The sequence below is a fragment of the Callithrix jacchus genome, chromosome 4 (genome assembly GCF_049354715.1).
Source record: "Callithrix jacchus isolate 240 chromosome 4, calJac240_pri, whole genome shotgun sequence".
Taxonomy (NCBI): Eukaryota; Metazoa; Chordata; class Mammalia; order Primates; family Cebidae; genus Callithrix; species Callithrix jacchus.
Genome location: NC_133505.1, coordinates 59,635,244 through 59,776,261, shown reverse-complemented (window position 1 = coordinate 59,776,261; position 141,018 = coordinate 59,635,244). Strand labels below are relative to the sequence as shown.

The window sequence follows — 141,018 nt, the reverse complement described above, 5'->3', positions numbered from 1 at the left end:
TTATTCTGTTGAAATTCATAATTTACTTCCTCTTCATGTGGTTATGTTTTATATCCCCAACTAGAAAGGCAGCTTCTTAAAGACAAAGACTGACTCTGAGATAGCTCTTTAAGGGCAGCTCCTTAAAGACAAGGATGAGCAATAAGATGCCTCCTCTTTATCATCCATCACCAGGCACCTAGCAGAGCTTTGCTCATGGTAGCCTCTCAATGGTTGTATGACCACACCTTCAAAAGTTAATATTTTATGGCAGTTCACATACTTCAGAGCCAGATGGGAGTTTCTGTTTAGGGAACTCAACTCAGATGCTATTAGACGGCCTTGCCTTCCTGAACTGTACTTAATTGTTCACAAGAAGTTATCCCACTCTAAGTATTATACTTTTGGGCAGTTGGCCAGGTCAGCCAAAAGACAGAGGAATGTTTGACCGAGCAGATTAATGGGCAATCAGAGGAGAGGTTGTGGATCCCCATTCAAGTTATTGGAAAGTATCTGTCTACGATGTGATGAAAAGGACTGGATTCAGGGCCAGAGGGTGAGAGTGGCTCCACATGTCCCCTACCTCCTGCTGCTGGAGGCCCGAAAAACAATGAGAAGCTGGAGAGGCAGTGGCACCTGGGAGGCAGCTGACTCCAGCTGATTGAAAATAGGCCATTTGTCCTGTTCAATGCTAATGTGTCCAGGGGCCTGCACAGTTGGGCTGCAAAGCAGGACAGGGAGGCAGTTGCATTTATGTATGCATATGTGTGTGAGATGAAGGCTTTTTTCTTTGCTTTTTAATAAGCTTTCTTTACTCAATAAATTACCAATAAGAATAGCCTATGATCTTACCAGTTTTTCTAGCTGGCAGATACATATGTGTTATGGTTTTGCCAGCTGGCGGGGGAAAAAAACAAACTTGGATTCAAATTCTAGAGCTATGTAGGGCCTCTCTGGATATTTTTCAACCCAAGAAAAAAGGGTGATCAAAAGAGTTAGTGGCTCAAATGCCAATATAATAAATTATAAAAGCACTGCTAAATACTCTAATTACTTGGAATTTTTTTTTTTTCTCAAAAGTATTGCTTTACCAAGCATGCATTCACAGGCCTTAGAAATCTCTGGGCTATACCAAGATTTCTAAAAGAGATGATATTTGCAGCTATGATAACCTGATTGTAATATCAACCTTCAGGGGTCACTGATTCAAACTCAGCTGGTCACTCTTCCTGCATCACCAAGCACCCAGGGAGATGTAGTATTGAGTTAGGCCACTAGAGGAAAATTCAGTAAACTGTTTTTAGTTTCCTCCCATGAATAATGCCAGAGAAAGTGTATGTGTAGGTGTCTAGGGGAGATTGCATATGTGTGTGTGTGCATGCTTGTATTGGAGAAGGTAGCTAGTTAGGAAGTAATAACACTTCACCTCTTGTCTTTCATAAGGATATTATGAAGGAGCATACACTTTCATTTTGTCACCCTCATATGTCAACCAGCTGAAAAGGAATGTGGTCCAACTCCTTCATTTCTCTTTATAGAGAACTGAAGCCCAGAGAAATTAGATGGCTTGTCCAGAGCCAGTCAGTGATGTTTGCCTCTTTGGCGTGTGCAGACCCTCTGCTAGGTCAAGGACAAAGCTCAGATCTCTTGACTTCCAGACTGGGATTTTGTTCCACAGCACTATGGTCAGTGTTGATGTAACCCATCCGGTGAGGTAGGTGAGAATCTGCTAAAGAGAATTGGACCACCTATCTCAGACAGGTGTTTCTATCACTGAAACAAGGCTGGCGATTCTGACCCAAATGGTCAATTATCTGCTTGCTGCATCCCTGGCATTGGTCTGGCAGTTGAGAGTTGGCTCATGTATATATAAAGTGTGGAAGTGTGCTGCAGAGTTAGAAAGGGATGACTTTAAATTGCTTCCTGGGGCTTTGAGCCAGCCAGTTCTTCTCCCAGAGTTCCTAAAGCAATGGCTGTTGAGCTTTTCTTCGGTTTTGCCTTTTTTTCAAACTTTAGAGGATTATGAAAATATTCTCATATTCTATTTTAAAATCACATCACCTTCAATGATTTTCTTAAAATAAAGGCAGAAATTTTTCTTAGATATTTGCCTCTTCCACCAAATACTGGGTGCTATTCTTCTCTGATGTTCCTTCAGGAAAACCTAAAAATTAAAGGACAGTGAATTGTTCAGTTTGTTCCATCTCCCATTGTTCTTCATGATTGGATGCAAAAATGAATATGATGACATGGACTTAGACTCTAGAAGCTTATATTTAGTGTGGCAGAAAACAAAGGCATATACACACACACACACACAATTCAAGGTAGAAAAAGGTGAACAATATAAAATGCACTGAGAAGGAACTCTTAATGCTTCATGGAGCCCTCAGCTAAGGCTTTGGGGAAGAGGTAACATTTGATCTTAGCTTTGGAGAATTAACATGACATTCTTACCATCCCAGGGCAATTATTTCAGGCAAAGACATTTTTGCAGTTTCTTGTTAGCTTTCACCGTTTGAAAATGCATTTTTAGAAGTTTGAAACTCTCTGTTATTTGTAATTTTTCCAACAAATATTCTTACATCTAAACCTTAATTTCAGATACCCAGCATAAATCATTCTTGGTAAAGCACACTGTCATATAGGATTACAATATATAATATCACCATAAAATACAGGTGTGGGCTATATGAAGAACATATGCTCAGCCTTTCGTAAAATAATGGTACTAGAACATCATTTGTCACATAGAAATGCTAAATACAGGTTGATATTACTGAAATCTTTATTATGGCCATGCCCTGCTCTAAGGGTTTGAAATCTATTAGCCCCTTAACTCCCATAATAATAGTGGAGGTAACTTCAAGGTAGGTTTTTATTTTTTTATCTGCATTTTACAAATAAGAGAACTAAGACATGGAGAGGTTAATTAACTTGGCCACAGTCAGTCATTATGTGCTTGTGCCAGGATTTGAAACCAGGAAGTTTGACTGGAAAGTTTATTCATATAAACACCATCTCAGACAGATTATTCTCAGTATAAAAACAATGGCTTATTGAATGAAATTATTTAATTTATCAAATATTTATTGAGCTACTATTATTTTCTAGGTACCATATTGTGAGTTGAGAATATAAGAAATAACTAAGAAATAACATCTCTCCTTAAACTCTCTAAAACCTTGGAAAGGGAAGCCATTATTTAAAATGAAACCAATTGCTTGTAAACAGAGGACTAGAAGTAAAGACTAAATCTTTATCTTTTAAGTCATATATTGGAAAGGAATAATGCTAGATACTGCAAAAGAAGCACTTCCAAATCTCAGTGGCTTAACATAGTAGAAGTTATTTCTCACTTGACAATCCAAATAATCCAAAAAGATGTTCTTGTTTGGGTAGCTCTCCAAGCAGGGATTTAGGGACTCAGGAGTTTTCCATCCTGTGTTTCTGCCATCTCTCCAAGCTCATGCCAGGGGGCACATGCTTTCCAATTAGCTTGAAGATGTAAGGATATGAAGAATTGTATGTGGGATGATTTTATGGGTTGGCTTAGGAAGTGGTTTATGTCACATGCACTCACATTCCATTAACTAGAACCCAATCATGTGGGGCCACACGTGGATGCAAGAGAGACCTGGAAGTATAGACTCCTTGTGGGCTCAGAAAGAAAAGGAGATAACCCAGAGGACTCTATGATGTATTCCTGCACCATCAAGTTTTAAGTAATTGAATTTCCAAATGACACAAACATGTTGTTTAAAAATAGATGTGTTTGCAAATGTCTTAATCTGTGTCTTTCATAAGAACAAAATGAGACTTAAAAGTTAGAATTACTTTCTATTGATGCCAACAACGGTGTGGCATGTTTCTACATTCTAATTCAAAGTGGTTTTTCCTTCACTTGACTTGGTATAATAAGCAAAGGAGGAATCTAAAAATAAACCAGCCCTTTGGCAGACCGAGGTGGGCTGATCACAAGGTCGGGAGATTGAGACAATCCTGGCTAACACCGTGAAACCTCATCTCTACTAAAAATACAAAACACTAGCTGGGCAAAGTGGCATGAGCCTGTAGTCCCATGTACTCGGGAGGCAGAGTTGAAGCATAAGAATTGCTTGAACCCACGAGGCGGAAGTTGCAGTGAGCTGAGATCACACCACTGCACTCCAGCCTGGGCAACAAAGTGAGACTCGGTCTCAAAAATAAAATAAAATAAATCGATGTAACTTCAAAAATCCAGAAACACAATATAAACCATTCATTATATGTAGAGAAAAAATACAGCTGTATATAAGGAACAGAAATGACATTTACTTACAGAGTTCCAATTTTTTATTCTTTTACCCTAGTAGCTTCATAGTAACTACTGTGCAAAAATATGAATAGAAATTCAATTATTTGTACATAATTTTATTTGCTTTCAGATATTCCAAAATATTATGCTAAATATATATTATCATTTAGAGGAGGATGCAAAGGGAAATAACATTTATTGAGTGTTTACTGTGCAGCAGTCACTGTTCCAGTTCCTTTGCATGTTACTACTTTTAATTCTTTAAACATGTCATGATTATGCCCGTTTAACAGCTAGGGCTTAGAGAGCTTAATTAATGAAACTCAAGTCAATGCTCATAAATGGCAGAGCCAGTATTCAAACATGTTATAGTTAAAGAATAAACTTTCATTCATCCTTCAGGTCCTTGAATTTACTCAGTCTGAGCAGGCAATAAAGATAATTCAATGGGTAAAATAACTCAAAAGTTTTTAGTTAATAAAACTGAAGTATCCATGTGTTAATAATTTCTACCACTCTCTGATTAATTCTATCTAGAGAGACAGTAAATGTTTATGATGCAAAGTGACCTGGAAGTAAAGGGAACATAGTCACTGTTTCAGGAGTCATTTCACACAGATCGTTCTCTTTAATTCTACCAACGTGTATTGAGTGTGTATTACATATCATGTGCTCATCATTCCCAGCCAATGCAAGCCATGATTTCACCCTCATACAGATTCCCTCCACAAAGTCAAGCTTAGATGTTTCTTTCAACAATGTATCTATTTATCTAACTATTGTACTTATTCAATATGCTTTTATAATTACTATTTCATTTGTCTATGTCCTATGTGCTATGAGTTCATGGATTGTGTACTTTGCTCATGACCACACCAGCACCTAGCCTCATTCCTAACGCAAGTGTTTAGAAAATGCTTCTATATTAATATATAAACAAATAGGACGATAGATATATTTCAGGAGAAGATAGTAAGAACAAAAGCATTAGGGTATGAAGTACTACAGAGAAGTTAAGGAACTAGAAAATATTCAGTAAGTAAAGTCTGAAGTAGGGTTTGGGGGAAGCTGGATAAGGCAAGATAATTGTGGAGCTTAGATAAAGAAGAATTATTTGAAAATTTAAAAATCTTCCAGTAAAGAATTTCATTGAATTTGCTAACCATTTGGGAGAGGATTAGGACTCTGTTACAAAGTAAATATTCATAGACAATAATAAATATATGATTGTTTAGCTCTTCATTATTGGTATTGCCTGGGGCACCATTGAGTAAACACTTGAGAAATACATTTTGAGTGTGTTTCCTGGTCAGATATCAATCAGAGTTTACATATGATGGGGAGCAAGGAAGAGAAGGAAGAAAATTAAGTTAATAGTGACAGGTTTAAAAAATAAGTACTGAGCTGGAATTTCAAGATTAACGAAATAGACCTATCCTCAGAATTCTGGGGGAATCAAGCAATTGTCCCAGCAGGTCTTCTAAGACTTCCTCTATAAGATCAAACTCAGATTGAGTGAAGGTTGGAAAAGTGCATTGTACTCAGAATCAGGAAAAAGTCTAAATTTGTCTCTACCTCTAACTAGAGGAGAAATCTTTGTTAATTCATTTAACCTCTCTGATTCTCAGTTCCTTGGTTTCCCCATCTGAAAGATAAGAATTTGAAATGACACTATTACACCAGATAATCTAAAAGAAATCCTTTCCGGTCTTAAGACTATGGTATTTTCAAAGTATATAATTTTTATTTCATTTGACTCACAATACATTCTTCAGAATGACATAGCATTACATGTTAATGAGTCCTAATCATTAGTGTTCACTTGTCTAACATTAGACCTAGGATGACCAGGTTAGAGTCTTCAGTGTTGTTCACTGGAGTGATTAAAAGAGATGGCCTTCAATGGTCTACCAACTTCAAGGCCCAGGGTCTGAGGCTAGTAGCAAGCCAGATTAGAAGGTGAAGCTGTGGGTTAGGTACAAAGCCAGCGGGGATGGATGACGAAGGGGGTACACAGTTTATACTAGCAGTATTAATTTTCCATGGCTGCTGGAAAAAATCACCACAAACTTAGTGACTTAAAAAGCGCAAATTTATTGTCTTACAATTCTGGAGGTCAGAAATCCAAAATGGGCCCATTGAGCTAAAATCAAGATGTTGGCAGGGTACATTCCTTTTCTGGAGCTCTTGGAGAAAATTCATTTCCTTGTCTTTTTCAGCTCCTAAAAGCTATCTACACTTCTTGGCTCATTGTCCACTTCCTACGTCTTCACAGCAAGCTAGGTTGCATCTCTCTGAACATTTGTCTACAGTCACATCTCTCTCTTCTACTGAAAAACAAAACAAAAAACCCTTGTGATTACACTGAGCCCAATCAGGTAATCCAAACAAATATTAATATATCTTTTAAAGTCAGCTGACTAGCAACCTTAATTCTGTCAGCAAACTAATTCACCATAGCCACATTATCTAACATATTCACAGGTTCCAAGGATTAGAAAATATCCGTCTCTGAGGGCCTTTATTGCCTACTGTGATGGTTCAAGATGAATATAGGAAAACATAAATATCTGATTGCCATATCCCTGCCGGGTGGTAGGGGGATTGGGACAGATAGGTAGGGCCATGATCAATCTCTTCTACCATATTTGTATGGTAACAAACCAAAAAACACAAAACAAAACTAGGCTTGGGTCAGAAATAACTAGTCTGAATTCTTAGAAATATTGTTTAACATTTTATATCTGTAAATGAGAATAATACATATGTTGCAGGGTTATTAAAAGAATTAAGATGTTTGATAAGTAAAATCTACTCTCATGTTTTTCTCTCTATAATTACTCAAATATAAACAATGACTATTGATGAGTTTTTTGTTTTGTTTTTTATTTATTGTGTGGTTTTTCTTTTGTTATTCAATACTAACACTCATAAAATAGGGGGTTCAAGTCTCTCTCTCTCTCTCTATACACACACACACACACACACACACACACACACACACACACACACACACATATATATAGTTAGGAAGCCATATCTAGATTTCTGCTTTGATATACATGGGGGAATAAAAGCAAGTTTTTAATTCTGTTTCTCAGGAAGAGCTCACATTCCAATCATGCAATCTATCACAGTTTTCAAAGGTTTATTTGTTTAAGCAAGCCTTAAAAGAAAGTTTATATATGAAGCTTGATTAAGACTAAAATATTAAACTCTTGTCAAGAAACAATTATGTTGTACTAAAAGTCAAATTTTGACACAAAATCTGAGCTGACATCTCTCATCATGACTGGCACTAATGATAGACCTGGAAGAGGGAAGGTGACTATCTCAGCAGCTTTTGACTCTTCAGAATGCCCATCCAGGAGACCCAAGGACTTCTGTGATTCTGTTCATCCCTACGATAAAGGGAATTATCATTTTCAGAACTTAACAAAATGAACAAATAAACATTAAGAACTTTTCCAATCCCCACTTTGATCCTTTTGACACTATGGCTACAAGAACTGCTGATTTGTTGAGTTCTGTTTTTATAATTTTTTTAAAAAGCAGACAATTTTCTTCATGCCTTTAATTAAATGACCAAACTGGTTGTTATTGCATTGTATCTACCAGCACAGAGTGTCTCGGTTTGGCAGTGGGAAAAGATTCTGCTGTGACAGCTAGGTCAGAACTACAGAATGAAAAGAAAACAGGGCAGTGTTGGGTCAAGGTCTAAAATGGGTAGTATGGTCATTGGGAATATGGGCCAAATTGTACAGCTCTGGAAAATATTTTGGCTGTGGCTGCTTGTGTTAAATATTCAATGCTTCACTCCTGTGGCATCTTGAAGCTTCCTTGCTAGCAAGTTTCTGTCTGTTAGTTGTAAATTACGTTGATACATCCCTTTGCATCTTCAAAAGGTAATGAAAACTAATCACTCATTTTCCTGCTAATGCTTGACTTACTTCTCTTCATCTATTTCACTGGAAGGCATTGACTAACCCAAAGAAAAATGAGATTGCTTTAGTCACAGCCAAAAAGAAGACTTTCTACCTAAATACTGTAATAGTATTATTATTATGCTACCTACTTATATTAAATCCACAAACCAACAAGTATATTTAAAACCTACCATGTGCAATGCATGATAAAAGGGGCCATGTAAAGTTATAAGGAGATATAAGATAGAGCTTTAGTTTTAGGGAAATTAAAAAACTATTTTTTCATTTTGTTAACATGAAAGACATTTTTAGAAACTAATGATGGCTTTAGAAAGGTACATGTTTAGGTACTTAAGATTCGAGAGTAAGATCAAATTAAGCCTAAGTCAATGTTACTCTAGCTTGAAGAAAATTAAATTCATCATTTAAAAATTCAGTTCTAAATGTCTATAAAGCTCAGAGTTGCTGGAAATTGTATCACTCAGTTAGTGTGTATAGAGCACATTTGGGTGAAGCACCAATAGCATGCACAGAGAAATAAATGCTGAAGGATATTGTTTCAAATAACTCATTTGCATTTATGTTTAAGCATTTGTTTATGACATTTCTAAAGGGGAAAAAAAGGTGTCTTTGGCCTACTTGTCAAAATGATTGGACAGTTGTAGGGTTGCCATAAAGTAATCTTTTACATACTGCTCAACAAAAATGGGTTACACATAAGAAAGTATTTTTAGGTAAATTAAATATCAGAACAGTCCTTTGAAAATACACTACCCAAACCCAAATCCTTGTTGACAACTGAAAAACCTGGCCAGAACTGTAAGGCAAAGATGGCAAAGTGGAGGAAATTATGCACTCTACACTGATAGACTTTTCTTGTCCCTATTCCTCTCCTTTATTTCTTGACCTCTACCAATTTTAGAATGATTCTCTACAAAATCAGTTATTTTAGCCTGACTTGGAAAAAAAGATGAAAATCTCTTTCATACAGTGCTAGGAAAAGGAGAGCAATAATTCTCAGAAATATTTTCATCTTAAAGAATTATCCCAGAGAGGGGCCATAAGCATGAGGTACCCAGCCCACTGAAGAAGATGTTTTACTACAAAGAGTCTCTCCTTTAGGCACCCCACAGTAAAAGCCATCCTGTTACTACACACTTGTCTGGCTGGCCTGGACCCTGGAACACCAACTGAGGTGACTCATGAGATAAGATAAGCAAGATACCATATTTGAATTATTTTCTCTATATATTATACTCTGTGATAATAGCCTTTACTGCTAGAGAAAGATACACGGTTGATTTTTGTAGTATTGGTGAAATTATAAAATCTTACTGTGGGAAAGAAGGAAGTGGCCATTTAGTTGTTCACGAAAGGCTATGAGGAGCTCATAGTTCTCTGTTTTTCTTTTCAGCTAGGTATTTAGTTACACAGTAAAGCTACAAACTCCTATGGTGAGTTATAGCTCAGCATGAACTCCTTTCTAAACTGCCTGTCCAGAAATTACTCCAATAATAACTTAGAATTTCTTCACCTGATAATTTATTTTCAAGTCATTCATTTCGTTTTAAGGGCCATATTCATATGTAAATATTTTCTTCATAGATGGCCAATTTCCTTTGAAATTATTTCATCTTACAATACTGAATCCAAATCCTTTGATTCTTTCAAAAATATAAAAAAGAAAAAGAAGAAAAAAAAGAGAAAAATTTCAGATCAGGATTTAAGTCAAAACTAGATGTTATTTCTTGTTCTTTTAGTGATTTTGGTGTTGCTTATGTATGTGTGTGCTTTGGACTATGATCCTTCTCTTATTGGACCTTGTGGTATTTTAACAAAATATGCCCCTTCTGTTTGCTTTGATTCATATATTTACCTTCCTGGAATGCTCTGCATCAGGATGTATTCATACGCACATATCTGGAATAATGATCCAATATGGCAAGAAAAATCTCTATCCCAGCCAAACTGGGTTTCTCAATGTGTTTTACATTGCACTAAACTTTGAGGTCACATTAACAAGAGTGGGTAAGCCACTAGCCACTCCAGAAAAAATTAGGAAACATAACTATTAGCATACTTTTACTCAGTCCCTACATTTATCCATCTGTGAAAATTTGGGGAGCTTTGTTTAGCTTCTTCTGTCTACCAAATGATATAAACAACATGACCTGGCAAGAACAGATGGAGATACGCAAGTATTCTTTGCAGAGACTTAATAATCTTTTTTTATTTTTGAGACAGAGTCTCACTTTGTCGCCCAGGCTAGAGTGGAGTGGCCCCATCTTGGCTCACTGCAACCTCCACCTCCCAAGTTCAAGAGATTCTCCGGCCTCAGCCTCCCAAGTAGTTGGGACTACAGGCGGGCACCACTGTGTCTGGCTAATTTTTTTTTGTAGTTTTGAGTAGAGACAGGGTTTCACCATGTTAGCCAGGCTGGTCTCAAACTCCTGACCTCAAGTGATCTGCCTGCCTCAACCTCCCAAAGTGTTGGGATTATAGGCATGAGCCACCATACTCATCCAATCATTGCGTTTCTTATAGTCACTAACCTGCCTAATCCCTTTGCCTCCTACTCCAATTTTGTAATAAAATGTTATCAGTTTGATTCACTGCTGAAGATGCGGTGGAAAGATGGAAATGGAGGGAAAACCCTTATCTGTGTCTCTGTACCCCCTAACCTTTAATTATGGAAATGCCAAGCTGTCCACTATTTTTCCTATAAATACCTAGACCAATGCAATCTTATACCTGTTCCAAACCTCATTTGTGTCTATGCAAGGCAGTATGGCTGGACCAGACACAGTTGGGGTACAGATGCACTTTTCATTTACATCAGTTTATTCAAAGTAGATGCTCTCCTTTGCCTAGTTATATTGTTCCGTATTTCTCCACAAGAAAGTAGTTATCATGCCGGAGGCTCTGTTCTCTAACGACTCAGGAAATATTCCAAACCAAACTTTTACCTCCTGCAAGACTTTAATGGATTTCATTTTTAAGTGTGGTGTCTTTGCTTTGTGAATTGCTAATACCAATTTGTCTTTCTTTTTCTTTCTTTCTTTTTTTCCCCTTTACTGAACAATAAAAGGGAACAGTTAAAGCTTTAACAACCAAGACATAAATAAGAAAAACAGCTCTAAAGCAGAACACTGTGTGGCTGTTAAACGATCAGCTCCTTTCAGATCCTCCATAAGGATTAAGAACTAAATGAATCTTTTCACATATTGTTACTCGGACACAAGGCACAGAATCAACTTCATTCTTCTCCTTTGAACCAAAACGACAATCATACTGGGACACCCCCCACCGCCCCCTGAGTCAATTAAAGATCCTGTTACTGGAGTTATTTTAAATGGGTGTGTATAAAGCGCTAGGGGACAGATTGTAGGATATAATCCTCAACTGACAGAGGGGAATGTACTAAAAGTCCCCCAGGAGATCACCCATCTTGATTTTTGTGAGACACATGGTAGCAGAGATGGACAAACCAATTTGAATGAGATAAGAAAAGCCAAGCTTTTTCTACCCTTCCCCCAAATCCTCAGCCACCTCACAAGCTGAACCTTTCAAACACACTTAGTGCTGAAGCAATTTGACATGGGCGGTAGATTAACACACCCACACAATACAAACAGGGAGAGCGCCTCCCTTGCTGATGCCTACTTCGCAGAGTCAGCTGCTGCACAGTAGGCCAAAAGCCAGCTTGGAAAGACTAGAATTGTATCTTTGACTCTGTCCGTCTTTATTTTAGGGATCAACTGGGACTCTAAGAGAAGAAAGTTCCATAACTTTGCAAATATTCTTGAAAAGACCTGAAATTGACTGTATGTGTGTGTGTGTGCGTGTGCGTGTGTGCATGTGAATGTGTGTGTTGTTGAAGAAGGGATAAACAATCATCTTCAAAGTATGAATTTTTTTATTTGCTAAATTATGGAGGTTATTTAGGGGCCATTGGTGGGGAAGAGAAAGAAGAAATTGAAAAGGGATCAAAATAATCTGTATACCAAACCTGTCACACACAGTTTACCTATATAACAAACTTGTACATGTACCCCTGAACCTAAAATGAAAGTCTAAAAAAAAAAAAACAGAAAGGGATCAGGATTAACCCAAATATAACTCCAGATATAAAAGCAGAAACCTTGCACACTTTTCAAATTTCTATATATCCTCTTTATTATATTATAATTTATAATCCTCATTATGCCATATCTTTACTCTTCTGGTTCTATCATGAAACTTATAGGAAGAAACAGAGAAAACGATCTCCATGAGCGCATGGTCATGTTTTTCAGTCTCAGTTTGTGCTGCAGAAAAGGATAATTCCCATAGTTTCTGCTGATAGGAAGTCCACATAGATAATGGCAGAGGAGTGTGCAGTATCCATATGATCTAGCAAGTATTTCTTGCTGTTTTTTTTTAAGCCCCCTCATAAGAACAATAGAGTTAGAAAGTAATTTGAAAATAAGTTGCTTAGAGACTAAATTTCCCTTAGGCCAATAGATGAATATGGGCATTTGTCCCAAAAGTTCATGTACTCTCTAAGTCTAAACAAAGCCCAACTGTCCAGTCTGAAACTCATCCACCTTACCAGACTTCATCTTCTTTTTTTTTTGAGATGGAGTTTTGCTCTTGTTACCCAAGCTGGAGTGCAAGGCACGATCTCGGCTCACCGCAACCTCCACCTCCTGGGTTCAGGCAATTCTCCTACCTCAGCCTCCTGAGTAGTTGGGATTACAGGTGTGCGCCACCATGCCCAGCTAATTTTTTGTATTTTTAGTAGAGACGGAATTTCACCATGTTGACCAGGATGGGTTCGATCCCTTGACCTCGTGATCCACCTGCCTCAGCCTCCCAAAGTGCTGGGATTACAGGCGTGAGCCACCACGCCCGGCCCTCATCTTCTTTATCTGACATCTCTTATTTCTTGCATATCCACTGTGCAGTCTCATGCCAAAATGAATCAGTGGGAAAAATCTCAGTAGCATTCATTTGGGTCATTATTGCAGGATGTGAAAATGAAAACTAAAAAGTAAAAATATTTTGTCTTTTTTCCTCTACCAGGTTTTCTTACTTACTTTAATTAATTTTAGCTTTATATGTTTTGTGGTGTAAATTTTGTATTGAATGACATTTAATTTGCTCAGATTTGCTTCAAAATAAGTTCCTTTTTTTTCTTGTTATCATCAAGCTTTTCAGTAAAATAAAGAATACTTATGACCCATTGCGACAAGAGATAATAATGTTGTTAAGAGAAGCAAAAACATATGAAGCTGTCAAATAGTAATTGCTGAATGTGAATATTCAGTTTCTCAGAATGGATCTTTTAAAGTGCATTTTTTTAAAAAGTAAGTTAAAACTAGCTTCATTCAGTGTGGTCTGAAGACATAGAGATTACGTTTTGGTCATGGTATTAGTATATCTACTTCATGGAAAACCCAGATTTCCCAGGAGCAGATATTTTCCTAAGAATTCATGAACATTTTTTCAGATGACAAAACTCAAATCCAGAAACAGAACTGATGATCTGGAACCAATATACATATTAAAGACATGTAAGTCTTTTTTTTTTAAAGATTTTTTAAAAATTATATTTTAAGTTGTCTTTTCCAAACTTGGTGCACAGCTACCATAAAAATTTTTCAGCCTTTAGTGTGTCTGGGAGGGCTGACTTAAGCGATTCCCTTATGGAACTATTTTGCTCTGCCCATCTGCATTAATTCATGCTATTGGATTATACTTCTCAGAGTTCCAGAGTGCTGCCTGGTTATCTCCTCCTACCATTTATTGATTTCTTTGAAGAACCTTTAATTTTTCAGAATACTACAGTTTTCAGCATATTTTCTACCTTTCCCTCTCCCTTTTTCAGTATTGCTTATAACATATATATATATATATATATATATATATGTATGTATATATATATACAAGGACATCTTGGCAATAACCATGTATTTTCCCATGGCTTCCAGCCAATTGTAAGTAATTTTTGAGGTATGGAAAAGTGGGACAAGGGGATTATTCTTTCTAAATCTACTCATAAACTGCATATTAGCTTTTAAATTGATTAATAGCACTAACATTAGAATTCTCAGTGTAACATATGCTCAGAGATGCTTTTAACCGTCTTTGTCTCTTTGAATAAATGAGCAAAAAGGAACTTACAATTCATGCATACCTGTGTACTTGTTTGCCAAAGTGATAGCTTTAAATATGTTTTCCATTTATATATATATATATATATATATAATTCGATAGAATAGTATTCTTTATATTTTCCATGTCTATATATATAAATAAATAAATAAATATATATATAATTCGATAGAATAGTATTCTTTATATTTTCCATCTCTCTCTCTCTCTCTCTCTCTCTCTCTCTCTCTCTCTCTCTCTCTCTCTATATATATATATATATATATATATATATATATATATAATTCGATAGAATAGTATTCTGGTGACTTTAAGGTAATCATTCTGATAGTCTTACATGTTGAAAATAAACATGACTCACAAAAAGGTAAAATTTTATGTAAACTACTTATTTCTTTCTTATTCTTTTATGAATTTGTTAATTAACTATTATAACCCCCTTGTAGATTTATAAGATATCGAGCTATTTTTATACACTATGCCATTAAATTACCTGGTTTAATGATGTGCCAACGTGCCTACCACAGGATCTTGAGCAAAACTGATGCTAAATCAAGTTTGTTTAATTATGTTGCATTTTCTTCCCTTCTTTGTTTACTCTTAAAATCTGAAGGAGAGTTTGGAAAACTGAAAGATTCATCCTCCCTCTGCATTTAAGGTGTCTCCTTTCCAAGTTTGAGAGCTCTAGATAGATGAATCTCTGATATTCTGTAGTACCAAGTACCCTAATTGGTTGTGGTTGTGGTTGTAGTCTTCATATTGTGCCTATTATCAAAAGAGATTCTGGAGAACCCTCTTTTCTAAAATAGCTGTCACATTTTTGAAATGGTTTCCTGCATGGTAAATGGAGTAATACATAAACAATTTTTAACTATAAAAAAGCCAAAAAAAAAAGAAAGAAAAATAAAAAGACCAAAAAATGCTAAAGTTTTGCTCGTTTTATGTTTTCATCACTTTCTAATTCGATTGACTTAACTTCAGTGTACAGAATTACCCTCCCACCCTGGGCAGTCAATCATGCCACATGGAGCAGGAGCCCTCAAGCTGAGGATATCGGATACAGTGAAGAAAATACTATAAACTGTAAATCAAAGATGATGTCTAGTTTATGAGAATTTTGCCTGAAGACACATTTTTGTTCCCAAAAGCCTCTTTGCTAAAGCATTTATTACAGATCCTAATTCCTCTTGCAAACTTAGTTAATACTCATGGATATCTTTTGCATGCAGAGCAGGGCACCTGCAGTCAAAACTGATGTGAATGTCTGGCAAGTGCAGAGCGGAGTGGAGTTGATTACAAAGAGGAAGGCGGACAGTTGAACAGTATGTGCTGCCTAAACAAAGTGCAACAAAATGTCCATTCTGGGAGCCTTTCCTGGTATCCCATGTCTTAAGACCACCTTCTTATGACCACCAGTTGGAAAGCTTACACCTCAAAATAAGGTATTCCTCTACATTCTCTAAGAGGCAACTTCATGACCATTTTGAAATAATTAGAACACATTTGCTTTTATCCATATCAGGCTCCTTCAAGGCAGTGTTTATTTCATTTATATTTCTGAAGTTTTCTGGCTTGGTTTCACTTGACAGTCAACATTCTTGGCCTCCTCTTCTTGTCTCAGCATGTTTAAATTGAGACGGCGCTCATTCTTGCTTTCTTAAGAGCTCTCGCCAAGTCACTGGGCATGTCTTTTGTTCGTCTTCTTTCTGGGAGTCCCCAATAGATACATGTCCTGACCCTCCCAATTAGTCAAAAATAAAAAACTCACTGTGTTTACATATAAAATGCATCATTTTCATTTACAAAGATATCTAATATAGATGCCTTCCCGATGGCTGGAAAAATCAGGTTATTCGGACTACCAAAAGTGTCATTAATCCTTCTGTATTCCAAGCTCCAAATAGAAATATGGTTCATTAGTTCCTAAGTTCACTGGCCAGGTTCTCCCTCTCCGACATGATTGCCTGTCACATTCTGTTACAAGAGAATTCTGTATACCGATGGTTCTACATCCTAGTTTTTGGCCCACTGATTTTAAGCAAAATTTTATATGAACAAATTCTAAATTGACGGAGGCATATGAGAGTTTCTTGAAATAAATTTTGACCTGGATAGGAAAAAATGGTGTTCTCCTGTGGGATATTCCACATTTGTCCAACTCTCAGAACGACGTATACATCTAAATTCACCCATAAAGAAAACAGTTCTGGAACCAAAACTGCCATCTCCACTCACCACCCCTTACCATCATAATGCTTGCTTTGCTCCTTTGGTATTCACCATAGGCTGCCTCTTTGTTGTTAATTTGTTTCCTTTTCTCTGTTGGATCATATCTGTGTTAAATCCAAGACCTTTGAGAGTGCCAGGAATTACTTTTTTTATATTAGTTCTTTGAATTCCCAGTGCAGGTTTGACTACCCTAAGCCTGCTTGGCACTCAGAATTACCTATGTGCATGTGATTGTGCTGCTGATACACAGACTTGACATGAAACTCTGGCCTAAGGTGATGGAAGTTAGTGAAAGGAAAAACCTGTCCACTGACTTGTTGTAAACAACCCCTTAGGAATTTTATCCTCAGGTGACTCATCCAAGAGGGAAAACCACTCCTAGCTTTAGGTAAAGCCTTACCCTACCTTTCCACAGCCTGGACTCCTTGAGCTGAGACACTGGAAAGGGCCCAGGACTCTGTGTACAGAGAGACATTCTAAAGAAGTGAGAGCTATTTGCTTGAACTATTTTAAAGAGTTAAAATGGAAGAACCAAAGTCATAGGCTGAGAGTTGTCTAGTGTGTGAAAGTCAGTTTAATTACTTCAGTTTACCAAAGTATCATACACCTTTATTCTACTGCAGGGGAAATGTCAGGTTTCAGAATTCAGTCTTTCCACTCCTCCAGTCTGCGCTTTTCCTTCTTTCAATGGAACTTGTCTCAGATTCTCTGTTTCTACATGCTTTCTCTCTCCCTCTCATCTTTTTTCCCCAATCTGTGTCCAAAAGCCTTCCTTAAATATTAGCTATTAACTCATGCTAAAGAACAAATAATAACAGCCATATATGGTGAATATGAGTTACATATATAATATTTAAACATATGAAACAAGATTAAAACTGTTACTGTGAATTCCATGAATTAACATACAAGAATGTAGTTACGGAAAGAGGTTTTAACCAAGACCCCTAACATAGTACAAAGTAGGAAATACCCTCCCTGCCTAGTCTAATCTTTAAAGGGACGATAAATATGGAAAAATATATAATTACTATCTGAAAATCAGAGAATTCTAACAGAATGGTGTAATGCAAAGAGCCACTCTAGATTCCAATGATTCCATATCAAATTAGTGAGGTCATTTTTAGATTCCCTTATTTTAATATAAAATTCATATTTAATGACTCACTAACCACATAAGATCCTATATCTCGCCTATAACAAACATTCATTTATTTTATGAAGAAATGGGAGGTTTTTACTCACTAGACCACTGAGAGGTCATGGGGCAGTGTTTATCAACTATGGTCTCCTACACACTGCAGTGTTCTTAAAATAGTCATTAAATATCTGTTGAGCAGTCCCTTTATGCTAAGCACTGTTCTAACCACTGTGAATACAGTACATGCTCATCTAGCACGGCTTAGAAAAATTTTTACAAAGAATGTCCAAAACTATTTTGCAATGAAGAATTTTTTTTAAATCCTGCAAAAAGAAAGCATTCTGAATTATTTGCATTCCAATATACTTCTCTTAGAAGAAAAGGTTTGTTTCCCTATGTTCTTTTATTCACGTATGTTACATCGGAGAGTAACATGTAATTAGTTGGTGATGGAAAACAGGCTGAGGATCCCGGCAAGAGTAACACTAAGGTGGAAATATATCATCACCCTCAGGAAACTTCCATTTTAGGAATGCAGGCATCAAACAAGCAATTTTATGTATAGTATGTCACCTATGAGCTGAGATATGATCAAGGTTTAATGAGACTTCAGAAATGTCAGCTTTACTCACGTCTTGCTTGCTGGATCAACATATCTACATGCTACCCATGGACCATTTTTATGAGGACATCATACAGATCCCTCAATCTGAAGCTGTCCAGAATCAATGTTATCGTTTCCCTCTAACCTGGTTCTTCTTTGCTTTGGTGAAGTTTTTCAGTTTGGCTAGGCCAGAAATCCGTGGTCGTCCTTGACTCCTCCCTTTCTATCAAAAACACCCTGACTAACATTCTGTCTGTTAAACATCTCTTACAGTCATGTAATCTTCATAATTTTTACTTCATTTGTTGTTTTTACTACTCCTGTCATTCACAGGACCTTACTTCAAACCCATATAATTTCTTTCCTAAATTAAATGAGCCATTAACCTGTTCCCACATCTCTGTAGCAGCACTCCCACTTTTGATACTGCTCTCAGAGTAACCATTCTGGGATGCAGAACCAACCATATCACTGAACTGGTGAATCTATAAATAATATATTCACTTCAAGGTAACATAGCCAGGCCTTTTCTGCACTGGCCTCTGCCTAACTCTCTAGTCCCATCATCCATAAATTCCTTTCCAATCATTTTTAATTATTGTTCATTAATTGATCTCTCACTTTATTGAATCTTTACCTGTTTTTTCTTCTGCAAGAAATGCCCTTCCCCACTTCTTAAACTGTCTAGATCCTCTTCATCCTTTAAGAATCAGTTTAGGAATATTCTCTTGATAAACTTACCTGTCTAAAACTGGGTAGAGAGACTCATTTATGTGTTCCTATAGTACTCTGAGCTTAACTGGGTTGCAGAGTTTACTACCCTGTACCACACATGACAAAGTACTTGCTTGTGCCCTAAATTAAATTGTAGTGACTCTCTGAGGACAAGGACCAGGAATTGTTATTCTTTTGCATATTCAGGTTTAGAAAGAGTGACTGTTGCCTAGTAGACTCTCAATGCATATTTGTTGAATAATCATATAAATAAATGAATTAATGACATAAGGCACAATAGTTGCTATCTAGCACTATATTCTGGGAGAATAGATTCTTTCTGAAGGAAAAGTCATAATAGTAAAAATTATCCAAAAGGCATTGAGACAGAATTTTATTTTAAACTAGCATCGTGTGCATGAAAAATTTTTGGCAACTACTTTTAGTGAAACTGAGTAGGTTTTAGAATTAGCAATCCCAAATCCCATTCCATTCATCTTGCTAAAATCAGAAAACAATATTTTTTTGAAATGTAATATGGTTTGGGTGTGTTCCCACCCACATCTCATCTTGAATTGTAGCTCCTATAATTCCCAGGTGTTGTGGGAGGGACCTGATGGAAGATAATTGAGTCATGGAGCAGTTTCCCTCATACTGTTCTTGTGGTAGTGAACAAGTCTCACAAGACTGATGATTTTGTAAGGGGCTTCCTTTTTCACTTGGTTCTCATTCTCTCTTGCCTGCTGCCATGTAAGAAGTGCCTTTCATCTTCTACTATGATTGTGAAGCCTCTTCAGCCATGTGGAAATGTGAGTCCATTTAACCTCTGAAAAAAAAAAAAAAAAAAAAACGTACCCAGTCTCTTGTATGTCTTTATTAGCAGCATGAAAATGGACTAATACAGAATGATAGCAAACCCTATTTGCACAAGGGTCAAAACAATGATTCTCAGTACTTGGTTGGTTGTACAACATGCCCTCATCATTGGCTTTCACTTTGTCATCAGAAGCAGCTTAAAGTTTTGAGCATTTATTTACCAGTATTTATGAGTTGGTGTGTCTAACTTTGGGAAAAGCATTATCATTATCCTCCACCTTACCCTACACCCTCAAGGAATATATTGCTGTCCCCTCTACCTGGAATGCCTTTCCTACAGATGCCCACCTAGCTCATTTCCTCATTTGCTTCCGGTCTTCCTGAAATGTCATCTTCTCAGTGAGAAGGCCTCTTCTGATTCTTGCTAACATATTTCCCTAACACATTCATCACAGTGCTCACCTCTTTCTCACATAATATATGTTTACTTATATTTCTGCTTTACCATTCATATCCTTCATTAGAATATAAACTCCACGAGGTCAAGGTTCTTTGCTTTGTTACGTGTTTTGTCTTCAGTTCTTGGGATACTTATCAGCATTTAGTAAGTGTTTGATAATTATTTCTTGAGTGAATGAGTGAACAATTCAGCATCTGAACTGAGATCTGTTTATATAATGTATGCCAGGTTTTGTTTGACCTTGGTGGTGATGAAAAAGGTGGTGATTGTATTAATAAAATTGCTTCTTTCATTTCCTAATGCTTTCTACTTTTTCACATCCTGGGTACATTCCTTTCATCCCATGTCTGTAATTATTTGATCCCTCTTTGATGGAAGTCAGTCACCAAGTGCTTGAAGTTTGGTAAACTTCCTAGCCTATTCAGACAAGTGGGATTACAGTATTTGAATAAAAAATAATGTGAATAGCTTTACAGCCTTTGCTTGATCTTGTTTTCCTAACTGTCAAGATCTTCCTTTCCAAAATCAGTGTGTTCTATTGCCCCTAATTTACCTAATAGATGACCTGCCAGGTGCTAAGTGACAGGGCTGAACAGTGATATCATCTCCTCAAGTGGCTTTCATCCAACATCCTGCCTCTGCCCTGCAGAACCTTTCTCCTCTTCCCTCTTACCTTCCTGTTTCTATTGTCTACATGCAGGTTCTATCTAAAGTGTGTCAAACAACTGTTGATTCCATCAGTAAACATTTCAGAAATACATTAGTTAAATGTGTTTGTTACACATGGACTAAACAGCCAAATGACATAATTTAAAAATTTTTAACCAATAGTGTACTTCACATTAACATAGAAGTAAAAGCTGTAAGTTCAGAATTGTATGCCCAGGAGTAATAGGCAAGAGGATCTCACCCCAGAGCACCTATTTTTAAATTTTGGAACCTCACAAAATTGCAAATGTTTTACTTTAGGGAAAATCTACCATGAGTCTCAATTATAGGAAGAGAATGAAAGAGAATGGAAAATACTGAACAGACTAACACACCCTACTTGGGAAATTACTCAACACTTTGCTAATTAGAGCCTTATTTTATTAGATACAAAAGTGAAAATCACAGAGCACAGGCATTTTAAAATCAGTATCTTTCTACTGGGAAGCTCATTGCTCAGTTAATATCTATCACACTGCACTAATAACTTTCTGCAAGTAACAAGCAGTGGTTAAGGAGGGAAAAGTGGGAGCTGAAACAATGCCAGAGTGTTAACAGTATATCTGTGGGTGCCCCAGTGAATCTCAGATTAAAAAAAAGTTTCTCAATATTTCCAGGAACTAAGTACCCATCTTCAGTATAAATTTTGAGAACTTAGTATAATGGCAACAAAGAAAATTTAATTCATTTTAAAAGAGCATGCATCCACTGTCTGAAATTACCAGGTTTAAAAGGGGTGAACTGGAGATTTCTGAACATACAGAGACATTGATTTGCCTTTTCCAAGAGACATACCCCAGCTTAATCACCTCTTACATTTTTTAACTTGTTATATTCCCCACTTTAGTACATAGAATCCCATATGATTCTTCCCTTGCTTGTAAATTGCATGTCAGTTGTTCACTGTGCTTATGTCTCATTTCCTTTATTGTGTTAGGAACTAAGCAGCAGTATGTTCTCTCCTCACCCTGTGCCTCTCCACCCATCCAGGTCTGTGCTGTGCATGGTGTGCAGTCAGAAATGCCTATTGAATGAACTTCTTGTCTATGTTGATCCTATTAACCAGATAATTGCCTAATCTCCACTTGGCTTTGTGCTCTATAGGCACAACATAACAGGTGAAGTGAATAAAAGCTCTCTTCAAGCAAATACTCTCATGAATGGGGTCTTTTTTTCAGAGGGCATGGTCGCCTGTACCTCTGGAAGACAATGTTCATCTCACACCAATGAGCAGATTAGACCCAGAGCAAAGTTGACCTAAAAGATCAGATTTAGTATCAACACAAAAAAACGTTTATAGAGGACAAGTCGGGAAGGGGGGCAGGGGAGTCTGTGTACCCAACAGGACTTTCCCCTTTCATCGCCACTTTTCTTGGAACAAACATCCGAACCACAGACATTCCAATCACCTTCTACATTGTTTATTTGGGCTGAGGCAAAACTCAATAAGATCGATTCCAAGTTACAGAGCCCGATATACAGAGAAGAACAACTGTGGTATGAATGCAAAAAAATTAAAGAAGAAGAGAAAAAGGACCAATGCTAACACATCTGCAGAAAGTAGATAAACAATTGGACAAAGTCATAAATTTTGGGGGAATAATCCACCTCTCAACAGATCTTTTGCATTTGAAGCTCCGAGTTAATCAGACAGTTAACCAGCATTTCATGGGACGTTCTGCTATTACTGAGGGTCAGGAGTATTCACTTGAAGAAAGTTATTTCAAGCAGCTACCTGTATGTCTTATATCCCATTCCTTGATACATAAAAATATAAATATGTGACATATCATAATATTTTCATATTGGGTAACTACAGAGAATACTTTGGCAAGGGTGCTTAATCTAAAATGTTCAATTTTAATCAGTTTGAACTATGGTCTGTCTTCTGTGAACTGAAAGCCACCAATCAATTTTCCTTTATCTTTTTTTCTGTTTTTCTTACCCAAGGCAATGCCTTTTGTAAAAGGGTATTTATTTTTAATGGATTTTTTAATGAATTTTTCAGTCAAGCTATTAATAATGCCATTAATTATAGGCAGCTTGTATTAAAGTGCACGCTGGCCTCTTAATCCTGACCCCCAGCTATTGGCTTGCAGCTAATCCAGCCTGGTGCTTGGCAGAGAAGGGCAGGCCTCAGCCAGCGGCTGCTAGGAAACAGGATGGGAAAGGCAGAACGGAGGGATAAGAGGGAGGAGGGGACGAATAGATGTTTCGTCTCTTCTTTGCCAGAGGGTCTAAAGTTTAAAGCCAGATGATGTGTGAGTGGGGTGGGATAATCCTGCGGATGCCATGCAAGCACTTAGGAAGAACTTCCCACTGGAAGGGCTTTGCTCTGCCTTCAAGGCCTGGCCGGTTTGATAACCCCACAGGAACACTGCGCTCCCTTACCTGAGGCGGTTATGTGCGACTGCCTCGGCTCCAATCTGCTTAAATCGACCAGACAGAAGCCTCAGCCACATAATGGATTCCGATCCCTAGCTTTCTTTCCTTCACCACCCCATCATCCCAGTGTTAGGAAAAGTGTTTTAATTACCATTTGCTTTCAAGATAATTAAATGTTCCAGGATTTCATCCTTTAGTGAAAATACTGCGGTGTGCTCATAGGAAAGAGTATGTTGTGTTATTTTTAAGACTGTTGGCAGTACAAGCAAACTATTAGGTTTTGGTGAGTAAGGTGCAAGCTTTGGGTGTATGGGTTTCTTTTGTTTGTTACTATGGTTGACATGGTGAGTGCCTTCTGAAAGAATGAAGCCCGTTCAATCTGAAGTTGATAGAAAAAAAAAAAAAAAAAAAAAGGTGGCTTCAAGGGACTATAGCAGTCCAAACTGGAGAAAGGACATATGAATAGTAACATTAGAAAATAGCGAAAGTAGCCATACAAGGCTGAATGTTTTTTAACATGATCATGGGACAAAAAGGAAAATAGGAACTTGTGGGTCATTCTGGTGGCAACTTACTTTGTCTTTCAAAAGTGAGTGGTTGCATGTAATTGGTATGAGAGAAAATATTGCTTCTAATAACAAATCCTTTCTAATCAAAATAAATAATAATACTAGTGGCATGGGTCTATAAAGGACGATGTTCTTAGCTATTTTCTGGTATAATGATTTTGACATAAACCAAGGTGAAACTTCACTTTCAATTATACTCAAAATAAGTCTAGGTCCAATTCTACAAAGAAATGAGAAAATTTTAAGGAGTTGATTTCATATTGGATTATAATAAATATTTACATGATATGTAGCAATAGAAGTATTTCAGGGAGAACTGACTTCAGAACCACTTGATTTATTAATGACATTTTACTTTTATTTTTTTCAACTATAAGCATAATCATATTCTCATCTGCCTAAAAGAGATGAGAATTTCTCATTTCTACCATTAAAAATAGAACAGAATATTAATTTGTTGTTTTTAATAGCACAAATTGGGAAAGAATCATTGCATTTGATTAAATTACTTCTTCATTAACCGGTGTACACGTTATGTCTGTCATTGGTCTGCGACTGTGACAAATTTTAATAATAGAGTGATAACAAAAAACAGTATGGACCTACTCTTACAGAGCTTAAAGTTAATGAAGGTACCCTTGGAAATGCCAGCCTCTCCAAAATAGTCCCTCCAATCCATATAGGAAATCACAGCAAATGAAGGTCTTGATGCTATGCAGATCAAAGTCCACTGCCAAGGCAACTATCAAAGTGGTTTTATAAAGAAATACTGGAGAGTCCAATATCAACGGCATGAAAAATGACTTGTTTCCTCCATAATGTCTACCTTTGACTAGCCTAAAATATTTTTGGTATGGTTAAGAATATGGATCTTTGTTAATCAAAGATACTCCTCTGTAATAATACAGAGTTATCATATGGATGAGTTATCTGGGAAGATAATTTACTCCCACTGGAAACTGGGCTCTAAGATCTGTCTACAACATCGGTTTCAGAGCTTACCCTTGCCAGGAAATATAAAAAAATTCCCTCTCCTGTTCATCATTATTTTGCCTCTGTCCATAATCCATTTTTTCTGTTTTTTTGTCTTTTTTTTCTCCCTTCCTCAGTTCCATCACGGTTTCTCAGTGGCCCAGAGAGGTGGCAGTAACAGGAAGTCATCAGAGGACCATGATCCTTTAAGCTCTTAATGGTCAAGCCACAGCATGAACCGAGTAAGCAGAAATATTCTTTATATCCCCTAATAGTATCCCCATTTTTATTATTTTCTTAGCATATGGAAGAATTTGACTTGTGATTTCAGAGGATAAGCAGTGTTCCTCTGTTTATTACCAATAGTTCATATGCTCAATTCCCCACCAAATTCTAAGTTCTTGGGAGTAAAAACTGTGTCTTTCTGTCTTCTGAGGGTTTTCAGTCAAGTGCAAATGAAGGACACAGCTGGCACCCAGGGCATTTGTTGAGTGAATAAGAGAATGAATGGTTAAAAAAAAAAAAAAGAAGTGAATGTAAATTAAGACGTGAAACAATTTTAATTTTATTCTCAAGAAAACTTATTCTCATTGAAGTGTCATTTTATATTTGACCCCTTTATTCCTTATTTTGACCCCAATTTAGCAATCACAAGCTAGATAAACTTGAACATGTTATTTGACTTCACCAATATTTTTTGTTTCCTCATCCTTAAAATGGGAATAAAAATACTTACTTCCTAAAGTAATGCAACTTAATGAATGAGAAGTCCTATAAAAGAGCGTGCATGGGAGCTCAGTATATGGCAATAAGGTTATTATTGTACTTGCTGCTTCCTGACACTGCATAACTAAAATTATGTCACAATGGCATTCTTTTATTTTTAAGGTGTTCTTCCAGAAAAATAGCTGTGACTGACTATTCCTTGTTTCAGCTCCTATGCTTATTATTGTGTTTGCTTGATGTAGCTGGAGATTAGATCTCATTGTACATTATAGTACATTATAATATATATTGTATATTATAGTAATAATAGATTATAAATCTTAAAGCCAGTGTCATACAATGAAGAAATTCAAGGGCAAGAAGGATCCTTACCTAAGCATTACTTGAAGCCATCTGAGTTCCTTGTAAATTTCCACATGCTTAAAAATATTTGAACTATTTTTTTAAATTTCAGAGGCTTAATGTTACTTATAGTGTATCAGGGTTCAGATTCAAAATTAGTCTCAGCTGGGACAAACCTGAATATCCTAATCAGGTTACTGTCATTCTGCTACTTGACTGGAGATTATATGGAGAATCCATATAATTTTAATTTTGTGAGCACCTGACCTGAAACTCACTAAAGGAATACTCTGTATTCACATTCAGTATAGATAGGCATTCTTTCTACTAAATTTATAGACTTGTAAATTGTGTCATAAAACAAGTGGGAGACTAGGAGAGTAGAGTGTAATTAGACAGGGGGTCTCAGGCTCAAGATATTATGGTGACCCATATTATGTGGCTGTGGCAATGGTTCTCTCTTTTGAAGATGTTGCAGTTGACGTGTCTGTTAGTTTAGGTGTCATGAGGTATCTGTTTTCTTTGTTCTTGTGATCTGTATTAACTAAAAATTTATAAAATTTCCAGAACAAATGAAACCACAAATTATGTTGCACAATTTTCTAGCTGGTTTTGAGTTTTTTGGTGACTGACTAGATTTATAACCCTTCATCTATGTGGAAGATACTGTCATTTTATACACTGTAAAGCCATTGCAGAATACACATTCTACACTTATTTAAATTAAGTCAGGAATGAGATAAATTCTTCTAAGATAAGATTGAGAAGAATCTAATAATTTCACTGATGGATACAAAATAAAACATATATATTTTTGGTATATCAAGTTTGGAATTATTAGAAATGGCTTTAAGGAGCTTAATTTTATAATTCTTTTGATACCCCCCCCCACACACATACCCATCTCCAAGTAAATAGCACACACAAAAAAATCTATTTTCTGTCTGAAGAAGAAAGTTGCCTACATTTAGAGCTGGTATCTTATATGAAAATCGTGGCAATACTTTTAGCCATGCCTCATTGTCCACACTTCCTTGTTCAATATGTCAAGCCATTTTATAAGATGGAGTGGAATAATTCCTTGATTTCATATAGTACTTCACATACGGTTTACAAAGTCCCTTACATTCATTTCTTCATATCATTCAGTGATAACCTTATGCAGTAGAGACAAAAGGGATTGTTATCACCATTTTTAGATTAGGAAATTGAAGTTTTGGAAATTCAAATGATGCCCACCATCCTACAAGTCTGCAAGTGTCAGAATTAGGATTTGATCTCAGATCATCTGAGTCTATAACTATTTCCACTTTCCATCACGCCAAGCACACCATGGTACTTGATGTTGGTAGAAGTTAACTTACTTCCTACAGTGTGTGAACAAAGCTATGACAGAAACTAAGTGAATAAGTTGAATTATATAGTATCAAAGTTTTTTTTTAACCTACAGCATTCTGTGTTTCTAGTGCACTTTAGAATGTTTAGTCTGTGCTGTGAGGGGCATGAAGATCCTAGCAAAATCTATCTTTCTTCTCCCTTGCAAATGCTAGAGATATTTTTCACAGGGGCTCTGGTTCCCCATCAGCTAGGAGAGGAAGGAGACATACACATCTGCAGTGGAAGAATGTAAACCTGAAAACTAAATTTTTGAATCCATATAGCTCATTAGCATTATAAATTAGTCAATTAAGGAAGGACACGAAATTTCCCCCAAGAGATCTTAGAAAATCAAATCGTTACTAAGAATTTTGAATAAAAAATGATGGACTGAAATGAGGTCTTAATATAGCTGTAGGATTGTTGCATTCTCTAAATCCTTGAATTCAGTCTTCTTCAACTTCATTCCTCACCCAACTGGTGATGGGTGGTGAAGGAGTCGGAAGGCAGAGAGGAAGATGCAAGCTGTCTCAGTCTCCAGTTCTGGGTGAAAGCAAATAACTTAATAAAACAAAATCACAAAAAGGGAATTAGACTTTCTAGACTCTCATTCTTCCATCTTTCAATTAACTTGTTGGCAGGGCAAAGTACTGTGTTGCCAAAGTCTTTGTACATTGGTCAATAAGAACTCTCTCTCTCTCTCCCCCACTCTCTTTCTCTCTCTGTTTCTCTTCTTTCTCTCTCTCTCTCTTATCATTCAAAGAAAATGTATATGGTGGCAGGGCACTGTTGCCAAAATTCATATTCGATTGGTAAATCTGTAACTAAAATTCTTAATCTGTTTGCTTGTTTTTATGTTCATTCTTGCTCTGCCTTTCTTCTCTATCCTAATGATATGCCTTTAAAAAATATCTTTCAAGGGTCTCTGAAAATGATTTCACATGGTTCTGAATCCCACTACTTTTCTTTTCCTAGGGAAGTTTCATGTGGCTGATGCTTTACTGTTTCATATTACTTGCTAGTTATTTGACTTTGACAGAGCTGGGTTATGGATTCAAGGAAAGGAAAGAGTAAAAGAACAAAAGGAGTCTAATTCATGCTTGAGATTCTGCCTTCCCAGTGGGACTATGTTTTTGTTTGTTCTTCACAGGAATGATGAATACTGATCAGACTAAATTTAAGACCCACAGGGAAGTTGTATGTACTATAAAATTCTTTGGGTCCTGAACATGGTAAAATACTTTATGATTTCAAAAAGTACTGATGAATCTCAGTAAAGACCAGGGGAAGTTTTTTTTTTTAAAGCAAAGTAAATAGAAAGCCCCAGGGACTAGAGTTCTCTCTCATTTCTCACTTTCTGTTTTCTCTTAACTCTTTACAGCCCCTACTCATCCAACATTTCTCTAGGGAGATATACAATCCCCAAGGTGATAGCAAAAACAAAAATGACACTGGTGAGCTTTCAGAGTAAACAAAGGCTGTGCTTGTGTATAAAGTTTGTTTTATTGGCCCAATTTAACAATCTTCTTTCATATAGTCTCATGAATAGCAGGAATCAGGACATAGCTCCTGGAATCCAAGACTGTCTTGTGAAATCCTGACAAGGAAAGCAATTAGAACTTTCAATTCTGTCTGGTTTCACCACATGCAGATAGACATGGCAGTATCATAAAAGTGTAAACCAGGTGATGTAAAGTGACATAGATGTAAATATATACTTAGGGTAAACTGAATTACAAGGAATTATGCTATGCTAGATTGTTGTAAAAAAAACCCCTGGAATGTTGGATAATAAATTGTAACACATGTCTGTATATACTGATATTATTTTATAGCCACTTTCAGAGGACAAATTGATAAACATTAATCTTAACTCATTTGAATGGGCTGCAAGAGAACACAAAGCTAAAGCAGGACTTCTTCACTTTAGTTTTGTTATGTTTTTTTTTCTTCTGGGTGGCAAGGAACTCCATGTAGGATAGGGTAGGAGTTTATACCAAAATCAGCAAAGTTTATCGGTAAAGGGCCAAACAGTAAACCTTATAGGCTTTGCAGGTCATATGGTCTCTATATGAACTACTCAACTCTGTCATGGTAGTGCAGATGATACCATAGACAGTATATAAATGAATGTAACTGTGTTTCAATAAAACTTTATTCATAAAAAAATAGATGGCTACACACCCGTGGGTCATACTTTGTCAACCTTGTCTACCCATGGTCGACAGGGCACAGCATAGAGGAAAATGTCTCATCAGTTTTTACTACTAATACAAAGGAACATCTCCATAGTGTTGTAGTTTATATAATCTAAAGTACAACCATTCAGGTAATTCTTCATCTGTAACATTACTACCTAGAAGGACTAATAGCCTGAATCTCTTTTCCTTTATCAGTAAGTAAAGTAAGACTATATTGAACATGCATAGAGTAAGGCATTGTGCTTGCTCCTATAAGGAAACAAATGCATTTGAGATAAACTCTAGATCACCCTAAAATGTGCAAACTGGTTACAATTTTAAAGGACTAATCCTTCACTGCAATACAAGATAGAGTATAAAAAACGTCACATGTAAATGTATTGATGAAGAATTACATATAAATCCAGAGAAAGTAAAAGTGATTGCTAAGGCAAAAAGGAAATTAAAGTATTCTTAGGTACCAGTTAGTATACTAGGTCCTTTTGTTTTTTACATTTCTGATTTAATCTTCAAAATTAATCTGAGATAATGGTCTCGATATTTTCATTTTTTTATATAATGAATTGAGACTCAGAAGGGATAAATTGATCTAAAAACATTCTTCATTCTTTTAAATCTTTTGATTTAGAATTTTAGTAGTTAATATTGAAGGAGTATTGGTTCACCTCTGCTCAGAAAAACTTGGAGAAGTAAATGAGAAATTTCTCTCTTTGCCAAGAAGCAGAAGGAGAGGGAAGGGGAGATGCAGTGAGTTACCTCCGTTCTCACACTAACTTAAAAAAGCCAGATTGGAATTTGCAGCTCACATTTTTAAGCCGTGTCTGAACACCCTACAATGTAAAAGATCAAGATTCAAACCAGATTATATTGATATAAGAAAGTAGGTGGATGGGCGTGGGATATGAATTTAACTAGAATTAAAAGAATGACATTGGATGATTTTGAATGAAAACCACAAATATCCCTGTAAGTATATGAAGAGATTATAGGCTGATGAAAATTATCACAAGATGATACTTCTAGAAACCCTCCCCAATGCTACACTAAGGCAGAATGAATCCTTAGGATGCCATGGGAATAATTATAACAAATATTTGCTAGTCTTTAGATCTTAAAGCAATTGTAAATGTCATTAGCTCATTAGGTGACAAGTCATTTCAACTCCTGGCTCCCAGTTTTCTCATCTGGGAAAATAAAAAGCTGTACAATATTGATTACTAAGGTTATTTTCAGCTTGGAAAATCCAAATGTATCTGTGATCCTCTAACTCCATGTGATCTAAATCTCTGAGTTACATAATTTAGTTATTAACCTGCCCATCAGAGTTTGGAATTGAGCCCTAAGCCAGAAAACAAGTGACCTACCATACTAATGACTGCACATGTATCTTTTAGAGTAATCCACTGCCTCCTCATTTTTAAAAACAGTAAATTAGGGACACAATAATTTAGGGTCACCTAGAAATTATTTCATATGTATTTTTTTCCTCATAGAAACAAGTATGTAATTTTTAGTATTTTTTGACATTTTTATAAATACCCCAAAGTCAGAGTTATCTGAGTGTCAGCTCTTATTTTAAGGCTTTGAAAAGAGAAAGTTCGGGTTTGTGTTTTCTTTCTGAGTACTGCTGAGTAAATCTGAGGCCCAAGAGCTATCACTCTGGACCAGGTAATCGAGGGCTAGTGGTTTCCCATCTTTCCAGTTTAGAAGATGGAATTAAAGAAATGTTGAATTGCGCCCCCCCATTAAAGAAATGTTGAATGGTGCCAGTATCATTCAACAGAAATGCTGAACGGTACTTGTGTACCTAGCATACTAACTGGCACTGTAATATGTCAGATATATTATGTATGACGGAAAAACCCTGCCTCCACAGACCAGACACGTTGGTGGGCATCGCTATACTTAGCACAGGGAGTCTGATCAATTAGTCCATTTAACAGGAGCTCCCCAGCCAGCCTCCCTCTGGAAAGTAGCTGAGAAATTCTTATATTTCTCTCAATATGTTAATCAGACAACTGGTATCACAGTTCTCTAACTGTGTAATACCAGTCCCCCTTGGCAGATATATTTTATTTGGATAATGATGTGAAATTTAAGATCTACGTTTCAATTGTGCAGAGCCATAGGCAGTTGTCAATTTTAGTGACAGACATAGACCTCAAGCTAAATTCCTGTGCACAAGCAAAAATTCCAACAAGCATAGCACAATTCTGGTCCCTTAATAGAAATACGTTTTCTCCCATTGAGGGGCAGTATTTTTAAACTGTTCATCACATCTCTTGGTACCAGCAAATCATTAATGCTCTCGAATATTTCCTTTAACATGGGCATTGGTGACTTGAGCCATCAACCAGGCTGACAGGAAATCAGATGGTTATAACCTGATATCCTGCTTCTTCTCTAGGAGAACAGTGCTGAAAACACACCATCTTTTATCCCTCTGCAGTTTCTCCAGCAATGTTGTTCGTTAATAGGTCCAAACTCTAAGGCAAAAAGAAGAGCTCTCAACTGCTGAATTTCTAAGACCTTAGGATCCACATAATGGGGAGAATTCCCACTCCTGATCTTGCTTTTGGTGATTACATTAAAGAAACAGCCAGCAAGTGAACCCTGTGGCCTGGGGCATCAGTAATGTGATGTGCGGCCTCTCACCTTGAGGTCACTGGTTCAAATCCAACTGTGGCTAATGGGGGCTGAACAGTGTCTGGTATTCTAGGTAAAATTATTTGTTAGATTTGTGAAAACATACATCAGATCCTGAGGCAAATATACCAAAATAAACATCACAATTAATCCTAACCCGTTGGTATTATGATTTAGCACTTAGTGAGTTTTAACCAGCCAAGTTGAAAAGAAGGAATTTTTTTTTAAGTCTGCAAAGTGTGTGCTCCTAATACTAAACTGACTGCTTTGTACTGTAGCCTAAAGGTAAATAAACCAGGGCTTTGTCTCAACAGAGAGCAAGGGAATTCCAAAGAAAAGGCTCCACTTCCCTGAAATGCAAATCAGGAATATCAGCAAAAGAAGCTGGCTGATTTTTCCTGCTCCAGTGGTGGACAGGGAGAAACACTTTCTGGCATTGACTTGTTTACATACTTCCAGGCACTAATAAATGGTGCAATAATCAGTGGTACAAATAGAAAGACACAGGATCTGGGGGTGGAGAATAATACCCCTTATACCTCATCTCTGGACCTTATTTCCTCATCAGTAATATAAAGGGTTTAGGAAAAAACAATCTCTAAGTCTCCATAAACCTGTCATTCTCAGACTAAGAGCTCTGATTTCTAGTATTCAAATAGCTTTTCACTTCCCTGATTGAACAAGCATTACTACTCTCCATGCCTGTGTATACCCTCAAGCCTGTGTATACAGGCTTGAGGGTAATCAGGACCAGATTGGAAGTTTTGACTCGGCTCCTCCCAGCTGTGTGTCTTTCTGCAGGGGACTTCCCCTTCCTGAACTCCAGGTTCCTCACCCATAATAGGAGGAAATTATATCTACCTCAAAGTTAGTATAGATTAAAGAAGATAAATAAAGAACCTAGTACAGTGCCTGGAACATAGTAAACATACAATAAATTGTAGATAATTTTAAGCAATTACCTTTCACCTCTATCACCCAAGAATCATAGTAAGATTGCTTATTGCTTATTCACTCACTCAAGATATTCTGAAATGTGGGCTTACCTTTTTTTTCAGATTCATTTAATCAGTGTGAGCTATTTATTATCACAACCATACTTCTTCTGAATAAAATGAGGATGTACATCCTATTTAATTTGAAGGTCTGCAAACGGACATTGCAAAACAAAGTACTTTGACTATGAGAACATGCTTGAGCAGACCTTTAGTTAAAACAAAGAAAGAGATTACATGTATTTCCAAAACTGGACATTTTTTTCTTTTTCAATGAGAGATTACTGGGGGATGTGGGGGAAACTTTGGGTGATTGGAGATGGCTTTATAATTCATGTTCAGTTCATTTCTGGGATCAGTTTGTTTAGCTCTATCTTTTCACCTTTTCTGCCACTATATTAACCTAAACTGCTAACTGCTAACCTAAATTGGCTCACCAATTGACAATTCCTGGATAAAAGAGAAAATCTCATGAAAGATACATGAAACTTTTAGTGACTAGTCAAATTATTTTCATACCTATATTTATAGAGTGGAGTTTCTTAACCTTGGCATTGTTGAGATTTTGGGATGAATAATATTTGCTTGGGGAGCTGTTCTGTGCATTACCAGATGTTTAGCAGCATCGATAGGCTCTATACACCAGATGCTATCACACCCCCATTGCGACAACCAAAATGGCACTGGACCTTGGTGAATGTCCCATGGAATGGCAAAATTGCCCCAGTTAAAAACTGATGATCTAGAGGCTCCAATCCCCTCCCCAAATCATCTGGGAAAATAACAGCCATGGAAGATACATAATTGTCATTTTCCCAGAGAATAAAGGGGCTGAAGTTTGTGTTCTTTACTCCACTTTCAAGTTACCTGCAGCCTGGTCTCTTCAAATCCTGTGTAGAGCTATAGATATATCTATTGGCCATTAGCAGTATCGTGGGATTTGGAAACAGGAACTGGAGGATTGGTGTGGTTTTTATTTGACAGTTTTTGAGTTTTTTTGTCTATTGATCTTAGATGTCTTCCAGATGGAACACACAATGACATACAGTCCAGTTGCTGATCTTTTTTTAAAGGATCATATAGCAGTTAAAAAAAAATCCAGAAAACAATGGGCATAGCAGAAATCCAGCCACAAAGGAGAACCACTGCAATGGGAACTAGTAACTTCAGAGATGTAGCATAACAGGGCTATAGCTGTTGAGAAGGAAAGCAGAAAAGTAATGGATGTCTGCCTCACAACCAAGGCTGTGTACCTTACAGTACTCTGGGACAATAAATAAATTCAGTGTTCTCCTAAGATTCACTGGCACTTAAACTGTATTATGAGTGAGTATGTCAAGATAATAACAGAAAAGTACTATGAATATGCAAAGAAAATTCTTGCATAACAACCTCCAAAACTCAGGGGGTAAAAAAAAAAAAACGATGACAAGTGGCCTAGCCACATGATGTGCACAAGAGTGTGAAACTGGTCGAACTGGCCTCAAGAGCCGCCTGACACTTGGCACTTCTCAAATGCCGGCACTGTCCTGAACCATAGGTAAGGATATAAATGTAACCGTTGTCTTGTAAAGAGCCTTGATTGCCAGGTAACTTTGTGGGATACTTTGGCAGTTTGCCCAAGCCCTCAGAGGTGTGTGCTGTTACATGTCAGCTTCGAAAAGATGCTACTGAAATTCCTTTTTTTGGCTTGTGTGCTATGCACTGGAATAGTACATTTACAGTTGTCCTTACTATCTCAAATTTTCCTAAGAACTGAACTCAGAAGAGACTAAGGAATAATGTATTTGGGAATGTACACTTTTAGATTCCCCCACTTTGCCTGTGCTTACAGTCTGGGAAAAGTGAGCGAAATTAGGATGAAGATGAGAAAGATGGGCTAGATTCAAATGTTTTCTACCCATTTGTTGCAAGGTCATTCTAAGCTTCCATCCCTCCTCCCCACTTGCTAGTAACTTACTTCTTGCAAGTAAATAAGAGTATTCATTATTTTAACATTAACTGAAGAGCAATCTGCTGGTTCTCAGGGTAAGTCTCTCCTTACATAAGCATTTCTCTGATTTACAGCTAACTGGTCAGCTCTTCCTCTCCAATACTGTTTCCTTGCTCCCTATAAAACATCTAGAAATACCCGTTTTTCCAACCTCTCCCATACTTCAAACACCACCAGTGGTAGTATGTCCACTTTGTGGCTCACTAATAAGGAATAGCATGAGCTCCTTTTTTCTGAAGCAAAGACAGCCATGTTGAGCCCACAAAGTCATCCTTTAAGGATGGTTGGAGCTCTGCCTTTGCAGAGAAAATAACCTCAGTACTTTTAGCCAGGTACTGGTTACCGTCATAGCCAAACTCATCTCCTTCAAAAATAAAAGAGCAGCAAACATATATTGCAAACACCACAAAAGTTCACGAACTGCATTTCACCTCTAACAATAGTTTTGACAACAATTACAAAACAAAGTTGTATTTTGGGATTTAAACAAGGCAAGATGTTTAATCCAAAACTTTCTTTCAACAGATATCTTGTTTACTTACTAAGTAAGATGATTAATAATGGAAATATAATGATTATTTGTTTAAATAGCAGCTCCGTGTCTAGCACATTATTTTGGCAGATCATAGATGTGAAATAAAGGCAAGTTGGGTGAAGGTTCATCCACTATTGCCTGTTAGCTTTGTTAAAGTTTGTGATAATTATACTTTGCATTTAAGGAGCCTTCACCACCATTGTCACCATTAAATGCTTGAGGTGACTGTGGCCCTGGGCTTTTATTTTTGTCACATGAGGAAAGGAAAACACTGAAGAAAGTGCATAGCCTGTGGAATGATCACAAAACACTGATCACATTCACATCTTAGTTATACCTTTTGCTTGCTTTGTGACACTTTCCAATTGGCATTTTTTAATGTATCTCCTCCCAGTGTCTAAGGAGCTTAATATTAAAGATAGATAAAATTACATGAATAGTCCAAGTGCAAGTATTAAAGAAACAAATACATAGTCAATTTTGTGACAGGTCACATGCTTAAAATATCTTGGGAATTGGAACAAGACTAGAATGCAGAATGAATGGGAAGATTGTCTTTATTTCCATTCCCAGCAATTTCTCTTTGCAAGCATTCTTAATTTGAAATATTTCTTCCTTTTGTAGTGAAGGCAGATCCTACATTTCTTGGACAATATTTCTTCTCCAAGGGAAAACTATCAACTTTCAGATAAAAAATGCTTAACTTCCATATTTTGCTTGTTAAGACAGGGAGAAAATAAGTTAGTTATTTCTGATTATACTACTTTATGCTAGACAAGAAGATCTTTATAGAGAATAAATAGCTAAACTACTGAATTAAAATAACCAATTAATATATTTGAGCTATAATAATACTTGTCCCAGGCATAATTATCAATGTGGTTTAATTCTTTTCAATAGTGGTTTGTATATAAAAAGTTACTAAAATAGAGATTTTAGTATAAATCCTTAAAAGAGAGGAGAAACTATTTTCACATGAAGTGTATATTATATGACACTTGAGGGGATCCCATATTTTTCTCATGTTTTAATAATTTTGCAGATTGAAAAGCTAAAAGAGTAGCTTTTTGAATACTGATTACCTTGTCCCTCATTCCGTTTTTTTTTTTTTTAATAACAGGTGGTGCTTTTCCCAAGTATCCATGAGTAACAATGTATGGGGGGGAAAAAACTTTTATAAATTTAAATAAAAGGGAACCAATACTAAATTATAGCAAAGAAACACATATTCTATATAACTGCAGAAAGGAAATTTGCTAATTTATAGCCAATGTGTATGCTAAATATTAATACATTTCAGTTCTGCCTTCTTTTAGAACTAATTGAATCATGAGCCTCATCTAGGAACTATTAAGTGCCTGAGGTAGGCCCCATAGGAAGAGAACAATTCTCACCTGTTTGCTACTCCCTGAGGCTTAAAAAATCAATTTATAAAATAATAATGTGGGCAAAAACTTTACAGAAAACAGAAAAAATACAATAAAATCATTGTAGGTCTATGTGTAAAGGATTTCAGAGATAGAGAAGTACTCTACACATAGTAGGCATTCAACCAAGATTTCCTGATCATAATTATGAATTGTTTATTATTTTATGGCCCAAAGCTATAATCCTGCAGCTCTGAAATAGACTCAATACTTGGTAGAAAACCTATAAGGAATCTGTAAGCAGTCAAAAGCCAAAGAACCCAGAGTCAGTCTTCCATGCCTCCTTAAAAAGACTTCACATACTGACAGGGAGAATTGTATGCTTAAAATTACTCCCCTCATAGAAATTCAGAGAACAGCACCACTATTCTATAAGAAAAAGAGAAATGGCAGTAAGATTAAAAGCAGGGGGTGTTGATCATTACAGCCCAGGGGGGAAAAAAAAAGTTTAGTTCTCCCCTAACAACTACCCCTCCCTCCAAATCTAACAAATATCAGAAACTGATGGTACCTCTTTTGCTATTTGTTCTTGGATGCAGAATTCTTCATTAAAGTTAAAGGATTAAATATAGCACTTTAGCTAATTAATTATGGTTTGATCGTTTTGACACCTTCAAATGACTCAGCCACATACCTTGAAGCTTTGTCAACTCAATTGCATCTTTATTTTTGTTGCCTTTAACCAACAATGAAGACTAATGCCACTCTTTCTAGTTTTCAATCACCTCTACAGAAGTGCTCCCCTGGCAGTGTGCAAGGACAGACCTAATTAATCCCTCATCTGCCCTCTGTGGTGTCTATACATCACACTGGCAGTTGGAACTGCTGCTTGTTTTAAGGCTATTGCTGGAATGAAAAGCTCATCTGTTTTTCAATAATTTTACCACAGGTGGTGATTTGTAATTAGAAAGGGCAGAATCCAAATTTTGGTATGTGTGTGTGTGTGTGTGTGTGTGTGCGTGTGTGTGTGTGTGTGCATGTGTATGCTTGCATGTGCTTTTTAATTTACAATAGGCACTTATTGTAAAAAAGAGAAAGGGAAAATAAGCAATAGCATAGCAGGAGAAAAGTGTTTTTTTGGCATTAAGCCAAACAACAAGATTTTTAAAAGAACTAATAATTTTGGTTTTGATTTGTGTTTTCTCCTTTTTTTTAATTGATACAGTTACATATAAATTAGAGATCGAACACCTGGTAAAACCCAAAAGACTATAAAGTCCAGGAAACTTTAGGACTCATTGGTGGTCCCTGGAGGAGGTATATGCTGGTGGTGAGTGTGCGGAGGCAGATCCTGGAGAGTCAAAGTGAAAACCTCCTCTTTTGACTTCAGTCTCTTTAGGTTATCTGTTCTTGCTCTGAAGAGAGGCATTGTGTTCTCATCACCATCCTAGGTGGACCTTGCTATGACTGGAAAGATAGTTTATCTTAAAGGAAGCAGTCTGGTGAGCCTTAACCAAACAGCAGGAGAGGAGATTTTCTTTTAGGTGAGTGGAAAAGCTCTGATAAAGGAAACTTAATACCATAATACCATTACTTGGTCTATTAGCCATCATTATATTGCCATTCCCTGACTCTCACCTTGATCACTATCTTTGCCTTCTTGGTCTATTCAGATTCTACACTGTACTCTTCAAGGTATTGCTCTTCCATTAAGCCTTCCACACCCAGTCCAGCCTGCCATTCATCTTCTACAGACTATGTGGCTTACATTCCTTTCTCTGGCCTACGCAGCTATCAGGTAGACATAACCGTACTGACAATTAACAGTCTGGGCATCAATGTCTTGCCTCTCCAACTGGACAGCAAATCTCTGCAGGAAAATGATGCTCTTTGGTGTTTTCTCTTGCTTCCTGAACCATGTTGTAGAGTTAGTTTATTGATACCTATATGTCTAATTGAAAAGGTCATTAGGATTGCCAGTATGAATTGTAAAATGGATACTAAAACAGTGGCTTTACTCACATGCTGGAGGAAAGAAGGTTATATGTAACTGTGAAGAAAAAGTCAGGAGTAAAATTCCTTAGGAGAATTTTAGTCTAAGCACTAACAATTTTCTAGGCTGCAAGCATTATAAATCATTGAAAACAAATATTCATATAGTCATATGCAATTATTTTTGCTTTTGTTTTTGAAGAACAGTTACTCTGCTTTTTCAAGTAGAGTTTGCTTTGGGAAAGGTGAATAAGGGATAACTTCAGTGTAGGTTCCTTTAAAGTCATAGACTTGTATAACTGGGGAGGTGGGTGTTGATAGAGGATGGTGGGGTAGATATGAAGAAATACAACACTGACCAGAAATGGTTTCTGCCAACTTGTATTCATTTGAATAGAAAGAGGCTATCTTATACTCCTTGGCATCATGAAAAGAAAATGGCACATTGTGTGTTAGCAATATGAGATCAGTGTCAGAGATCAGGATACACTTACACATCAAGAGATTTCTCCTTTAAAAGGAAATCCTTGTCTCGTTTTCTAGGATTTTCTCTCTATAAGAGCAACATACAGAACCATAATAGAGCTGAACAATACTCCACTTCCCATTCTATTATGTCTCTATCTCCTTAGAGATTGTGGGAAAGACTTAATACAAACAATTGGAAATCATCTGGATCCTATAGATGTTGTTCTTCCATTTATATAGTCACCTGGATTCTGAGTGTAGAAATATCCTCACATTCTTAATTTAATATACATGATGAATATTATCTGCTATGTTCATCTGATTGAAAAAGTGAATGCAGATCCTGTAAATACAAAGAATAGCTTGGATCAAACATTTTAAAGCATTTAAATGCCTTTTTGCATTTTTTGTTTGAATTTTATAGTTCAGACTTTTGGTTTTGTTGTCATTGTTCTCCAAACACCTTATATCTCAGTTCAAACTGGCTTGCCCAAATATTAATGCCTCACTCTATTCCCTGTGCAATATTTATTTTCAGCCTGGCTTCTATCTATTTCCCTACATGGATTTTCTTTCCTAGTTAGATTTCTATTCTCACATCCTACAGACATGTATTATACATCCTCATTTCTGGGCCTTTGCACACGTACTGCTCTCTTCACCAAGAATGTCCTCCTCAGATCTTATTATAATGTTAAAATATTATTTTTGTTTAATGAACTATTCCAGTTGACCATGGTGCCTCATTTTTATGACGTCCCTCCTACTAGCATTTATACTGTGCTAAAAAAATCTCTATTCCCAGTACCAGGACAATAAATCTTATTTTTTCTGCAGGACATCACTGTATTTCTATATTTATTGTTATTTTATTCTGCTAGCATCATTTAACACACTAATGCTTTATTTCTCTAAGTTTTATGCTTTCCTTTTCTTTTGCCTTTCCCAGTACTTAGCATGCAGCAAGCACTTAATAAAGGTTTGATAATTTGCTTTTAAATAACACATTCAGAATTGTCATTTCATTTCATGAACGTGTACTGCAATTAGAGAAGGGGAAATGTATGATATTGAACATCTCTGGAATGAGGAACATCCTGGAAGAGGATCATGAAACCTGATCCATATACCATAGAACCAAGGTTGATGGAAAGAATTATACTTAAGCAAAATTGAGAAAATATTTCAGACTTAAACCCACACTGAGCTGCAAGAGATCTTAGAGCTAATCTCCTCTAGCTCCCTTTTTAACAAGTGAGAAAACAGAGACTCTGTAATAAGTAATTTAATTTTATACCTCTTCATTCTGTAGCTGGATAAAGTATCGATATCAGCACAATGTAATATGCTTCTTATTTTTAATAGCATTTTCATATACATTAATTTTTCTGTGATTATAGCAATGTAAAACATTTATTGCTCCTCTTTTTCTTCTTTTTAATTAGTAAACATTTAGGAGTTTATTTGCTCAGTTCACAGTGAGCCAGAACTAAAACTTGCATTCCAGGCTAACTCTCCCTGGATAATTTCTTTCATACTCCCAAAAGTCAAATTTATATTGCCAACTCAGAACTCATCTCTGATCACGTGTGTGCGTGTGCGTGTGTGTGTGTGTGTGTGTGTGTATCCAGATAACTCTGTCTCTTTCTCCCTCTTTATTCTTCACATTTCCATTTGGGTGTCTCAAAAGCACATCAAACTCATTGCATTCAAAGATGAAATCATTATGTTTTCAAAACAGCCTCATACCTGGTCCTGCTCCAGTCTTTTCTAACTTGGTAAAGAATATCCCCATTCATCAAAATGTGAAAGCTGGAAGTCTGACACTTACCCTGGGCAACTCTTTCACCCATCAGATCAATTTAGCACCAAGGAAGTTCAGAGATTTTACCATCTAAATATCTCTCCATTCCACCCTTTCTATGTAGAATAACTCTACCCTTGTTAATTTTACTTTTGTCTCTTTCCTCACTATACAGTTTCCTACCTGATCTCTATAGTTCTACTTTGTCTACTCACTTTACTCTGTTCTTCCACACTTCACCAGGATAATCATATATATATATATATACATATATATATTTAATTATTTCATCAACCTGCAAAAACTCTGCAATGACTATTACTCTAAGTATTAAAACTAAAATCTTTAATCAACTTTAGATCAGTGTCTCTCAAATTTTAATATGTATACAAATCAGCTGAAGATCTTTCTAAAATGCAGATTCTAACTTGGTGGTAAGGCTAGGGCGTGAGATTCTACATTTATGACAAGCTCCCTGTTGATACCAATGCTGGTGGTCTGCAGATGATGATATAGTCAGGTCCTAGAAGATCCTTAGCAGTCTGGTCTACCACCTTCAGGTGTCCCTCTGCTTTTGTTCTCTGTTCTCCAGTAACAGTGGCCTTCTTTTCATTATTTGGAGCTGTCATGCTCTATTTCAACTCAAGCCTGTGAATATGTCATTTCCTTTATCTGGGGTGTTTTTTTTATCTGTCCCCACTTTTTCTCTAACTCAATTCCCATGTACCTAGTTTACTCACATTCATCCCTTACAGTTTAGCTTCAGACCAGTTCTGATGCCTTGTTATACTTTTCCTTCACAACAGTTAACTGTTTGGATTCACATTTTCACATTGTGTGATTATCTGGTTAATGTGACTTCACACTCTGTGAAGGTTGACTTAGAAGAAAAAACAAGAACTGTGAAATCAAGACTTTAGTACCTCTGTTACAGGTTCCTCTCTTGATCCCCTTAAGAAAGAGCTGAATACTCTTTCACAATTGGTTCATTATGGGCTCAAATAAAAGATGAGCACCAGACACCTGAATACAGGCCAATGATGCCAAGGAGTAGAATTTTCTGCAGTAGCAGCTAAGAGAGAGCAATACCCTCACCTAGGTGGTAGACTTGTTGCCCACTAGTTCTGGCTCCAAACCTGGAAACAGTTCCAGTCCCCTAAGAAATGTCTTCAGCTCTGCTTGGCCTTGATTCTGCTACCAAAACCATCCACCAAGGGGCCCAGAAGGAGTAACACACACTAGTGCTTTAGAACACAGGTCTGCTGATATGGGTCCCAGCTGTCACCTAAAACTACCGTCTAGCTCAGCTCTAGCTCTCTTTAGCTGGGGTTTAAGGTCAGTTCTACTCATACAGGGAAACAGAGGTAAATACATACTTCTGAGTCCTGGGCCAGGCATGCCAAAATTGGTTCCTGAAAGGGCCTTAAATCTTGGCTCCAGCCCATCTTGGCTATGATCAGGCAGTAGTTCTACCCAGTCAGGCACCTTCCAGGACATGCCCATCTGAGTCCCTGGGACAGGCTTGCCAAACTTGATCCCTTAGAAATTACTGAAACAATCATAGATCTTGACCCCAACCCCTCTCAGTTATAATCTAAGAGCAGTTCTGCCTGTTTTGGGAACCAGAGGGAAGCATGTATATCAGTGCCTCTGTGGGCTGACCTAGTGACCTCAGTCCAAATGTGGATCTTAAAATGGCACTATAAATCAATTACATCCCCTCTCAACTGCAGACTGAAAATGGATCTGCCCTCTCAGGATCTCAACAAAACACACACACATTCGTAACCCCAGAGAAAGATCTTAAGACCTGGTCCTTGGCTGTTAGCCTTGAAATAGCTCTCTAAGCCATAGACTATAGCAGGACTTTTCTATTTGTGAACCCATATGAGTGATCCTGTAGGTGCCTTCCCAGGGAACTTGAGAAAGACATACCTTACAATAGGCTCGCTCTCTGGATCTCCTTAGCTTAGTGCTAGTTCAATGGAATAATCCAGTCTGCCCAGGAGAGACAGGTTTCACGCTCACTAGAAGAAACACTAGATAACAGGTCCACCAACTTTTTGGGCCCCACTGTGGACCTGGAAGCAGCCATGTGAGCTGGCTGCAACCCCACTCAACCATGATCACAGAGGCAATCCCATCAACCAGGGAACTATTATAACAAAAGAAGACTTGCCAGAACCAATCTACAAAGACTGGAAGAAGCATGTGTTTCTTCTACTGTACAGATCAATATAAGACTACACAGATAACAAAGAATCAAGCAAACACATCACTAATGAAAATAACCAATGAAGCTCCAGTAATTGACCCCAAGGAAACAGAGATCTATGAATTGCCTGATAAAGAATTTAGAATGATAATCTTAAAGAAGCTCACTGAGATGCAAAAATAAAAAAATAATAAAGGTGGGAAAATAATGCAAGAAAGTGTTAGAATTTTAATAAAGAAATTAAAAACATAGAAACCAAATAGAAATTTTGGATCTGAGTAATACAATGATAGAATGAAAAAACTCAATAAAGAGCTTCAATAGCAGACTCAGTCCTGCAGGAAAAAGAATTAGCAAACTTGAAGATGGGTTATTTGAAATCAGCTAAATAAAGAAACAAAGAAACAGAAATAAGATTAAAAACGGGTAAAGAAAAAGTAAGGAACCCATGGAACACCATCAAACATACAAATATATAAATTGTGAAAGTCCCAGAAGGAGAAGTGAGGGACAAAGAGGCAGAAAACATATTTAAAGAATTGCTGGTTGAGCACTGCATATATCTTGGGAAGGATCTGAACATCTAGCTTCATGAAGCTCAAAGGACCTCAAGAAAGATCAATTGAAAAAGAATACTTCGAGACACATTATAATAAATTTTTCCAAAGTCAAGGACAAAAAGAGAATCTTGAAATTATCAAGAGATAAAAGATTAATCACACATAGAATAGCCTCTTTTATCAGGCCTTCCAGGGACTTCTTAATAATAAGCAAGCCAGCAGGGATTGAGATAAAATAGTCAAAGTGCTGAAAGAAAAAAAGCTGCCAACTAAGAGCATAATACCCATAAAAGCTATGCTTTGGACATGAAAGAGAGAGAAAGACATTGCAAGACAAAAGCTAAAGGAGTTTATCACCATGAGACCTGCCTTCCCACCCTACAAGAAATGCTAAAATAAATTTTCCAAGTTGAAACAAAATAATGCTAAATAACAACATGAAAACACATGAAAGTATAAAATTCACTAGCAAAGGTAAATATATAGTCAAATTCAGAATCCTTTATACTGGAACGATGGTGTGTAAATTACTTTTAACACTAATATAGAAGTTAATAAGCAAGAGTATTTAAAAATAACTGTAACAGTAAGGTTTTATTGTCTGCACAATACAAAAAATGTAAAGTGTGGCATCAATAGCATAAAAGGTGTTGGAATGAAAGTATAGTCTTGTTAGTTGAAGTTGACTTGTTATTAGTTTAAATTAGAATATTATAACTATAAGGCATTTTACACAAGCCCCATGATAATCACACTCACACATAAAACCCTCCAGTTAATACACAAAAGATAAAAAGAAAAGAATCAAAGCATACCGCTGTAAACATTCAACAAAGCAAACAGGAAGACAGCAGAATTGGAATAAAGGAACAAGGCAACTACAAAATAGTCAGTAAACAATCAATAGGATTGAATATCAATAGGAAGTAATTACTTATAAATAATCACATTTAATGTAAATAGAGTAACTTCTCTAATTAGAAGACATAGAATAAATGGACAAAAAACCAAGACTCAGCAATATGCTGCCTACAAAAGACTCACTTTAGCCTTAATCATACAAAAACTGATGGCGAAGAGATACAAAAGGATATTCCATGCAAATGGAAATCAACAGAGAACAGGCGTGGTTATATTTATATCAGACAGAGTAGAAAGTCAAAAACTCTCCTTCAGACAAAGTCATTATATAATGATAAAGAGGGTTAATTAATCAATAAGATATAACAATTGTAAACATATAAGCACCCAAGATCATAGCACCTAAATACAGAAAGCAAATATTAATAGATCTGAAGGGAGAGATGCAATATAATAGTAGTGCAATATAATAGTAGTAACAGACTTTATTACTTCACTACTGACAATGGATAGATTATTTAGACATAAGATCCATAAGGAAATATTAGACTTGAACTACACTTTAGACCAAATGGAGTTAACAGACATATGCAGAACATTCCATCTGACAGCAGCAGAATATACATTCTTCTTAAGCACATATGGAAATTTTCCAAGATAGATTATATATTAGGCCATAAAAAGGGTAAACGAACTTAAAAAGATTTAAATTATACCAAGTATATTTTTCAACCAGAATGATATGAAACTACAAATCAATAAATAAAAGAAGGAATTTTAGAAAAATCACAAATGTGCAATTTAAACAACATGCTCCTGAATAATCAAAGAGTCAAAGAAAAAATCAAAAGGGGAATTTTAAAATATTTTTAAACAAAAAAGGGAGAAACAGCATATCCAAACTTATGAAGTACTACAGAAAAAGCAATTCTGAGAGGGAAGTTTACAGTGATAAACATCTATATCAGAAAAAGAAGAAATATTTTGAAGAAACAACATAACATCATACCTCAAGGAACTAGAAAAAGAAGAGCAAATTAAGCTCAAAGTTAGTAGAAGAAAGAAAATAATAAAGATCAGAACACAAGAGAGAAGGCTCAAATTAGTAGAATTGAAAAGAGAAGCATTGCAAATGATATCACACAAATATAAAGAGGCAGGGAGTGTGGTGTTTCATGCCTGTAATCCTTGCACATTGGGAGGCAGAGGCAGGTGGATCACCTGAGGTCAGGAGTGTGATACCAGCCTGGCCAACATAGTAGAAACTCATCTGTACTTAAAATAAAAAAAAAAAAAAAAATTAACTGGGCATGGTGGTGCATGTCTGTAATCACAGCTACTTGGAGGACTGAGGCAGGAGAATCGCTTGAACCCAGGAGGCAGAGGTTGCAGTGAGTTCATTGCACTCCAGCCTGGACAATAGAGTGACTCCATTTCAAAAAAAAAAAAAAAAAGAGAGAGAAAGAAAAAAAGAAATATAAAGGATTATAAGACTTTACTATGAACGCTTACATGCCAACATATTGAATAACCTAAAAGAAATTAATACATTTTTAGAAACGTAAAACTTACCCAAGACTGAATCATGAAGAAATGGAAAAGCTGGACAGACCATAACAAGGAGATTGGATCAGTAATAAAAAGCTTCCCATCAGACAAAAGCCCAGGACCTGATGGCTTTACAGCTGAATCCTTCTAAAAAAAAAAAAATAGTATCAATTTTTTTCAAACTCTTTCCAAAATTGAAGAAGCAGGAGTACCTTGAAACTTATTATTTTTGAACCAAGGTATTTTTATTTTTATTTAAAATTTTTTTATTATACTTTAAGTTCTGGGGTACATGTGCAGATCGTGCAGGATTGTTACATAGGTATATACATGTCATGGTGGTTTACTGCATCCATCCCCTCCTCATCTACACTAGGTATTTCTCCTAATGTTATCCCTTCCCAGTACCCCCACCCTCTACTATCCCTCCCCTAGCTCTCCCACTGCCCAACAGGCCCTGGTGTGTGATGTTCCTCTCCCTGTGTCCATGTGTTCTTATTGTTCAACAACCACTTATGAGTGAGAACATGCAGTATTTGGTTTTCTTTTCTTGTGTCAGTTTGCTGAAAATGATGGTTTCTAGCATCATCTATGTCCTTACAAAGGACATGAACTCATCCTTTTTGTGGCCGCATAGTATTCCATGGTGTATATGTGCCACACTTTCCTTGTCCAGTCTATCATTGATGGGCATTTAGGTTGGTTCCAAGTCTTTGCTATTGTAAACAGTGCTGCAATGAACATACATGTGCATGTGTCTTATAATAGAATGATTTATAATCCTTTGGGTATATACCCAATAATGGGATTGCTGGGTCAAATGATGACTATTTCTAGATCCTTGAGAAATTACCACACTGTCTTCCACAATGGTTAAACTAATCTACACTTCCACCAACAGTGTAAAAGTGTTCCTGTTTCTCCACATCCTCTTCAGCATCTGTTGTCTCTAGCTATTTTAATGATCTCCATTCTAACTGGCATGAGATGGTACCTCAACGTGGTTTTGATTTGCATTTCTCTAACGACCAGTGATGATGAACAGTTTTCATGTTTGATGGCTGGATAAATGTCTTCTTTTGGAAAGTGTCTGTTCATATCCTTCACCCACTTTTTGATGGGGTTGTTTTTTTCTTGTAAATTTGTTTATGTTCTTTGTAGCTTCTGGATATTAGCCCTTAGTCAGATGGGTAGATTGCAAAAATTTTTTCCATTCTGTTGGTGAAGCCAGCATTACCCTGATACCAAACCCAGACTACACTACAAGAAAATAAAATTACAGACCCACAACCTTGATAAACATAGGTGAGAAATCCTGAACAAATTGCTATAAAAATGAATTTAATAGCACATTAAAATGCCCATTCACCATGATCAAGTGGGATTTATCACTGGAATACAAGGATTTTTCAACATATGGAAGTTAGTAAATATGATATGCCTTATTTACAGAATAAAGGACAAAAGCCATATGATCTTACCAGTAAGTGCAGAAAAAGCATTTGACAAAGTTGAACATTGTGTGATAAAAACTATCTCCAAATTAGGTATATAAGGAACGTCCCTCAACACAATGAAGTCCATATATGACAAGGTCATAGCTAATAACATACTCAATGGTAATAAGTTGAAGACTTTCCCTCTAAGATCAGGAACAAAAAAGAATGCCCACTTTCACAACTTCTATTTGACACTGTACTGAAATTCATAACCAGAGCAGTTAGACAAGGAAAGAAGTAAAAGTCATCCAAATTGGTAAGGAAGAAGTCCATTGGCAGATGCATGATCCTTTATGTATAACACAAACCCTAAAGACTACACACACACACAATACCTAGAACTTATAAACAAATTTTATTTAATAAAGTTGCAAGATGCAACATTAACATAAAAAAATCAGAATCAAGCATATCTATACCTCAACAATGAACTACCCAGAAAACAAATCAAGAAAATAATTCCACTTATAATAACATAAAAAGTTAAACTAATTTGTAATAAATTTTATCAAGGAGGTGAAAGATTTGTATACTAAAATCTATACAATATTGATGAAAGACATTGAAATCACAAATAAATAGAAGATATTCACTGTTCATGAATTGGAAAAATTTTACAGTTTATGTGATATTCATGAGTGTTCATCCTATCTAAAGCAATCTACAGATTCAATACAATCCTGATCTAAATTTTAATGGTATCTTTCACAAAAAAAGAAAAAACAATCCTGAAATAGATACAGAACCACAAAATGTCATGAATAACCAAAGCAATCATGGAACAAAAGAGCAAAGCAGGAGGCATCACATGACTTGATCTCAAAATCTACTATAAAGCTATTATAATTAAAACAGCACCATACTCTTATAAAAATAGACATATAGACCAATGGAACAGAAAAAACAGCCTAGAAATAAATTCACACATTTATGATCAATTGAACTTTTATAGAGTTACCAAGATCACACAATGGGAAAGGATAGTCTCTTCAATACATAATTTTGGAAAAACTGGATATTCACATGTGGAAAAATTAAATGACTCCTTATCTCCCATGATATATGAAAACCAACTCAATATGGATTACAGATTTAAACATAAGACGAGAAACAGTTAAACTACTAGAAGAAAATATAGGGAAAAAAAAGCTTTCTGCCATTGGTCTGGGCAAAGAATTGTTGGCTGTGACCCCAAAAGCACAGACAGCAAAAACAGAACTAAACAAATGGTAGTTCATCAACTTAAAATACTTGCAGTGCCAAGAAAACAATCAACAGCATAAAGACACAACCCACAAAACGGGAGAAAATATTTGTAAACCATAAACCTGGTAAAGGGCTAAAATGCAAAATATGTAAAGAACTGAACTCGGGGGGACTCAAGATGGCACGGTGAGAACAACCCAGGATTGAAGCTCTTGGTGAATGCGTGGAGAGGGTGAGTCAGGGCTGCATTTCCAGACGGATCTTTGTTGCCCACAGAATGGGGAAATTCCCAGGTATAAAAGAGACGTGGGATGCCAGGCAGAGGTTTTGGCTGGTGCAGCCGGCAGCCGGTGCAGCCGGTGGCTGGTGCTGTAGCACAGCGGCGCTACACAGCACTCCGCACAAAGTGCACTGGTCTGGGTGCCCTGTTGAACCGGCAATCTGAGACTTGAGAGGGCTGAACTTGAGACTGAATGGGACTTGGACAGTGAGCCAGGTCAGGAGATTCCAGGGAAACAGCGTTTGGGGTAGTGCAGTGGGACAAACAAAATGGCAATTCTAAACGCTCCAGGTGGAGAGGTTCCCTGAGGGCACAGCAGAACCCAGGACGGTGCAGCTCCGTGGGGGAGGGGCGTCCGCCATTACCGAGGCAATCCGCCCCTACTGAGGTACACGCCCATTGCTGACCCAGCCTGCCGTTGCCGAGGCAACCCGCAACAACAGAGAGATTCCGCCTCAGGGCGTAGCCCATGGCAGCAGGGCGGAGACCGCCGCAGTAGGGCAGAGCCTGCAGCAACAGGGCGAACCTCACACCAGCAGGGCGGAGCCTCGGCAGGCAAATAGAGACTAGACTGCCTCCTAGCTGGGCAGGACAGCACAACAGACACTCACAAAGAAAGCCCCAACCCACCGAAGACAGAGCATCTGAGAAAAAAGAGGTTTTTATGAGTTCAGCTGCAGCAGAATTAAACGTTGCAGCCTAACAGCCCTGAACGAACAACAGAGCTCACAGTTCAGCACTTGAGCTCCTATAAAGTACAGACTGTCTCCTCAAGCAGCTCCCTGACCCTCTACATCCAAAAGACTGACATTTGGCAGGCATCATTCTGGGACAAAGATAGCAGAAAAAGAAACTGGTAGCATCCCTCACTGTTTTGCGGCTGCTATAGGTGCACCCCAAACAAGCAGGTCCTGGAGTGGACCTCAGCAGTTGTACAGTGGAGGGGCAAGACTGGTAGAAGGAAAACCAAGTAACAGAAATACCTCATCATCAACAATCTGGGCATCCACTCAGAGACCCAATCAAAAAGTCAGCAGCTACACAGACGACAGGTGGATAAATCCACAAAGATGGGAAGAAACCTGCGCAAAAAGGAGAAAAACACCCGAAACCAGAACACCTCGCCTCCTAGAAAGGACCAAAACTTCTCACCAGCAAGGGAACAAAGCTGGACGGAGAATGACTGTGACGAAATAACAGAATTAGAATTCAGAAGATGGATAATGAGAAACTTTTGTGAGCTAATAGAACATGTTTTAAATCAATGCAAAGAAACTAAGAACCTTGAAAAAAGATTTGAAAAAAGATTCGAGGAAATGATAACAAGAATGGATAACTTTGAGAGGAATATGAATGAATTAAAGGAGCTGAAAAACACAATACAAGAACTACGTGAAGGATGCAGAAGTTTCAACAGCCGAATTGACCAAGCAGAAGAAAGAATATCAGAAGTCGAAGATCAACTCAATGAAATAAAACAAGAAACCAAGATCAGAGAAAAAAGTGCAAAAAGGAATGAACAAAGTCTCCAAGAAATGTGGGACTATGTGATGAGACCTAACCTACGTTTGATAGGTGTACCAGAAGGGGACGAAGAGAATGAATCCAAGCTGGAAAATACTCTTCAGGACATTATCCAGGAAAATTTCCCCCACCTCGCAAGACAGGCCAACACTCAAATGCAGGAAATACAGAGAACACCACAAAGATATTCCGCAAGAAGAGCAACCTCAAGGCACATAATCATCAGATTCAACAAGGTTGAAATAAAGGAGAAAATACTAAAGGCAGCCAGAGAGAAAGGTCTGGTCACTCACAAAGAAAAGCCCATCAGACTCACAGCAGATCTCTTGGCAGAAAAACTACAAGCCAGAAGAGAGTGGGGGCCAATATTCAACATCCTTAAAGAAAAGAACTTTCAACCCAGAATTTCATATCCAGCCAAACTGAGCTTCAGAAGTGAAGGAAAAATAAAATCCTTTGCGAACAAGCAAGTACTCAGAGAATTTGTCACCACCAGGTGGTGAAAGAGCTTTACAAGAGCTCCTGAAAGAGGCACTACACATAGAAAGGAACAACCAGTACCAGCCATTCCAAAATCACACTAAATGCTAAAGAGCATCAACATAATGAAGAATCTACAACAACTAATGGGCAAAACAGTCAGCTAGCATCAAAATGGCAGTATCAAATTCACACATAACAATACTAACTCTAAATGTAAATGGACTAAATGCACCAATCAAAAGACACAGACTGGCAAATTGGATAAAAATCCAAAACCCATCAGTGTGCTGTATCCAGGAAACCCATCTCACATGCAAGGATACACAAAGGCTCAAAATAAAGGGATGGAGGAAGATTTACCAAGAAAATGGAGAGCAAAAAAAAAAAAAAAAAAGAAAGAAAAAAAAGCAGGAGTTGCAATTCTCATCTCTGATGAAATAGACTTTAGAGCAACAAAGATCAAAAGAGACAAAGAAGGCCATTACATAATGGTAAAAGGATCGATACAACAGGAAATCCTAAACATATATGGACCCAATACAGGAGCACCCAGATACATAAGGCAAGTTCTTAATGACTTACAAAGAGACTTAGACTCCCATACAATAATATTGGGAGACTTTAACACTCCACTGTCAATATTAGAGAGATCAACCAGACAGAAAATCAACAAGCATATCCAGGGCTTGAACTCAGACCTGGAGCAAGCAAACCTGATAGACATTTACAGAACTCTCCACCCCAAATCCACAGAATATACATTTTCTCAGCACCACATCACACCTACTCTAAAATTGACCACATAATTGGAAGTAAAGCACTCCTCAGCAAATGCAAAACAACTGAAATCATAACAAACAGTCTCTCATACCATAGGGCAATCAAGTTAGAACTCAGAATTCAGAAACCAACCCAGAACTGCACAGCTTCATGGAAACTGAACAACTGGCTCTTGAATGTTGACTGGATAAACAGTGAAATGAAAGCAGAAATAAAGAAGTTCTTTGAAACCATGAGAACGAAGACACAACATGCCAGAATCTCTGGGACACATTTAAAGCAGTCTCTAGAGGAAAATATATAGCAATAAGTGCCCATATGAGGAGAATGGAGAGATCCAAAATTGACACCCTATTGTCAAAATTGAAAGAGCTAAAGGAGCAAGATCAAAAAAACCTCAAAACCCAGCAGAAGACAAGAAATAACTAAGATCAGAGCTGAACTGAAGGAGATTGAGACACAAAAAAACCTTTCAAAAACTCAATAAATCCAAGAGCTGGTTTTTTGAAAAGGTCAACAAAATAGACAAACCACTAGCCAGATTGATAAAAAAGTAAAGAGAGAACAAGCAAATAGATGCAATAAAAAATGATAAAGGGGAAATCACCACAGATTCCACAGAAATTCAAACCATCATCATAGAATATTACAAACAACTCTATGCACATAAACTAGTAAACATGGAAGAAATAAATAAATTCCTGGACTCCTGTGTCCTCCCAAGCCTAAACCAGGAGGAAGCTGAAACTATGAATAGACCAATAACAAGGTTTGAAGTTGAGGCAGCAATTAAGAGCCTACCACACAAAAAAAGCCCAGGTCCAGATGGGTTCACAGCTGAATTCTACCAGACACACAAAGAGGAGCTGGTACCATTCCTTCTGAAACTATTTCAAACAATCCAAAAAGAGGGAATCCTTCCCAAATCATTTTATGAGACCAATATCATCCTGATGCCAAAACCTGGCAGAGACCCAAGAAGAAAAGAAAACTTCAGGCCAATATCCATGATGAACATAGATGCAAAAATCTTCAATAAAATATTGGCAAGCCGATTGCAATAGCAAATCAAAAAACTTATCCATCATGATCAAGTAGGATTCATCCCGGGGGTGCAAGGCTGGTTCAACATACACAAGTCTATAAACGTAATTCACCACATAAACAGAACCAAAACCAAAAACCACATGATTATCTCAATTGATGCAGAGAAGGCATTTGAAAAATTCAACAGCCCTTTATGCTAAAAACCCTCAATAAACTCGGTATCAGTGGAACGTATCTCAAAGTAATAAAAGCTATTTATGACAAACCAACAGCCAATATCATACTGAATGGGCAAAGACTGGAAGCATTCCCTTTGAAATCTGGCACTAGACAAGGATACCCTCTTTCACCACTCCTATTCAATATAGTACTGGAAGTTCTAGCCAGAGCAATCGGGCAAGAAAAAGAAATAAAGGGTATTCAAATAGGAAAGGAGGAAGTCAAATTGTCTCTATTTGCAGACAACATGATAGTATACCTAGAAGACCCCATCGCCTCAGCCCAAAAACTCCTGAAACTGATAAGCAACTTCAGCAAAGTCTCAGGATATAAAATCAATGTGCAAAAATCACAAGAATTCCTCTACACCAATAACAGACTTAAAGAGAGCCAAATCAAAAACGAACTGCCATTCACAATTGCTACAAAAAGAATAAAATACCTAGGAATACAACTCACAAGGAACGTAAGGGATCTCTTCAAGGAAAACTACAAACCACTGCTCAACGAAATAAGAGAGGACACAAACAGATGGAGAAACATTCCATGTTCATGGTTAGGAAGAATTAATATCGTGAAAATGGCTATACTGCCCAAAGTAATTTACAGAATCAATGCTATCTCCATTAAGCTACCATGGACTTTCTTCACAGAACTGGAAAAAACCACCATGAACTTCATATGGAACCAAAAGAGAGCTCTCATAGCCAAGTCAATTCTAAGCAAAAAGAACACAGTGGGGGGGGGGGGGATCACACTACCGGATTTCAAACTATACTACAAGGCTACAGTAATCAAAACAGCATGGTACTGGTACCAAAACAGAGATATAGACCAATGGAACAAAACAGAGGCATCGGAGGCAACACAACATATCTACAACCATACAATCTTTGATAAACCTGACAAAAACAAGCAATGGGGAAAGGATTCCCTGTTTAATAAATGATGTTGGGAAAACTGGCTAGCCATGTGCAGAAAGCAGAAACTGGACCCCTTCCTGACACCTTACACTAAAATTAACTCCAGATGGATTAAAGACTTAAACATAAGACCTGGCACCATAAAAACCCTAGAAGGAAATCTAGGCAAAACCATCCAGGACATAGGAGTAGGCAAGGACTTCATGAACAAAACACCATAAGCATTGGCAACAAAAGCCAAAATAGACAAATGGGACCTAATCAAACTCCACAGCTTCTGCATGGCAAAAGAAACAGTCACTGGAGTGAATCAGCAACCAACAGAATGGGAAAAAATTTTTGCAGTTTACCCATCTGACAAAGGATTGATATCCAGAATTTACAAAAAACTCAAACAGATTTACAGGAAAAAAACAAACAAGCCCATTGAAAATTGGGCAAAGGATATGAACAGACACTTTACGAAAGAAGACATATATGAGGCTAACAATCATATGAAAAAATGCTCATTATCACTGGTCATCAGAGAGATGCAAATCAAAACCACATTGAGATACCATCTCACGCCAGTTAGAATGGCGATCGTTAAAAAATCTGGAGACAACAGATGCTGGAGAGGATGTGGAGAAAAAGGAACACTTTTACACTGTTGGTGGGAGTGTAAATTAGTTCAACCATTGTGGAAGACAGTGTGGCGATTCCTCAAGGCCTTAGAAATAGAAATTCCATTTGAGCCAGCAATCTTATTACTGGGTATATATCCAAAGGACTATAAATCGTTCTACTATAAGGACACATGCACACGAATGTTCATTGCAGCACTGTTTACAATAGCAAAGACCTGGAATCAACCCAAATGCCCATCGATGATAGACTGGGCAGGGAAAATGTGGCACATATACACCATGGAATATTATGCAGCAATCAGAAATGATGAGTTTGTGTCGTTTGTAGGGACATGGATGAATCTGGAGAACATCATTCTCAGTAAAATGAGACAAGAACAGAAAATATAATACCGCATATTCTCACTCACAGACGGGTGATGAAAAATGAGAACACATGGACATAGGGAGGGGAGTACTAAACACTGGGGTCTATTGGGGGGAAAAGGGGAGGGCCAGTGGGGGGGAAACTGGGGAGGGATAGCCTGGGGAGAAATGCCAAATGTGGGTGAAGGGGAGAAAGGAAGCAAAACACACTGCCATGTGTGTACCTATGCAACTGTCTTGCATGTTCTGCACATGTACCCCAAAACCTAAAATGCAATAAAATTAAAAAAAAAAAAGAACTGAACTCAAGAGTAAGAAAATCATTAACCCAATATGAAAATGGGCAAAGAACCTGAACAAACACTTCTCAAGGGAAGACATACAGGCCAACAGGTTCATAAAAAATGTGCTCGACATTAATAATCCTCAAGGAAATGAAAAGTGAAACCACAGTGAGGTATCTCCTCATATCTACAAAAATGGCTTTAACAAAAACTCAAAAGATAAGTTTTCCTGATGATGTGGGCCAAAGGGAACCTTTATACACTGTTGCTGAGAATAAAAATTAATTTAACCATTGTGGAAAACAGCATGATGTTTCATCAACACATTGCAAATAAACTACTATAGGATCTAGCAATTCCACGTCCAGGTATTTATCCAAAGAAAAGGAAGTCAGTATGTCAAAGAGATATTGGAACTTTTATGTTCACTGCAGCATTATTTACAATATTCAAGGTATGGTATCAACCTGTATCTATCAACAGGTGAATGGATAAATAATATGTGCCATGGATATACAATAGAATATGCTTCAGCTTTTGAAAAGGAAATTCTGTCACTTGTGACAAACTGGACAAATCTGAAAAACCTTATGCTTAGAAAAATAAGCCAGTAACTGAAAGACAAATAATACCTGATTTTATTTATATAGAGAATATAAAAAATGTTTAACTCAAAGATGCAAAGAATAGAATAGTGTTTAACTAGGGCTGGGAGTGGGGAAGAAGGTGCAGAGAATGGGAAGATATTGGTAAAAGTATGCAAAGTTCCAGTTAGACATGAGCAAAAACTGCTACAGATCTATTTTACAACATGGCGACTCTAGTAAATAAAAGTGTACTGTGTACTTAAAAATTACTAATGGAGTAGATTTTGTATATATTTTATTTTATTATTTTATTGCATTTTAAAAATTTTGGGGTACATGTGAAGAACATACAAGATTGTTGCATAGGTACACACATGGCAGTGTGATTTGCTGCCTTCCTCCCCATCACCTATTTCTGGCATTTCTCCCTATGTTATCTCTCCCCAACTCCCCACCCCCCACTGTCCCTCCCCTATTTCCTCCTGACAAACCCCAGTGTGTGATGCTTCCCTCCCTGTGTCCATGTGTTCTCATTGTTCAACACCCGCCTATGAGTGAGAATATGTGGTGTTTGATTTTCTGTTCTTGTGTCAGTTTGCTGAGAATGACGGTTTCCAGGTTCATTCATGTCCCTACAAAGGACATGAACTCATTGTTTTTGATGGCTGCATAATATTCCATGGTGTATATGTGCCACATTTTCACTGTTTAGTGTATTATTGATGGGCATCTGGGTAGGTTCTAGGTCTTTGCTATTGTAAACAGTGCTGCAATGAACATTCGTGTGCATGTGTCCTTAGAGTAGAATGATTTATAATCCTTTTGATATATAATCAGTAATGGGATTGCTGGGTCAAATGAAATTTCTCTTTCTAGGTCCTTGAGGAATCACCACACTGTCTTCCACAATGGTTGAACTAATTTACACTCCCACCAACAGTATGAAAGTGTACCTATTCTCCACCTCCTTTCTAGCATCTGTTTCCAGATTTTTTAATGACTCCCATTCTAACTGGCATGAGATGGTATCTCAATGTAGTTTTGATTTGCATTTCTCTAATGACCAGTGATAAGCATTTTTTCCTATGTTTGTTGGCCTCATGTACATCTTCTTTTGTAAAGTGTCAGTTCATCTTCTTGCCCACTTTTGAATGGGCTTGTTTTTTTCTTGTAAATCTGTTTTATTCTTTGTAGATTCTGGATATCAGCCCTTTGTCAGATGGGTAGACTGCAAAATTTTTTCCCATTCTGCTGGTTGCTGATTCACTCTAATGACTGTTTCTTTTGCTGTGCAGGAGCTGTGGAGTTTGATTAGGTCCCATTTGTCTATTTTGGCTTTCGTTGCCAATGCTTTTGGTGTTTTGGTCATGAGGTCCTTGCCTACGCCTATGTTCTGAATGGTTTTACCTAGATTTTCTTCTAGAGTTTTTATGGTGGTGGGTCTTATGTTTAAGTCTTTAATCCATCTGGAGTTAATTTTAGTGTAAGGTGTCAGGAAGGGGTCCAGTTTCTGCTTTCTGCACATGGCTAGCCAGTTTTCCCAACACCATTTGTGAAACAGGGAATCCTTTCCCCATTGCTTGTTTTTGCCAGGTTTGTCGAAGATTGGATGCTTTTACATGTGTTGTGTTGCCTCCGAGACCTCTGTTCTGTTCCATTAGTCTATATCTCTGTTTTGGTACCAGTACCATGCTGTTTTGATTACTGTACCCTTATAGCATAGTCTGAAGTTCGATAGTGTGATGCCCCCCCGCTGTGTTCTTTTTGCTTAGAATTGACTTGGCTATGCGGGCTCTCTTTTGGTTCCATATGAAGTTTAAGGTGTTTTTTTTCCAGTTCTGTGAAGGAGGTCAATGGTAGTTTCGTGGGGATAGCATTTAGTCTGTAAATTACTTTGGGCAGTATGGCCATTTTCACAATATTGGTTCTTCCTAACCATGAACATGGAATGTTTCTCCATCTCCTTGTGTCCTCTCTTATTTTGTTGAGCAGTGGTTTGTAGTTCTCCTTGAAGAGGTCCTTTATGTTCCTTGTTAGTTGTATTCCTAGGTATTTTATTCTCTTTGTATCAATTGTGAATGGCAGTTTGTTCTTGATGTGGCTCTCTTTAGGTCTGTTATTGGTGTGTAGGAATGCTTGTGATTTTTGCACATTTATTTTGTATCCTGAGACTTTGCTGAAGTTGCTTATCAGTTTCAGGAGATTTTGGGCTGAGATGATGGGGTCTTCTAGATATACAATCATGTCATCTGCAAATAGAGACAATTTGACTTCCTCCTTTCCTATTTGAATACCCTTTATTTATTTTTCTTGCCTGATTGCTCTGGTTAAAACTTCCAGTACCATATTGAATAGGAGTGGTGAGAGAGGGCATCCTTGTTTAGTGCCAGATTTCAAAGGGAATGCTTCCAGTTTTTGCCCATTCAGTATGATATTGGCTGTTGGTTTGTCGTAAATAGCTTTTATCATTTTAAAATACGTTCTGTCAATACCTGGTTTATTTTCGGATTTTAGCATAAAGTGCTGTTGAAATTTGTCAAAGACCTTCTCTGCATCAATTGAGATAATCATGCGGTTTTGGTTTTTGGTTCTGTTTATGTGTGAATTACATTTATAGACTTGTGTATGTTGAACCAGCCTTGAATCCCCGGGATGAATCCTGTTTGATCATGGTGGATAATCTTTTTGATATGCTGTTGCAAGTGGTTTGCCATTATTTTATTGAAGATTTTTGCATCTATGTTCATCATGGATATTGGTCTGAAGTTTTCTTTTCCTTCTGAGTCTCTGCTGGGTTTTGGTATCAGAATGATGTTGGTCTCATAAAATGATTTTGGAAAGATTCCCTCTTTTTGGTTTGTTTGGAATAATTTCAGAAGGAATGGTACCAGCTCCTCATTGTATTTCTGGTAGAATTTGGCTGAGAACCCATCTGGACCTGGGCTTTTTTGGGTGGTAGGCTCTTAATTGCTGCCTCAACTTCAGCCCTTGTTATTGGTCTATTCAGGGTTTTGACTTCTTTCTGGTTTAACCTTGGGAGGGTGCAAGTATCCAGGAATTTATCCATTTCTTCCATGTTTACTAGTTGATGTGCATGGAGTTGTTTGTAATAATCTCTGATGATGGTTTGAATTTCTGTGGAATCTGTGGTGATGTGCCCTTTATTGTTTCTTATTGCATCTATTTGATTCTTCCTTCTTTTTTTTCTATTAATCTTAATAGCAGTCTGTCTATTTTGTTGATCTTTTGAAAAAAACTAGCTCCTGGATTTATTGATTTTTTGAAGGTTTTTTTTTTTTGTGTGTCTTTATCTCCTTCTGTTCTTCTCTGATCTGTTATTTATTGTCTTCCTGCTAGGTTTTGAGTTTTTTTGATCTTGCTCCTCCAGCTCTTTTAATTTTGATGATAGGGTGTCAATTTTAGATATCTCCTTGCTTCTCATGTGGGCACTTATTGCTATATATGTTCCTCTAGAGACTGCTTTAAATGTGTCCCAGAGATTCTGGTATGTCATGTCTTCATTCTTGTTAGTTTCAAAGAACATTTTAATTTCTGCCTTCATTTCATTTTTTATCCAGTCAATATTCAGCAGCCAGTTGTTTAGTTTCCATGAAGCTGTGCAATTCTGAGTTAGTTTCTGAATTCTGAGTTCTAACTTGTTTGCACTGTGGTCTGAGAGACTGTTTGTTATGATTTCCATTCTTTTACATTTGCTGAGGAATGATTTCCTTCAAATTATGTGGTCAATTCTAGAACTGTGAAGGAGGTCAATTGTAGTTTCATGGGTATAGCAATGTGGTGCTGAGTAGAGTAGGTGCAATTAGAGTAGGTGCAATGTGGTGCTGAGAAGAATATATATTCTGTGGATTTGGGGTAGAAAGTTATGTAAATGTCTATTAGATTTGCTTGATCCAGGTCTGATTTCAAGTCCTGGATATCCTTGTTAATTGTCTGTCTCATTGATTTGTCTAATACTGACAATGGGATGTTAAAGTCTCCCACTATTATCTTGTGGGAGTCTAAATATCTTTGTAAATCATTAAGAACTTGCCTTATGTATCAAGGTGCTCCTATATTGGGTGCATATATATTTAGAATCGTTACCTCTTTTTGTTGCATTGATCATTTTACCATTATGTAATGTCCTTCTTTGTCTCTTTTGATCTTTGTTGGTTTAAAGTCTATTTTATCAGAGACAAGTACTGCAACTCCTTTTTCTTAGCTCTCCATTTCCTTGGTAAATCTTCCTCCATCCCTTTATTTTGAGCCTTTGTGTATCTTTGCATGTGAGATGGGTTTCCTGGATACAGCACACCAATGGGTTTTGGCTTTTTATCCAATTTGCCAGTCTGTATCTTTTGATTGAGGCATTTAGCCCATTTACATTTAGGGTTAATATTGTTATGTGTTAATTTGATACTTCCATTTTGATGCTAGCTGGCTGTTTTGTCCATTTGTTGTTGCAGTTTCTTCATTGTGTTGATGCTCTTTACCATTTGGTATGTTTTTGGAGTGGCTGGTACTAGTTTTTCCTTTCTATGTTTAGTGCCTCTTTCAGGAGCTCTTGTAAAGCAGGCCTGGTGGTGATGAAATCTCTGAGTACTTGCTTGTTCACAAAGGATTTTAGTTTTCCTTCACTTATGAAGCTTAGTCTGGCTGGATATGAAATTCTGGGTTGAAAGTTCTTTTCTTTAAGGATGTTGAATATTGGCCCCCACTCTCTTCTGGCTTGTAGGGTTTCTGCTGAGAGATCTGTTGTGTCTGATGGGCATCCCTTTGTTGATAACCTGACCTTTCTTTCTGGCTGTGCTTAGCATTTTATCCTTCATATCAACCCTGGTGAATCTAAAGATTATGTGCCTTGGGGTTGCTCTTCCTGAGGAATATCTTTGTGGTATTCTCTGTATTTCCTGGACTTGAATATTGGCTTGTCTTGCCAGGTTCGGGAAGTTTTCCTGGATAATATCCTGAAGAGTATTTTCCAGCTGGGATTCATCACATTCAAGTACACCTATCAAACATAGATTAGGTCTTTTCACATAGTCCCATATTTCTTGGAGACTTTGCTCATTCCTTTTTACCCTTTTTCTCTAACCTTGCCTTCTGATTTTATTTCATTGAGTTCATCTTCGACCTCTGATATTCATCCTTCTGCTTTGCAATTCAGCTGTTGAAACTTCTGTATGCTTCGCAGAGTTCTCATGTTGTGTTTTAAACACTTATATTCCTCTCTAAGTTGTTTATTCTCGTTAGCATTTCATCAAATCTTTTTTACAAGGTTCTTGGTTTCTTTGCATTGGGTTGGAACATGTTCTTTTAGCTCCAAGAAGTTTCTTATTACCCACCTTCTGAATACTGATTCTGTCAAGTCATCACACTCATTCTCCATCCAGCCTTGTTCCCTTGCTGGTGAGGAGTTGTGATCCCTTGTAGGAGGACAGGTGTTCTGGTTTCAGGTGTTTTTATCCTTTTACACTGTTTTCTTCCCATCTTTGTGTATTTATCCACCTGTCATCTTTGTAGTTGTTAACTTTCAGATTGGGTCTCTGAGTGCATGTCTAGTTTGTTGATGATGAAGTTATTTCTTTCTGTTTCTTAGTTTTTTTTCTAACAGTCTGGCCCCTCTGCTGTAGGACTCTTGAGGTCCACTCCAGGCCCTGCTTGCCTGGGGAATCACCTGCCGTGGCTGCAGAACAGTAAGGGTAGCTGCCAGTTTCTTCTTCTGCTATCTTTTTCCCAGAAGGATATCCACCAGATGTCAGTCTGAGCTCTCCTTTATGAGGTGACTCTTTGGATATACAGGGGTCAGGGAGCTGCTTGAGGAGATAGTCTGTCTTTTACAGGGGCTCAAGTGCTGAGCTGTGAGCTCCATTGTTCATTCAGAGCTGCTGGGCAGGTATGTTTAAGTCTGCTGCAGCAGAACTCATAAACCATTACTTTTTTCCCCCAGGTGCTCTGTCCTAGGGAGTTAGGGCTTTATTTATGAGTTTCTGTTGTGCTGTTGCCTTTTTTTAGGGCTGCCCTTCCCAGTGAGGAGACAACCTAATCACTGTCTGCCTGCAGAGGCTTTGCTGAGCTGCTGTGGACTCTGCCCAGCTGCTGTGTAAACTTCCCTGCATTCCTGTTTATACAGGTATAGTTAGAACTGACTCAGCAATGGCAGCCCATCTCTGTAATGGCGGACTCTCTCTGTAATGGCAGGCTGCCTTGGGAATGGCAGGCTGCCTCAGCAATGGCAAACTACTTCTGTAGTGGTGGACTGCCTCAGTAATGGCAGACACCCCTCCCCAACATTGCTGGACTGTCCCGGGTTTAGCTGTATTTGCTGTGAAACTCAGTCCAGAGCATTTCTGATTGCTGTTTTTTTGTGGAGGTGGGACCAGCCGAGCCTGATCACCTGGCTCCCTGTCTCAGAGCCTTTTTTTTTTTTTTAGTTGAACAGTCAACTATCTCCCAGGTGTTTGAGTCACCTGTTGAAAAAGCACCAGGATCTGCATGATTTTCCATACGGTGACCCACTGTGCTGGCTGAAACAGCGGTGCTGCAATTCATGGTGTTTTTTGCCTGGGAATCTCCTGGCCAGGCTCCCTGTTTCAGTCCCCTTTTTAATGAGATGAATGGGTGAGTCTGCCTTCCTGCAGCTCCAACCACCAGCTAAAATGATGCCTGGACCCATTATTTTGTATGGAGAACCACCGTGCCGGGGTGCTGGCAAAATAGCTGTGCTGGCCAAAACAGCTATGCCGGCGAAAACAGCCATGCCAGAGAAAACAGCTGTGCTGGCAAAAACAGCTGTGCTAGCCCAAACAGCCACACCAGCCAAATCAGCCATGCTGGTGACCCATGGGGCTCCTCTGCCTGGGAATCTCTTGGTCTGTGGGCAATAAAAATCCATCTGGAAATGCGGCATCTACTCACCCTTTCTGCTTTCACTGGGAGCTGCAATCCTGAGCTGCTCCTAACTGGCCATCTTGGATCAAACCAACTGATTTTATATTTTTATAATAAAAAATAAGTAGATGAGGTGATAGATATGTTAATTGTCTTTATTAAACAATTATACCTGTATCAAGTATACCTGTATCAAAACATCACATTGCATACCTTAAATGCATTCAATTTTTCATTAGCCAATTAAAAATAATTTTAAAAGTTAAAGTATAAACTTAATTTTAATAATTAAACAAAAATATTATCACTTTAGCATATAATTACTATTGTGCATACTTTTTTCTTTTGAAATAAATGCTTCAAAATCTAGCATATGCCTTATGCCTACAGCACATATTAATTCAGATTAACCACATTTTAGGTACTCAATAATCACATGTGGTTAGTGGCTACCATATTAGACAACATAGCTCAATACCATTTGGCCTCTTTCTACATTTCTCAAATGAATATATGACTGAGCATATACACAAAATTAACATTTAGAAGATGGTACAGCCAATAACTGCATCTCTGCTTCATCTCTCATTCTAGATTCCTATAAAAATGTCATATTTTATCTGCTAATATGTAGTATATGCACAGCCTTCTCCTAGTTGAGAGCCTGTGTTGTAAGCAACTTTCACTACTGAGAATATTAAAATGAAACAGGAAATAGATACCAAATGCTTTTATTTCTATACCAATATGCCTGAAGGGTAGAAGAAGTTTTAAAACATATTGCACTTGATTTTGAATCTTGACAAAGGTGACTGAAGGATTCCTGGTTTTACATCATTTGCACACTCCTAATGAATCACTGAATTCCAGGTAACATATGCAGCCTGCATATATTTACATTCATTAGCACTGGCTGGTGATTAGAAACAGCTTATCAATAAAGTATTTAAGACAGATTCTTTGAAATTACTGAAAAAGCCATTCATAAGTATGTAATTTTGAAATTAATCAAATACACTCTTTAATCTGTGCTGCAGTGAACAATATCATACACATTTGCTGAGCATTAGACATTTTTGTTGTTAACTCTAGTGATCTTAATTTTACATACAAGATGGTAGATGCATTCATTCTATTTATTCATTCTAAGATAGTAGATGCATACATTATATTAATTTATTCACTCTTTCAACAAACATTTGTTGAGCACTCTTATGTGCCTGGTGTCATGCCCGTGACTGAGAACACAGGAACCAATAAGCCGTGGTACCAACACATCCTAGTTTAGATAGTCTACTCTGGAGATATAATTCTTACATATTATTTAGTCAAATGATTTTTACATGTATTTAGAGACATGGAAAAATAAGCTGCTAAACAAACATAACAAGTGTTTTTGTTAAGCCTGTAGAAGTTTCCCATGCCAACAATCTAAGAAAAGTGTTCCCTAAACGTCACCCTCTAAAATCCAAGAGAAGGTCACTTTCATGGTTTGTCCACAGGTGTACTGATCAACATATCCATTAACCACATAGTAAAATCTTAGCTGCTTCCCCCAACACCACTTGTCCTCAACCTCTAGGCTATTAAAGGGCAGATAAATGGGAAAGAAAAGCTGTTGCAAATATTATCAGAGAGGCTCTGCAGTTCAGTTGGAGGCCTTTGTGTAGGCCATCTTGCTTTGGATTCCTGAGTCTTAAGTACTCACTTTTCCTGCTCACATAATGGAGTGCACCAAAAATAGAACTCTAATGCTCCATAATTGGCTTGCCAGCATTGCTCTTTTATCTAATTTGTCCTTTCTTCCCATATCTGCTTGCTGTCACTATAGGGAGTTTCATGCCTTCTTTATTGTGCCTCCAGGTCTCCAAAGCCCAAGTTGTCTTTGGTCAGAAGAAAAACAATAACCCTTTTATAGTATCTAACTCTTTCAGAATGGAGAACCATAGTAGAAGTTCTAAGGCCTCTATCAAATCAGAAAACTGTTTCAACACAGTCTTCTCCTTAGCAGGCATATTTCCTAGCAAAGGGGCTGGAGATGGGAGGGTCAGAAGTAGTCTCTCCCCATCCCCACGCTCTGGCTCTGCTACTGGGTCTAGCCCCACTTGCCAGACACTGGAAAAGAGTTAATGTTTTTCTCCTAATTTATCTACTACCCAAATGTGTTCTGAATTCAGTCAAGTTCCCTCTTCTCCCCTAGATAAGCTGGCATATATGCATAGTGGACAAGGCTCAAATATTTATTTATTGACCTCCTTGGCCTTTGGTTAGACACTTATTTTTATATTCATTTATTATTATTTGAGACAAGATCTCACTCTGTCACCTAGACTGGAGTGCAGTGGTTTGATCTTGGCTCACTGCAACCTCCATCTCCCAGATTCAAGGTATTGTCATGCCTCAGCCTCCTGAGTAGCTGGGATTACAGGTGCTCACCATCAAACCTGGCTAATTTTTGTATTTTTAGTAGAGATAGGGTTTTGCCATGTTGGCCAGGCTGGTCTCGAACTCCTGAATCCAGGTGATTTGCCTGCCTTGCCCTCCCAAAGTGTTGGGATTACAGGTGTGAGCCATCATGTCCAGCTTAGACACTTGTTTAATTGTGTCTGAACATTGTGTGACAGCTGAGGAGGTTCATTGCCAAGAGAACATGAAGGACTGCCAGCAGATATCTTCTCTCTCTAAGCTGAGAAACCCTGTTCTAGACATTTACACTTCATATATGTTGGGCATTGGTGTTCATAAGGTTTAAATAATCAGACACTAAATTTCCAGGTTATTATTATTATGGCTCTATTAAAGAAATATAAAATGGAATTTGTGCATGTGTCACAATGAGAGTAGTAATTTAAGTCAATCTTTGTGTACACAGTGCATGGGAATGTGCAGATTCTCTGTGCCCTCCCAAGGGATGGCCTCGCTGAAAAAGAAGTGAGGGTTAGGAAAATGGGAATTTCAATGTAAGTGGTCACTAAACTAAATAATAACACATCAATCCAGGTTTTGAAAACTGAATTTCTTCTTTAGCAACTAATTAGTTTGTTGTATAACTGCTCTTTGAATCCGGGCCTCATTTAGGTTAATCTCTTTGTGATAGGGGACAAATTCTTATAGAGATCATCAAACTCAGGGTAGGTTTTTTTCTGAAAGAAATAAATGAAGAGAATGTGTTTATATCAGATCACAAATTTTTATTGACTTTCACGGTCATTGTAGAGAAGGTGTCTCATATGAAAGTTAGTAAAAAAAACAAAATTTTCAACTTTCCATTCCAAATATATTTTGATATATTAATATATTGCATGTATGGTTTTTCTTTTCTGATAACTTTGCCAAGAATTAGGTGGATGACTAGATAATCCGCATAAACTCAAAATCCTGTCTCAGGAGCATTACTATATACTAGGTATTTTTATGGACTTTGTGGGATTTGCCTATTGAATCCACAGCTTTGACAATATTGATGTGAAAAAGTCAATTGAAAGTGTTTATTCCATAATATCTTAGATATTATAAACTGTTATAGTTTTTCCCAATGTGGCTCTCTGTTTTCTCTAATCATTGACAGGTATCAATACTCATTTCATTGATAATAGAATATTGCTAAACTATTGGGTTTGATGAAAAGGATAATCTTATGTTTGAGTTATTCAGTAGGGGACAATTCAGTGAATCACTGCTGCCCCCCTTCTCTAAGCTTCTGGGATGGATGACTTAGGGCGGTGTGCTATAAAGGCATCTTTCTTAAAGTGAGATCCAGTATTCCCCAAGTAATTTCATGGAAGATGAGAACACCCCCAAACACTTCAAGGCATTAAAATCATACCCTTCTAACATGTACATATCAATACTGTATTCCTAATTTCAACTCCATATTACTACCCATAGACATTATGAAAATATAAATAATTAAGAAAAACAATGTATGGTCCATTGCTTACTTTCTTCCTTACCTTCCACTCCTCTACCCTCGATGAAGGGAAAAAAATTGGAGCACAGGATGCCAGCATGCCTGCCTCTAGCCATGACTTTGCTTCCAACCCTTGGACTCATTCCTAACTTCCACTTTTACTACCAACCTGGGAGAATAAACAGCCAGGTTTTCTGAACATATCTGCAAACTGCCGTAAAGATTCCCTATCAGCCCTTATGTTTGTGTGTTTTATGCCTTAGAGGGGATTGGGCAGAACTAAGACTTTTACATCACCTCTGGGAGACCTGGCCAAAAATCCAATAGTGTCTCTCATTCTCAAGTAATTTCCTTTGCCATTGAATTTCAGTTCTCGTGTCGGATGGTATAGTTGGTAAGTTGAAATCCTAACAATCAACTGACTGTGGTTTGAAGTGGCAGCTGACTGAAGTCAATGTACGCTGCGCCTGATGTCAGTTGCTATGTGACAGACCTTGTCAGAAACACAAGCGGGACCTCAGGTTGTAGTGTGGGCCTGACCCTTTCAGATGAATGGGAACTGACAAGGGTGGAATGCAACATGGAATGGAGTGATGATGTGAACAGTGACGTGTTTGGGATTAAAACACTGGGTGCAGAGATGTCACTCATAATGGACAGAAAAATGACAGGCGACTGGCCTTAACTTTACTTGACTTCAGTTTAAAGATGTCCTTTGTACCAAGAGCTAGAGCCAGCTAGCAGAGTTAGTTATGTAGTAGGAAAATTACTCTATCCCTGGCCATCACCACCCCAGGTTAATCTGTGCCACACAACAACTGGCTCCCTGTGCTATTAGAACAGTGCTTCTTAACCCTGGCTTCACATTAGAATCACCTGAGCATTCATGACATGGCCCCAGGAGGTTCTAATTGACCTGGGATGGGACACAGCCATTGGCATACCTTACAAGCCACTGCAGGTGTTTATGATATGCAGCAATAGTTGAGAACCACTGCATTAGAGGATTAAAAAGGAAAAATAAAAGCTCTGGAAAATGGGCATAACTTTTTTTCTTCTTCTTAGCTTTACATATTTTATTTATCTGATATTTTAATGGGCATAATTTTCTAATCATAATAACATAATGAACCTCTATTGCCCAAGGAGCTGAAGCCTTTATTACCTCATTACTATATTTTTAACCTTGTTGGCACATGAATCTAAGCAAAGCTACAAGAATTAGCTTGGCTCACCCTGCAAGTTACTTGGTTTCAGGAACATGTTTCACCCCCTTCCTTACCCTCTTCATTTCTCTGAGCTAGAAGTGAATGCTCATTGTTAACCCCAGACAAACAAGTATTATGAATAGCTTGACCCTAGCCCTAACTGCCTTTTGAGTCTTAAAGGGTTCAGAGGAAAAGGTGCACCATACCATTTATTCAATAATACAAATGTGCTGCCCCTTTTTATGTGGCAGTGATGCAGATCCACAGATGGTAGAAAAGGCAGGTACTTCATTTTCATTTTAGCTGAGGCAGTAATTTCCACACTCTTTGGCATTCTAACTCAGGCATGGGAATGTGTCGGAGAGGGTGCATGGAGATTATGACAAAAACCAAAGTGAGCTGATCCTCTACTCTCCTTCTCCCCTGTGTCCCATTTGAGATTGAATCCCCACATCAAAACCTGTATCCCCAAAAGGATCCAAGAGAGATCATTCTCTTAGCCTAACTTTGTCAACCTATATCTGTTCTTAGGGTTATTTACATTTGAAACATTATCTCAAATGTAGACTAAAAATAATGCAGAGAAAAGTTATAAATACAGATAGGTAGATGAGACAGACATGATAGATGGTAAATACCTTGCTAGAAGATTAAAGATGATAGATGGCTCAATAAGAGTTTTCATTGTTTGAGGATGCCCCACGGAATTCCACAATGTAGATATCTACCCTTGAGTAGCTATGAACATATTAGGTTATGAATATGAAAACTAATCTGGCCGGGCACGGTGGCTCAAGCCTGTAATCCCAGCACTTTGGGAGGCCAAGGCGGGTGGATCACGAGGTCAAAAGATCGAGACCATCTTGGTCAACCTGGTGAAACCCCGTCTCTACTAAAAATACAAAAAATTAGCTGGGCATGGTGGCGCGTGCCTGTAATCCCAGCTACTCAGGAGGCTGAGGCAGGAGAATTGCCTGAACCCAGGAGGTGGAGGTTGCAGTGAGCCAAGATCGTGCCATTGCACTCCAGCCTGGGTAACAAGAGCAAAACTCCATCTCAAAAAAAAAAAAAGAAAACTAATCTTTACATCTTTCTATGTGGCTCAACAGGATAGGAGAGAAAATTTATGTACACAGGGTATGGTTGGGTTAGGAAACTTCAGATTATATCACTATAACTGTTGTATTAAGTAACTTGCCACATTAAGTAACTTTCCCAGTAGTAACTGCTATTAGGGTATGAAAGTAAAATTAGGTATTAATGTGTTATAAATTGAAAGAAAAATTATGGCTCAAAAATTATTTTTTACCAATCCATTAAATCACAACTCAACAACTCATAATTTCTGTTTTATACTTTTTTAATTAGAAAAAAGAAAAGAAAATTGTGAAAAAGTCTATTTATCCTAGGAAGAATGGTCATATCATTTCTTGGTTGTGAGGACCAATGACTAGGGTTGAGAATTATAGCTGTCATTGACATGTGATTCTCCAGACATATAAGTTATCTCTATTAAAAATACACCAAGAGCATGACGTGCAATTAGAAATATGTGCTTGATTCATGTTCATCTAGTCATGAGAAGAGAAAAACATGTAATGTTTCAACAGACTTAAAAACTAAGGTCTGTTAGTGGAACATTTGTTATTTACATGGATGACTCAACCTCAACAGTAGTATAGCATGGGTGGATAAATAGGGAAATCTTAGTCACCAACTCATGTCAAAACCCATACAACAAAGCAACTAAGCTAAACTAGTTAAGAAAAATGGTTAAAAAAAAAAAACTTAACACACAGTCACTCCCCTCTGTAATGTCTCCACTCCCAAATTATCTTATATCAAAAAATTGGGCTGTGTCATCAATTATTTAGTCTAGGTTTGACCCCAGTGATTCAGGTTCTCAGATGTGTCTGCTGCCTTCTTGAGTTCTCTGCTTTCAATTTCATCAAGACCTCCATTTTTGTGTCCCTTTGAGAGGGAATGAGATATAATATGCAGTGGCCAGGAGTGAAAACTGGTGAATACTTATATCCAGCATCCTGAAATGTGCATTCTGAATTAGATGGGTAACGGTGGGAAGAACAACCTGCCTCTCTAGCAAAAGAACTGCAGGTTACTTTCTAAAACATCCATAGATAGATTAACCTGCCTTAAATGATAATCTGCACAATACATGCATAATCTATACAGAACACTGAACATGTATGTTCAAGAAAAGCAACAAGCAACAAGTAAAAGAGACCAGTATCTAGATATATTTTATAAAAACTGAATTTTTTGAATAATTTTTTAAAAAGTCAAATACCAGACAAGGGGAAAAGAAAGCTAACTTTAAAGAATTAAGTTAAGGTTGATCCCAGATTTCTTTTCCAGAATGGAAAGTTTATAGTTTGAAAATATTTTATATTTATAGTAAACATAGATATGAAAGTTTATACTGAGTTATGTGCCAAAAATGTTTTTAAAAAGTAAGGTCATGCTATATTTTGAGAGGCAGTGAGGGAGATACTCAATATTGTTTGGCGAAATGAATAGAATTGTTTTGGAAAATGATTTAGTTATATGTGTCTAAAAATTTATATTTTTTGAAGATGATGCAACTGAAAGAATGTATTTTCTGAGGGTAGAACTAGACATAAAATGAAGATTTGAGTGTAAAAGCAATTTCTTTCATCAGTACTGGTTAGAGGAATAAGTGTACAATATATAAATTACCAACAATAAATGGATGTGATAAATCAACTATAGTACACTTTTATAGGAGCATTATTAATATGTTATTAAACATGTTTACAAATAGTGTTCATAAAATTGTGAAAACACTATAAAATATTAATGAATATGCGTGATATAAAATATATATGCCTAATAGAATGCTAAATTTTCAAAAATTGACATGGAATGCGTATATAAATAATCTGAGATAGTTCTATTTTTTTAACATGAAAAAAACTTCAAAGGAACTTAACTAATATCTTTTTATGATGTTAGAAATTTTGTCTTTTGCAATAGGATTAGAGGCAATTTTTTACAGTATGCTTTATACTTAAAAATTTTTAACTTGAACCTGTAATATCATTTGCCAAAAAGTTATATGTTTTTAAGTAATAGAAAATGTTTATCAGCTAAATTCAATAGCTACTTTCTTTGCTCTGGGAAGTGGGGCATCAAAAGACTTTTAAATAGAGCCATAAATGTCAAATTATTGAGACAAAGAATGAGTCCTCTGGAAATTCAAAAGAGAGAGAGCTAGTTGCTCAGTGAAGATGAAATATCTCATGAAACATAGTCGAAGTCAGATTCAGAAGGCCTTGAATGCTAGACTAAGAAAGACAGACTTTATTCTGATGCAAATGGAAGTCCTTGAAGAGATTTTTGTAGCTCCAATTAATGAATATCCTTTGTTCTTCTCCATTAAAGCTGGTACATTGAAAATGTATATGCATCTGTATATTCATATCTGAATGTATGTACACCAAATGTATTCACCCCTAGGCAGGAAATAATGTGTCTAAAAAGAAGAAACAGGAAGAATGATGAAGGCATTCATTAATTAGAGTACATTTACATTTCCAGCGTCAGCTAAAATCATCCACTTATTTAAATGGAAATCTCCTCAGTTTATTACAGCCATTATTATTCGGCAGTAAGAGATAACTAGTTTGAATTTCACAAGTAAAGAAAATTGTATTGTCTGTTGCTTCTTTCAGGGGTCACTATTAATCAACTTTTGAGTAAAATTACAGTTTTTAGGCAAGAAAATTATTTATTGAGTGCCTACTACATGCAGAACCGTTGGATAAATTTCACAAATACAGAAAATTGTATTGTCTGTTCCTTCTTTCAGAGGTCACCATTAGTCAATTTTGAGTAAAATTACAGTTTTTAGGCAATACAATTATGTATTGAGTACCTACCATGGGCAGCATCATTGGATAAATTCCGTACAGAATCCCATTTACTTCTCATAGTAACCTCACGTGATTGATATTTATCATCCAAATTTTATAGGAAGAAACTGCTAGAGATAAGCAACTGGCCAATATGAACCTATCCTTAAACCCAGAATTGTTTTACTCTCCACATTCTGTATAAGCCAATAGATGAAAACATCACATTAGAGCATACCCACTAACTTATGCATTTTCTAAAATTATTGCTATATTGTACATTTTTTGAGAATGTGTCTATATGGGTATAGTATGTATATACACATGGCATATATTGATTAGTTTGTGTGTCATGTGTAACATATACATGCATTATCATTTATACATATAGAAACTTACTGAGTATTGTGATATGCTTTTCATATGCATGCATTGTTACATATACCTATATATAAATAGATAATTGACAATATGTAAATATAAATTATTTGGAAATGTATATGCATATAAAATGTATACATACAATTATATACAAAATATATTTAAATATAGTAATTACGTATATATGCACACATAAAAAATTATGTTTCCACTTTCTTTACCTAGAAAAAAACTGCTGTGCTATTGGAAAATTAATTTTATAGTTGAGGAAATATTACCCTCACAATGAATAGAGGATAATGAATTCTGACTCCACTTTCAGTATTGCAGCCCAAAGAAAGAGTTGATGCCTCTCTTTACTGTTTAGAGGCCGTGCACCCCTAAGAATGATCTAAGAATCTTCGAGTGTCAGTATGAAGGACCTCCTTTCCTTATTCTCCCATCCCTTGTGTCTTTCTCCTCCAAATTCCACCTCCTCTAACATGTACATGAGAGCCCACAGTTGGAGGAATGGTGACAGGACCCCTTCAGCCCTGACTCTAATTCTATTCTTTATACTCAAAAGATCAACTCTAAATCTGGTCCCTGCAGTGAAAGGACAATCACCTACTAGTTAAATTCATTCAGCTCTTCATTCAACAAAACGATGTAGCATTTTCATCAGTGGACCAACTTAACAATCAACCATACAAAAAATAAAGCGTCAGCCAGAGCAGAAAAGAGGCCTTCATCAGAGTTTGGAGTTCCACACAATGGCTGGGGAGGCTGAGCTGTCACTGCTTTTCTTCATCCGAGTACCCCATGCATAGATAGCACCAGCTCTAGCGTGAAGGGAGATTTAAAAGCAACTAAGTGCATATAAGCATTTCTCATTCATTATCTGGGGTTTCTGCTACTGGGTGACATATCATTAGTCCTAGTGTAAGGCAAGCTTTAAAAACGTAATTACTTAATCATGCAGTTAGCTTCCCATCAATCCTAGCAGCATTTGTTCTTAACTAGCTTTTAAGAACAAAATTAGGAGTAATTTGTAAACAAAAGTAATTGAAGAAAGGCAGATATTGCCAAGGTGTTGACAGCATTAACAGACATTATTGTTTCCCTTAATACCACCACAGCACTGCAGTTAACAATAGGTAGCTGGCAAAAGGCAGAGCTTGGGAATTAGTAAAAGGCCACCTGAAGAAGTGCAGCAGTAGGCAAAGTGGTCCTTCCACTGGCCCTACAGACATCCAACTCTAACAGGTAGGTTGAGTCTCTGCTGCTAAACTGATTTGTATTTCATGCAACCTACAAATTTGATGATTTTGTAGGTTGGTGTGATTTAACATTTTTAGTATGACCATGAAATTCTCTCATCTTATTTTTTATATCTTCTTTTTAGAACCCAGAAATTTTTCCCAGGAGGGTGCCATCATATTTACAGGAACCATAGATGTACAACTTCCATTTGGCAAGAACCACTTAGGTAGGTAGGTAGAGACAAAATATCTTTGCCTTCCCTTATATCTCATTACTTGTTACAGATTCAGTGAACTTATAGTGACCATCACCTCTGGGCCAGATATTTTCCTAGTCACTTGAGAAATGGAAGTGAGCAAGAAATTGACTCAATTTTCATGGGGCTCCTGATTTTGTAGAGAGAGAAAAATGGAAATAAAACATGATCAACAGACTTAAAACAAGTCTGTAATAACCCCCATATTTATTTTCTAACTGCCTCCTGGGACTAGAGGCTTTACAGAGTCTTTAGCAGAAATCATGAAGAAATGAAAGACTTAGAGTACAAACAAGAATATGCAAGAAATGTCAGGTCCAGGAATGAGAATACCACTATTGTCATTCTATAGAGGAAGTAACTGACTCTGAAATGTACAAAATAACTTACCAAAAATCACATCCATAAAGAATAGCAAAGTTGAAATTCAGGTTCAGGTATTTATATTTATTATCACTCTTCTGTTATGATAGTGAGTCCAAATATCTTTCCAGAATCCAGTCGAATTCAACAGGAGTGCTGAACCTGGAATCAGAATACCCAAGTTTGATTCTGCCTCTGAAGTCTTCTACTGTGACTTTAAGTAAGTCATGAAAACTCAGTGAGTTTCAATGGCCCCATCTGCAAAAATTCGTATCTTGGTACCTTTAGCACAATCTGTTGCCATAAGAATCTAGTGATGTTTAGGAACGCTATTGATTTTTGCACATTAATTTTGTATCCTGAGACTTTGCTGAAGTCGCTTATCAACTTAAGAAGCTTTTGGACTGAGACGATGGGGTTTTCTAGATGTAGGATCATGTCATCTGCAAATGAAGATAGTTTGACTTCCTCTCTTCCTATTTGAATACCATTTCTTTCTTCTGTTGCCTGATTGCTCTGGGCAGAATTTCCAGTATTATGTTGAATAGGGGTGGGGAGCGAGGGCAACCTTGTTTTGTTCTGATTTTCAAGGGGAATGCTTCCAGCTTTTGACCATTCAGTATGCTATTGGGTGGGTTTGTCATGTATGGCTCTTATTATTTTGAGGATGTTCCTTCAATATTTAGTTTATTGAGTTTTTAAATAAAGAGCTGTTGAATTTTATCAAAGGCCTTTCTGCATCCATTGAGATAATCATGTAGTCTTTAGTTCTGTTTATGTGATAAATCACATTTATTGATTTGTGCATGTTGAACCAGCCTTGCATCTTGGGGATGAAGCCTACTTGATCATGATGGATGGGTTTTTTGATGTGCTGCTTGATTTGGTTTGCCAGTATTTTGTTGAGGATTTTTGTGCTGGGTATATATACAAAGGAATATATCTTTCTATTATAAAGATGTGTGCATATGTTCACTACAGCACTATTCACAATAGCAAAGACATAGAGTCAATCTAAATGCTCATCAGTGATAGACTGGATAAAGAAAATGTGGTACATATACACCGTGGAATACTATTCAGTCATAAAAAGCATGAGAGATCAGGCCCTTTGCAGGGACATGGATGGAGCTGGAGGCCCATTATCCTTAGCAAACTAAGGAAGAAACAAAAAACAAAATACATGTTCTCACTTCCAAGTTGGAGGTAAATGATAAGAAGACATGAACACATGGGGGGAAACCACACACACTTGGCCCTGTCAGAGGGCAGTGGGTGGGATGAGGAGGGGGGAGGATCAGGAAGAATAGCTGATGGATACGGGGCTTAATACCTGGATAATGGGATGATATGTGCAGCAAACTACCATGGTACATGCTTACCTGTGTAACAAACCTGCACATATTGCACATGTGCCCCAGAACTTAAAATGAAAGTTAGAAATTAAAAAAAGAATCTAATAAAATAATAAAATTAGAAGTGATTGGTACTTTGGGCCAAAAGTAAGGTATTAATGCTATACAATTCTTTTTATATGAAGTTCAAGAACAAGCAAAATAACCTGTGGTAATAAAAACTAAAATATAGGTGCCTCCAAAAGGTTAAGAATAGAGTGGAAAGGAGCATAGAGAACTTTCTAGGCTAATGGAAATGCTGTATATTAAATGTCAATACTCACCAAGTTGACCACTTAAAATCTGTGCACTTTATTGTATGTAAATGATGCCTTAAAATTGCACTAAGAATGATATAATTATTTCTATTAAATTTTTTCAGAAACTTAATATAAATCTTCCTAATTTCTACTATCTTAGGAGTGAGTTGAGGTCCACTGTCCAAAATGAGTCCTCCAAGGGATTCACTTCATGCACCATTAGACCGCTGCAGAGAGAGTTCATATCCTTACACATATCCTTTAATTTAATTCAAGATAAATAAAACCTCTTCTTTACATCTTTAAAAACCAAAGCATAAAGAATCGTCATGAATTTCCATGTTACTTAGTCTAGCACATATGAAAAACTCACTGTTTTCTTTTTCAATTGAGAAAGAATTGTTAAAAGTTAAATTTACCAATCAGAGAATTATAATAATATTACCTTTGGTTTGGGGTGAGATATCAGATAACTTTGATACATTGACTTGTAGGACAACATAAATTGTTACCAAAGAAAGTATCATGTATTTTCTCTTTATTTTGTGTTACCTTATTTTATTTTTCTAGTGACTGTAGAAATATTTACTCTCTACAGGGTTTTATGACTCTAACATAAGCAGTAGTAAACAAACATTTTTTATGAGTGCTCAGAGCATTTGGCCTTCAGAATTATTGGGTCAAGTCTTCATAGTCAAAGGCAGATCAGTCAACAAGTTTCCATTGAGTGTCTACTATGAGCCCAGAACAGCAGAGTTAAAAGGGTTGAGATAATTATCCAGGCCCCAGAGTGACGTTTATTGGTTTCCATAGATCATTTAGGCAGAAGGAGGCTTTTCTCTTTTAATTATCTGTAAAACTAAATCACTATATTACCAGACTGGCCTAGTTCTTTAGAAGATTAAATAAAAATTACTTGCAATAAATGTAAATACTTTGACTGGTAAATTATTTTTACAAACTCTTAGAACTTAAAAAAATGCATCAGTTTAGATTTTAATGCTAGCCAGATAGGTGATACTTGAACTACTCAATAATGAGGAGTGCTGAACATTTACAATAAGAAAATACAGTTTATTGCCTTGGCTTCAAGAGGAAAAAAAAAGTTAGCTGACCTGCATTGGGGAGCAGGTAGTGTTTGGTTACGTGAATAAGTTCTTTACTGGTGATTTCTGAGATTTTGGTGTACCCATCACCCAAGCAGTATACACTCTACCCAATGTTCAGTCTTTTATTCCTCACCCTTTTCCCCCAGTGCCAAAAGTCCAATGTATCATTCTTATGCCTTTGTGTCCTCATAGCTTAGTTCCCACACATAAGTGAGAACATACGATGTTTAGTTTTTTCATTCCTGAGTTATTTCACTTAAAATAATAGTCTCCACTTCCATTCAGGTTGCTACAAATGACATTATTTTATTTTTTTATGACTGAATAATATTTCATGATATCTATCTATTTATCTTTCTATCTCTTTATGGTATATAGATAGAGAGATACAGATAGATGCCATGAATATATATAGATAGATACCATGTATATAACATATATAACATTTTCTTTATCCACTAGTCAATTTGATAGGGATTTGGGCTGATTTAATACTTTCGCAATTGCAAATTGTGCTACTATAAACGTGTGTGCAAGTATCTTTTTTATACAGTGACTTCTTTTCCTCTGGGTAGATACCTAGTAGTGGTATTTCTGGGTAAAACAGTAGATCTACTTTTAGTTCTTTAAGGAATCTCCACATTGTATTCCATTTTGGTGGTAGTAGTTTACATTGCCATCAGCAGTGTGAAAGTGTTCCCTTTTCACTATGTCCATGCCACCATGTATTATTTTTTGATTTTTTGTTTATGGCCATCCTTGCAGGAGTGAAGTGGTACTGCATTGTAGTTTTGATTTATATTTCCCTGGTAATTTGTGATGTTGAGCATTTTTCCATATGCTTTTCGCCATTTGTATATCTTGTTTTGAGAACTGTCTATTCATGTCATTTACACACTTTTTGATAGAATTGTTTTTTTTTTTCTTGCTGATTTGTTTGAGGTCCTTGTGGATTCTGGCTATTAGTCCTTTGTCAGACATATAGATTGTGAAAATTTTCTCCCACTCATGCATTGTCTGTTTACTCCCCTGATTGTTTTTTTACTGTGCAGAAGCTTTTTCATTTAATTAAGACACATGTATTTATCTTTGTTTTGTTGCATTTGCTTTTGGGTTCTTGATCATAAAGTCTTTGCCTAAGTCAATGTCTAATAAGGTTTTTCCTATTTTATCTTCTACAATCTTTATGGTTTCAGGTCTTAGATTTAATTCTTTGAACCATCTTGAATTGAATGCTCAATAGGGTGAGAGGTGAGGATCCAGTTTCATTCTTTTACATGTGGCTTGCCAATTATTCCAGCATCTTTTGTTGAATAAGGTGTCCTTTCCTGACTTTATGTTTTTGTTTGCATTGTTGAAGATCAGTTGGCTGTTAAGTATTTATCTTTATTTCTGGATTCTCTGTTCTTTTCCATTGGTCTATTTGCCTTTTGTTATGCCAGTACCATGCTGTTTTGGTGACTGTGGCCTTATAATTTAGTTTGAAGTTGGGTAATGTCATGCCTCCAGATTTGTTCGTTCTGCTTAAACTTGCTTTGGATATGTGGGCTCTTTTTTGGTCCATATGAATTTTAGGATTGTTTTTTCTAGTCTGTGAAGAATGATAGTGGTACTTTGATGAGAACTGCACTGAATTTGTAGATTGCTTTTGACAGCATCGTCATTTTCACAATATTGATTCTATCCATCCATATGCATGGAATATGTTTTAATTGTGTTGTCTATGATTTCTTTCAGCAGTGTTTTACAGTTTTCCTTGTAGAGGTTTTTCACATCCTTGATTAAGTGTATTCCTAAGTATTTTATTTTGTTTTATTTTTTGCAGCTATTGTGAAAGTGGTTGAGTTCTGGAATTGATTCTCAGCTTGGTCCCTGTTGGAGTATAGCAAAACTACTGATTTGTGTACATTAATTTTGTATCCTGAACCCTTGCTGAATTCATTTATCAGCTCTAGGAGCTTTGTGAGTGAATCTTTAGGTTTCACTAAGTAGATGATCATAGCATTAGCAAATAGCAACAGTTTGATTTCCTCTTTACTGATTTGGATGTCCTTTATTTACTTCTTTTACCTGATTGCTCTGGCTAGAACTCCCAGTGCTATGTTGAATAGAAGTAGTGAAAGTAGACTTCCTTGTCTTGTTTTAGTTCTCAGGAAAAACACTTTCAACTTTTCCCTGTTCAGTATAACGTTGGCTGTGTGTATGTCATAGATGGCTGTTACTATGTATGTTCTTTCTGTGTTGATTTTGCTGAGGGTTTTAATCATAAACAGATGCTGGATTTTGCCAGATTCTTTTTCTGCATCTATTAAGATGATCATATAATTTTTTATTTTAATTCTGTTGATGTGGTATATTGCACTTATTGACTTATATAAGTTAAGCCATCCCCACATCCTTGTTATGAAACCCACTTGATTATGGTGGATTATCTTTTTGATATGTGGCTGGACTCAATTCCCTAGTATTTTGTTCAGGATTTTTGCATCTCTGTTCATCAGGAAGATTGGTCTGTAGTTTCCTCTTTTTGTTATGTCTTTCCCTATTTTTGGTATTAGAGTGATAATGGCTTCAATGAATAATTTAGGGAGGATTCCCTATATTTCTGTTTTTTGAAGTAGTGTCAATAAGATTAGTACCAATTCATTGAATATCTGATAGAATTCAGCTGTGAATCCATCTGGTTCTGGAGTTGGGTTTTTTTTTTTTGGCAATTTTAAAATTATCATTCCAATCTTGTTGCTTGTTATTGGTCTGCTCAGAGTTTCTATATCTTCCTGGTTTAATTTAGGAGGGTTGCTTATAAGATATCTATATAAGATATGGAATATCTTTTTGCACTCCTTTACATTAAGTTTATATAAATCCTTATGTGTTAGGTGTCCTGAAGACAGAAGAAACTTGGTTGGTGAAATCTTATTCATTCTGCTTTTCTGTGTCTTTCAAGTGGAGCATTTAGGCCATTTACATTTAATATTAGTGTTGAGATGTGAGGTATTATTCTATTCATCATGCTATTTGTTGCCTGAATACATTTTTTTTCTCATTGTGTTATTATATAGGTCCTCTGATATTTGTGCTTTAAGGAGGTTCTTTTTGGTGTATTTCTAAGATTTGTTTTAGGATTTAGGGCTCCTTTTAGCAGATCTTGTAGTGCTGGCTTAGTAGTGTCAAATTCTCTCAGCATTGTTTGTCTGGAAAAGACTGTATCTTTCCTTTGTTTATGAAGCTTAGTTTCAGTGGATACAAAATTTTGGCTCATTGTTTCCTTTAAGTAGGCTACAGTAATATCTCATTCCTTCTAGCTTGTAGGATTTCTGCTGGGAATTCTGTTGTTAATCTGATAGGGTTTGTTATAGGTTACCTGATTCTTTTACCTCACAGCTCTGAAGATTCTTTCCTTCATCTTGACTTTAGCTAACCTGATGACTGTGTGCCTAGGTGATGATCTGTTTGGTGATGAATTTCCCAGGTATTATTTGAGCTTCTTGTATTTGGATGTCTAGCTCTCCAGCAAGGCCAGGGGAATTTTCCTCAATTATTCCCTCAAATATGTTTTCCAAAGTATTAGATTTCTCTTCTTCCTCAGAAACACCAATTATTCTTAGGTTTGTATGCTTAACAGTCCCTAACTTACTTCTTGGAGACTTTGTTCATTTTATTAAAAAATTATTTTTTCTTTATCTCTGACAGATTGGGTTAATCTGAAAGCCTCTTCTTTGAGGTCTGAAGTTTTTTATTCTGCTAATTTGATTCTATTGTTAAGACTTCCAGTGCATTTTGCATCCTCCAAGTATGTCCTTCATTTCCAGAAGTTGTGATTTTTTTTATATATTTCATTGAAGAATTTTCCTTTCATATCCTGTATTATGTTTTTGATTTCTCTAAGTTGAACTTCACCTTTCTCTGGTGCCTCCTTTATTTAATAATTGATGTTCTGAATTATTTTTCTGGAAATTCAGAGATTTCTTCTTGGTTGGGATCCATGCTGGTAAGTTGGATCTTTTGGGGGTGTGAAAGAACCTTGTTTTGGCGTATTACTAGAATTGTTTTTCTGGTTCCTTCTCATTTGGGTAGACTATGTCCAAGGAAAGATCTGGGATTCAAGGGATGCTGTTCAGATTCTTTTGTCTCATGGTGCTCCCTTGATGTGGTATTCTTCTCTTTCCCCTAAGAATGGACTTCCTGAGAGCTGAATTATAGTGATTATTTTTTCTCTTCTGGATCTAGCCACCCAATGGAGCTACCAGGCTCTGGGCTAATACTGAGGAGTGTCTGCAAAGAGGCCTGCGATATCATTCATCTTCAGGTCTTGCAGCTGTGGATACCAGTACCTGCTCCCATGGAGATAGGAGTAAAGTGAAGTGGATTCTGTGAGGGTCCTTGGTCATGTTTTTGTTTACTGTGTTGGTTTTGTGTTGGCTTGCCACTGGCCAGGGGGTGGTGTTCTCAAGAATGCATCAGCTGTCATTTTATAGGGAGGATGTAAACTCACTCTAGGAATACCTGGTTAAGTATTCAGGTTTCTCAGGTGGTTTCAGGCCATGGAGTTCCCAAAAGATTATGACCTTTGTCTTTGACTACCAGGGCGGGTAGAGAAAGATCACCAGGTGGGGGCAGGGATAGGCATGTCTGAGCTCAGCCTCCTTTTGGGCAGGGCTTGCTGTGGATGCTACGGGGCATGGGAGTGTGGTTCTCAGTCCAATGGAGTTATATTCCCAGGGGTATTATGACTGCCTCTGCTGTATTAGACAGGTCTCCAGAAAGGGGGAGAAAGCCTGAAGTAATGGGCCACACCTCTCTCCCATGCAGTTCAAAGTCCTAAAGGCCAGGCTCACTCCCACTGTACTTCCCTAACAGCACCAAGTATATCTCCAGGCAGCTGGTGACTAGGGCTGAGAATTTGCCCCAGACCATGAGCCTCTCCATTGAGAAGCAAAGCAGACTCAGAGTTTTGACATCTCAAGGAGCCTGCAGTGGTGATCTAGTTCCTTCAAAGGATCTGTGGATTCTTTTGGTTTCCTGGTATGTTTCTGTGGTAGTTCTTAGAGCAAAAGTTCAAGGTATGAGTTTCCATTTGCTACTCTATCTGTCTGAGTAGAAGCTGCAATCAAGTATTGCCTCCTATCTGCCATATTAATCTCATTATCCCTTTTATGTAAGGTTCTGTCATTCTACTGAAGTGACTACATTGTCTGGACTATATACCCTGGGGTTTGGTGTTATGCACCCAGAAAATTTAGGACATGGGCACACATGAGAAGTTTAGAAGCAGAGGTTTAATAGGTAGAAGAGAAGAGAAAGAGAAACAGCTTCTACTAAAGAAGAAGGGGTCTCCAAGCAGAAAATACCAGTTGGCAGCAAATGCATCAAATTTTATAGTTTTATTTGAGGAGGAGGTGTCTGATTTACATAGGGCTCACAGATTGGTTTGATGAGGTATGATGATAACATAGCATGGGGAAGGGTCACCCTACCCTAATCTTCTTATGCAAATAAGCTTGCCAGTTGATTGGTGCCATCTTGTCTGCTTCTTACTGTGCACATGGCTGGCAGAGAAGGGAAGACAGAGCTGCCATCTTGAAAATGTCCAGTCCTTAGTTCTTGCCAGCATTCACCCATGTAATCTTCTAGCTTGCTTGTCTATGGCTGCAAGTCAACTTTATAAGCTTTTCTTTGTTAGAAAATGATTTGGGGCTGCTTTTCATTAAAACAAAATCCTTACCACAGACTCTCATGCCCTTACTATCTGCCTAAGTAATTTCTGCTTAACTCCTGTATCACTACAATTTTAACTATTCTCTCTCTCTCTCTCTCTCTCTCTCTCTCTCTCTCTCTCTCTCTCTCTCTCTCTCATTTCTACAAATTCAACACTAATAATATGATTTTAAAGGGTGACCAACTAAATTTGCACTGAAGTCTTGGCCCCTGGCCCTAACACTTTGCTCTCCTCTATGACAGGGAGCTTATGATACTGACAGAGCCCAGTGTCTAGAGTAAGATGCAATGGGATACGGAAGGTAGACAGAGTGAAGAAATTGGCCCGCAGTGGAATCTGCTACTGGGCCTATCTCCTACTTCACTTTTATCCACGGCTTTGGCTTGAGGTCCTGATCTCTATATCAGAATCAGGTCCAGATAGGAAGAAATGCAAGTGCTGGAAGCTGGTAAATACCTGTGCACTGCTCCGTAGTAGGGCAACTTGGTTTAACTCAGAACTTTGCTTCTGGGCAGGTTATTTAATCATAATAATAATAAGTGGGGTTTTTTTGCTTTGGGCTTATTATTTTTTACATATATATGTTATTGTGTTATAGGTTTGGGGTACATGTAAAGAACATGCATGATTGATAAAATGAAGAAACTGCATCAACTAACAGACAAAACAATGAGCTAGTATCAAACTCGCAGGATCAAATTCACTCATAACAATATTAACCTTAAGTGTAAATGGGCTAAATGCCCCAATCAAAAGACACAGACTGGCAAATGGGATAAAAAGTCAAAACCCATTGGGCATGCTGTATCCAGGAAAGCCATCTCACATGCAGGGACACACATAGGCTCAAAATAAAGGGATGGAGGAAGGTTTACGAAGCAAATGGAGAGCAAATCGCAGGAGTTGCAATTCTAGTCTCTGATAAAATAGACTTTAAACCAAGAAAGATCAAAAGAGACAAAGAAGGACATTACATAATGATAAAAGGATCAATGCAACAAGAAGAGCTAATGATCCTAAATATATATGCACCCAATACAGGAGCACGCAGATAAATAGAGTAAGTTCTTAATGACTTACAAGGAGACTTAGACTCCCAAACAATAATAGTGAGAGACTTTAACACTCCACTGTCAATATTAGACCGATCAATGAGACAGAAAATTAACAAGGATATCCAGGACTTGAACTCAGACCTGGACCAAGCAAACCTAATAGACATTCACAGAACTCTCCATCCCAAATCTAGAGAATATACACTCTTCTCAGCACCATATCACACCTTCTCTAAAATTGACCACATAATCAGAAGTACATCACTCCTCAGCAAATGCAAAAGAACGGAAATCATAACAAACAGTCTCTCAGACCACAGTGCAATCAAGTTAGAACTCAGAATTCAGAAACTAACTCAGAACGGCACAGCTTCATGGAAACTGAACAACTGGCTCTTGAATGTTGACTGGATAACCAGGAAATGAAGGCAGAAATAAAGATGTTCTTCGAAACCAACGAGAATGAATACACAATGTACCAGAATCTTGGGACACATTTAAAGCAGTGTCTAGAGGCAAATATATAGCAATAAATGCCCACATGAGAAGCAAGGAAAGATCTAAAATTGACACCCTATCATCAAAATTGAAAGAGCTGGAGGAGCAAGATCAAAAAATAAAAAACCTCAAAACCTAGCAAAAGACAAGAAATAACTAAGATCAGAGCCAAAATGGAGGAGATAGAGACATAAAAAACCCTTCAAAAAATCAATAAATCCAGGAGCTGTTTTTTTCAAAAGATCAGCAAAATAGACAGACCACTAGCCAGATTAATAAAAAAGAAAAGAGAGAAGAATCAAATAGATGCAATAAAAAACAGTAAAAGGGATATCACCACAGATTCCACAGAAACACAAACCACCATCAGAGGTTACTACAAACAACTCTATGCACATAAACCAGTAAACCTGGAAGAAATGGATAAATTCCTGGACACCTGCATCCTCCCAAGCCTAAACCAGGAAGAAGTTGAAACCCTGAAAAGACCAATAACAAGGGCTAAAGTTCAAGCAGCAATTAATAGCCTACCAAACAACAACAACAAAAAAATCCAGGTTCAGATGGGTTCACAGCCAAATTCTACCAGACATAAAAGGGGAGCTGGTACCACTCCTTCTGAAACTATTCCAAACAATCCACGGAGAAGGAGTCCTTCCCAAATCATTTTATGAGACCAACATCATCTTGATACCAAAACCAACAAGAGACTCAACAAGAAAAGAAAACTTCAGGCCAGTATCCATGATGAACATAGATGCAAAAATCTTCAGTAAAATACTGGCAAACCAATTGCAACAGCACATCAAAAAGCTTATATCCCTCACGATCAAGTAGGCTTCAGCCTGGGGATGCAAAGCTGGTTCAATATACACAAGTCTGTAAATGTAATTCACCACATAGACAGAACCAGAGACAAAAACCACATGATTATCTTAATAGAGGCAGAGAAGGCCTTTTACAAAATTCAACAGCACTTTATGCTAAAAACTCTCAATAAACTAGGTATTGATGGAATATATCTCAAAATAATAAAAGCTATTTATGACAAACCCACAGCCAATATCATGCTCAGTGGGCAAAAACTGGAAGCATTCCCTTAGATATCTGGCATTAAACAAGGATGCCCTCTCTCACCACTCCTATTCAACATGGTATTGAAAATTCTGGCCAGGGAAATCAGGAAAGAGAAAGAAAGAAAGTGTATTCAATTAGGAAAAGAGGAAGTCAAATTATCTCTATATGCAGACAATATGATTATATATTTAGCAGACCCCATTATCTCAGCCCCAAATCTCCTGAAACTGATAAGCAACTTCAGCAAAGTCTCAGGACACAAAATCTATGTGCAAAAATCACAAGCATTCCTATACACCAATAACAGACCTAAAGAGAGCCAAATCAAGAATGAACTGCCATTCACAATTGCTACAAAGAGAATAATACCTAGGAATAAAACTAGCAAAGAATGTAAAGGATCTCTTCAAGAAGAACTACAAACCACTGCTCAACGAAATAAGAGAGGACACAAACAGATGGAGAAACATTCCATGTTCATGGTTAGAAAGAATCAATATTGTGAAAGTGGCCAAATTCTCCAAAGTAATTTATAGATTCAATCCTCTCCCCATCAAGCTACCAATGACCTTCTTCACAGAACTGGATAAAACCACCTTAAACATCATATGGAACCAAAAGAGAGCCCACATAGCCCAGCTAATTCTAAGCAAAAAGATCAAAGCTGGAGGCATCACAGTACCTGACTTCAAACTAAACTACAAGGCTACAGTAATCAAAACAGCATGGTACTGGTACCAAAACAGAGACATAGACCAATGGAACGGAACAGAGGCCTCAGAGGAAATGCCACACATCTACAACCATCTGATCTTTGACAAACCAGAAAAAAAACCAGCAATGTGGAAAGGATTCCCTGTTCAATAAGTGGTGTTGGGAAAACTGGCTAGCCATATGCAGAAAGCAGAAACTGGACCCCTTCCTGACATCATACACTAAAATTAATTCCAGATGTATTAAAGACTTAAACATAAGACCTAACACCATAAAAACCCTAGAAGAAAACATAGGCAAAAGCATTCAGGACATAGGCATAGGTGAGGACTTCATGACTAAAACACCAAAAGCATTGGCAACAAAAGCCAAAATAGACAAATGGGACCTAATTAAACTGCAGCGCTTCTGCCCAGCAAAAGAAATAATTACTAGAGTTAATCGGCAACCAACAGAATGGGAAAAAATTTTTGCAATATACCCATCTGGCAAGGGCTAATATCCAGAATCTACAAAGAACTAAAACAGATTTACAAGAAAAAACAAAAAACCCCATTCAAAAGTGGGTGAAGGATGTGAACAGACATTTTACAAAAGAAAACATATATGAGGCCAACCAACATACGAAAAAATGCTCATCATCACTGGTCATTAAAGAGATGCAAATCAAAACCCCATTGAGATACCATCTCGCACCAGTTAGAATGGCAATCATTAAAAAAATCTGGAGACAACAGATGCTTGAGAGAATTGGAGACATAGGAACAATTTTACACTGTTGGTGGGAGTGTAAATTAGTTCAACCATTGTGGAAGACAGTGTGGTGATTCCTCAAGGACCTAGAAAGAGAAATTCCATTTGACCCAGGAATCACGTTACTGGGTATATATGCAAAGGATTATAAATCATTCTATTATAAGGACACATGCACACGAATATTCATTGCAGCACTGTTTACAACAGCAAAGACTTGGAACCAACCCAAATGCCCATCGATGATAGACTGGAGAGGGAAAACATGGCACATATACACCATGGAATACTATGCAGCCATAAAAAGCAATGAGTTCCTGTCCTTTGTACGGACATGGATGAACCTGGAAACCATCATTCTCAGCAAACTGACACAAGAACAGAAAATCAAACACCACATGTTCTCACTCACAGGCAGGTATTGAACAATGAGAACACATGGACACAGGGAGGGGGGCATCATGCATTGGCATCTGTAGGGGGGATATAGGGGAGAGACAGCGGGGTATGGGGAGTTGGGAGGGATAACATGGGGAGAAATGCCAGATATAGGTCATGGGGAGGAAGGTAGCAAACCATATTGCTATGTATATACCTATGCAACAATCTTGCATGTTTTTCACATGTACCCCAAAACCTAAAATGCAATAAAGCATATATTTAAAAAATTAAAAACAATTAACTCTAGATGGATGAAAGATTTAAACATAAGGCAGAACACCATTAAAACTGTAGAAGAAAACCTAGACAATACCATGCACGACATAGGCATGGGCAAGTACTTCATGACTAAAACACCAAAAGCAATTACAACAAAAGCCAAAATAGACAAATGGGATCTAATTAAACTTAAGGGCTTCTACACAGTAAAAGAAACTATCAGTAGAGTGAACCAGCAACCAACAGAATGGGAAAAAATTTTTGCAATCTACCCGTCTGACAAAGGGCTAATATCTAGAATCTTCAGAGAACTTAAACAAATTTACAAGAGAAAAACAACCCCATCAAAACGTGGGCAAAGGATATGAACAGACACTTTGCAAAAGAAGACATTTATGCAGCCCACAAACACATGAAAAACTTTTCATCATCACTGGACATTAGAGAAATGCAAATCACAACCAGATTGAGATACCACCTCATACCAGTTGGAATGGCAATAATTAAAAAATCAGGAGACAGATGCTGGGGAGGATATGGAGAAGTAGGAATGCTTTTACACTCTTGGTGGGAGAGTAAATTATTTCAACCATTGTGGAAGACAGTGTGGCAATTCCTCAAGGATCTAAAACTAGAAACTGCATTTGACCTACCAATCCCATTTCTGGTTATATATCCAAAGGATTATAAATCATTCTATTATAAAGACACATGCACATATATGTTTATTGCAACACTGTTTACAACAGCAAAGACTTGGAACCAACCCAAATGCCCATCAATGATAGACTGGATAAAGAAAATGTGGCACATATACACCATGGAATACTATGCAGCCATAAAAAAAGATAAATTCATGCACTTTGCAGGGGCATGGATGAAGCTGGAAACCATGATTCTCAGCAAACTGACACAAGAACAGAAAACCAAACACTGCATGTTCTCACTCATAAGTGGGTGTTGAACAACGAGTACACAGGGATACAACGAGGGGAACTTCACACACCAGGGTCTGGTGGGTGGGGGCTAGGGGAGGAATAGCAGGGGATGGGGGCATAGGGGAGGGATAGCATTAGGTGAAATACCCAATGTAGATGATGGGGCGATGGATACAGCAAATCACCACCATGGCATGTGTATACCTATGTAACAATCCTGCACAATACGCACATGTGCTCCAGAACTTAAAGTATAATAAATAAATTTTTAATAAAATTTGCACTGTTCATAATACCAAAAAAAAATGCAGATACTCTCTACATGTTAGAGTTGTTATAATGACTTAATGCCTGCAAAGCTCCCACCACATGCTCTTCAGTCAATAAAATACTAAACGTTATATTGCTGGGGGGCCTCATAAACAGAGCATAAAACTTTCTTGGTTAGGATGGTGTCTGTGACTGCTGGTCACACTCTTTCTCCAAACTGGAACATTCACCTATTTGTGTAATTAAGGCCTAACTTAAATTAAATTACTAAGGAAGGAAAAGAATTATGTATTTATTACCTCACTGTTTGGCAGTATGATATACTATCATACTTAATTTTCAATATAGTTCCATGAAGTAATCACATTTAATAATTAAGAAAATTTAGATTCAGAGAGGTAAAGTGATACACACATGGAAGTATAGCAAATAATATAAGTAGGTCTCTGGATTCCAAGGATATCATATATAACTCCCTCACCACACTGGATGCTCCTGGAAGATAGAATTTATACATTCAAATTTTCTGTGCATTTCTATAATTCATCACTACATGACACAGGTAATATATATGTGTGTACATACTACATGTATCTGCAATAAATTTTAGTTAAATTGATGAAAAAAGTAATGAAGTTTAATTCTCTTTCTAAAATATCCTCAAACCGAATGAGCTTCCAGACAAAATCCCAGTATTAGAAGTATGCCATGCAATACAAAACTCTATGAAATGCACAGAGGTATCTGCATCAGGATTAAGAATGAATGTACACCAGTTTTTTCTGTTCAGAGAATAAATTGGTCAGAGAGCAATAGGACCAGTTTCAAAAGTTTTTCCTTTGACATCAAAGCAAATATTTGCTTGTAAACTTCCAGGGTCATAGTATGTTTGGGAGATTTCTTTAAAAATCAACCAATCAATCTACTAATGTTTATTGTGCTGCGCTAGAAACCATGCGACATAATACTAAGCTTTACATATGTGTGAGGTCTACATTCATAAATGACTTTCAAATATACTCTTTTCTTTTTAATTCTCAGTACAACTTCTTGAGTTTTGAATTATTCTCCTTATTTTACAAGAGAGTAGTCTGAGTTTCAAAAGCCATTCTACTTTCACTGGGTTACAGAGTTGGTTAGAATCAGGGCCTGAACTTGAAGACATTTTTCAGTTTCTAACTTAGTCATCGTCACAGCTAAGAGAAGAGGCTGAAGATACATTAACTGAAATCTAAGAGTCTGTGACTTAGTTGTGATGATATCACAAAGCTTGAGAAACAGACTACACAGTAAAGAATAATGAGTGAATTAGAAAAGGAGACAGACATGAGGCAGTAGACATCAAGAGGTGAATATACTCTACCAGAAAGGATATGCTTAGGCCATGCTGTTTGACAAAACTTGGGGACTGGAAAAATTGATGAGTCCAAAATCTTATTTTCTTTTCACCACATCCATGCCAACATCTATTATTTTTTGCCATTTCTACACTGTTGGTGAGAATGTAAACTAGTACAACCACTATGGAAAACAGTGTGGAGATTCCTTAAAGAACTAAATGTAGATCTACCATTTGAACCAGCAATCCCACTTATGGGTATCTTCCCAGAGGAAAAAAAAATCATTACATGAAAAAGGTACTTGTACATGCATGTTTACAGCAGCACAATTTGTGCCTGCAAAAATGTGGAATCAGCCCTAATGCCCATCAACTGAGTGGATAAACAAAATGTATATACACACTATGGAATATTCAGCCATAAAATGGAACAAAATAATGGCACTTGCAGCAACCTGGATAGAATTGGAGACTGTTATTCTAAGTGAAGTAACTCAGGAATGTAAAAACCAAACATTGTATGTCCTCCCTCATAAGAGGGAGCTAAACTATGAGGATGCAAATGCATAAGAATGACACAATGGACTTTGGGGACTCTGAGGAGGGTGGGGGGAGGTTTGAGATAAAAGACTACATGTTGGGTATAGTGTACACTGCTTGGGTGATGGGTACACCAAAATCTCAGAAATTAGCACTAAAAAATTGATTCATATAACGAAAAGCCACCTGTTCCTCCAAAAACCTATTGAAATCAATAACTAGAAAGAAAAGGAGACAAAGAAAAACAAAAGAAAACAAAAAAGAAAAAAAAAATTAAAAAAAAAGAAAACAAAATTTTGTTTTCTGTTTCTTAATTATTAACATGCTAGTATTAAATATTAACATGCTAGTTTTAATAACTAATAAAAAGTAAACACTTCTATGGTGATTTGCTGTTATAGAATACAATAATTTTCTTTGAGTCAAAGATATAAGATGGTTTCAGCAAAAAGTAATGAACTTTTAGTTGAATGGACTGAGTTTAAGTCAATGCTAGAACATCCAAGTAAAAACGATCAGTTGACTTTCAGTTAGAAGCCAGAGCTCCTGATTTACAGCTGCAACTCTGTGATCTTTTCTGAGGATAGAAACATTTTGTAAAATTGATCTTACATTTTTTATAGCCATTGTCTATCATGGGCTTGTAACCATTTGCCTGTCACATATCGTGACTAAATAAATCTGTGTAAATTATCTGAATGAATAAATAATTGACTTAATAATTGTATCTGATAACTTGCAATAACAACAAAGGTAGTAGAAGCCAAGATAGGTGATTCCAAACACCAAAAGGAAATAATACACCATTCACTGTGGTTTGCTCATTCTCTTCTTGGTCTGTTTTCATGGGAAACTATATATTCAGGCAAACTACTTGCTGCAAATCAAATCTTCTGATCATTTGTAGGGAGATGAGAGAAGAAAAAAGAAGTGGTAATACCTATCAATGCAGCTGAGAACAATGTAGACAAAATGCAATTCTCTCATGTTAAATGTTTTTGGTTTTATTTGTTGTTTTTGTGTTTGTTTCTAGAAAAATATCTGTAAGATCCTTCCATGTATTCATGACTCCAAAATGCCTTGCAATTTACAGATTCTCCTAATCTCAGAGGATGGCACTTGTTTAAAAACTGCACAATGTAAATGGTATCTGGTATTTAATGAAAAGTACTGAAATTGCTATATGGTGCCACAGATTCACTGCTGAACATGTCATGAGGCAACATTTTATAGGCATTATAAAATATTTTTACCACACACAGCTGCATTACCCAAAATTACTCAAATCTGCAGGGCATCTGAAACTCACTCTGTAACGGTAATAGGCTTTGCTGCTTAAAAAGTGATTATGACTAATACACAAAAACAATGATCACTAAACTCAATTGCCAAGAATTAAGATTTTATATATATATAATGATATATATTATATATTTATTCTCACTGAAATTTAAGAAATTACAAAAAAAACTAAGTGATTTTCAAAACATATAGAATTGTGAAGCAGAAACAGGAAAAAAAATCTTTTAATCAGTCACTTTATACAAGGAAGATTTTACTGGCAGTATCTTTTACAAACTCCAAAACTTTATTGCTTTAATATACACATTAGGTTAATTAGAGAAATTCTGGAAACTATTAATGAGTAAAATTGCCCATATAGGGTTGGCCCTACAGCAAGAGGGGACAACATGTGGTGTCAGGAAGAGACTACACATGGAATCCAATGGACTTGCTCTCTAGTCACGGTTCAGCCCTGGGCAACTTCTTTATCTCTCTGGGCCTTACCTTCTTTCATGCAAAAGAACCACCACAACAAACTTTGAGCTAATTAGGGCCTCTTCCTACCCTAACCTGCTGTAATTTGGTCTTAGGTGACCTAAGGTAGAAAAAGTTTGGTGTTCACTTTTGTCCCCCACTTTCAGAGAGAAAGCATGAAAGAAAACAGAGAAAGAAGTGGCTTTTCCTTGAAAGGGTTTTAGGTGAAAGAAAGTGATTTGGATCATTTAAAATAGAATAAACAGTCTGATAAAAATCAACATGGTGGGAACTACCTCTTTGGAACAGAGGTAATTCCAAAGGGGCTGTAAAGGTACACTGAGAACTAATGTTAGGAAAACTGAACGCTAATAATAATTTTGATTTTTTTTCCTGTAAATATTGCAAAGAGTTTCTAGGTGTTCAAAAAAGTCCACATACTTCTCCCCTACCTGGCTTCACAATTACATGTTCACATTATATATGTTCTAACAATGGGATGTGAGAGGAGGTGCTGTGTGCCATTATGATGTCATGTGCATAGAACCTTCACCCTGCCATTTCGTGGGATGCTTTTTCTTTTGGCTCACCAAATGAAGATCACAAGTGAAAGCCTCAAGTGATGAAAGAATGCCCCATCAGCCTGAGTATCTAAATGAATTTGTGGAGCACAGCCATCCAGCCAACCCAATGACTCAGCACATTAGGCAAACAAGACAGAAACTCAAACAGTTTGAACACTGCAAATTAATAGAAGAGTTGACGACATATGAACTGTCAGCATAGTCAACTATCATCATTCACTACCTAGAGAGACATTGCTGTGGTGTGGTGGTGCCAGAAGGCAGAGTCCATTGGAGCAGGATGAAAAAATTGTTTACCATGAAAAGCAATGAGGACAGCCTATATTTATCCATCTAAGCAAGTTGAGCATGTGTTGTGAGACTAAGGCATGTGAGTTCAGGCTCTGGGATCAAAAGATTTGCACTTCTTTCCTGGACCCAGCCTTATAAGACATGTGACCTTGCACCTAAATGCTTGATACAAATTGTGTCATTTAATTCTCATAGTGACCCTATGAGGTAGATATTCTTGTTTATTCTGTTTTAGAGACAAGAAGACTAAGGCTTAAAGAACCCCTGCATATTGTCTAAACTCAAACATGGTAAATGGTAAAACTGCAATTTAAATCCATGTCTATCGGACCCAAAAGCATGGAGTATGCGCTTGGTTAGGAATGAAGTTAGTCAGTTACTTGGAACAACTAACGCCACTTTCAAGGTCAAGCATGCACTAAAAGCTCAGAAGACCAAATTGTTCTGAAATTGCATTGGGCTATGCTATCTGGGAACATTGACCGGAAGGAATGATAGTCAGAGGCCTCGAGCACAAAGCACCACTGGTACTTTGATCACTGGGCCCATCACTGCACCACATCACATGAGGTGAAACTAATGTCCCTTGCCACAAAGAAATCCAGAAATAGCTTTGAGACCAAGAGAACGAGTCATTCCTAACTCACATCTGCACTAGAAGACAACTGAAAATAAGTTACTGTTGCGTTTTATTGCATTTTGCTAATTTCTTGCTTCAATGTATAAACTGAAAGTCTCTCTGAAGCCCTAATAGTCATAACTAGGTGGTCTTAATGGACTCTGGCTGGATAATTCAAGTCGCCCTTTTTTTTCTGTGGCTTCCACTGCGCTTGCACTGTGTGTGTAGTGAAGACCAGTACTTGAAGACAGTGTGTCTTCAAGTACAGTTGGCTGGCACCAGTATCAGATTTATATTGAATGCTTGTTTAACATGCAGATGCCTGAGCCCCACTAAACCCTGATGAATGAGAATCTGCATTTTTAATAAGTATTTCAACCAATCTTCACACTAACATTAAAAAACAACCTATCTATATTATCCCTTATTTTAAATAAGCATGCACTGTTTATGTACATCAATAATCAATGAACTAAGAAGTATTATTTATCTATTGGGAAATACTCTATTGCCTCAACTTTAGGGAGGGATGATTCTTATACATTTATGCCCCATCCCTTTTGTACTACTCATTCTCACACTGCTAATAAAGACATACCTGAGACTGAATAATTTATAAAGGAAAGAGGTTTAATTGACTCACAGTTCAGCATGTCTTTAGAGGCCACAGGAAACTTATAATCATGGTGAAAGGAGAAGCAAACATCCTTCTTCACATCGTGGCAGCATGGAGAAGTGCAAAAGGGGAAAAGCCCCTTATAAAACCATCAGATCTCATGAAAACTCACTCACTATCACGAGAACAGCATGGAGGTAACTGCTAGCATGATTTAATTACCTTCAACTGGATCCCCATCCCATGACATGCGGGGTTATGAGAACTACAATTCAAGATGACACTTGGGTAGGGACCATTTCACCTTCCATAGGGAATTTAAACCTTTTGACATTATAAACCATGGTTAACCGTGGCAGATAAGGGAATCATACAAGTTATTGGTTTGACTGGTAAGAAATTTCAGTATTTCCCAGCATAGTAACCATGTTTGAAAGAAGATGTGACTTCTACAAAATGGCTTCCATTTAGGAACAGCCTTTTCACTGTGAAGTATCTATACCTGCCTGTACTAAATCCATGGGCTATAAAGAGGGAAATAAGAATAAGATATAATCTCTGCCCTAAGGAGGCCATAGACTTTTTTTTTTTATTTCCTTATTTTTTAGTCAGAAGAAGGGGATAGCATTAGGGAAAAGATATGTAAATAATATCAGATGAGCCCACTTTTAGAGATGCTATAGAGACTCTGAAAGCTAAGTGGTAGAAAACCTCAAATTATTGATATTAGGGAAGGTCTCATAAAGGAGGTTATCCCTGAGCAGATGCTGACAGAAAGGTAGGATGCTCTTCCCTAAAGAATCAAGTAGAGGAAAGGAATTTCAGGCTGGGACACCCATGCAGCAAGGCAGAACAGCATGTTGTGGGGACACACTAGTCCCTACATTTCATGTGAGGGCTCCCACCACCCAGCCTTCTTCATAAAATGTAGGTGGTCTGACTAAATAGTCTCACAGATCCCAGACTTGCACCATTTATATGTGAATAGAAATACTTTGCCTTCAAATAGCAAAAAATTAGAATTAACCTAAATAATTTTATTTGAAATCAATTAGCATTTTCATTTACTTTGCCTGATAAAGAAAAAGCCTACATTTTCTTTACAAAAAGACATTTCAAGACATCCAGTACAAATTACTAAAAGAAAAAATAACACAATATTGTAATTAGGTTAACTCTATTTCCTCAGTTCTCCCTCTGGCCACCTCCTTCCCAAATAGATCACTTTGGAAAAACTAGCAGTTATTCAAAACAAAATATGTTGGCATATCTTGGAGCCAAATGAATTGACAGGGCACAATAATATGAGCCAACCTTGAACTGATAAATTTGTCCTGTAAAAAATGAAGCTTGAGCAGCTCTGTTGATCCTTTAAAATGTTAATGGTAATATGCTTCTTTATTATTGAGATATTTATGACTAATGGTGTGATGTTATTTATATTCACAACATTCATTAATTTTAGCTGTTTTTCATCATTAGGTAAAATAATTCAACAGAAACTTCAATATTTCTTAAGAACAACGTATGAAGCAACACCAGAGTGCCACCAATCACAGAAGGCCCCTTCCTCAGACTCAATTCTGTCAAAACCAAGCTCTCCAAAGAAGACTTCCTCTGGGTAACTTCTGGGTTGCATCCAGATTCTTAAAGACTTAGACAGAACTCTTCTAATTCCTCAAGTTAACTTGGTATCAGAACATGATTAGTCCTATTGTGGTTATGATTAGCAATATATAAAGGCCACATTTATGCCCCATGTAAAGGAGGTCATATAACAAAAGTGATTTTTTTCCCTTGGGTTCATGGGTGACTCAAGACTATTGTAATGTTCACATTTTATAACAGGAAATAGAAACTTAATTGATAGCTATTTAGAGCCATCAAAATCCTTTTTTAATAAACTGAGTAAGGCAATAAAGAATTACTTTGTGTAAGATTAGAAAGACCATAGAAAATAATTTATTAGGACTAATTTCCATAAGGGTTGCTGAGCCAACAGACGACTGGCGCTAGTTGTTGACTTAAACTCAGTCAATGTAACATCAAGTCAAAACGTTTTCTATGGTTTGAGATTGGCTTTAGCCTTTTACCTCCAAGAATGGAAGGGCATGAAAGTTCCACAGGATATCTGCTCTATTTTTTCCTTTTTTTTTTTTCTAAAAAGATCTTAATGTGTGAAGTCAGGGGTTTTATTTCTCTCTGTTCTACATAATCCTGCCTTTATCCATGTTTATGGATGTGGAAAGAGCTACATTTATAACCATGTTTATCTATAAGCTCATTGACTTGTTGATTCAAAATAAGGTTAAAGGACACAGTTTTTGTTACCAGTTACTTAAGCAGTAAGTAATATACAAATACTAATTATAAACTATTGCCAAGTTAATATGTGATAGCAAATGACATAATCAGACCTCAGTTGTCTTTGTATGTTTAAAAAGAAGAAATCTCACTCTGTGATGATCAATTAATCAATGAACTGTCCTGTGTTTACATTCATGAGTATCGAACTAACCTGGATAAAATATACACATTTGTGGAATCATGGTGACCTAAAAATGCAGTCACCAACTGCCTGCCAAAAAAGATGAACATCATTCAATTAACAATAAAAACGAAATGCGTAAATGAAGATGCTTGAAACTGCAAGAAGAGGCAGGGAGGCATTAGCTGAATGCCCCGTGGAAGAGAATTCAGGATCAGGTGTTCCTCATGGCTGTTATGAGAGATCATTGAGCTCAGCTCTGGGACATCTGGAACTGGATGGTTGACCTATTCCTGAATTTAAGCCAAAAGTATGTGAAGAAACAACCTGCTTCTAGTTCACAAGAAAACCTCTGAAATTTAGGAAAAACCAAGAAGAAAAAACAAAAACAAACAAACAAAAACAGAGAGTGAGGAACCAATGATGCCTGGAGTTCCAAATTTGGCGTCTGGAGAGAGGTTGGAATAGATTGTGAACTCTTAGTGAAAGAGACCATTCTGATCAACTACTAACTACTATTGTATTGTAAACCACCCCTTAAAACAATTATTTGTTAACATCTCTCATGTTTCATAAACTGATGGGCTCACCTGAGAAGTTCTTACTTGGGAAGTCTTGCAAAATTGTAGTCAAATGTCGGCTGGGACTAGAGTCATCTCAAATCTTGACTGGACTTGATGTTTCTCCAGTCCAGCCATGGCTGGCAGCTGATGCTGGGAGCTCAGCTGGAGCTTTCCACTGAGGTGTCCTATATGTGACTCCTCCATGTAGCTTAGGTTTCATATTGTGAGCTAGCTGGAATTTTAGAGGGAGCATTCTAAAAAGGAGCTTCCAAAGAGACCCAGTGGACAGTGTAAGAAATCTGACGACCTAGCATCTGAAAATCAGGCCATCACTTCTGCCACACTATATTGGTCAAGCAATGGTAAGGGGAGTTGACACTAAAACTAAAGAAATCTAAATCAGCATAGATTCCAAGAGAGGGAAATGGGGCTCTATCCCTTGACATTAGGAGCAACATGCATACATAGAAAGGAAAGGGATTGATAGCAGTCATCTTTGGAGAGTCACACAGAGGTAATGTTTCTGTCTTGAACACATGAAACATAGTCTGTAGATCCTTCATGATGGATGTGGATTCTAAGCACATAATGTGGCCACAAATATTGGAACAAAGCAAAGGGCGTATTCACATACGATCATACTGCCCCTCCAATGAAAACTAACCAATGTTTCCATTACACTGAGAATAAAGTTCAAATTTTTTACCATGTCTGCAAAGCCCTGTATAGTTTGTTCCATTCCAACTTCTCTGACTTCTTGTCCTCCCACTCTTTCCCTTGCTTGCTTTGCTTTAGTCAGCTACCTTTCTTGCTTTGCTTGCAACAATCCAAGCTCATTGTGTTGTCAATTATGCTGTCTCCTTTTGGAAAACTCTGACCCCAGATCTTCCAACATCTAATGTCTTCACTTTACTAAACTTTCTGTGCAAAAAAAAAAAAAAAAAAAAAAAATCTCTTCAGAAAGGGCATCCCTTAAGCATCCTCTTCAGTGATCACCTGCCTTATGCCACTTACTTGTCATCATGTCTTCATGATCTGAGACTCCCTTGTCATCTGTTTCTTTAGTTTTAGTGTCAACTCCCCTTACCAGACCATAAGCCCCACTGGAGCAGGGGTCATATTTGTCTTACTCACTTCCATTCTTCCAGGACCAGAAACAGTATTGGTACATAGTGATAACCAGTCCATATTATTGAATAGATGACCATGCCTGAGTTTTATTTTCAGTTGGTTATCCTTAGAAATTTCCTAAATATCCATTAAAAATTATGTGAGCCTTATGTGTAATTCATTCAGCATTCCCTTCTACCTATGGTTGCCCAATACCTTTTTAAATTATTTTTTTCTATTTATTTTCTGCATCCCATATTTTTTCCCTGCTTATAATTTGGTATTTATTACCTTAAAATCTACATTATAATCTCACTGGACTACTTACATTTCCCTTGGAAACTTGGATTCTCTCTCCACTTGACACCTTTCTAAAATGCTGTTTCCTCCTTTATTCTTCCAGCTGAGTACCTTTTATCCCTGAACCCTTGTTACGCTAACAGCCATCTTTACTTTCTATTTCCCCATCCTTTTCGGATTCACTTTTGTTGTTGTAAACTATGGTACAGTGAGGTAAGTGCAGCTCTTCTCCTCCAGCTTTGAGTTCTTTGGCAGCATGGGCATCATCTTATTTGTTTCTGGAATTCTTGTACCAAGTCTAGTGTTTGGCACATAGCATGAATTCCATAAGTACTTGAACTGGATAAAATTAAGTTGAAACAAAGGAAAGGAGAGAAAGAACAGGGAATTGGACAGTGGCAGATAATGTCAAGAGACTAAGAACACATTGGCCTCCTCTTCCTTTTATGCACACTAATTTATTTTTACTCTGGCCCAGTTATATGTGCTTTGTTAGAAATGTCACTGTTGTTCAATATGTTAAGAAAATAAATTAAAACTTCAGAGTTATTTAGAAGGCAGGCATGAAATCAGGCATTTTCTACACTTCTTTTTTGTCATATTCAATACTCCTCCTTCTGTTCATTTGCATTTTCTTGCTCAGTCTATTGGGTGCAGGTGCAGAAAGTAGGCATTGGGGCATTCTATAGAATTCTATGTTATCTCTGATAAAAGAGGCTTTCCGGCTGTGTATTTTTGTAATTGTAAATCTCCCTCCTTTTTATATCTACTTAGGTGCATCTACATTTATAAAATTATATCTTTTGTGTGTAGATTTGGGAGTGTATTTCACAGGCATATAGAAACTAGATGTGATATCTATCTCAATACATGAAACTAAGTTATTGGCAATAATTTTCTTTTTTTACTTTAAAGGGAGCATATTGATACTGTGTCACAAGAAATTAAATATATAGATAAAATACTTTTCAAAACATTGCTAATGTGGTGCTTCCCACCCCCTACTTTTTAAAAAACAGTGAAAATAAAAGCAGTCTTCCAGCAAGCTAATTAAGCCTTATTTTGTTCATTGCATATAGTGTGCATTTAGAGTTGCATCTAAACAATCTTCAGGTAATCACAGTCATTTAACCCTCTTTAACTGTCCTGATGTGCAGCCCCTTTGAAATGCCCCATAATCAAAGTTTTCCAGGTAGGGAAGACAGCACAAATAAAAAACAACAGGCTTAGCTTTGGTACAATGCTTGCAACCCTTGCAAAACTTACCAGCTATTTCACAATGTGAATTGATCAACAATTGTATTTTAAGTTTTGCTGCAGTCTGAAAATTTTGGGTCAGTTGATTGTGGGGGATTGTGATAGTTTAAGTTAATGGAAATAAAAACAGAACTAATTAATAGTAGAAATTACAACTTTGTGGTAGCTTGGAAAACCAGGAATTGTGCTCTCTGATCCAAGATTTAGGAAGTAAAAGTGGCTACTTAAGAAATACACTTCAGCTCTTTGCATGTATATTTCTTCATTTAAAAGATAGAACTAGTGTCAATTTTTTTAATACTACAGTGGAAGAAGTTTTAATGTGTACTATAGACTATAAACTAAATCTTCCACTAATTCTTTCACTTTCAGAAAGAGCACAGATACTCCCCCTCCAAATGCCCACCACTTTCATCAGTGCATGTCTATTAGAGGCCAGGACAGATGTACCACATTTAACTGCTTCTCAGCTATATGGCTTACTCTGTAATCTAATGCCAGCTCCCATAAAATTCAAGCTGTAGCAAGTAACCTTGCAAAATAGGTCATTCACACAGTTTTTTCTCTTTGAGTTTATGAACAACAACAGAAAAGTCAGTAGAACATATCCAGGTTTGGTATAGACTATCAAATCACTGTTTTTGGATAATGGTAGGATATTGGTCATCATTTGTGGAAGCCAGTTCTTATATCAGCTGGAAAAAAGAGCTTCTAATAGATTTTTTATGTTTAAATTTTATATACACTTTTACCAGTGAGAGATATTTTCTTATTTCCTAAACTCTCAAACATTTCATATGTTTCAATTTTGTTATTTATCATATCTTGCCTCATTTTTAAGTATTCATATTTCCTTATTTTCCATACTCAATTGAAAGCTCCCAGAGGGCAAGGTCTTCGTCTAATTCAACTTTTTATTTACCCAGGATATGAGAGGATGCAACAAGAGGACTCCACATTCATTTAATAAATATATAAATAGATAACTGGGAGACTACATTATATGAATTCATTTTTGAATGTGATCAACAAAAATATAATCAGCTATGATCTAAAGTTATATGGAGAAGATAATCTAATTTCAGTCACCTGAATTTGTGACCAGAGGTTAACCTAAAATATACAAGAAATTAGAATGTGGGCATTTAGTATTTTAACATGCTTATTTAAAAAGAACTCAGAAACTAAGTTATTACATTTATTAGCCTAATATGCAATTGAGCCAGTATTTTGGATGAAATAATTAGTATGCTATTTGTGTGGCACTACACATGAATGCACAAATCCCTCCAAAATAAGTTAGGTAATAAGTCCTGACTAAAATGGAAGAGAAGCCAGATATTACCAGTTGTCATACTACATTGAGAAGAATTTTCAGACCAAATCTGTGCTTGGCAACAAAGAATAGTAAAATGTTGATGAGTAGAGGCCTGCCTTTGAAATATCTGATCACATTCAGATACTTTATTTTGAAAAGCATGAGATGGAGACAACAGAGGCTGGGTCAGTTTTCTAAAGTCATATAGCAGTATCCAGTTGTTACCAAGGTTCTAATCAAAAGCTCAGTTCTCAAGACACTAGAAGGGCCCTAGAGGGGATGGCCTAATGAAAATGATCCTGCTGAAATCAGCAAAAATTCTCATCCAACTGAGAAGTTACCAAGCCTCCCACTTGAGCCCCCAACTTGCCCCAAGATTCTATCACTGTCAATGTCCATGGTTGCCAAAGCTACAGGGGATGGAAGGTGAAAAACGTATTGGCGAGGAAAAGCAGGATCTACCCTAACAAGCCTGAAGTTCCAAATACCAATGAAGACTGCATTCAAAGGCACAAGAGTCCATAGAAGAGATGTCAGGGGCACCTCCAGATACCAGTGTGTCTCCATGGGGCATTCTTCTTGGTACTGCTATAGCACAGACCTAATTCCCAAATTCAACATATTTTGCTGCTGTAGCTCTAACTTCTATTCATAGGCCTTGCTGCTCAGAAACAAAACAAAACAAAACTTTTTCTTCATTTGTTGTATATGGAAAATTTCACACATACCAAAAGTATGATACAATCTCTTGTACCCATCTCCAGTAAGACTTTTCTTGATGCTTGTATTCATCATGCCTGTGTCTCTCCAGCCCATTTCTTCACTTAGTCATGTGTGACTAATCCCCCAGCCTTAGCTTAGACTAGCAAGCAACTCAGCTTCTGATTAGATTCAGCCACTTTTTTTAAAAAAATAATAAAATGGAAACTACAGAAACAGAGCTTTCCAAAGTCATGTAGCAGCAGCCAGTTGTTACCACGTTTCCACTCAAGAGTTCAGTACTCAAGACCCTAGAAGGGTTCTGGTGGGGAGGAGTCCAGTAAAAAAGATCCTGCTAAAATAATATCTTTGTCTGATTTATCACAACCTTCCCAATACTTGTATCTTGCCTCAACCCCAGCCCAACAGGCTATCACTTCTAAATTTCTCCATTCACTCATTTTCCTCTTTCATTCATCGGACTTTTGTTTAGCACTTATTAGGTACTCAGGTACTGTGCTTACTGTTAGAGATAACAATAAATGATAGCTGTCGGCTGCCATCCTGATGGGGATAATGTATGATCTAATAGAGGTATGTCCTAAGTACTGCAGGTCTTTGGAAGGAGACTATGGGTCTTTTCCATTTTGGCTAAGAGTGGGAAGTAGTTACAAAGCCAGAACTAAATCCTCAATTCCAATGCATTACATTCCTATAACATTAGTTATCTACTGGGAAGCACATGATAGCTTTTGATTGGGTATACGTTATTTATTAGCCTAATATGCAACTGAACCAGTATTTTGGATAAAATAATTTGTTCTGGAAAATTTAAGTTTTCAGAACAAATTATTGGGGTGGGAGACATCTTTTACATAATGCCATGAGATGCAGTTATTCACTGTATAAAAGATGTCTCCATTGAATATACCCTAAGAATATTTAAAATTTAATTTAAAAACTATACACAATTGTTTAAGAGGTATGAACATGTATAGAGGCATTTCGTGCTATAGTGAAGGCATAGTCTTAAACAATTATATATAGTTTTTAAATCAAATTTGAAATATTCTTAGGGTATATTCAATGGAGACAATTTTAACATAGTGAATAATTGCACCTCATGGCACTCCTACCCCAATAATTTGTTCCACTATTAGGTGTACTAAAATAGAAGCATAACTGCATTCCAATGTGGCCCATATGGGCTTCCTGATGAGACCATCTTTTCTTCAGTAACGTCCTGCTGAATTTGGGGGTTCAGTACCTTAAGCCACCTTGTTTTGTTTAACGCATCCTCTCTGCTGTTGCACCTATTTGGAGGCCCCATACTTCTTGGCAGCTGTGCTGTTCTTATATAATTTTAAGTCAGTTAAAATTATTAGTCCAGTTTTGACAGCCAGTGCTCCCTCAGTCCAAGTAACACACAGTGTGATTTGAAGAAACTTGAATAAATAAAATAAGGAAGAGGCAAGTGAAATAATAGTCTAGGAAAAGAATGAAAAAATATAGTCTGTTAGCAAAGTCATCTATATTAAAATACTAATACTAATACTAATAGGTGTTACTTGAAAAACTAGACAGGACACAAGATAGAACCAGACTTAAAAATACACAAAAGTGGTTACGGCTGAAAATGCTTTGATTTTGAAGACACTGAGCCACCCCGAGAGCCTCAACCTATCTCCACCAGCCTCGTTGGCATTTGAGAGGATGTGAGTGATTTCTTTTTTCTACAGTAAATGTGCCCCTTGGGAGAGGCAATACATTATACTTTATTTTAAACTCATGTCATTGTGGGGAGGATGTTTTTATTTAGAAGTTTACCACTTTCATTTTATTTCTAAAGGCAGTCATACCAACCTATCTGTACAGTCCCAAGGGGGCATACTGTTAGGATCTCTGCTTTCAGAAAGGAGTCAGCATACATATTATGAAATATACAATTTTAGGACATTAAAATAGGAAAGAAAAAAGATTAGGGTATTAAATTTATGCATATTTAAGCAGATAAGAGGTTTCCCCAAATGCCACCTGGGTCACTTGCTGGCTTTTGGACCTGACACAAGTTGCTCAGCTTCTATGAGCAGCAGGCTCTTCATCTGAAAATCAGGATTAGTAGAAGAACCTATTTCAGAAAGTTGTTGGGATGATTAAACAATATCATATTTGCAAAGTATTTAACACAGAGTCTGACATATAATAAACACAAAATCAAAGTCATTATCATCAGTTTTTTACTCAAAAATGGGTAGAATTTGGGTAATTAAAAAATATACAGAAGGATGAGCCTGGAATTCTTGGAGGTCGCATCAGCAATTTTCTATTTTTGCTAAGGTCTAGATTACCTTAACACTATGCTATTTATAAATCACAACAGACAGTATCTGATGAGAGCTTTTTTATGGTTGGCACTGTTTTGCATCCTTTCTATAAGTTTCCTCACGTAATCCTTACAGTGACCTCTGAATTGGATGCTCTTATTGCATAACCATTCACAGATAAGGAAAATGAGACCTGGAACAAGTAAATAATTTGCCCAAGATAATAGACCTGCACAGTTAACAAATGGTAAACCCAAGATTCAAACTCTAGATGCAGTCTGGCTGTGGGTACCATGTCCCCTGCCAGGGTACTATGTCACTGCTATTGTCAGCTGAAGCGCAAATGACTGGTAGAGACATCAAGTCCTGCTCAAGTTGCTAAATGTAGTTCTGCATTGGGCAAAGCGAGTGCAGACCTCAGTAGGGGGCTGTGGGGCTGTGGCCACTAAGACCCGTGACTTTTTCTAATCCACTGGCTTAAAGGGGACAGAGTTTTCAAATTCTCACAAGGACCATGCCTGGGCCAGAGTAGGCCCTGGGTCTCAGCTATCCCTTCTTTACATACTCTGCCTATGGATTCATGCTCAGCAGCTTCCTCTACAGCCAGCATTCTGTCCTTCATGCAGGTGTGCCTGGGAAAAGACTAATTATCTGAAAACACTGGCCATGAGAATGAATGCCTTGGTCTCATCTGATCAAAGAAGACAGAGCTCTTAATGTACTGGATCACTCTCGCTGCAGAAATGAGTCATGCCACAGAGCCTGGCTGCTGTGGCATCATATGGAAACTGTAGCAAAACTCAAGGGCCGCTATGGAGTGAAGGAGAGCTTGGCTGATGGCCAGGAAAAGGTGCAGAGGATGCCAGACTCCTAATAAAGAGGCTTCACAATCAAGCCTCTTGCTATAACTGTCTCTCCCACTTTCTCTTTTTAAAGCTATTTTTCGTATTGTAAATAATCCCATTAAATGAAGACTATTGTCTCTCCTTTCACACAAGAGACCCATTCAGAGCCATTAACAGTAATGAAAGGGAAAAGCACACACACAATCAAAAGGATGAGGGGTGTGGTGTGTTCCACCAAGAGGGAAGCAGGAGGTGGAAGAGGGGTGGGGTTGGACTAAGGAAGGCCCTGTGCGTCAAGCTGGCTTGGCCTCTTGGAAAATCCCATGTGGAACCTACCCATGGATAATGCTGGTTACAAGGAGAAGGGGAGGCATAAAACAGAAGAGAGAGGGAGGGAGCGGTGCTTGTGGCTTCTAATACTTTGAGGAGTCGTGAAAATAGGTAGGATGCTGATCCATGCAAACAGAGGAGTGGATTTGGTAACCAAAAGAGCATAGCTTCCATAGTCTTAAATTGGATTTAACTCCAATTAATCTTAGTTTTCCTGGGCAGCGTTAGAATGAGTTTCTCTGACATGCAAGGTAGACATTTCATAAAATGGCTGATGGCCAGGAAAAGCAGTCAGCTCCTTTTTTTTTTTTTAAAGGTACTTTTTAAAGGCTATAGGAAAAATTAAAAGTTCTTTTAGAAATAGGAAATAGAGTCTTGACAATGAATATATTTTTTTTTTTTATAATCAGGTATCAAGACCAGATTAGCAACCACAGAATTTTTCTCTTTAATTCTTAAAACACAGGTAATACATTTCTTTTGCAGGACAGTAAAGAATGAATCAGAGACAACAGGATATATTGGTTAAAAGAGAAGTCTGTGCAACAAGACTACATAGATCTGAATCACGTGTTTCTAATAGATAACCTTGGGCAAGTTCCTCAATCTCTCTGGACCTCAATTTCTCATCTGTAACTTAGAGAAATAGAAAATACTACAGAAGGTTGTTGGGATTAAATGGTTTAGCATCAGTGAAGTACTTGAAAGAATACTTGACACATTATAAATGCTCCATAAATGTTTGCTGTTATTATTAATCAATACAAATAGAAAACCAGCACCTCCCCATACATTTTCACATAAGACTAATCCATGAGCAGATAACACATGCAATAGTTCTTACTGTGAGTTTACTCTCTTCGATGTATGAAATGTGAATGCTTAAGGTTTTGTTCAGAACAAAATGCAAATCATACTTGTATCTTCTCTATGACTTTGAAGCATTTAAATGTAGCTTATCACCAAGGTTGGATACAGGAATACCAGCAATAAAATCTGTATTTATTCTTCATTGTTTAGTGAGTGTTACAAGAATGCATGGGACCAGAGTGGTCATCTCAAACCCTGTATTTGGGAAGTTTTGGTAGTTTGGGCAATGACCTTATGAGAGAGAGCAAATTGGTCCTAAGAAAAGTCTTTGAATCACGCTCATACTGTCATTCTCTGTTGCTCCCAACTCACCAAGCAAAGCTAAAAGACTGTTTTCTCCTTGATACTTCTGAGATTATGTATTAGGCTTTGGTGACATTTTCCCTTAAAAGCTATCCCTTCATATATTTTAATGTAATTTTCCTGTGTACAAAGTTTCACTAGACCATAAGTGAACCATATTAGTAATGAGACTGAGTACAAAAGGATGTTAATTATTGAGTCTGCTTTCTGTGTGGCATCTATATGTATCACTGTGGCATCATCCTCATTACTCAAGTGGTCTTACAGGTGGCAAGACTAACATGTTGACCACTCCTAGAGTTTTAGACTATCCTGAGTAGACCAAATGTACCAAATGTACCAAATGTTTGAGAGCTATTTGCATTATTACATGTATGATATCATAGCTAAGAATACTCAGCATATGAAAAGCTTGTAAAGTTGCTTTAAACATGAACAGCACAGAATTAATCTCAAATTAAATTGTGTGCTATTGCTCATTCAGATCCATTAATCGGAGATTAAAGATCTGGATAAAAGCAATATTTAGTTCATTTCTCAAAACAGTGGCTCTCAAAAAGAGAGGTCTAGTCTCTGAGTGTGCTTTGGAAATTTACAGGAACAATTTTGGTTGTCCCAATAGTTGGATGTGTTGTTGGAATTTAGAGGGTGAGATCCAGGGATGCTAATGTCCTGCAGTGTTTGAGCAGTATGACACAATAATTGTCCTACATCACTGATGACTGTTTTGTATACCACTGGACATTCATATATGCAAAAATATGGTAAGGGGATCGGCATTATATCCCTACATCAGTTCTGATTACTTCTCTCTTCCTCTCATATTATGCTAATAAGTTTTCTCTGTTATTATGTAGCCTAATGCTAGTTTTTAGGTTAATGCTTATACCTCCATTCTTTCATTTTCCTCTTTGGCTTGACTGCAATGACTTCTCACCTTTTTATAACTCTTAATCCAAAGTTAGTCATTATAAGTGGGTAAAGAAAAAAATCTAATTAATCACCATGACTTCTACTGTAGCAATGGCCAAGATTTTCCAAATTGGAATATTATTTTATTATAATTGCTATTTCTCCTTTATTAAAAAGCATTTTACTAAATATTTAAATAGCATGTAAAATCATTTTATATTTATGAATTTCAATTTGGAAGAGAAAGGGGAGCATATTTATATCATACATGTAGAAACATTTTAAAAATTGTTGTGTTTTATGTATGTGTTCTGAAGTTATGAACAGTTATAAAGAGTTATGTCTTCTGTTATATAGAGATATGCACAATTACATCATATGGTTTAGGTATACATGTTATATATATGTATTTTGAATGCTATATTATTTATGTGATATGTTATATACTTACCCACTCAATGTGCAATATTCATATATGTGCATAATGTGCATGCATGACTTATAAATATATATATATATATTACATGCACATATGCTACATGCAACACATACTATAAACATTTTGCATGTGTGCACATATTTGCATCTCATATGTGTATATATATACATGTGCTGCAGAGATATGTGATATGTCACATAGATTTTTAAAACACATACATGTGTATCTTTTACATGTATATGTTATATAGTATGTATAATCATGTTATGAATATGTTATATTTATGTTATCTATTAGATAATAGAAAAGACATGTTTTTAATATATATTTTTATTATAATAAGGGGATGCTTCATTAAGATAAAGTGACTACAGAGGACTTGCTATGATGTTTGTTTAGTCTGATAATATCTCTCCTCAAATGAGAAGTTACGGTTTTACAACTTTTAGCATTCAAATGGAATTCTCAAGGTATATTTTAAGTGAGATTCAACAAGTCTAGGAATATTTGAGAAAGGCAGGAGGTATATGAATGAGGTCATTGGTACTTACTCATTGATCCATCTGCGCTAACATGACCAAAACTTAGGTGGAAACTAGAACATTATAGAGAGTTTGCGGACATACTTGTCTTTTCTCATTTGTAGGTCTGTGGCAGAGGAAAAGGCCCAAAAATATTCTGTGACTCTCATTTGCATTTCATATTTGCAAATAACTCAGTTTCCTATATCCAGCTAAGGGTAATGTCAGAAATGTCCATATAAATTTAACAAAACACACTGGAAGTAAAAAAGGCCCAGAAGCCCCCTTGGGAGCTCTAGCTCATACAGACTCTCATTCTGAGTGTCCTTACAAGTTCTCTCAGGTGACAGACACCATGTGACTCTTCCACCTCCTTATCTTGGCACTGAATCACTGTATAATCATGTATAAGAAACTGAGGATTGATACTGTAGAAAATAAAAGTTCCTCTTCAAAGCTTTCTTCTTAGCTTATTAAGGATGAATAACAGCTTCCTCAAAGGTTGGTTTACTCTAAAGCCTTTTGTTAATAATCCTAAGTAGCTGTTAGTTATAATAAAGAAATAGGTATTTTCTGCATTCCTAGTTCTTATACTGTAGCTCAGATATTTGCCTTGACATGTCTGGACAAGCCCAGGCAGACCTCACCCCATAGTTAATTACCCTTCCTTATTTGGAAATGTTCTTCGCTATGTTAAGTCTTTTGTAGGTGACTTCCTCTTTTCCTTTGTACTCTCTTGCCTTTACACTTTTAGCAAAAGTTTTGTTATTAGTCAATCAGTATAGTTTAGATTGTGAGGCCCAGCTCCAGTCAATGGAGGCAGGGTATAGTAGTAGGGGCCAGTCCACAAGGAAGAAATATGTCTGCCTTTCCTTTGTTCTTTGTACTGTCATGGCAAATTGCTAGCAAGTGTACCCTTTCTGCAGAAGTAAAGTTGCTTTAATAAGAGAAAATTTATATTTGAGTGCTACTTCTTTTGTGGCACTGAAAATTTACGTATAACAATAATAAGTATGACTCAGTTATCAGGCCATCTAGCAGACCAGTAATTCTCTTCCATGTAGTCAGCTTCAAGATTGGCAGTAAATTTTCCTCCCAAGTTCCATCTGGTAACATTTGGAAAATGGGATTTCTTAGCAGATCACCAAGGCTGATGAAGTCTTTGATTGAGTCTAGTCGTAGGTTATTCAAGGTTGTAAGATACATTCAGGCCAAAATCCATTCCTTTGTTTGGCTTTTAGCCTTAACTAAGTTGGAGATTTTGCTTTCTAATTCTACAGGAAGGGCTTGTAAGATATATTTCTAGCCTCCATTTCTCTGATTGTCAAAGATAACCTTGCCTAAAGGTAATCAGAGCAAGGACCTTGAGGACAAAGACACATTATTAAGAGATACTGAAGCCAGATTATTAACCTGGAATGGCGAAACATTTAGGAGATGCCCAGCCTTTAGGAAATCACCTACATTTATGCTGCAAAGCAATCAAATAGGTAATTAAGAGCTCACTGGGCAGGGATACAATAGTTCTTTGATAGCTCCCTGAGAGCCTAAAATCCTATCCTTATAGCATATCACGACCACTTTAACAGCCTACTACTGACGTACATGGTCCCAAGTGTTTTACTATTCTCCATTAGTCTTAACACATGTCAAGGACTACTTTGACCCATTGGAAGTGGCTACCTGGGATATTGGACAGAGAAGGATTAGAAGCCTGAACCTAGACTCGGCTGTGTAGGAATGTGTGTGTGTGTGTGTGTGTGTTTCTGTTGAAAGGGCGTATAGTACTTCAAACCATTTGAAATATTTACATCAATGGGATGGAAAGGGATGAAGCCACAAAATTTTTATCTCCATTCAATACGTTCTTCAAAATTAGACTCTGGTGCCAGTTATAGTGGCTCACTCCTATAATCCCAGCACTTTGGGAGTACCAGGAGAGTGGATCATGAGGTAAGGAGTTCAAGACCAACCTGGACAAGATGGTGAAACTGGTTTCTACTAAAAACACAAAAATTAGCCAGGCATGGTGGTGGGCACCTGTAATTCCAGCTGCTTGGGAGGCTGAGGTAGAGAATTTCTTGAACCCAGGGGGTGAAGTTTGCAGTGAGCCAAGATCGTGCCACTGTACTCCAGCCTGGATGACAGAGCAAGACTATATCTCAAAAAAAAAAAAAAAAAGACTCTGGTGAATATCCATTGAATACAATTGGAACTTCTTTTATTTTTCCTTTACTCAGAGAGGATAAAAATAAAGTAAAAGGAAATGCAATCAACCTTCTCTGATGTATTTTGCTATCTGAATGGACTCTGACTCTCAGTTGCCTAGAGCTCTCCTGGTTAACACAGAAAGCAAACCTATGGAAAACTTCTTTTTGCCAGTGGTGGATACACCCAGGGGAGCCACATGCAAAGACAGGGAAGTGATGCCTTATGTGGTAAGAGCATGAACTCAGGTTAAAAGAATAATTCAGGTAGGCTTTCAAGAACATATTTCTTAATTATGTTCTATATTTTATAGAAATGATCTGTGAAAACGTATATTTCTGCTTAAGCAAGAATAGAAATAGAGACTATGCCTTATTTGACTTTGTATCTAAATACTTAATGCATGAAGTGGCACTAAATAGGCACTCAATAAATATTTCTTGAATGAGTGAATGTACAAGTAGATGACTGTCACTCAGTTTCCATTTCTTCATCAGTGAAATGAAGATAATAACACCTGCCTTTGGGTTTACATGAATAGACCATCTGAAAAAGGGCAATAACCAGAATCTACAAAGAACATAACTTTACAAGAGAAAAAAGAACAACCCATCAAAAAGTAGGCAAAGGATAGGAACAGAAACTTTTCAAAAGAAGACATTTATGAAGCCAACAAACATATGAATAAAAGCTCATCATCACTGGTCACTGGAGAAATGTAAATCAAAACCACAATGAGATATCATCTCACACCAGTTAGAATGGCAATCATTAAAAAATCAGGAGAGAACAGATGCTGGGGAGGATGTGGAAAAATAGAAATGCTTTTACGCTGTTGGAAGTGTAAACTAGTTCCACAACTGTCTTGTGGAAGACAGTGTGGCAATTCCTCACGAATCTAGAAATAGAAATACCATTTGACCCAGCAATCCCATTATGGGTATATACCCAAAGGATTATAAAACATTCTATTATAAAGACACATGCACACATATGTTTATTGCTGCATTGTTTACAATAGCAAAGACTTTGAACCAACCCAAATACCCATCAAAGGTAGACTGGATAAGGAAACTGTGGCATATATACACCATGGAATACTATATAGACATAAAAAAGGATGAGTTAATGTCCTTTGCAGGGACATGGATGATGCTGGAAACCATCATTCTCAGCAAATTAACAGAAGAACAGAAAACCAAACTCCACATGGTTCTCACTCATAAGTGAGCACTGAACAGTGAGAACACATGGACAAAGGAAGGGGAACATCACATACTGGGGCCTGTTGAGGGGTGGAGGGACTAGGGCAGGGATATCAGGGGGTGGGGGGGGACTGGGGAGGGATAACATTAGGAGAAATACATAATGTAGATGATGGGGGCGATGGATGCAGCAAACTACCAGGGCGTGTATATACCTATGTAACAAACATGCACATTCTACACACGTACCCCAGAACTTAAAGTATAATAAAAATAAGTAATATATGCAAAGTGTCCAATCACAGGGGGTGCTCAATAAATATTAATATCCACTCCTTGTCCTATTCAACTTAGGGTCTGGGTTGAAACCAGGAAGATTTTCATATCTGGCCAGAGAAATAGCTTGTGTAAACTATTCCAGTAGAGTGATTTCCCATTTATAACTGTCATTACTTCTATGCAGATTTCAACTGAGGCATATTCATCTAGTTCCATTACTGTCTGGTATGTCTTTATGTCCTTAAGGTCCTGTTTCTTCTCTCTGAATCTGGGGCATGTGGACTTTTAGTATGGTCACTGGTGTTAGAATAAGTCCCTATAGACCTTTTTTTTTTTGACCCGTTTGTTTATAAATCTTTGTTTTCCTCTGAACGGTGTCATCTTCTTCAAGTTGTGCCTACATCCTCCAACACGATGCCCTGTTTTCCTTTTGCACAAAGTATCTTTCATTTGTCATTCCAGATCCATTTCCCACTCCTATTCATCCTACTTTGCATCAAAGACTATGTCAATGGGCTCCCTTACTGGCCTCTGATGGGTGGATGCAGCCAATGGAGTGGAGGATAAATTGATACAGCACTGGCAAAAGTCTTAAGGACGGGAGGAAAGTGGTCTTTGTGTATTTATTTCCCAAATTATCTCCCTGCATAGTCATCCCTGTTTGACTATTCTCATATGCCAAAAGCCATCATATTTGTCAGACAGCCTTCTCTATGCAGTTATTTAACCAGATTCTGGTAACTGCTTTTTCCAGGTGCCCATTCAGTTAAGGGTTAGTAATGGCTCTGGTGCTCTCACTAGCCCTGTGGTGCTGCCTCATCCCTGTGGTTTCTCTACCCTTCTTCTTATCTTTATAAGTAGTCTTTGTTAAGTCATCCTTGATTATTTAGACTGTGTGTACCACTTGTTTTTGTCTCAATCCTAATAATACAGAATCCATGATTCTGATCTTCTCTCTTTTTAGACAATATCCTCTTTCTGAAATATTTTATGGGATAATGAGTATGGTAGAGAGAGTAATAGCCCTTAAAGATTTCTATGCCCTGGAACCTATGAATGTGTAACTTTTTATGGCACAAGGAATTTTGTAGATATAATTAAGAGTACAGACCTTGAAAAGAGGAAATATCCAGGGTTACCTCCTCTTCTTATCTGTGTCAGTCCACTATGATTACATGAATCCTTAAACAGCAGAGAATAGTCCTAGCTATGTTCAGAGAAAGATGCCATTCCAGAAGCAAGGTCAGAGATCTGCAATATTTCTGGCTTTGAAAATGAAGGAAGGGGTCTATAAGTCAGAGAATGGGAATGGCCCCTAGAAGATGAAAAAGTCAAGAGAATGGATCCTTTTCTAGAGCTTCTGGAAAGCAGTGCAGCTATGCTGACACCTTGATTTTAGCCTAGTGACAACAACATTGAACTTCTCACCTACAGAACTGTAACATAATAAATTGGTGTTGTTTTGAGATACTAAGTTTGTAGTAACTATTATGACAACAATAGGAACGTAATGCTACGATAAAAATCCCATTTTGAGATCCGGTTCAAAGATTTTCTACTCACTCAGAAAAAGGATGATTTGACCACACAAGTAGCTGAAAAATACTAGATGCAACTAATAAAGAAACTAGAACAAGACCAATATATGGCAACGAAATTTGAGAGGCATTGGAAGTTCTTCTGTCAAAAATTATTTCTGCTACTATGTATGAAACATCACTATTATATAATTACTTTTCGTAAAGATAATATTCCCTAACTTAAAGTAAATAACTCTGAGAAAGGTAGTACATAATCACTTATCAGATAATAGCAACATAGAGGTTGATTAATATATAAATATAAACTATTATAAGTTTTATTAAAAGAATAGTTAAGATCTAGTCAGTGCTGCACTGTTAATAGGCTTGATTTAACCCATTTATTTATCAATGAATATTTACTATGATATAGTCAACAACATGTTAAATGAGGGGGTACATTATATAATCAAAATAAGACACAGACATCATTCTAGATTGTCTCAATGTAGCTGAGTAATGAGCATGTGTGTTGGTAGGAAGGAGAAAAAAGGAAGTGGGAAAAGGTAGGAGAAGAAGCTGAGGAAGGTAGAAGTCTCAGCACTATTCATGCCCATGCAGAAGAGAAAATATTAAGAATGCAGCTCTACTCCCATGGAATGGACCCCCTGACCTCCATAGGGATCAGAAGACAATATATACAGAATATTCAACTTTGAGTGTAACAAGATGAATGGGCTTTAAAGAACAGAGTAGCAACAAATTTTGAAGGCCAATCTTAAGATCTTTCATGGGTTTAAAATGTGTGTCCAAATAATAATTCTAAACCACACCAGGTTTTCATTTCTAAGTTTTCATTTTCATTTTTCTCATCTAGAAATAGGATTCAGAATGCTGATTTTCTCATAGCACTTGGTACATTTTCATGGGTGGGTGACGGATAAATGCTTGCATGGACAGATTTATCATGATGGTCCTCATTAATATTAATCACTGGCTTAGGTAAGCAAAGACAGTATCTCTAAAAGCTCACTTTAAGTTTTCCAATTTCAGTATGAAATAGCTAAATTTACTAATCTCTTAATTTCTTTCACTAATTTTCAGAGGTTGAAACTTTTATATTACACATGGAATTGAATATCTTCTCACTGTGCTATTGCAGAGCACAAACTTCTTAACCTCAGACTTTATTAATTATTCTGGTGTGGTGTTATTATAAACTGTTGTTGATTATCTGACTCTTCTGGTCATGTGAGTGATGCCAGAATGTCAGTTTTACATTAAAAGGCTGTCATTTGTGAAAACTCAATACCAGTACAGAAATAAGGTATGTGTTTAATTAAGGCTTTAATGTTCCCTGAGTTTATTTTTTAGAAAGGAAGGTGGAGCCCTGGATGCCAATGGGGTTAATAATATTTTCCTAAAATGACTCTTATTCCTATAAGTATTAGTAAACATTCGTTTGTGTTAGTAACCGTAATGGCTTGATATTATTTTACCTCTCTTGATTGTTCCAGTTCAGATACTTATAAACTAATTGTGCCACCTATGTATTTTGCCAAATTTAAAAAAAAATGAAAATAACTGTCCACTTAGCAGACAGCTTCAAGAAAATAACCAGGTAGACAAATGGTGATGGAGGGGAAGAGACAGGGAAGCAGATGAGGGTGTATCTGAGGAGCTGGGAAGAGAAGGGAGAGAATTTAAAAACAGAGAAGTAAAAGCAAAAACAACACAAAAGACCTACCAAAAAAGACCTTTTCCAGGGAGCTGGAAAAGAAGGAAGAAAGCCAGACAGTGTTGAACTAAGACCTGGGATCTACTAACTCCACGCCCCAAGTGTACAAAGGCATCTTCAGTCTCCCACTGACTGACAGCCCTGGCAGAGTGGCTGGGATACACTAAAGATCACAGCTGGTTCTTCAGATGGAGTGGGTGAAGGTAAAAGGAAGTATCAGAAAACGGAGCCAACCACTAGAGGGTATTTTGTTTTACAGGTTTCCAGAGAAAGCTTTGTTTCCATTTAACAGGCCTCATTAGTAATGAAAATGTACTCAGCATTTCTGCTTTGGCCTTCCACAGCTCAATCATGGGAAGGTTTCCTTTTCTTTCTTCCATCCTCACCTGTGTAATGCTACCTAGGTAAAGAATGGCATGGCTCCAGAAGCATAGGAAGCACATCACTGCTATTGCTGGGGATCCATTTTCCCTCCTCTTTGTAGTAGGTGAAAGAGAGTGGGAGACAAATGGAGGGGCCCTACTGACTTTGAAGGGCTGATTGTGGCTAAGTTCAGAAAAATAAACAAGCTCCTTCACCATTTGTGAGAATAACCAGCAGATTAAAAAAAAATGGCATATCTTCCAAAATAGGTCAAATGTTGAAACAGTATTAAAAAATTAAATTTTCCATTTTTTTTTGTTTCTTCCATGGCCCTGGAATGCTTGCTGACATAGCCCCACTTAGGTTTCAGTTTCTGGAGAGTGCCCTTGAGTTCTAATGATAACTGTAATGATATTTTGTGGGTTCCCCACTGCTTAAACAAAGACAGAATTTATAATGTGCCTCAGAGCATCAAAAATGGATGTTGGAAAACATTAATATTACTATTTTTATCACTATTTAGTGAACAGCGCTGGAAGATATTAATATTACCATGATCATTATTATGGTGAGATAACGAAAAAGTGGAACTCCATGTGGCAAAGAGATTGTTGAGGGAGAAAAAAATGAGCAAGACTATTTTTCTTTAAGTTCTTTAAATCAGACTTAACTGGAAAAATAATCGCAGTGGCTAACAGAGTCAGGAGTCAGGGTAATTAAGTGGGTAAATGAGGCTGGTGTCATTTGAATTTATGCATTTTCCTTCATCCCTTTGTTTGCTCTGCCTTTCTCTTTCACGAGGTCTCCACTGCAATGTTGTTTATTCATGGAGGGCATGCCACAGTTTTTAATACTGGGGGGAAAATCTGAAACCCTTCATCCGACTGGCCAATGTGTAGACTGGAGAGAACACAGGGGGATCAAAGTGATATGAAGACAACAGGGGTTTCATTAAAATGTTCCGTTCTCTGCCTGAGGACAGAGCAGTGAGAAAAGGGTGGAAAAAAAAATCATCTAGCCCAAACAAGTTTAACTTAAAAAAAAAAAGCAACGAACCACCTGTGGTCTCCTTGGAAACAGGCAAGCACACCCTCCAGCCACCTTTTAATGAAACCCCAGAGCCCCTTTATTAATTTATTAAAGAATCTATTTTCTGAAGATTCATAAACCTCATATAACTCATATTCCAACACATCTCTGCTATGCTAATGGCATGCACTTCTATGAATAATTAATTATTTAATTAGTAATAATTAGAGGTTGTTGTATAGGTCAAACCATTGGACTGACAGCATGCTATTGTCAAAATGTCACTTGAATTAATGGAACAGCATTTAAACAGAGAATGATTCATCATTTAAGGTGGTTACCTACCTACCCACTCCCTCCCTCACCCCCAAATATATTTCACAGCATATGTCATTGTAAGATTTGCATAACATGTAAAATGGATCATTTAATATTGAGCATCCTACAGAAAGAGTATAGCCTTCAATATTTTGTTAGACACACAGGACAGGGTGAGTTAAGTAACTGAATTCATGACATTCGGACACGACAGAAATAGTACACAAGTGCATACAATTTACATATAATTTCTAAGACTACATTTATGTCATTGGACCTAAGTGCTCATAAAGAATAAATATACTCAAAGTGGATAATTGCCCAAATATATTTGTTGGGCATCTCTGGTGAAATAATTTTTAAAGATGATTATTCAGAAACAATCTAGTACTATAATGTCACTACTCTGTGCTGAGCCAGGCCTTTACGCTGGATTTCTCATTCAGTCTCTCCTCCGACCCTGCCCGGAGAGATATTCAATCTTGATAGGCAGTTAAGGGAACTTAGAATATATCTTCCTTAGCAGGGGAGACAAGCTTTGCTGTTGCTAGCAGTGCCACTCTAACCATGTTAATTAAACTGGATTTTTCCATTTCTTTATTTGTCATGGGGAACCAATGAGAGTAGCTACCTTGTAGGTATAAGAATTCAATGAGTTCATTGGTGTGAACAGCTTAGCAAAACACCTGATTCATTGATGACTTGTCAATGAGTGGTAGGTCTGTCACATCATATTTTAAAATATCATTTTTATGTGCACCAAACAATATAAATCTCACCAGGTAAATCTTATGTCCTCATTATTCAAATCAGATAACTATCTCAAGACACAATATCTCTTATCCTGTAAAGCCAGGGATTACAAACTTTCTGTACTGGCCAGATAGTAACCACTTTCATCTTTGCAGCCCACATGGTGTCTGGTGTAAAAACAGCCACAGACAGTATATAAACAACTGGTCATGATTATGTTCCAGTTAAACTTTATTTACAAAAGCAGGCAGTGGACAGTATTGACTTATGGACTATAGATTGTCAAGCTCTGGTCTAAGCCAGTTTGGCAGCAGGTAGAACATAGTAGGTGTTCAGTAAATAATAGTTGGATTAATAAAATTATGAATGAATATGTCCAAGATAAGACCCCTTGTCTTAATTGTAGTATTGTACTTGGCTCAGATAGTATCCCTTTAATGAAATTTACAGTACCTAAAACAGAGTAGGAGATACATTTTTATTTTTATATGCCAAAGAAAAATTTACCTGTGACTGTGCATAGATACCCTTTAAGGAAATGCTACAATGAAAACATTTAACAAATACTTTTTTAAAATTAGGCTTTATTTAAAAAAAGTCTAAATGTAGATCATTTGAAATACATACAGCATCAGCACTGGCTTTTGCTTAGAGCTAATTGGTGATAGAAAATAGAAGACTCTGCCTTATTTCTCAAAAGAGCACAATTTATTTTGTTCATCCTTCTTCTTATCCTCTTGGTTGTAGCAAAGTATCCAGAGGAGGCTAGAGGGAGAGAGCTTGGAATCAAGGTTGAGCCTCTTTTCCTCTGATCCCAGCTGGAGCCCCAAACACCCCTTCCCTACTTTCTCTCCTCCTGTCCTTCATGGTCAAGCCCTTCTTCATGGTTTCTTCATAGCCTGCACTGTGAATAGGGAGTATGGAACTCCTTACACAGGAAAAGTAGGAGATGTGATTGAAGCCCTTATACTTCAGTTACTCAGTCAAATTGGATCGTATGAAAGCTTCAAAATAAAAACATGGCATATAAGCAATGGTTCCTAATATTTTGTGAAATTTTGTAAGCATAAACATGCAGCTGTTACAGTAGCTGCTATATTAGGGAGAACATTTCTGTTAAAAGGAGGTCAAAAAAATGACAATAGCATCAAGGAGTCAGGAAAAAATACACTATCAGTCTTTTTCATGTGTTTTTTAGAAATTTGTGTCAAGAAATTATAATAAAATATATCGAGTCATCCTTTGCTCCTATTAATGAAATATTATATGGCTGGGTTAATAAATATTTGGCAACCAGAAAATCCAATAGCTATCATTTTGCATCTTTTATAAATAATTGGATTCTGAAAATGCAATTGTACCTGTGGAAGATCAATGATGAAGTAATTTTCAGATCAGAGCTAACTGGGCTGTTCAAAAACCATGTGTGACTAAAAGTGCATAAAAATACAGCCCAAACCTTTGAAACTTGAAGATCACAAATTCATCAGCTTAAAGAAACACATGTATAATTTTATAGTTTCTGTGGTTTAGGAGTCTGCACATAGCTTTGCTATATCCTTTCTTTAGGTTTACAAGGCTGCAATCATGCTGTTAGCTGGGGCTGAGTTCTCATCAGAGGCTTGACTGGAGAAGAATTCATTTTCAAACTCCCTCAGGGTGTTTCCAGAATCCATTTTCTTACACTGTGAGATTAATTTATATGTTATCTTTCTTCTTCAAAGCCAGCAATGAGGATAGACATAGTCTTCAGCAAATCTGCTACCAAGAAGGCAGCAATTTACTCCTCAAGAAAAGAAGTTTATACAAGGGTATGAACTACAAGAAGGAAGGGATGATGGAGGATACCTGTCTGTCACAACTGTGTCACATTTTACAATAAAGATGCCTTTGAATATGAAAGCCTCGGATCTACCAGCTTTGTGACCTCAGAAACGTTTTTTTTTTTTTTTTTTTTTTTTTTTACCTCTCTGGGATCTATTTTCCTTTTATGAAAATTATACACAATAACAACTAGTTAATAAGGTTGTTACATCTAAAATATAACACATGTGAATGTGCCTCATAAACATTAATTTCAGTTAATATTAGTAGGCCACCAAGGCCTCCTCTTTTCTTTGCAATTTCATCTACGCTAATTGTTCTGTACCTATACTTTAATTGTATATGAATCTCTACAATAACTAGCTTCAACTGATATCTGAGAAGACTTAAAAACCATAAGAGACTGTCTGCAATTCATATAAAAATATGAAGAACTAATTGTAAGGTACAGGACTTTATCTTGAAAACTCTCCAGAGTGATTCTGGGGAAGTGGGATAAGTCCTACCTCTCTCTTCCTATAGTTCCCTACTGTGGCAAAGTTCAATTACTAGTTGCTAAAAATTCATGCTTCCATTGTGGGAGGTAGAGTTGTTGCTAAATTGCACTGCCTACCCTGGGATTGCCATTTCCAGTCACCCCTTGCATCTAGGTGGAGCTGTTTGTCTAAGCTGTGACCAATGGAATGTGAGAGATTCACTAGGCCAGGACCAAGAAAACTTCCCAAAGGATTCTCCAATCTCTCTTTTCCCTTTTGCAGCTGGATGCTGATTTTCAGGATGACTTTGAGAAGACATTGTTGCAAATAGCAGTCTCTGTGATCCCAAGCCATGACTATACAGAACACAGAATTTCTACCACCAATTGGACTTTTACGTTCAACAAGAAATATATTTATTTGCCTCGTTAAGCCAAAGATTACTGAACTCATCTTCATAACAATTAGTGTCTTGATTAGTATGTTAAAAGAGATCAGTGAAATTTAAAACATGCACATATTTCTCCCTCCAACACAGTGCATCTCAAATTTTATTATGCATAAAAAATAATACGTTTTTGTTAAAACGTTGATTCTCATTTGGTGAGTCTGAAGCAGTGCTGACTTTCTGCATTTCTAACAGACTTCCCAATGTTGCTGAGACTGGGACACATTCAGAGTAACAAGGCTCTTACACAATAGTTCTCAAACTTCAGTGGGCATTAGAATCTCTTAATGAGCTTGTTAAGATATGGATTGTAGGACCTCACCCCTAAAGTTCTTCCGTCGGGTCTAATAATTTGTATTTCTAACAAGTTCCCAGATACCATACTTTGAGAACCAATGGTCTAAGCAATTCTGATATAAACCCTTTCCTAGCTTCTGTAGCATCTCACTGTCCTCAGGCCAGTGTCTCATTTATCATATGTATTTTTGGTAAGAAGAAAAGAACACATATGAACCAATGCCTTAAAGCAGTTGTACTCACCTAGAGTAATTTTTATTCTTGTGTTTTTTTTTTGGTTTTAATTTGTTTTTTGAAATATTGATTCACAGGTCTCAGTCCAGACTAATTAAATCTGAGTCTTGGGGTGGGGAAAAGCATTGGGCATTAATATTTATTTGAAGCACATAATTCTATTAACTGGGTTTTAGAACTACTTCCTTAAAGAAATGCCAAGTATCAATAGTTTGAAAGAGAAGACTCTTGCTATTCCTTAAACTATTTATATGAAGACCAGCCTTATCTAATTCTTTTTCTAACCAGTGGGAAAGAGTTCAATTTCTCTAACATATGGTTTACATCTATTCTATTAAGTAATTCTCCTTTGGCCTTTGACAGGAGATTAAGTGAGGCTGAATGAATGCAAAAGAAACTCAAGGAGCTTCTCCAATTTTTAAAAAATGCAGGTGAAGTCTAATAGCAACAGAAAAGAAAGACAGAAAAAGAAAACATAAAGACACAGCATTTTATCCTGAGGAAATGGAAGTTATTTTGCTCCAAGTCAAAAAATACCTCTCTGATTCTATTATAAATCACCTTGCAATTGTTCACACAGGGTGGGAGTAGTACCTCCTAGTGCTTTACTATTAGCAATAAAACCAGGTCAAGAAAGATGCAGCAATGGATTCTTTTGGAACCAACATTATGGAGGATGTTTTCACCAAAGAAAACTCAGTGATTAATGTGCATTAACATTTCTTCATTATCAATTGCAGAAACCACTTATTTCCTGCCATATACTAGATACCAATATTATGAAATATTATAGAAAAACATTATATTATAAATAATTTTTTTCTCAACAAGAGATTAATAGATAATGTGTATGATTTTCCCCATCATCTATTTTGGATCACAAGCTGTGCACCCTTCTAGGTAAAGTAGGATGCATTAATCCAGTATCTGTCTCAATCCTTCATCCCTGAACCCCAACCCTAAAGAGATCTCACCCTCCCAGGAAAGTTCCATGTAGCCAGAACATGTAGGCAATATCACATCCATATGGGTTGGCCGTTTCCAATACAGATCTATGAAACAAAGCTGTGGTAAGGCAAAAAAACACTATGGCCAAGAGCATGAGCATTCAGTTTATTTTGACCAGGCTTTGAAAAAGAACTTCATGAATTATCATCTGTGAAATCTTCAGGTAGGTTCCTTGAGCTCTCTGCATCTTTCTCCCATGCAATTCTTATATAGACAAACAAGATGTTCAGAACATCTAGTGTAGTGTCAAAAACATAATAATTGTGCAGAGCTAGCTACAAATTAATGCAGATGGCAACCTTGAAGGAAGCTGCAGAAAAGCAAATAACCTGTTGCCAAGGTCTCAATATTAGGTCTTGCAGCCCCCTGGTCTACTTTAAGGATAGAACTTAGACTTTGTTCCTCTCCCCACACCAGTTGTCTCCTTATGTCCCCAGCAATAAGACATTAGGTTAAAAATGGTTTGAACAGAAACTAAAAGAGGTGATTCAGTCTCTTAAGATATCTGAATTATGCCTAGATAAAGGACTTTTACCTGAATAAATGTATTGGAAAATAATTCCCATATAACATGATTTAATTATAATATAACATAATATTATATGATCTACACCATAATAATGGTGGGAACAAAATGCCAAGAAAGCACAATCAAGAATAACCTGAGAAGACTATAGAGAAAATCTAGTTTTCTTTACAGAGTAGGGACTCCCAGTGATTGTCAATTTGTGACCCCGAGACCAGCAGCATCAGTAATACCCCGGAACGTGTGAATCATACAAATTCTTAGGCCCCACTTCCAATTAAGTCAATCAGGAACTCTGAGAAGTGGCACATCAATCTGTTTCAATCACCCCTCTATGAATTCTGATGTACCCTGAATCGAACTACAGCCCTTAAACCAACAGGAAGGAGGAGAGAACTTGTGGCAGGAGGTTGAGTATACAAAGAGTTTTAAATATTATCATTGAGCCTTGTAGGGTGGGAATGGCCACTCAGGAGTAGAAATACAACAAATGGGAATGGACCAAGATTAGACTGATGGATTTGAGGGGAAAAGGGCTGAAATAAGTTAGGGTGGGTACACAGGGCAGTTAAGTCAAAGGAGAGAGAAACTAGGGTAGGGGTGAGCCCGTCAGGAGCCAGGTTTGGGCAAGTGCATGGCCCAAACGAAGCAGGTAATATCAAAAACCTGAGCTCCAAAAGTTACTAGAGACTAAGACTGGCCAGGGTGGTGAAGCACGGAGACGGGATGTGTGATGTTGTTATCAACTATCTACTTCGTTGGCCACTCACAGGTCTTACTGGTCCAAGATCCAAAGCAGAGTGTGACCCTTCCCCAAACTACACTGCCTCAAAAAAAAAAAAAAAAAAAAAAGCAGGGGATCAGAAGCCTGAGTATTAAGACCTTCAACAAATGAATATCCTGGTGTTTATTATATACCTAGGCTTAAAAATGGAGATTCAAAATTAAAAATCCTTTTGAAAAATTGAACCTGCTCCTAGGGATAACTAAGCACCCCTTCCCTGGCCCTCTCTACTCAAACCGTCTTCTCAGTGAAGTGGAGGCTCACCTCATGCTCTCCTGTGCTGTGGTGCCTTTTGTCCACCAGCCCCACATCCCAGGCAAGACCTCAGTCTGCCTCACCCCTTCCCCATACATGGTGCTTATGTATATTTACCAACAGCTTCCCAGCTCCCTGTTCATCATGGCTTCTTGCATTGTACTCTTTCTGTCTGAATTTAATACCATTCTTACGTACTTAAATGTGATCTCATACAGCAACAATCTTTGTACGGAAAACTCTCAGCTTTTGTCTAAATGAATTTCTAAAATACAGTTGTTTTGTTGTGTTTTGCATATTCATCAGTTCTATAAGAATATTCTTGTCAGCCAGGCGCAGTGGCTCACGCCTATAATCCCAGCACTTTGGAAGGCCAAGGTGGGTGGATCACGAGGTCAAGAGATCGAGACCATCCTGGTCAACAAGGTGAAACCCCATCTCTACAAATACAAAAATTAGCTGGGCATGGTGGCCCGCACCTGTAATCCCAGCTACTCGGGAGGCTGAAGCAGGAGAATTGCCTGAACCCAGGAGGCGTAGGTTGCGGTGAGCTGAGATCGCGCCATTGCACTCCAGCCTGGGTAACAAGAGCGAAACTCTGTCTCAAAAAAAAAAGAATATTCTTGTCAATCACTTTGCTGATGAGAAATCTGCTATCTATGTAAATGGTGTTCCTTTGTGGGCCCTTTCAATTTATGTTTGGTATTTTGCAGTTTTTCCAAGATGAGTCCTATGTGTATTTATTTGTATTGATCTTTCTTGGTACTCTTTGTGCTTCTTGAGTCTGAAGGTCTGATTTGTCACTTAGTTTAGTAAATTTTTTCAGTCATTGTTGATCTAATTAGACATCCTCTGATCACCACTACTTTTGTTCTCTGCTTAGGAACCTTTCCAGGTGTCAGCCTCTGGATTACTTGTTACTTCTTTTTCTCTCCATGCTACATTTTGAGTAATTGCCTTAAATATGTCTTTTTGTACACCAGTGCTTTATCTAAGTCTAATCCAGGTGTTAATATGCCAAATTCGGTTTTATAAAGTTTCAATGACTTTTTTTTTTCTATTTTTAGAAGTTCTATTGGATCTTTTCCCAATACACCTATTCTGGCTTATAATGGGTTCTTTTCCCTCATGGTTTCATGCTATTTTATTTACTTAAAACATATGTATTTAAGGTTTCTTTTGGATTTTCCCACTAACTCAATGTCTCAGAATCCATCATTTCCTCACGTGGCTTACAGTTTTTATTGTGAGCTCAGCTTAGTGTGTTACTGTTTTCAAATAGGAAGCTGGACACTGTGGAAGTTTTGCCGCAAAGAACACTTGCCTTTGTTTTTTGCTGGCACTCTTGGAATGCCCTTGTCTAGCCTCAGTTCTACATTAATTTCCTCCCTTGGGGAATGTCCTGTAGTGGGCAGGTAATGACAATTATAGCCCGTGCCCACAGCTTGTGCAGGCAAGCCTGGTGCTTTCAATTTTTCATGGGAGACTTTTTGTCCATTTATAGCCCAGGGCAGAAAAAGGCATCCAGCTCACTTCCCTATGCCAATGGGAAGAATCTTTCTAGTTCTACATTTAAGGGTCTGTTCTTATATAAGTTCAAATCCCCTACTAATTGCAGGCCTAAGGCTACATCTTGACTTTGTCTGGATGTCCAAGCTCAATTCCTTAGACTCTCAAGCCTATATTCAATCTGGCATCTCTCAGGGCATTGATGGCACCAGTTTACAGGTGAGACAAGCTCCCAATATATCGACATGAAGGTCCCTCAGAGTGATCAAGTGGTCAGTGAAAAAGAAAGAGAGACAAAGAAAAAGTTTTCTTTAAAGCTGGGTCCAGGGGAGACACCACATAAAGCTGCTCCGTGGATGTCAGACATTACCCTGAAAACTTCAGTTTTTTATTGTGCTCTTTCAATAGAAGAGGGGGGGTGAGGTTACACAAAGTTTCAGTGATAATTTTATAAAAAGAATACATTTGCAAAAACTGATGCACAAAAATCACAGCGTGGTATTATAAAAGCAGAACAATGTAAAGATAACTTTCTGTGTGTCAGCACAGAATTCATACACCTTAGCAAGATTGTAGGTTAAACATAAACTTATGATTATCAGCAAGAACATATTGGGCTCACAGCTATAGAGTGAACAGGACCTGACACAGGACAACAGCCTGACCATCAAATCTGCATGAGGAGGCGGCCTCCACGCAGGCCCAGAGGAGCAGTGGGAGAAGACTTTTACATCCTTATCTCCACCACAGAGACAGACGCCCCTCATGTGTCCATTTACAGGCTCTCCATAAGGGTCACATTCCCTTTCCAGAGCCATAATCAATATGCCTTTCCCGGGAAAGGAATCCAAGTAATAAACCTCTTTATTACACATTTGTTCATAGGCTCTCTGCAATGAGAAGCCTATTAAGCGCTGTCATCTTTCTGGCAGTCAAGCTATGTGGTTAGTCCCTTTCACAGAGTCACTGTTTTTACTAGAACCATTCAGCAGAGACAGTCACAAGCTGCAGCTCAGCAGAGCCATAGTTACATGTCAAATCTCAGCAGAACCAAAGTTACAAGTTTGATCTCAGCATTTCACTTATCCTTCATTTTCTCAAGTATTATCAATACAGCAAGTAAAAGGCATCACAGAGCAAATAACTCATTTCAGGGAAACCAAATTTGAACAGACTTTACAGGTTAAAAATCAGCAACAATTTCTTCTTGTTATTTCAGATGGCTTGGGTTTTGCTAATTCTTCCAGAAGCTTGGGGTTGTTCAGTCACCACAGAGGGGTTCAGAGTATTCCCAGCACCAGTTCAAGAGATTTGTGCATGGCTTATGTTTCTGACACCAGGGGGATTTTGTCTTTCTATCCCTCCCTCCGTCCCTCTCTCCCTCCCTTCTCCCTTCCTTTCCCCCTTCCCTTCCCTCCCTTCATCCCTCCTCCCTTCCTTTCTCCCTTCTGTTCCCTTCCTTTCTCCCTTCTCTTCCCTTCTTTTCTACCTTCCCTTCCCTTCCTTTCTCCCTTCTCTTCCCTTCTTTTCTCCCTTCCCTTTCTTCCTTTCCTTCCCTCTCTCCCTTCCCTTTCTCACTTGCCTTCCCTTTCCTTCCCTTCCCTTCCTTTCTTCCCTCCCTCCCTCCCTTTCTTTCTTCCCTCCCTCCCTTTCTTTCTTCCTTCCCTTTCCCTTCCCTTCTCTTCCTTTCTCCCTTCCCTTTCTCTCTTCCCTTCCCTCCCTCCCTCCCTTTCTTTATTCCTTTCTTCCCTTTCCTTTCTCCCTTCCTTCCCTTTCCTTTCTCTTCATCCTTTCCCTTCCCTTCCCTTCCTTTCTCCCTTCCCTTTCTCTCTTACCTTTCCTCTCTCCCTTCCCTTTCCTTCCCTTTCTCAGTTCCCTTCCCTTTCTCCCTTCCCTTCCTTTCTTCATTTCCTTTCTTCTCTCCCGTCCCCTCTCCTTTTCCTTTCTTCTCTTTCTCTCCTTTTAAACTCAGCTATTTAAATGTTTAGCTAAGTCTAATACTAATGGAGAAAATGGGAGGTAACAGACATTCAGTGGTCTCTCTTAAATAACTTTGCTTCATTTGTCATTCTCAGGTGTTCTGGAAGACTATTTGAGGCTCCCCTGTTGGCAAAAGTGATTTAAACCAGTTCTACTCTATATCTTTACTATGGAGTGTCACATTTTTCATTACACTCTCACCGCCTGCCATGTGCCTTTTATTTTTCCAAATGAATTACTGTCCTATTAACAGAAGGTGGCAAAATTAGGAGAGCAGGTAACCTCTATAGGAAAAACACCCAGCTGTATATCAAAGACAAATGCTTGCCAAAGAACCAGGCACCTAATCTGAAGCTGGGGTAGCCACTCAAACCTGGGTGACATAGATTCTTTATTTACTGTCTTCTCTCTCCTCTTTTCCTATGTCCCCAACAACTTCCCCAAGCTCAACTGACAAATCTCAAAAGCAACTACTTTATTTTAATACTATAGAACTGCCAAGTACACCATATCAAGGGACGCATTTTCCATTTGTATCAGGATAGGTTAGGTTACGCTTTTACAAACACCCCAAAGTGAATGGCCTAAAACAACAAGGCTTATAGAATTTTGCTCATCTACAAGACATTCATGGGTTGTAACATGTATCACTTTTCACAGTGCAAAGCAAGTCATGTGACAACACAATAACAAGAATAATATATAAATGATATACCCAGCTCATAAGAAAGCATTACTTATTTCAAAATAAAAAGTTTTAAAAATAACACTACTCTGTGTCAAGCTCTATCCTAAGTTCCTTACAAATATTAACTCATTTAATCCACATGGTTATGTATGAGGTTTATATCATGATTTTATAGATAGTGAAACTGGGGCACAGAGAAGTTACACTATTGACTTAAGGTCACACAGGGATAGAACTGAACCCAGTTGATCTGTCTTCAGAATTCATGCTTTCAACCAATAGAGTTTCATTCTGTTTCCTGATGTATCAAACACAGTTCATTTGGAACTGTGACTGTGCTTGAGGAATCTGTTATCACTTATTGCTTCTCCCTGGAAAGGGAGAAGGTTAAGGCTTCCCCATGGAAAGGGAGAAGCAGTAAGTGGTGCGTAGCATCACTAACAAAGCTGGGCCATGGCAAATATTCTCTCCTTGCCATTCATCTCCCTAACACAGGGGAAGGCATGGCTTGGGCATACATGGTGGCTGGTGAACTAGAACGCAGCAGTGTTGCTTTAAGAACCATACATCACTTTTCTTTTAACATCTGGGTTTCTACAAGTTCTTATCTACAGATGGCTATGAAATTTACAGACTTTAAGAACCTATTAAGTATTGCATGCAATGTTTAATGCCTTGCATCACAATTGGTTCAAACATACTGCAACTCTGTTTTATTTATTTTTTTGGCTTGGTAGACCAAGTGTACTAGAATGACTACTAGAATCCCAGTTTTCTTCACTATATGCTATATAAATATCACCTCAGTCTCCTTATTAACTCTATAAATACTATGGAAACACACTGTAGACATTATTTCGATTTACTCCACAGTCATGTAAATATAATGTTAATTAATAATTATCTATATGCAACTCAGCAGCCTAGTCTCTGTTTGGTCTTTGTCAAAGGCAAGGAGTCCTTTATTTAATTCTGCCTGTACTTGATTTTGCTTCTGAGACCATTTCTAAATGGTTCTATATAAATGTTTTGTGGGGTGAGTGAGGAAGCAAAAGTCTAGCCAACAACTTCTCAGAATCCTATAAAAGCCAAGGGGTTGTTGTTTGAACTAAGCTGCCCAGGTGAAGGGGCCTTTCAGTGAGGATTTCTATCTAAGGAGATAGCTAAATAAGTAGTCTGTGACATTTCCTTGTTTGCATAAGCACTTAACCCCAATACAGGTGATTATTCTAATACAAATTAAAAGTGAAATAAATGTAGGAAAAGAGCTAGAGGATATTTATCACACTCTAATAAGGAAACACCAAATAAATAAAACACAACCACCCCCTCCAAATAAAACAAAACCCAAAAACTCCTTCTTAATTGTCGTGCAACCCATTAATTTTAATTAGATAACTATTTCCCCCTGTTTACTACACAGTGGTTGAAGGGTTAACGGAATTAGGGAGGGCTACCAGATAACTGAAGAATGATTCTTGCATGAATAATAATTCCTGAGTGGGAGTGAGATGTGCCACCTCCTTTCCCATCTCAAGGTACTTCAAGCTCAACTGGATATAAAAATTAGACAGTGTTCTTTCTGCTTCATACATCACCCAGCAGAACACAGCTGGCTGTTTAGCTTCAGGGCAAACACATTTGAATAGAAAAAATACAGGCTACGTTAGGATAGCTTGACTGAATTGCCCTTCAACCTGGATTTTTTTCTTATTCATTTATTTATTTATTCATTTATTTACTTGATAAGCCAGGAGGTCTTTGAAAATTTCTTCAATTCCCAGAGCACTCCTTCTTTTAATAAGGAGCATTTCCCGGAGAAAGTCTTGTATTGGTATTGATCGATATACTACCATCAGCATCATCTCCACCCACGACTATGAATTTCAAAGCTGCCAAGACTCTGAATTTGAGAAGGGTTGACATCAAGTTGGTAACAATATAGACTTATTCAAGACATTTCCTCCTTCTTCTCTTCCATAATTTAGGATTTAGCATCACTTTTTAGGTCTAGTGTCAATCTATAAAGTTATAATTACCTGTAAGGCCTATGAAAAATTTTGTCACCTGAAATGGCCACCTGCACCCTTCAGTGCTGTGGGTAGCTGCCCTGATCATTTAGGAACAGCTTAGTCTGCCTCCAAGTTAAAGATTTTACTGACTGGCCATTGCTCAGAAAGTAAACAATGTTTTCCTAGGAAAGTATGTAAATGCTAGAAGACATAAAATCAGGTGAAGCAGAGGTATACAAAAAGAAAAATGTGGGCTTTGGAATTAGAACTTCAATGCTCCTACCTTTTATTTTCTATACCCAGGATGAATGAAGGAATAAATCTCCCATTTTTATCCAATTACATCCCATAGAAAAGCAAAAGAATTAACAACGCTGCTCCCAGAATGTTTTAGGATACCACACTAATGGATAAGCACTGCACTTAACTAGAGTCACATAAAAGAAGTGAAAGAACTAACAGGGTTGCAGACCCTTCCAAAACAACAACAAAATTCCATTCCCCAACTGTGATCAAACTGACTCCAGTCTTATTCATAAATGTATTGGATGATGACATCTGACACTCCCAGGCATGTGAACAATTGTGGAAACACATCAGAGAAAGAAGAGGCATAGGTTCTTTCCACGAACAGAACAGAGCTAATAGAGCTACATAATTAATTTAGGTATCTATTGAGATGATAATTTGTAGCTTTAAAAACACCAAAAAATTTTGAAATAATCTGCATGGTTTGCATAGCCCATATGATGCTTCTATACTTTGTTGCCTTATCTTAGAAGAGGTTAATCATTTGGTTGTCTTGTGGCGTGCAGGTGTGTACGTGTGCACACACACATAAATTTTAATGAATACTTTCTGTGCATGAAAGTCATGTCATTCTGCATAAGAGCTCATAGACTTTTCATAAAATTACCCGTGTAATAAAATTTATTTTTATTTTCTTTCTTCCCTCTAAATTTTTAATTTGTAGTCTTAAATATACCACCAGCTTTGACATCTCAAGATAAAAGGAGAAGACCTTTATTAGCCAGTAAGTGTTCTAATTGAATATCTATTTTGATCCTTCTGATCCTAACAGTTGATTTAAAAGCCTAAAATCTATTATTGTGACCATGAGTGAGCTTTCTTATGACAGAAAAATGTAGGGATTGTGGCCAGAGAGTATGTGACAAATGAAAACAAAATGCAAACATAGACAAATTGAAACTCAAGACCCAACAGTAGAGCCTTTCAACCAACTGGGAAAACTCCATGATGCCGTCAGAGCCAGGGGTTTAAAAACTGAAAACTGGCAAAGAGAAATAGATCCATGAAAAATGAAGCAGGGGTCTGTGGTCTCCTAAGAGGGAGATATACAGAACTAGTAGACATGGGTCTCTTTAGTGATCGACTTTGAAGATAGAGAGGGAATGCATTTATGAGAACCCAGTCTATGGTAATGAGTATCATTTGGGAAAATAACAAATGTGATGCTTTCAAAACTACACATTTCTCCCCATCCCAAAGATCCTAATTTTCTTCCTTCAGGGGAACATGTCCCCAAATATGCCAAAACCCCAGCAACTTTTTCAGATAAATTCAGAATCACAAGTTCTTCTGGTTAAGAAAGAGTGAAAGATTCATGAGTCCTGGGCCTTTGAAATAGTCAATGCCAGAAGTATCCGGTAATAATTATTTTATTATTTTTTAAAATCAGTATTCACATGCACTCTACAGACCTACTGGTAAGTGTTGGCCTTTTGCTTTCATTATTCCTTTGCCATCTTTATTTTTCACCTCTCCGATCTCTCTACTCCACTTCACTCCATCTTTCTAAATCTAACCCTCCTTTAAGCCTAGGCTCAGAGGTTACCTCCTTGCTAATTCTCTAGGTCTGAGTTAAAGACTTCTTGTTCATCCTCTCCTAGCACCCGAGTTTCTCTCTATCTTAGTATCTTATACAATAAATTTATTTCTTTGCTGTGTTCTCATCATGGCCTGAGTTTTGTAAGGCCAAGGAGTATGTTTTACTTGGCTTTGACATCCCTTTTTCGATAAAATATGATGCATCACAAGCATCTACTAAATATTAGTAGATGAAATTCTGAAATTCTAAAACACAGTTTTGAAAGATACATTCAAAATGAAAATTTAAAAGACACAGCACGAGAGAAAAAAGGGTAAACTGCTCAATGATCATGATGAACAATGACATTCAGGGAATATCATAACCATGAGAAACAAATTATTGTCATGGCGACTCTTCAAAATGGAATACAGTTGACTATCAAACAAGAATGTTCAGATGAGCATTAAAGCAGATTTGAATAGACACTGCCGAATTGAAATTTGGCCTTTGAACATATGCAATTTGGCATGAAATACATTGTTTGGACAGGTGCACCTTTTGCTGTACTCTAAGGTTTGGGGAGATCTCTAGAGTATGTGTGTTCCTCTGTCTTGCCATATTCTTCCTAGCTATTCAAGTCTTAATGATGTGGCTTACCCAAATCTGTGAATTTTGTTTGGGAAGGCATATTAGGTGAGTCTAGAACACCAGAAAAAAGAAGAAAATGATAAAATTTCTGCTATTTACTGACTTCCTGCTATGTGCCAGAGATTTCCAAAAAATTCTATATGCATCAACAAGTACAATTCTCACAACCACTGTTCAAGATGAGCATTTATATCATCCAATGAAAAAAACGGAAATCTTACCAACGTGAAGATGCTTATATAAAATTGTACAGCAAGTGCAGGGCAGAGACAGCTTTGGGATCTTGGCCTATATGACACCAAATTTGTATGTGGTTCCTGTGACCCATTGCCCAAAATCCCACCTGTGAGCTGTTTGTGGAGAGCAAAGTCTAATCCAAATATCTGACACATGGACTTCCCACTGCTAAGATAACACACAATAGAAATAGCTATATTCACAAAAGGGGTTGCACAGCATAGGGTATATAATAACTAACCTAGGGAGGCAAGTCCAGAAAATTGCACATATAAGTTAATACATGTAATAAAATATTTCCTTGTCTTCATGTTAGTAGCTTAATATCAATATTACATGACCACCATTCATGCCTCCTCTATGGTGGAAAAGGATTTCATTCTATTCCTTTTTAGTGGAATAACTAAATGAGTGAATTTACTCTTTCCATTATATATTTAGTATGCATTATGGTTTTTAAATTTTTTTTCTTTTACCCTATCTTATATTTCTCAGGTTAATCAAGTTAATCAGTTTTTGTTCATTCCCTTTGTCCCTGTTAATAATGTGGAAGTTCTGCTATAATTTTTATTGTGATTAGTTATGACATTTTTATTCCTAACTAATGTAATTATTATATTATCATAAATATATTTGAATATGAGAAGTAGTCTTCTTATGCTTCCTTATTTTACTGCAGCCCAGCAAAACAGAATATTACTTTTAGAGTCATTTTCCTATGTCCCAACTCTTATATTTTGTTAAGATAAACTTTGGTTCCAGGCTATTAGTTTTATTTTCTTCCCTCACATAATGCCTATTCTGTTTCAAAAACCATTATCTAATAAATATATCACCAATTTGTTTCAAAATTTCTCAGTCATTTATATTAACTTATGAATTACATAATTTCTTGCTTGCCAATATTGTCACTATTCTTCATTTATGCCTTGCTATTATGAATCAATTATTTGAAATATTTTCTTGAATTTTTCCTCAGACAAATGGCATGTTGTCTGTGTTGCTCTCCTTCTGTTCCAGTTAGTCACTATTATTTTATAATCTTAAGACTTTCAAGATTATAGATGAGAAATCTGATGCTAGTCTGATCTTTTCTTTGTAAGTGACTTGTTCTTTGTGGGTGGAAGCTTATAACACAAACTTTACTTTTTTAGATTCAGGAGTATCCCAGAAGAGTGTCTTTTATGAATTCTGCCTAACATTAAGTGGACTCAGTATATCTCTTCATTTAAGTCCCTTTCAAGATTAGTAAAATTTTATTTTCTCATCCACACAAGCATTACTCATCCTCCCTCTATTCTCTACCTCTCTCTGGAACTTGTATTGCTTGCATGTGAATGCCGAACCTGCCCTCTTTGTCTCTCACCTTTTCTTATGGATTCCATATATTTGTCTGCTTGTGGCGAGAGCTGTTTCTTCCATTGATCTTCCAGTCTACCATTCCTGTTTTCAACAGGTTCTGTCTTCTTTTTTAAATCACCTATTAGATTTTGAAAGCCATGGATTATGTTTCCTAAGTTCTAAACAGAAGCATTTTGTGTGTGTATGTTCCAGTTTACTCACTTGAGAGTTCAATTTTTTAAATAAAATTTCTCGACTGACATTTCTATTGTTTCCATTTCAATGAAGGGGCTCACCTGTTCCAGACAATAAGATTAGTCTTTTCTCAGATTGTTAATGCCCTTGATTGTAATTTGTCTTTGTCTCATTATGGCATATATGCCCTGAGAAGTCCAATTAAAGAAAGAAAAAACAGAAAATTGGGAAAGACAATGCAGCCTCTATCTTTATGGACAATCAGATAACAAATTGGTAGTTAACCCTCTGCTGAGGCTTTCCCAGACCTCCTGTGGCAGCCCTCTTTTAATCTCAGAGGCTGGAAGCAACTCAACCCACTCGCATAGCTGCTCTCCATTCCCTCCAAGGTCACCTGGACTGGCAAGCCTCCTTAGGATGATGGAACATTTATTTGCTGGAGGGAATCTTATCAACTAAATACTTGGGATGGTACAGAATCCTGGACTTCTTCTTGGTCTTCAGGGACAAACAAGACCTTCTCTCTAGGACTGGAATCCTAGCTTCTGCCTACCTAAAACTCAAATATGCTGAACCATCTCTTTCCTTAGAACCAAAATCCTAAGCCCCAGCCTCCAGGGTACCAAGCATGCTTTCCTTAGGTGATGCCTCATGACAGCCATTGGAGGGAAAAAGAGTCAAGGGCACATGCTCTGATTACTTTCTTCTCCAAATTTCTTTATAATTTATTTACTGAGCACCTATTATATGCTGCCACTGGGACGTCTTGATATGGAACCACCAGAGACGTTCACAGCTTGATCATGGAATATGATATTTTAATGTTTGTTTTTTTGAAGGCTGTTAAAATTACGGTTAAAAAACTGAATGGATCTAAGCAACATCTGAAAATAAATAACACAAGAGGAGGAAAGCTATAAATATTTTGATTTTGTGATGTATGAAAACTTCTGTAATGTGCAAAACTTGACTAATGTATTCCACACTAAAGGATGCAACCTGACCATCTGGGGACATTTTAGAATGACTTCTGTTGCCTTGTAGGGCTTCAGAGCTAATAAGGCAAATTTATTAATACCTCATAGATTTCCAAGATAACTCATTATATAGGTATTATAATCCTCATGTCCTAGAAATAGGAATATTATTGAGTCCATAGTCCTGGATAGGTTAAGTGAAATTGCCAAATAAGTAAACACTAAATAGTAGAACCTAAGTCGTATGTCAAAGGCCAGCTGCAATATACTATCCAACTTCCTACCATATCCCCAATATTGAATAGTGATATAGCATAGCAGAGTGCTACGTTTAATATCCTAAAGCAGTGGTTCAGTTTCCACAGTATAATAAATTAACAAATATGCTTTAGCAGAGCATGGATTAAGTTTCTAGTCCAGAGATGGATTTAGAAACAGATTATCTTTCCTCTGAATAGCTAAGACTGTACACAGGTATGGTAAGTATAGGATATATATAAGCTTTAATGTCATCTTCCAATCCCCAAGATCCAATAGGGGAGAATGGGAAAATATTAGTACCATGAAGGGGAATTATAAATTACCAACACTTGCCTTTCTGAACAGGAAATTGTACATGTGGATGGCAGAGAAGAATGCCAGGTTTCTTTCTGGCATCTTATATGTCCCAAAGAATTAGATATTTTCTATTTTAATTGATGAGGGAGAATAATACCTTATCAGCAGCTGTCTGCCATGCAATATTAGCACATGGACCAGGTAAGGTCCTTTAAATATATGTAGCTATATATATATTTTAATGGATCAGGTAAGGTCCTTTAAATATATGTAACCATCCTTCAAATACATGTAGCAAATTCAGTATCACAATTGTAAAGATGGTGTCATAATCAAGTTGTGTCAATTTATGTAATATTTAAATCCAGTAAGTTTATCCAGTAATAGGAACAATCGTATTACTCAGGTGACAGTGCAATTTAATTGACGGTCCCAGTTCCTAATTATGCAATATAATACAAGTATACATAAATACACACTTAGCCTTACACTGCATACCACAGGGAAGTCTCAGCCATCGCCTAGTTTCTACATTTCTGTGACGCCTAACTTCCTTACTCTATCCGTCTCATCATTCCTTATATCCTTGTTTTCTTGTTTGAATACTTCACTCTAAATCATATTGTGATTTTCACAACCCCGGACATAAAATTTATATTAGATTATACATTTTAAGGAAATTCGTTTTTAAAGTTCATGCTCATGTTGTTTTAACTTTTGAAAAGAAAAATCCTTTCCATGGATTATATTTTGCATGAGTCTCTCATTTCTGAGGGAACTTCTCTAAAATGCTCATCACATACTGGTACCATATCCCTGATTGCTGACAGCTTGAAAATAAGATAAGCTGGGCTAAATCATTGCCATTCTAATTACATATAAGAGAACTGTAGATTCCACATTTGATAATACATTGACCCTGAAATAAACAACAGATTATAGGACAGAAAATGGAAATGGTTATTCATATTTTATTGATGAGGCAGTGTTTCTACTGACTTTACCAAAGAGCCTAGAAGCTACAGAAAAAAAAAAAAGAGGTTCCATAGATTGTTCCAGTTATTTCCTATGGAGACCCACCAGTGGAAGCTAAGTAACAAAAGTTAACTTCCTCACATGATTAGTTTTAAAAACCTCAAAAGCAAATACCTTATAAGTGCTTTGATTTTAAAGTTACTTATAAAAAATTTTCATTTTCTAGTTTATTTTCATGTTATCTTTTCCTATAATCCTGTTGCTTAAACTCTTATAAACTGCTTTTCTGTTTTTCTCCTATTAAATGGTAATAATGATTTTTCATATAAGGAGAAAGAGTAAACTGCATGTGTTTCTTTGTGTTCATACGTACACATACATGCAGTGAACACAGCATCTGTATAAAAATAGAATATGTCTGTAGTGATCAAACAGTCTTAAACAAATAATCTTAAGAGAATTTGAAGGAAAATTTTTAAATCATACCTACTCTTACACCCATCTAACACTTTATGCTTTTCAGTCACTTGACATTTTTTGACTTTGCAATACTGAGATAGGGCAGATGTTCATCGTAATTTCAAAAGGTGCAAGCTGAGAGAGTAATCAAATGGAAAGTCCCAAAGTTAGAGAGAAATAATATTTGAGTTCATGTCTCTTAACGTTCAATCTCCTTTTACTAAACAACATTAAAGAAACATACCTTAGTCAGAAATTACCATAGAGGCCGTACTGCCCTGACAGACAAGGCTGAACAAAAGTAAAACTGGGAAATAGAAAAAGAGGTTCAGTTGTTCTTTGGGGAGCTCCTTTTTGCCTGTTTACATCCCTGACTCTCTTATTAATTCATTCTCTTCCTATTTTCTAACCCTACAATGGAAAACCCTGACTCCTCATTCCTTGTCTATAAGGAATACTCTCCTTCTTCCTTCATCTGAAGGCTTGCACTATTCCAGACTTAGCTCTCTCAGTAGTCTCTGTGTGCGTCCTTTAAGACAGCCCCAATCCCTCAGACAAGGACTCTACCCAACTCTTAAGCTTCCATGCCTGAGACACCATGTATCATCCTGAAAATCATCTCATGTTTATTTACAAACCATGGGTTCATCTTTCCCTCATAGGTAACATAATGTACACTCTAGTGTGTGTTCTTCTGGAGATAATGCCTCTGCTTTTACAAAGGATTCAGTAGAATAGTGGGGCAACACCAAAGCACACCAGGAGACCTGATGTCAGGGTCAAATGGTCCCCTTCAACTCTAGATTGCTTCACACTCCCCAGACAAACATAAGGAAGGTACCTCAATGCATGTATCTATCAAGATGCTAGGAGTATAACCTGCTATAAAAAGCCAAGAGAAGATACTCCCTGCCTCTCCTTACAGCATTCCTGTTGAGGATTGTTCTTTTGTAGACCATCGCTTTGCCCCCGCAGTGTGTGTGTGTGTGTAAACAAAGAAGGGGAAAAAAGTACAGACAATATACTACTTTACTGACACAAAAAATACTTGATATATTAATAAGTGTTCTTTAATACTGTATATAAATATAAAATCTGAATAAGGAGCTGATTAAGGTCAATTAACCATGAAAATATGGATTGGGTGAACATGGAAACATTTCCCTCATGCAGTCAAAAACTCAATAACTATTATGTTATGGGGGCTTTTTATAAGCCCAAGACAGTTTTACCTAATCCCAGAAAAGCAGATATATGGGATTCCTAGTTTTAGATAAGGTGAACAAATATAAATACCCTAACCTTAAGAGATGGTTTAGTCTGAAATTTTAATTGATTTAATATATATTTTAACTGTATTAATTGATTGATCCCAAGTCTACAAGGTTTAGTACATATTTTCACCTTGAGTTGATTGATTGATCATCATTTGATGAGAAATAGGCATACCAGGGAATACCATGAACCTGGTTAGCTCACAAGACAAGCATGGATCCCACTGCACAAGGTTCCTGAGGCACCTTTCTCTAAGAAACACTTCTGAAGTCAAGGTCAGCCTTTGGCTAGTCATGGCCACTCATATATCCCACATTTTAAAAATGCTGTGCTTTTGGCCTACCTTCGGTTATCTTAGCAGTTTTACAGTCTACCAGTGGTTCTGATTTCTACTCAGGAAATGCATGTAACTTAGAAACTAAAGGAAGAAAGATACTGTATATCCATCACAGAAGTGATAAGTCATCAGCTATCTTTTCAAGTTCACCGGATATCTGAATCAATTAATTTATATCATTGAAGGTCAGTATGCCTATTGTAGTATTAGCCTGTCATTTATTCTCCCTTTCTTAAATAAATATGCTGGCTTATAGAGTCGAAAGACCTGAGTCCATAGTTCAACAATATCATTTATTGGATATGGAATCCTGAAAAAGTCATTTAATCTCTAGAAACCTCAGTTTCCTTATACATAAATTAAAGCTAATGATAACTTACTTTGTAGAGAGAGTGTGCTTATTACATTGTCTGGACAAATACAAATGTTAGCTATTATAATTGTTATTCAGTAGTTCGATTATCCAAGCTCTGATAGCTTGTCCATAGGGGTAGGTCTTCCATCTTCCTTGGTGGTGGTACTATAATCCTCTTCTTAGATTATATGCAAAAGTGAAAATGAATAGGTAAGCTCATATTATTTACAGATTTCAAATGGAATATTCTTTCTTCCTTTTTATTCAGCCCACTTTTTGGCTTGCATATTGTGTTCCAACATTCTGTCCTTTGGGGTTGAATTTTTCCATGCATGATCTCAGCCAAAGGTGATTTTTTTTATAATGTTGAATCAAATTCACTCTGTCTACTTTTGAATTAGAAGCAGATGAAAGTAAATTATTTTATTTTTCTGCTTGAAAGAAACACAGGGCTGTTTCTATGCCCAGATAATTCGCTAATAGCTGAAAGTATTCATCTATCTCATCTTCACTCAGGAAGTCTCCTGGCTAATTATGAAAATATTAATTAAGTTAAGGGCAATTGAAAAAAGTTTGCTTTTGAACCTGCTCAATGTGAGCTAGTATTAAGTTACTACTGTATTTGTATGGAGTCATATTTCAGAAACATCTGGGAACAGATTCCCATCAAACATAACTAACTATGGTTTTATGATCTTCTTTCTCTAGGGAAAGACATAGGTTTTCTACTGTCAGTCAATGCACTTGACCTTTGGAAATTACCCAAAAGTTAAGTTTGTCCAAAACCATTCAAAAATATGTCAAAACTTTTTCATAACTGATTGGTTTTATATTTTGGAGGTTGTCCATTTGCCTGTCCAGACCCACTGTTCACAACACTTACTCTGTTCTTCACCCAGGAGGCTGACCCTTACGGACAGCATTCAGGGATTCACTGGCCCTCAGGCTTTTCAGCTGGTTTCAGCCAGTGGACAGCATAAGTACAAGCTTAGAGTGGGGGGTGGACGGTGAATTTGGAAATGTATTCCCTGCTCCCCCCATGCCAGGTTGCTGTGCGTCAGCTACATTCCTCTACCAAAGGCTCCTTTTAGGCCTTGGGGTGATAATAACTGCCTGTTATTACTAGCTGTTAGGGATATTGTATCACCCCTTGTTGGTTTCCTTAAATTCCACTCATTCTATTAAATCAGTCCCTGTATTAAACTTTCTCAAATTATCCATCTGAGTGTGCCACAGTACACTTAGTGCTGTGTCTTGTAAGCAAGCCTATTTAAATTCTGTTCCTTCTGCCTACAATACCATTTTCTGTTTTTACCTGCCTGGAGGACATTGTTTATCCTTTGGGCACT

The 141,018-nt window shown here is 37.1% G+C and overlaps 2 long non-coding RNA genes and 1 other non-coding gene across 3 annotated transcripts; 1 reads left to right on the top strand and 2 right to left on the bottom strand.

Annotated features, from left to right (window-relative positions):
- Positions 1–25,077: 25,077 nt before the first annotated feature.
- Positions 25,078–25,153, bottom strand: LOC118153375 (small nucleolar RNA SNORD66). The gene has a single exon (XR_004742614.1). It is a non-coding gene; the product is annotated as a small nucleolar RNA SNORD66 (small nucleolar RNA).
- LOC118152872 (uncharacterized) lies at positions 25,088–97,904 on the top strand. Its single transcript, XR_004741836.3, has 4 exons — positions 25,088–25,198; positions 74,078–74,161; positions 74,686–74,774; positions 96,231–97,904. It is a non-coding gene; the product is annotated as an uncharacterized LOC118152872 (long non-coding RNA).
- On the bottom strand, positions 71,611–98,010 carry LOC103792461 (uncharacterized). Its single transcript, XR_619206.5, has 3 exons — positions 97,827–98,010; positions 74,582–74,716; positions 71,611–71,933 (listed from the first exon to the last, which is right to left on the bottom strand). It is a non-coding gene; the product is annotated as an uncharacterized LOC103792461 (long non-coding RNA).
- Between the last annotated feature and the right edge of the window lie 43,008 nt (positions 98,011–141,018).